General features: G+C 41.3%; 4 protein-coding genes across 5 annotated transcripts; 2 read left to right on the forward strand and 2 right to left on the reverse strand.

Moving 5' to 3' along the window:
• The first annotated feature begins 4,055 nt into the window (after window positions 1-4,055).
• On the forward strand, window positions 4,056-31,289 carry BMX (BMX non-receptor tyrosine kinase). Its single transcript, XM_065636047.1, has 18 exons — window positions 4,056-4,193; window positions 5,196-5,300; window positions 7,574-7,655; window positions 9,289-9,408; window positions 11,190-11,251; window positions 15,947-16,125; window positions 17,497-17,559; window positions 18,552-18,611; window positions 19,376-19,430; window positions 21,060-21,139; window positions 22,093-22,220; window positions 22,651-22,725; window positions 23,558-23,729; window positions 24,646-24,862; window positions 26,535-26,599; window positions 27,872-27,990; window positions 29,962-30,119; window positions 31,126-31,289. The coding sequence occupies exons 1-18, from the start codon at window positions 4,056-4,058 to the stop codon at window positions 31,198-31,200; spliced, it is 1,953 nt and encodes a 650-aa protein (XP_065492119.1). The 3' UTR covers window positions 31,201-31,289.
• A 3,791-nt stretch (window positions 31,290-35,080) lies between these two features.
• On the reverse strand, window positions 35,081-60,768 carry ACE2 (angiotensin converting enzyme 2). The gene is made up of 18 exons (XM_065651737.1): window positions 60,580-60,768; window positions 56,796-56,954; window positions 54,781-54,874; window positions 54,010-54,153; window positions 52,571-52,683; window positions 51,940-52,048; window positions 51,130-51,227; window positions 49,552-49,721; window positions 48,126-48,352; window positions 47,202-47,346; window positions 45,597-45,695; window positions 44,801-44,923; window positions 44,285-44,457; window positions 43,265-43,323; window positions 38,372-38,472; window positions 37,321-37,437; window positions 35,854-36,048; window positions 35,081-35,201 (listed from the first exon to the last, which is right to left on the reverse strand). The coding sequence occupies exons 1-18, from the start codon at window positions 60,766-60,768 to the stop codon at window positions 35,081-35,083; spliced, it is 2,436 nt and encodes an 811-aa protein (XP_065507809.1).
• Window positions 60,769-70,326: 9,558 nt separating this feature from the next.
• Window positions 70,327-97,631, reverse strand: CLTRN (collectrin, amino acid transport regulator). 2 transcript variants are annotated; one of them, XM_065645355.1, is made up of 6 exons: window positions 97,086-97,631; window positions 96,830-96,930; window positions 85,328-85,413; window positions 78,995-79,111; window positions 76,004-76,198; window positions 70,327-72,016 (listed from the first exon to the last, which is right to left on the reverse strand). In XM_065645355.1, the coding sequence occupies exons 2-6, from the start codon at window positions 96,866-96,868 to the stop codon at window positions 71,860-71,862; spliced, it is 594 nt and encodes a 197-aa protein (XP_065501427.1). In that variant the 5' UTR covers window positions 96,869-96,930; window positions 97,086-97,631; the 3' UTR covers window positions 70,327-71,859. The 2 variants fall into 2 exon arrangements, with proteins under 2 accessions (XP_065501427.1, XP_065501418.1); XM_065645346.1 differs by lacking the exons at window positions 96,830-96,930; window positions 97,086-97,631 and adding exons at window positions 86,807-86,876; window positions 90,907-90,928.
• Window positions 97,632-97,648: 17 nt separating this feature from the next.
• On the forward strand, window positions 97,649-112,074 carry ZRSR2 (zinc finger CCCH-type, RNA binding motif and serine/arginine rich 2). The gene is made up of 11 exons (XM_065645334.1): window positions 97,649-97,748; window positions 99,623-99,702; window positions 99,861-99,957; window positions 100,255-100,363; window positions 100,708-100,794; window positions 102,950-102,988; window positions 104,862-104,977; window positions 107,806-108,019; window positions 110,331-110,386; window positions 110,552-110,661; window positions 111,298-112,074. The coding sequence occupies exons 1-11, from the start codon at window positions 97,702-97,704 to the stop codon at window positions 111,765-111,767; spliced, it is 1,425 nt and encodes a 474-aa protein (XP_065501406.1). The 5' UTR covers window positions 97,649-97,701; the 3' UTR covers window positions 111,768-112,074.
• Window positions 112,075-115,754: the final 3,680 nt, after the last annotated feature.

Genomic DNA, 115,754 nt, shown 5'->3' on the forward strand with positions numbered 1-115,754 from the left:
TACCATGGCTCTGCTCATACCCTCACCAAACCCCTGTCTGTCACCACACCAGATGCCCCAGACCTTACTTTCTACCCCAACAGACACACAGGCCCCTACCAAACTGCCTCACCCACTGCCCAGGACCATGGGTTTTTCCCCTCCAGCTGCCCAAGCCTCTGCTTAGGGCTGCACAAGGTCCTGCCTTTGTCCCTGCAGAGCCCCTGCCAGCTGCAGGCAGTCTCTACCTCTACTCCAGTCGCTACCTGTTCTTCTGTCCCGTCTCCCAAACTTTACTTTGCTCCCTGCTGCCCTGCCTTCCCCACCAGCCCTGCCGCTACCCCTCCTCTCTTGTGGCCCACCCCATACCTCATTATCCTGCCTTGGTCCCCCTACATCCACCCCCGCCACCCCAAGCCTACCCCTGCTGGGTCATATTGTTGACAGTACGGAGCCAAGCCATAGTGGGAACTACTTGCCAACAAGTTTCTTCCTTCATCTAGGAGAGAGACATATTTCTATTTGGTTGAGGGTCCGGAGCTCCACCTTGCCAACATACCCGAGCCAGAAGCCATGCTTCCACTGTGGCTGTTTCCCCAGCCACCATAGCTTAGGTTCTCCAAGCTTGTCCTGTCACAACTGCTGTCCCGTTCTCTCTTAGTTTTCCAACTGTTCTCTCTTCTGAAGATAAAGGTTACCAAGAGGGGAAGGAGACAGAGTACCCTGCTGCGTTACAGCCTACCATTAGAAAACGCTTGTCGGTGACCGCCACATCCAAACCACTTTGCCAGAGGAGGAAAGAGAAGCAGCAGCTGATGCCAGAGAAAGTCCCTCAAGCCACCAGGATGTCCCAGCCACATTTGCTTGTTCCTCACTGAATGCATTTCTGACAACCTCTCTCACAACAGCCCTCTTTCTGAGGGACAGGGTGGTTTCTAAGACTTTTAAGGATTTGTCAGGGCAACAAACCTTTTATATTTGTCACTGTGTTACAGAAAGCAAAGAAAATGCAAATATCCTCAGTACAAGCACAGCTGTTTGGAACACAAGACACAGATTTCAAGCACGGTAAAGTAATCAAAGATCCCAATATCTTTTGTGTCTCTTCAAATCAGATGGAACAAAATTTTACAGTTAATTCCATACAGCTTTTTTTTTTTCTTCCAGGGAGAAATTAGATGTTATAGCTGAAGGATTTGAGCTCCGTCCAGCAAAGAGCGAGGACACCTTGCAATTTGTACACAACGCAGGCCACCCTGCACTTTCTGCACCAAAGCATCATCCCTGTAGCACAACTGAGTGATTAGTGCAGGCACATTCTGACTCAGAACAGAAGCCTGCTCACAAAGGAAGGGCAGCCTGGAAAGTGAAAAAGCAGCAGAACAAAAACACATTTTATTCCTGGAAATTTAATTTCATTAAAAAAAAAAAGAACATTTCTTTTGGCATCATTTCTGCTGCTGTAATTTCTTTTCCAGAAGCGGAAAAAGAAAAGCATTGTGCAGTGGATCTGGACAGGAAGTAGTTTCACTGTCAAAGTTTTTGGAGTTTGAAATTGTTTTCTATCTCAAATTAATGAGAAGTCAAAATCTGGAAAGCATTTTTTTAAACATAAGCCAGAGCACTCCAGTAATGAAGTGGTTTCATGCTACAATGTAAGCAGCTGCTCCCTCAAAGACTGAGTACATAGTATTCTGTTTCAGAGAAAACAAGTGATGTGATAATTTTATAGGTTTTTTTGAGTCTTATAAGCGTTTCTCTTAACCTATACCTTTAACCTCCTATTGCGCTATTAGAACTAGGTTGTGTTCTTGCCACAGGTCCACAGACAGCAAGGCAGAATGCATGCTATTAGATCACAAGGTAATCCAGCATGTAATTCACTGTGCAAGGACATACCCAGAGACAATGAGCTCCTAAATTTAACAGAATATTGTTTTCAGCTAATTGCTTTAGAAAGAAGAGTGTGTGTTTTTCCCATATCAAGAAAACAAAATTTTAATGATAATAAGTATATATAACTTTGTTTAATAAATATATGTAATAAATCTTGTAGGAGTTTATAATTTATTTTATAATCTGTACTTGATATATTTAATATATCTTCCTGTATTTTTAATATTGTTTATTTACAAATAGGTATTTCCAAGTAAAGTTTATAGAACATGAGTTTCTAATATGTAAATGAAATTACATATTGTGATAAATACTTTTGTCTCTACCCATTTCTTGGTGTGGACTCGTGGCACAACTTTGTCAAACTCAGAGGTTGTATTGTTAGTGTTTCTACAAGTAGTAATGGAGGTACTTGGCCTTTTTTTCTAAGCCACACTAAGTGTAGACTGCAGTCATTCCATGTGCCTTCAGTTGATATTCTCTGGGCTCTCAGTGCTCACAGAGTTAGAGCTGATGTGTATCAGAAACATCAGCTGATGTGTATCTCACAGGAGCAATGTTATCAGTCCTGGCAGGTCAGGTAATTTCTCAAATTAATTCAAGCAGCAGTTCATTAACAAATTTTGTAAAGATCACGTAGGACCTGTGAATAATGATTTGGAATAAAGTAGCTGAAATTCCATCTCACCCATCCTTTTTTTCTGGCCTGCAGTACCCCTGTGAGCTCCATGAACTTCAGTAGGCTGGAGCTGAAAATTGGACTTTTCCCAGTGTAGGACAACAAAAGCACAGGCTGTTACAAAAAGCAGGAGTTCTTACTCCTCCGCTGTGGGAATGACAAGTTTTTGATATTTTCTATCAAATCTCATATTTTAATTGCCAAGACAGCTTCCCTAAGCTATGTTGAACTAACTCCTGACTTCATGCTAGTCACTCCTACAGTCAGTCAGGAAGTAATGCCGCCCTGTAATGCCTGCAAAGTTTCCTAAATCAGGATGGATACTTCTCCTTTCCCCCACATCAGAGCAGACATCTCAATAGAAAGATTTCAGCCCCAACTCTTCCTTTATCTACCCCAAGCTCATATCTCCTCCAGATGTGGTGTGTCATTGCAAGATTCCCTCTAAGCTGACTCAGCAGTGGCACTACACAGACTGGTCTGTCCAAAAAGGAGGTGATGGAAGGTGTAAGTAGACACCCTGTCCATGGGGAGGGTAGACAGATGCCTACGGTGGAGCAATGCCTAGTAAAGCCCCTTTTTCCCCTTCAGACAATTCATACTAGATATTTATTGCTTTCTGGGTTTGGGTAGGATTCAGTGGATAGATCAAGTTGATGCGATGAGCCTCATGCAAATTTTCTCTTTCTGCTAAGCTCTCTGTAGCGAACAGGGACATAATGAAGTGGGTAGCTGAGCACAGCACTTCCCTGCAGAGCTCCAGAACATACAGGGCAAGGGGCATGACTTTCTTCCCATGTGGGTAAGATAACTTGAAACTGTACTAAACTTGGAGAAATAAGATGGATCTCATCATTCTTGCCATTTTCTACTGTATGATTATCAAGGCTAAGAAAAAATACGTAGATATAAGTATATAAGTATATATAATAAGTATATATATGTGGTGCAAGAACATTTTTGCTTTTTGATCTTTTCTATGCGTCACTGTTCCATAAATGTACATTCCTCTCAGTTGAAAGAAAGAAATAGGAAATTTCTAGTTCAGGGAACACACTTGTCAGCACTAGGTATCTTTTGCCAGTCTGTAAATAGAAGGATTACCTTTTTTGATGTCATTGCTACTGTAATGACTTTCGTGTTATGCTACGGATGTAATACATTTGTGCATAAAGCAGATTGTGCTCTTTGCCAGAAAGAGTGCATGGCTTTAACAGGAGAGATACTCAGATGATAAATTAACAGAGATGCCTTGTTTAGAACTACAATGTGTCTGTAGCTATTTTTTTTGTACTATGATTGTTTTTACTGAGCTAGACAACCTCATTTGTTTTAGCAGGATTAAATACATGCTCTGTAACCATACATTACTATAAAATTTTACTAAACATATAGAGGACAATGAGTCTTAATATATTTATTATTACACTTTCTATGGTTGGAGTTGTTATGTTGTTTAATAGTAATAACAGTAACTGTGATGTTCTTTTAGAGAAATATAATGGAGAAGAAAACAATTTTAGAAGAAATCCTTTTAAAGAAGTCACAACAAAAGAAAAAAATATCACCAGTTAATTACAAGAAAAGGTTGTTTGTTCTAACGAAAGCAAATCTTTCTTATTATGAGTATGACAAAGGGGTAAGAAATATTTCTTTTTAAGTAAATAGTTCTAAGACTTTCCAGTGTCACCTTATTCCTCTAGTTTTCTTTTGTGAAACTTGATCAGACATTAAGTTTAGAACAACAAGTGTACTTTGCTTTGAGTAGAATTATAGGGTATCAAATCCTAGTTTCAGTTCAGGAAAAAACTTAGCTGCAGGCTTGAGAGCATCAGAACAACTCTTACAGTTGTGCTTGCCATTGAGCATCTGTTTGTGTCCTACCAAAGAGAACTTAAGCAAGTAATTAACATTGGCGTATGTTTACACATTGTCTTGAATAGGGATGTTTTTCCTTGTTCAGCTTTCCCTCTGAACTGATGTAAATAACCGGCTTCAGAAGTCACTTGTACAAGGCATAATTAGTTCAGAACCTCATCCCTCAATTGCACAAAGCAGATGGTTAAACTATTCTTGTTTCCTGAGGAGTGACTGTGTACCACAAAATGTTGGCTTTTCATTCAGAAGATCTTCCGTCAGGAATGAAAGTATACGTGCCACGCAACTTATTTTATAGTTTTTACTCCTTTTCACACATTTAGATGCCTCCTGTGAGTTACATCACATTACAAAACTGCAGGGAAGCTCAGTGAGAGTAAGATCCATTACCTTAACAAAATCACTAACAACATAGCTAGGCACCGGAGTTGCTCTTAAGGTTTTTTCCTCTTAATTCTTCCTTCTTCTTTCCCTCCCACTCACCCTGTCTTCCCTCTACTCCTGCAGTTGCAGCAGATGCTTTTTCAGATATAGGGCTGTGTCCTGTAATTCCTGTAACTGACTTAAAAAGGAATTTGATCAATATATTAGATGCAGGTAGAGTACCGAAGAGGTTTTTTACTACTTTTCTTTTAAAGTTTAGCAAACCCGAAACTATAGCTTATACAGCTGCAAACACAAAATTGCACAAAATCATCCAACTAGAATACTTTCTGTTGTCTTAACATTAGTTTACAGTCTGCTGTGCTTTTTTGTCTCTTAGAAAAAAGGAAACAAAAAGGGGTCAATTGAAATTGAGAAAATCCGATGTGTTGAGACAGTAAATCTTGAGGAATCAGCACCTCCTGCAAGACAATATCCTTTTCAGGTTAGCCATGAAATCTGTTTCACTTACCTTTCATGTGAAATATCTAGTCATCCTAATGTTACTTAGTGTTCTTGTCCTAAGTGGTGATACCTGATATTGCTGAGTGCTACTGATATTTAGAGCAAAAAGAGAATCAGTCCCTACTACTGAAGTTGTGACTTTGCTGATATATTTTTAATTGACTGGGATAGAATTTGGATCAAGTCTTGTTTGTTTTGTGTTCAAAGGTCTATCAGATATGCAATTAATATGATCTGGAATATATAGATCACTATCCTGTGTGATTATCACTTATTTTAAGGCAGAATTAAGCACTTAAAAATTCTTATTTTAGTTCTCATTGTCTCTTTCCACTTATTTTTTTGGCTTCAATACCAAGTGCAGGATTTGACCCCTGACTGCCTGATTACCATCCAAATGTGCCACAGTCAGGAAATCCAAGGTTACACCTTGTATCGGAAGATGCAGCTGCACTAAGCACTACACATGTTCAAGAATTAGATGTGATGCAAAAAACGTAACTTCAAATTTGCTGCCTTTCGTCTGCTTCAGTTGTCCAGCTCAAGTTCCTCCTAAGGCCTCCATCAGCCTCAGTTCTATGGGCAGCGGGACATGCAGATGTGAGAAGCGGCTACAGATCCGCACCTGGAGCGTCACTGCCAAACAGTGCAGCTGCAAGCAGCAGAATGCTAGAGTGAATAACAGGATTGCCGAATACTGCATTAATTCGTGATCCTGCAATAATTGCCACGCCCAAGGGCAATCTCATGAGGGATACTTAATATTTCACTGCCTAGTTGATCCTAGGTGTCATTCCAGCCTTCCTTTCCCTTCTCTCTCCCCCAGTTTTGTGGCACTGATTGACGCATTTATGTTAAATTAGTGTATTTATGTCAGAAGAGCACAGTTCAGTTAAGTGGGGAAAAGTGTGCAGGGGTGACTCTGTTCTGGGAAACAGTATCCCTAAAAAGGACTTTAGGATGATGATAGCTGAACATAAATTTCCAGTGTGATGCTGTGGCCAAACGAGCTAAAGGCATCCTTGGACATGGAAGCAGGCACATATTGAATAAAAGCACGCAGTATGTTTTGACACTACTGTGATCACCAGGAGAATATTATGTCTAGTTGTGGTGATTACAATTGAGGAAAGATGTTGTAAACTGAAGGGAGGTCAAAGGAGAGACTTGACAATGACTAATAGATTGGATGGATAACATGTTAAAGAGAAGAGCTCACAGGGCTCCACCATTTAACTAAATAAAGAGACAGGAAGCTAATTGATCAGTCATGTATACTTACCAGTGGGAGTACACATTTAATGATGAGGGGGGGTCTTCAGCCTAACAAACAAAACCAATAAAGTGCCATTTGAAATTCAGTGCAGATGACTGAACAGCAATGTACAGGAGGGAAATGAAACCCTGACCTAACACAGACACATACACACAGTCAGCCCAGCACTAAACACGATCCAAAAAGCAAAGCAGATGTTAGTAATTATTAGGTAGGCATCAAGCAAAGTGAGCAGAAGATAGGCTGAAAATAAGCAAAAGAAGCTGACTGTTCATATTGTGTAGCTAAGCTGTAGGACTACTTACTGCAGGATGTTGCAGGTACCAGTTATTTGCTTAAAAAGGCAGCTGAATATATTCCCAGAGGAAAAATACCTCTCAAAGGGTATCACCTTTGGATCAGGATTCTCTGATCACTGTACAGCTGCACTGAGCATATACTCTGCCTCGGTATTCCTGGACATTGTCAGAGATGGGTTCCAGGACTCAGTGAGCATTCGGACTGGCCTTGTGTAACATGAGCCAAAAGCTGGAAGATGAATATGGAAAAACTGAAGTGGAAAGAAAGAGTTTACATGTGGGTTATAAGGTCTTTTGTACACAGAAGAAGGGACTATCCAGAAATATTCGATGCTGTTCTTTGTTTCTACAACTGTGCTTAAGGACACAAATCACTTTGGTTAAGGCAGTATTATATTATTTATATTTATATTTATATTTATATTTATATTCATATCCATATTCACATTCATATCCATATTCATATTTAAAATAATTACTATGAAAAAATGAAGTATTTCTATGAAACGGCAGTGATATAAGTGACCACTGAGAAATGTCAGTAAGTTGTGGGAGTTGGATGTGGGTCCACAAAGCCTATTCTTTTGGTTCCCACCCCATTTTCCTTTTCCCTCCTGCATAGTAAGATACTTTCAGGCACTACACTCTCACCATTGTGGCTTTCCCAACCTCTTCCAGATCGTGTACAAGGGCGGCCTGCTCTATGTCTATGCAGCTGATGAAGAGAGCCGGGAGCGCTGGCTTACAGCTTTGCATAGAGGTAACACTATTCATTTGTGTACCTAAATATTCAAACAATATGAGGAGAGAGAGGAAAATGCTCCTGCCTCATCGTTTTGTACCATTCTTTGTCACCTGTTTTTAGTTTCATTCATACATCAGCACTGCCTGGTTGAAACACAAGGTATTTTCAAGAATGCGATTAAAAATTTTAAAGGCTGAAGGTTTCAGTGAGAAATGAGCCAAAATAAAGCTTTTTTGTTATTATTTTTATGGGCATTTTTAATCTTCATTATAAGTTCAGTCTTTGCCAATGCAAGTTAATAGACAACCATTCCTGATGTGGTTAGTATAGCACTTACCTGCATAAATGCCATTTTGATAATAAACACTGTAGTGCTTTTGCCTTTGTATTTTCCTCTTTTTTTCAAAGAAACAAAATCAGATTCATGCAAAGCATAAGTTATGGGCAGAAAACTGTGTCTCTGCATAACTCCAGTGAAGGCAAAAACCTCATGTCGAACAGGGCAGTCCTCGCACATGCCGGCCATCATAAGAACAAAAACAGGCACTCTGTAGCGGGCTGTGAACAACATCGTCCCCCAATTTTACTCGCAAGCCTGTGTATGAGCTGCCGCTCTGTGACTCCCTTTGCATGCACAGAAGTGAGAGTATGTCAATTAATTTGCCAGCACTATGGAGAATGTGGACCAGCATTTGGCAAACTAACTACATTGAGCCTTCTAGAAACCAAGATTTTCATTAGAATGTTTTAAAACAAAATTTTTGAAGAACCAAGTTGTGTAAGTGATATATTTTGTAATGCAAATGAGACAAATAGTAGCACAAGCATTCTGTTGGCTACACTTGTCACCAAGAGGTGCCCTGATCCTTTTGCTGCTCTGTCTCACATGTTCAGAAATCTTGGATTTACATCTCCACAGCAGGACTAAAAGCCTGTCTTGACATAACCAGTTTTTAAAGTCTCATTCTACATGTTCTACTTTTCTTTTAGATACCTTTTGAAACCAAAACTGCTAGTGATACTAGCACAATACTAGCACAATGATACTGTTGGGGACATTTTCCTAGAGTAAGGCAGTGCTTTGAGTATAAAATAAGTATTTATTTGTTGGTGTTCCCTTATGATGCACTCAAATATGGAATGTGTTTTAACAGATATATGGTAGTTTGGATTTACCATATGGGTTATCGAGTATCTATTCTGATACTGAGTATCAGTGAATATAATTTTCTTACAACAGATAGCTCTAAGAAGATATTCAGCATATTTTGATATATAAACATGGTTTATTTTAATTAGGTGGTTTTTATTGGTAGTGAAACCTTTATAAGATCTCTGATTTTGAATCATAGCTGTTGGATCCTGTTTTGGCTCTCATTGTTTGACTGGATTGTACGGTACCTCCATCTTCACACATAGATCTTTTTTCTAAAAGAAACAGGTAGCTGGAAAATAGGGATTTCAGATTTGGGTTTGTATAGAGGAATATGGTATAGAGATAAAAATGTGACCAGGATGTGTGCCTAGAGCTATGAGTCAGTAAGCATGCTGGAGGCCCGTGGTTTAATGCAGGAGACTCTATTGATCATAATGAACATTCCCATTTTGCAGCCTATCACTTTCTCTTTGGTTTCTTTGTGCTTTCCAGAAATTAAAGATAATTCTGAATTACTAAACAAGTACCATAAAGGATTCTTCATCAACGGGAAGTTTCTCTGTTGCAAGCAGACCTGTAAAGCAGCCCCTGGATGTACAATTTGGGAGAAATGTAATGTGTTCTTTCATTTGTTTGACTAGTCTCATTGATGTTTTTCACAATATTGCCAAATCACATGGATATTTAAGGCAATATAATCAATACAAAAGCTAATCTACTCAAACCTTTTCATGCACGTGCTAAGCTCCTTTTAACATCATAGCTGCTATACATTGTAGCTTATAGTATAACTAGGGGAAATAATACACTAAATTATATCTGCTGTGTTTGATCAAATGCTAGTGACATTTTTACCTACAAAATAAACCACATGGAATTATTTTTCTTTTTAAGATCTCCAGCTAAATTGTAGCTTTATGCTGTAAAATCCTTCTTGTGATGACATCCTATAAGATGAATGGGTCGGAACAATAGAAGTTCAGCACAAGAATGTATATGAATGAGTGTACAACAATAGTTTCATAACTAAATAGAAGTAAAACTCTTATATTAATACATAATTATATTTCTATGTTTTTTTTCTAAAATATGTTATTTAACTTGCAGCATTTTTTTATTTTAACATGGTTTTCTAAAGTATTTTCTTGTGGAACTTAGTTGCCATTATTTAGGTGTTTTAGTTTTTATGTATAAAAACTGATAGAGGAAAATTCATAGAGCAGTACCCTCCTAGGTTTCACTTTTTCAGAAGGGAATTGCCTCATGTCTGTCTACATGCTTAACAGTGAAAGGCCACATGTGGGAGATGGAACAGCAGTTCATGAGTATTTGGGCTTCAGCCTTTTAAAGCTTGATTATTTGGAATTGTAGAGTACTGGTAGATCCTCTGATTTCAATCATAATTGAACCTTGGTCTTAAACATTTATGGTCACAATCAAAAAATAATGAACCCAAAATTAAAAGTTAAATCCAGAAATGTAAGTGTGAGTGGTTAGGAACCTGACTTAGATCTGTGAGACTGCCTGGAACAAGCATTTGCTTTTGAAAACTATTAATAAAATTAATTATATAAGCTTATCTACTATTAGTACAGGTCTCATCATTATGGAACACTAAACAATGTAAAGAGTTGTCAGCTGATTTGTAACAATAACTTGAATAGCTTCATCTAGCTTCAAAATCACTTGTTACGAAAGCAAATAAGGCCATGAGACCCCCAATCAGTTACCAGGACAAGGAAATACCTCATTACCCGTCATGGAGGGCTTAGCCAAGAGTGGAATCAAAATGATAATCATGGCATACTGAATACTTCATTTATGTCTGAGATAATAATACATGCAGGATAAGTGCTGTATCTGCTCTAAATTTGTTCCTAAATAAGTTCCTGAGGTTGCTAACAGAGACGTGCAGAGCACAGGGGGACTGACTATGTAGGGATGACTACAGACAGCTTCAGTCTTGTAACCACTGGGTTATGGAAAGCAGTATTTCTTAATTACTGCTTCATAGACTAAAAGTGTCAATGAAACTATTAAAAAAAAAAAAAGAGAGAGAAAAAATAAAGGACATACATGTTTCCCTCTGTATGCAACCAAATAAGCTAACAGAACTTTGAAAACCACAGAGCTAAATACAACCGCAAATTTCCCCAAATTTGTTTTTTGGCATAGATGTAAACAATGGCTGGTGGGGTTTTTAAAGATACTGACATGAATTAAGAGAAGGTTGGAAAACACAGAACTAAAGCAAGTCAATACCTCAGGGAGGTGAAATGTCAGCTATCATGATGCTGTTGCTGCCACTGTATAGATCTGCAAGTGAGAAAGCCTCAAGAGATAAAGCCTAACTTAAATTCATGGCTTTTTCTTTAAATCCCCCTCTCATCTAGGTGTGACTCTGTGTTGCACAATTAGGACTGTGAAACCATTGCCTCCAGTCCCTCAAATGCTGGTAGGTGAAAACATTTCATTATCTGGCTATAGGGGAAGACCGGCATCCAGGTGGTCAGGAGCGCTGTGGAATGGGATAGAGAATTGCAAACAGCTGCTAACTGGAAGCTGGTGTGGACCTCTAACCTGCAGTGCAGCTTCAGCATCCTTGTGTTCACCAGCATGTCAGAGGGAAGGACTCGTCTTCCTCTTCCATGTGGCAAACTAGGAAAGTCTCAGTTCACTTTAACATGCTGGTGGCAGTACTGGCTACAGCCCTTGTAGGGACGCCTTTTATTTTATACACTTATTTCCAATGGGATCAAAAAATGCCATCAAAATTAGCTCTCTAGTGTGTAGGAGGTCCCCATTCCTAGCAAATCCAAAACCCCACCTCTACCACCCTCCCCAGTGAATATGGTGCTCATAGTACTTGGAGAAAGCATTGTAACTGAAGATGTGAACAAATTTACCTGCTTTGCGTGGGTGAGAAATGATGAATGAACTGCATTTATCTCAAGCAAGTCCCAGGCTGTGCTGCTCTGGGGTTGGGTCAAGAGTACAGATGCCTGTTCAGGAATGTCTGTTTAGCCCAACTTTACGCAGGCAGCCTCTGAGTCGATGAACTGGGAAGTGCACCTGAGCTCTTTATGTGATCTTGCCTATATCTTGACTTTATGTAAAATAAAACCCAAGAGTGTGGTGTCCCACCAGCACCCACTGGGCTTTACTGTTCATCTGAGAAAGCTAGGCTTTCACAGACCCGAAGAGAAAAACAGGACACTAGGATGCCGAAAAGCACTGCTCATGCCCAATTCAGCCTGAGTCCTCTAGTACAGCAGTTGCTTGATGAAGAAGGGCAACAAGTGACCATGTTAAGACTAAAAGAAAGACTGGAATATCTTCTTCTGTGCTTATTTCCTCATCTATCTCCTCCTGTACAATATAAGGGCAACAGTTGTATCCTTGACCTTAGTTTTACTGCCTGGCGTAATTATTGAGGTTTGTAGGTGGGAAGGAGGTAACAATGACAAGAGAATAAAAAAGAACAAAGTGGCTTAAGTTATGATGTTTTTACCTCTTTAAAAAAGGACTCATTCACCCATCGTTACCCAGCTTCCTCCAAATTAAACCAGATTGGCTTTCAAATCATGAGATTTTTAAATCTCTATTTCTTGCTTTGTTTTAATTTGTCTTCTGTATCTTTAGAATACAGCCTGGATCTATTTCCTAGGTTCTCTCTGTTAATCAGAAAGTAACTTAAAGGAAAAAAAAAGAACAAAGCTGGGGTTTTTTTGTATACAGTTGACACTAGCAGCCAGGGCTTTAACAAACACATAGATTACCAAGAGACAGACGATAAAATCACCAGAGCTTTATCATGGAGCTTTAAGGGGGAAAAAAAAAAAAAAAGCCTTGGGAAGAAGCTATGAACAAAGAAGCTTTTGACATTTTTTTCTGATAATGAGATTTGAAAATAATAGCATTTTGAACATGCAGCAGCGTAACTTGTTTTGAATACCGTGGTCTGTTTTGCCTGGCTTCCATCAGGAGATGCTCTGTCTATCTGGAAAAATCATCAGTCATGCAAATCTACTGCTGAACGTGCTGGTTTCTGCTAGGCCTTTATGATTTATTTTTATTATCTGCCTGAGTTCAGAGAAGATATTTTGAAAGGGAAATTTAAAAAGCAGGGAAATGACAGTTTTCAGATGGATTCTTCTAAAACAGGTTCAGTAAATGCAGATACAATAACTCTCACATCTGTTCAAAACAACTTGACTTCATTTTCCCAAGCCATAAGATATAATCAGGTTAAGAAGGCTAATACTGACTTTTCCTGGTGAGGAACAGCCTATATTTAGTCAGAAAGCTATTCCTATAAGCTCTCGGCACATTTTTACTTTGCCTTTTCATGTACTCAGTCTGATCATCAGAAGTACCACCATACCCACAGCCTTCTTCCCAGCTGCCTCTCAGCTCATGACCCTCACCTCTCCTCACCTCTCCTCTTCAAATCTTGCTCTCTTGTTTTCTTCCCAGCGACCAGAGACACTACTTTTGCATGTAGGCAAAACTGAGCAGAGACACTACATTTTGCATGAGACACTACTTTTGCATGCTCACATCCTGCACCTTTGATGCCTCTGTCCCTTCTACCAGTTCAGCGTTACATCTCTAGTCTCCCAGAGAGGAGCTGGTTCCTAAAGAGTGACGCCATCACAAAGGACAGTGGGCACAAAGGTCCCTTCATGGGAACCAGTGGACACTTCCCCAGTACGTTGATAACCGCGGGAAGCAGGGGCTTCCTGCCTATGAAACACTTTCACCTCTGCTGGCGCCTGGCGTCCACTGTCTTTGCAATGGCAAATGGTTCATGTAGGTCAGACCAATAATGCAGTAGATCAGATGACAGAAGTCCACTGAGCGCACACACGTATCTTCTTGTTCTTATGTTTTGGACAAAGTTTATGGAAGCTGAAGTGATCCAGCACATGCTTCCAGCTGTATGCAGCTGGGTGCAGTTTGCAGATGGTAACTGTTCCCCATATGCACATTGCAGCTGAGTCTCAGACTGTCACCTACGGCTCTCTAGATGACAGCAATACAGTCATCAATATGAAAACCACAAAAGTATCACTGCCAGCATAAAGGAAATAATAAGATCCACTCAGTTACTCTTAGGAAATGCTCTGGGGCTTTCAGCCAGTGCTGGAAATGGAAAGCTGTATATATGGACACAAATCAAGAGATTAATCTGTACCAGGTTACAGATGAAGTCCATCCAGAATATTGCAACAGGCAAATACACATCCAGCAGAGACAAATCTGATGTGCTCATCTTTGGCTGGTTCTTTTCCCTGGCAGGCTGTACAAAGAAAATATAATTTCATAATTCTTTCTGCCATTTACTTTGGCCAATGCTTTGCACTTTTGTCTGCTCACACAAAAAGATGAAAGCTCCAACAGAGGATGATACCTTGATTGTTCTGTAAGCAAAACACAGGAAATTAAGAAAGAACAATTTAATGTCCAAAAATTACCAAGGCCAAAACTCAGAGGTGCACATCAGCTCATAAATATGTTTACTGAATATCAGCTTGCTCTAACATCACTAGATGCTTTAAAGAGAAATCCATTTAATCTCTGTACTATAATTTTCTCTATCTTTCTGGAAGTTGCAGGCAACTCTAGGTCTATCATTATTCCACAAAGCAGTCTAAGACTTGAATCCTGCCTAACACAGGCCCTCAAGCTATAAGTTCCTTTCCACCGAAGTCAGACAGACCAAAAGGAATCACCCTTATTGGGTTCAAGTAGTAGTACTTGATGAGTAACAGACCTAATCCTAGTCAAATGAGGACAACCCTGCTGTGAGTGATACCTCTTTAAAGAGTGAGTATTTCCACTGGAACTTAGTGAGATCAGATTGAGACCTTGTGTATTTGCAGGAAGAGATCATGTGTGTCTTCTGGCTCGGTGCACTCAATTAGGCATTCACTTGGCTCTTTGATTTCTCCTTGTTTAAAGTAAAGAAATGTCAATAAAGAGAAAACAAGGAAACACAATCCTATGGTCACTTGGACTTGATTTAGAGGAACCACAGCCTGCTTCAGAACACTTGCATTCTTCCTTGGCATTGCAGTGATTTTCAATAGTAAATAGGTGGCATTTGGAGCCTTTTTTCCTAAGCCTTTCTTATTTTCCCGCATCCTCTGCTGTCAGTGTTTGAAGTGTAGTTTTCTCTGCTCTTAAAGAACTGTGATGTCCGGATTTTCTCAGTTATGACATTTCCCTCATTTCTAAATGCATTTCAGTGCCTTAATTTTAGATGCTATTTTGCCTATGATTTGATTGATGTCACCTAACTTTAATGCCAGGTTTCTCATTCAAGTCATTTGTGTAGACCTCCTCAACAATGTGGTGAGATGGTAGACACTTCTGTAGGATGACACATTTCACATGAAGACAAGGGTCAAAGCTAGGTAAGATGAATCCCATAGTTACATACCTACACGTTTCACTCTGGGCAGGAAAAGTTAGGTGCGAAGGAGTGGGATTCCTTATAACCAACATGCTTAGGAGAGAAACATCAATAAAACACAGTAAGGAAAGGGAATGATTTAGAATTAGCATAGCTTTTTGCTTTCAGTGATTAGTCACAACAATTGACTAATGCTTGTTGTGCCTCATGGTAGCATTACTATTGATCAAAAGCCATTTAAAAAAAAAGTTATTTTATAATACTATGGTGGAGTCTTTTGATAGAACAGGACATCATTGCACTTAATGATAGTAAAGCACGGTTTGGTCATATGGTGTCTGAAGCACATGAAATGCAACAGTTCATTAAGTAGTATGAGCTTCAGATAGGTGGGACGCTTTTGATACAGTCAAGTCTATCATGTGATTCTGGTAACGAGAGCTTCCTATTACAGCAGTGTCAGCCTCCACTCAGAGTTAATTGCTTCTAGTGTCATTAACATGGAAGCTGGCTCCATTATCACCTGTCTCACAAATGTGGACAGCAGTATCTAGGCTGTGCTCCTAAATGGACGAGGAAAAAGCTGTTTGTGCCCATCTTCTTAGCTTTGATTAATTTGTCTAATATCACTATATATGGTGAGGATATGTGTCCATGTACACATCATGTGTTATTTCTTACTGTACCCTGTGCTGCATCTCCTTATCATTTTATTTCCTCTGTTTTCAGAAGCAGAAGTGTAGAATCCTGCCTCAGGTGCTATCACCAGACAAGTCAGTCCTGAACACGGCTGCGGCCCAATGCAGCTATGAACCTAAAGGAAATTCAGCTATCCAGCTTGTCAGAAGCAATAAATACTATGTATTGCAAGAGGGAGATTCTGACTGGTGGAAAGTAAGGGATTTGGAAGGGTAAGTATGCTCCGCAGAATACTTTTGTTCCATGATCGTGGTCTTCCACATATCTCATATTCATAGAAAATAGTGCAAGCAGTCCTGATACCTTTCAGGATCTATGCTACAATTACCTTAGTAGTTTCTAAACATTGCTCTGGAAGCCTCATTGTATTCTGTACAACTCCATTTTCATTACCATCCTTGGCTGGTTTGCAACAGAATGAAATTACTTGATCCATTCATAATTCAATGATTAAGTTTACGACTGCGACGAAACAAAAAAATAAAGCAACCTTAACTTAAGGTAAAGTGTCTGCACTTGATAACTCACAGGATTGGTGTATGATTCTGGAAGAAGAAAACCACACACACAAGCCTGACAACTCAAAGATTAGTAAGCTGAGATTGCTCCTAAATACCTTCACTGGACTGCTTATGGCTATGTAAAAGCAGACGATACAGACAGCTCTGCTTATAGACCCTGAGTAGAGGACTTTGAGATGAATGAAGGAGCAGTAAGAGATCCAGAGAAAGGGGGACATTTACTGTTTTTTCTTTGGGTTGAGAAACTGAGGCTTTTGCTGTATTGATTCTTTAAGGACAAGTCAAATACACATCATAACCAAATCTTCAAATTCTGACTGAAAAAAAAAAATTAAGATCTTGTTTTCTTGAATGTGGTAGGAACAAACATGAGGAGTTACCTGTTTCACCTGTTTTCATGCACTCTCAGTTTTCTTCTCATTCTGCTCTGCTGAAGAAACCCTTCCTTTCTGTGTCCATCCATACTAAAATATAAAATTTATTCCCCCTATTTATTTTTCTGGTGGGTACACCATACAACCCACTGTCTTACAACCACAGATGTCCGTTGGCCCCATAACTTAGGTCCAAAATCCCATGCTGCCAACTGCTTTAAGTGGTAGCTCAGCTGTCCATATGCACTTAGCTTAGCTTCTCAATTGCATCTGGCATTGTGTCAAGGAGAGTGCTGAGCCTACCTATGGATTTTCTGCATTTGACCTTGGATACTTTGCTGGCACCCATTAGTCACAGACATCCTTCACCACAGCAACTGAGATGGCACGTAATGATATTGCTGAGCAGCTGTTCCAGTCTTGCTTATGATGAAACTAATCACGAAGGAAGAAGCCATTTCAATGACTGGCAAAAAGAGTACTTCATTGAAATGTAATTTTCTAAAAGAAATTACTTCTGTATTTTTCTACATGGTAAGTAAAAGCAGAAATGTTTTAACCATGAGCATTTCTTTCAGTGGCATTCTAAAAAGTGACTCTCTGATGAATCCCTTTTTCTATTTTAAGTGACAAAATTTAAGATGCTAAAAATTTTAGACAGCTAAACTTTGAACTGTTTATTTTGCAGGAGTGAAGGTTTTGTACCAAGCACTTCCTTGAGAAAGTTATCTCTGAATGATGAAGAACCAAGGTGAATAAATATGCAGCCATTCACTGCTTAAATGTTTTCCTCACCACTCTAGTAAAGATCAGGTGTATTTTTTGAATATATTTATTTTTAAATAACTTTCTGAGTACTAAGCATAAAGTTTACTGAAAGGTGTAGAATCAGATACAATTTGTCTTCTTGACTCACACATTAATGCAAAAAACATTGGTTGAAAATTCTGGTTTCATTTAAATCAATAGGGTTTTGCCACTGACTTAATGATGCTGGGATTTCAATCTTTGTACTCTTATTTCAGCGTTATATCATCCTTGCTAGCACTCTCGTGCATTTGTATATATGTGAGTAGTCCAGTACAGGATAGAGTCCAAGTCTGTCTAAGTGATACATCAGATCCATCTTTCCCTTTTTATTAAGATGACACAACATTGCAAGCATCTTTATTGCTTAAGTATATGAATCTCACCCAAAATCTCACAGAAACAAAACAGATTGTCTCATAGTAAACAACACTAGACAAGATTCAGAGGTTTCCTTTAAAAATCCCTACTCCTATAGTATCCTGTAAAAGGCAGCATAATTAAGAATATCTGTTATTTCTGCACAAGAGGTTATTTTAGAGGCCACTTTTTCAGCCATATGAACCCTTTTTTTCTGTCACACTAAGAACATTTATTTGGAAAGTCTAGGTTTGTGCAATTTTGGAAATCTTGACATTTTGAAAAGGTAGATGCAATCTCTTCATAAGGTCACTAAAGAGATATGGAGTTCCTTTGCCTGTTACAGCATGCACAGAGAATATTTGGCTTTCTAACATATTGCACAGTGGAGGAGAAAGGCCGTATAAGTGTTTACCAAGTCAGAAAATCCAGACAATTAAATATATCTCAACTTTTTTAAAATATTCACCTTAGACCATAACTACTCAAAAATATATGTAGTATGATTTTTAATCCAAATAAGGTATTTTTCATAAACTTTTTTTCGCAATTTCAGCATGTTGTTTGTCTTTGCAGGGAAAATTCCAGTGTCAGTGAACAGATATTGGCAGAAAAGCAGAGTATTGCTAAGCATGAGTGAGTATATAGAATATATCTTTGCAAGAACCAAAAGATTCTTTGGGCAGAGATTGTCTTTCACTTTTACATGTCCACTATACCTAAAGCAATGGTATGCCACATATGGCTGTCATAACAATGACAATAATTATAGATATTGTCATCAGCAACATCACTTCTCACAGGCTTGCAAAGGCATGAATGTATTTGTCTTCAGACAAGAAAAAAGAGTCATTTAGATAAAAGTCTTGTAAACTAAAGGGATGCTTCATAAAAGGTAACTTCTATTAAAAAGGTTTCATTGGAGCTTCCTGAGCTGATCTGGCATAAAATAGCATATTTGGCTTTTTTCCTCCATTTGGGATCTCTCAGTTTCCTTAAATATTATGACAACCAGAAGGTTCAAGGTTAGAGGAGAATTATGCACCTTCCAGCTTTCAGGGATGCAGCTGTGTCACGGTCTGCAGGAGACAGAGCAAACTACTTCTGGTAAAGCTCATGGCAGAACTTTAGGGCAGCGGGATCCTCCTCTAAGGAGTTACTGTAAAAAGTCAGAGTCATGGAGTGTGACCAGATATTTCAGAGTGCAAGAGATGGGAACTAGTGGTTTCCGTTTTATCTCATGGCCTAAATTCACATACGTAGGACAAGTCACAAGTCTACTTTACAGCTTTTAAAAGTAGTTTTGAAAATATTTACAATGTCTGGTATTTTTCATGTGTCGGCTGTGCCTTATTCAGAAATCAGCCTGTGAATAATAAGCCAAATATTTCTCTTTGCAGTTGGTACGCTGGTGATATCTCCCGTACCCAGTCTGAGCAACTGCTCCATCAGAAGGTCCTACATATCTTTTATTGCTTGTATATGAGCAACCATGGAAATGTTTCTGTGTCTGTTGTCTTTGCTATACTGTGTAGCTAGAGGATGCTGATGCTCTTCAAGTAGCTGTAGTATTACATAGTTCTAGAAACTCTTGTGCTGACTTGGTATGGATAAACAGATCTCCAAGCATGCCTGGCTGTGTTAGTAGTTCTTCTACATAAATGAACAAATGACGCACCTCTAAAATAGGCTTGGAACAAAGCCACACTGAGTGCATTTCACCTCAAAACCTTGCTTTTTGGTTTTACCTCTAGGCCTGTGTTGTTTACTCCAGTGTGGCTTTCTGTAGGTCAGTCTAGAGGAATCCTCTGTGACAGCTGTATGATATACAAATGTGGAGTAAAATAAGTTCACCCAGACGGCCCTGAGGAAACTCAGTGCTATGTCCACTGAGTGTTGGCTGGATGCAGCTGACTAGGAGCAAGGATGGATAGCATCATAGGACTAGTCAGGGGTCTTTACAGCAGATGACTGGAGAAAGACTTGTCCACGTACCTTCCTGGAGAAGACTCAGCCTCAGCCACACTTTGTGCTTGAGCGTGCTGTGTGAACAAGTTTTCCTCTTGTGGCTTGCTGCTTTCTCACGGTCTGACTGGTACTTAGCCACCAAAAATTTTGATATAACCCAACCCTTTGGGAGCCTTGACTCAGTGTCCTTTCCCTTGGACCTGCACCCTAGGTTCAGCAATAAAATTCAAATGTGGCAAATCACCGGAGAAAGGCAGTTCTGTCCCAGTCCCAAAAGGTGCTGGAAACTCCTGATTTCAGTTAACTTTAAGGGGACATGGAGTTTCTTTCGAGCATCCCAGCACTGAACCTTGGCCTGTATGCGAGATTCCAGATGTCTTCTTTCCTCCCTGCAACAGCCATTCCTAGCACATTAGAGGTGTAGTTGTTAAGTGAACTCTGAAAACCAGAATTTCCAGCCCAGTATGGTAAACCATTAACAGAAGTAAAAATGGATAGTGAAAGTTAGAACTGGAGTACCACATGAAGACTAAAAACAGTCCAAATATAATAGAGTGCAGTGAAAATCTTTCTTCTTATTCGGTAATTCAGAATTACTTTGGCAATAGAAAATTCATCAGTCTTATGCACTATGTAAAGGAACTGAGTGTGGTGGATAGAGCTCTTATTCAGATGGGATGTATGTGGCAGTGTTTGGGTTTTATAACACGTACCACCTGTGGAGAGGACATGAGGGAGGAGATGGGGCTAACAACTCTCCATGTCTCTGGTTATAAATCTGTATCTGTGCACCAAAACTGGTTTCATGTCTGGGCTGGGGTACAGCTACCTAGTTTTAAATGTCCACAGTGGGATACCACAATCAGTTACCTTGACTGTCGCCGTTGAGACGGACAAACGACACTTGACCCTCTTTTTAGTGGAGAGAAATAAATATTTCTAAGACATAATTCATCTTTTCCTAATGTAGTCCTTAAAGAAGGTCAGATGAGTCACATCTCCTTCTCTGCTTTGTGGACATTACAGTGTAAAAGCCTAAAATTCACTGAAATGAATCCCAACCGCATTGTTCCCTGTAACTTTATTTATTTATTTATTCATCTATTTATTTATTAGAGGAAAGAAGGTGCTTTTATGGTTCGGAAATCCAGCCAAGCAGGAATGTACGTTGTGTCTGTGTTTAGCAAGGTTCCTGAGTGAGTATCCAAAGAACGTGTACCATTTCTGTGAGCATGCTATGGGTATGCTGCTTGGTATGACTTGTCTACACTGTGTTAAAGGTGGACCTTGGGCACATTCAGGTCATATTAGTTATTTGGCTATTATAGACATAATATTGTCTATATTGTGTCTAATAGATGTCTAATATAAATAGTCTAATATAAATATAAATATTTATAAATTGTATTTATATATATAAATTATGTATTATATTATAAATTATAAATAGTCTAATATAAATATTAAAAAATTAATGTCTAATAGATGTCTAATATAAAATAGACAGTGGCTCCTTGAACAGGGGAGTGGAGGTCAAGAATTGCCTCACCTAAACATAGGCAGGTGACAGGCACATAATCTAGGGGAAGAGGGATGTCTCAAGACTGAGAGAGAAGGAAAGGAAAGGAAAGGAAAGGAAAGGAAAGGAAAGGAAAGGAAAGGAAAGGAAAGGAAAGGAAAGGAAAGGAAAGGAAAGGAAAGGAAAGGAAAGGAAAGGAAAGGAAAGGAAAGGAAAGGAAAGGAAAGGAAAGGAAAGGAAAGGAAAGGAAAGGAAAGGGGCATGGGAATGGGAAGAAGGGAAAGGGAAGGTGTTCAAAATTAGATGTAGAACAATTGCAAGGGCAGTACAGGAAAGTCTTTTGCTCTAAATGTAACTATTGGGAGACAAGCACTAACCACCAGACTACATTAGAGTATGCAGCAGAAGTTTCCAGTGTTGTAGGAGCCTGTACTACAGAGCCAGCAGGTGATAAGGAGGGAAAAGCAGACTGGGGCAAATGTAACACTCTTCCTGGTGACATCTACTACATAGTTTATTATTTGGCCAGATGGAGTGTTGCAGTTCATTCAGCAACTAATCTATTAACACATGGGCTGAAAGGCACTTTGCAAGGCTTTGACATGTACAGCACTTTGTGATGTTTTTCAGAAGTAAAAAAGGAACAGTCAGACATCACCTTGTGCACAAAACCCCTGACAACAAGTATTACCTCACTGAAAATCACTGTTTTGAATCAATTCCCAAGCTTATACACTACCATCAGCATAACTCAGCCGGTAATCCTATATCCTCTTTCTACTTGATTGCCTTTGGCTTAGGCTTCTGGACTTCTCAGCATTATGGTGGATCTCTTCCAGTACTGAATATTCTAAATATTGAAACATCTTTTGGGACTGTTTGGGTGGAACTAAAGTGATCTAACATATTCACAATCAATACAATTGCTTGCTTTTGCTATGCAGTGCTTTTTGGTATTGTACTACCTCTTCTTGCAATACCTCTACTAGACTAGCCCATAAGCACAGAAAATTTTCGGTCTTGTGAAATGATGCAGCAGCTGTTGAATACTGAGTATCTGTTATTACCTGGGTGGTTGCAATATGGCAGGGAGAGGGATGTATTAGTTTCCCTGTGTTTTCTTTTATCTCAGAAAACATGAGTCTTCTCATATAATATATTGTGAACTTTAACAGGTTTTCTTTGTAGGCATGGTGACAAGGCTCCGGCATGCATCGTTGGCGCAAGTAGATAAAGTCCCAGCCACAGCTTCATTAGGAAATGGTATGAAGATAACTTTCCTTTTCGAAGCTGGTGTCAGCCTTGGACACCAAGAAAAGAATAACCAGAAAATCATAACTGCTTTCAGACTTGTAGGAGGTTACAGAATCTTTGTTTGGTGTCCATTTCCACCTGTCCATGCAAGAGGCAATGTGAAAATTTGGAAAGGATGGTCTTTCAGTCAGTAGCCCATTCTGCAGCTTCCTCTTTTCCTGTGTAGCGTTAAGACTTTATGGTTCTATGAAATGGGGTATCCTTTCCTATAAGAGCATCTCCACTACATCCAGGGCAATGTCAATGTGAAGGCATTTTATAACAAACTTTATGTTGTGCCCTTTTTAAGGTATTTTATGTCAGGTCTTATATCAACTGTGCAAGACCTGGCATGCTTCCTTCCCCAGCACAGCTGAGTAATGGCTATTCTTTCCCTTTTCTACATTACCTGGCACTGTAATACTTGATCTCCAGTCTCCTACACGAAAATATATCACCATTTGATGCATAAATCTTTCTCAAATCTATTTATATGGCTTAAAACTAAGCAGTAGCAAACAGCACTTGTAGAAAGTGTAGTGTCCTTTCATAACTCAAAAACGAAGGTGAGAGATAGGTGTGTCGCTTCAGTGCTACATGGTCCTGCAGCCCTCTAGAGCAGGGGTGTCAAACTCATTTTCACGGGGGGCCGTATCAGCCTCACGGTTGCCTTCAAAGGGCCAAATGGAATTTTAGGACTGTATAAATGTCACCAGGAGAAAACGACAGCATTGCATGTGGGGGATATCATGCTTGCATTTGTCCGTTTTTTTTACTAAATGAATTCTTTTTGTCCCACTAGGAATTTGGGAGCTTAAACGAGAAGAAATTGTCCTGTTGAGAGAGCTGGGGAGTGGTCAGTTTGGAGTGGTGCATCTGGGAAAGTGGAAGGGACAATATGATGTGGCCATAAAGATGGTTAAAGAGGGAGCAATGTTAGAAGATGAATTCATAGAAGAAGCTCAGACCATGATGTAAGTTATGGCATTGCTTAATTATTTGGAAATAATGATCTCTCTAAACATTAATCAGTAACATATAACACACACAGAAAAGATAATTTCCTCTTAAAAATAAAATGAAGTACCACCGAGTACATTAGGCACAAGCTAAATAAGTAGCCACACAGGATATTTGACATTTTACCAAAAGAACTTAAAAAAGACTGACACGGTCATCTACAAAGTTTTCAGTTAACATCTCTTCCACGACTTCAGAGGTTCCACATATGTCACTTAAGACTCTGCTTCATAAGCATTTATACAGTGTAGAAAGCTTTTCCTGCCTTCCTGCAGGCAGGAATGAGAGACAAAAGAATAACTGGGAAATGTCAGAAATATGAATGTGAAACTTGAAGTTTTAGTCTGTGACTCCAAAGAGGTAAAGGTGTTAGAATTTCCAGTGAAGTTCCATGAGATGATAATTGAAGCATACAAATTCAGGGATATTTTTAAGATCTTGTATGCTGAAGGAATGTACCACATTCCTGTCAGTTAACTATCTGATGTGATCAGGATTCTCAATGTGGTAATTTTGCAACATGGATTTATTAGAAAAACTGAAGGTCTAAGGTCCACCCCACCAACTCATATCTATTTTCTCCTACTGACAAGGTTGCACTTTTACTCTGCTAAATCCTATTTCAGATTTTGACTATAAAGCTGTCATTTCATCAATACTGCATCTTCTTTTGATTGTCATCAATACTGAGTTTCAAAGTAACTAGCAGAAGGACACTCAGTTCTTCTTGAAAAGGAATATTTGAAGCCTGAGACGGGACTGTTTCCAGCCTCAATAATTTATTTCAGTATGTTGTATTAATATTTGAAGAACAGAAATGAACAAGAATCTCCATTTATTCTTTGATTATTTTATTTTTATTTACTTCAGGAAACTTAATCATCCCAAACTCGTTAGACTGTACGGTGTATGCTCAAAATCATATCCCATCTACCTAGTGATGGAATACATGCCCAATGGCTGTTTGCTTAGCTACTTAAGGAGTCATGGGAAAGAACTGCAACCGCTTTGGCTTCTGGAAATATGTTATGACGTTTGTGATGCTATGACATTTCTGGAGAGCTGTGAGTTCATACACAGAGATTTGGTAAGCTACCCTACAGGACAAGGGGAATGGGGATGGTAAGGGGATGACGTGACACTGGGCAGCCCTGTCCCTCAGGGCCAGCCACAGCTGCACTGGCTCTGCCAGCACACACCCCAAAAAGTGTTGTGGTTCCCTGAACAGGGACACCCAGCTGGGTCAATACAAGGCAGCTGTGGATGAGCAGCACTAAAGCCACCTGTAAACATCACTGCCCACAAGTTCAGGGCTGAGCTGACAGGTCTACACAGTGCATAATAGGCTGCCTACATTTTTGGGCTCGAGCCTCGAAGATCTATGCGCCATGTGGCCGCACAGACGTCCAAATGTAAAATCAGTCCACTGAAGTAAAGGGTTCTGTCCAGTGATGCTGTAGTCCTCCAGGAGAAAGTGGTGCAACCTTAAAGATTTGGGTCACTTAGATTGGTTTTTTATGAGTTAGGGATTTTTCTAATTGAGAACTATTCATTTTATAAAACAAGTATGAACACTGCTGGGATAAACTGGAATTTACTCTGGTGCATTGCGAGCAGCAGGACTTGGAAGTCTGCAGCTGCCTAGCTCTTTTAAATAAATTTTTCTGCCAGTTTGCAAGCGAGTATTTCAAGTTGCTTTTGATGAAGGGACCAGGCCTTTCAAGGACTTGGACCAAAAGTTTATACAAAACTTAGCTTTCAAGAATGCCGGCTTTGAGGAAAGCAGCTGTTATTTTACTAGTCTATTGAAAGTGAACCTAGCCAAATTCATGGTGCATTGTTCTTCAGAGTCAGTGGCAGTATTTTGCCTTCTAACTCTTGTCGGAAGATTTGTGACAATTCGTGTTACAGACTTGCTTAATTTTCCAATAGGGATGCAGTCTCCTCAGGTAGCATTTTAAATGTCTTGTTAATGCTTTCAAAGAATTGTCTTTATGTGTAAACAAAATTGTTAAATCCATACCTCATCAGTTTTCACACCCTGATTCAGAAATCAGGAATATTGAGCAATTTAAATACCAGAATGCAAGTCAGAAATATAAAGTCAGTTTCCTGAAAACCGGCTGTGCACCACGGGGAAACAGAAATAAAACTTGAGCTTGATTTCAAGTTGAAAACTGTAGATGCAAACCGTATCACAGAAATTAATAAGCACACCGGCAGACAATACAGCCTTAGATAACTGTTCTCAAGGGATCATTTGCAGAACTAGGTTTATATTGAACTTTTCATAAATCAAACTGTTTAAATCATCTTTCACTGCTCCACTCTGTTTATAGCACATTATAAATAATCCAATCAATGTTTTTCATTTTTTGATGCCTTGGTAAATTCTAAGACTACTGAAAAGGACCCTGGAGTAGGTTACTATTTGAAAGATGGGGTTTACTTTCTGGCTTTGTTGCTGTTCTAAGTAAATGTGGGTGTCTCACCTCTGTTGCCTCATCCCTCAGTGGTTTTATTTGTAAAGCTGGGATAATGGTAAAGAATGTTTTTCAATCAATAGCTAAAAAATAAAATAAGAGGGCTACTTACTATTCTCTTACAGTTCCAAACTTAATTGCTTTGATCAAAGAATGTCATTATTCATTGAAATACTAGAGAGAATAAATTATTATTAGCAAATTACCAAGACATGACATTATTTGCTCTTCTTTGTATTTTTTATGCTCATCTCTTTTCTCATTTCTGTATTAAAGGCTGCTAGGAACTGTTTGGTTGACAGCAATCTGACTGTGAAAGTATCTGACTTTGGGATGACCAGGTAAGTAAAAGAACTGGGAGCCTTGCGAAGCTATAACATTAGTGTGTATGTCATTTACTGGTATTGATTAGATAGCAAGTGGCTGTTAGGAGAGTTAAGTCACAGGATGTGATACAGTGCTTTGTGTCTCCTTTTCCTTTCTATTAATGACCATAAGCTGTTATGGGGTTAGAATAAAGTTGTTCTGCTGTCTCAAAAATTTAAAGCTTAAAGGCCAATTGCAGCTAAGGGATTTCACTAGCCATGTTTGTTAAAGACTTCTCAGAGTTTACCTTGTGTACAAGATTTTCATCTAATTTGGAGGCCAAACATCTTAATCCGCAGCCTCTATGGATGATCAGTCTAGAGAACATCTCCTCTGAGAAGAGGCTGAGGGAGGAGGCTGCTTAGTCTCATGAGGAGGAAGCTAAAAGGGGATCTAAAAGCTTCCTATAGCTACTTATAGTTATAATACAAAGCTGATAGAGCCAAATAAATCTTATCAGTGTTGGGTGATAAAACAGCAGACATCACCTCCTTGATGTAGCTCGGGAAGTTCAAGCTGAACACTAAAATACGTTGTTTCCCCAGAAGGGAATAATGAAACATGCCAGTCAGAGAGACTATGAGATTGCAATCTTCGGAGGCTTTTAAGATTTGACTACACAGAGCCATGACTTATCTGACCTTATTACGGCCTTTCAGTACTCAAAAGGAGCCTCTAAGAAAGAGTGGGACAGACTTTTGAGCAGGGCCTCTTATGACAGGAGAAGGGGTAATGGTTTTAAACCAAAAGAAGGGACATTCAGGTTAGATATTAGGAAGATATTTTTTACAATAAGGGTGGTAAACACTGTCCCAGGTTGCCCAGAGAGGTGGTGGATGCCCCATCCCTGGAGACATTCCAGGCCAGGCTGGACGGGGCTCTGAGCAACCTGATCTAGTTGCAGATGTCCCTGCTCATTGCAGGGGGTTGGACTAGATGAGCTTTGAAGGTCCCTTCCAACCCAAACTATTCTATGGTTCTGTGATGATGGGAGCAAAACTATTTGAGAAGGAGGCTGGGCTAGGTGGCCTTACAACAGGCATTTCTATGATCCTGCATTATTTCTCTAATAAGTTGTTAGCAATGATCTGTTCTATACATTGTAGCTAATGCCCTATCAGGTATCCTTTGGATGTTTTGGATTCTGCCCAGGCTTTACTTAGGAGCCTTGTGATGTACAAGGACGAAGCAGTAAATAGTATTTCACTGTGACTCAGTCACAACCGAGTTTGGTTTTTGCCTTGTAGGTATGTTCTGGATGATCTGTATGTAAGCTCACTAGGAACCAAGTTTCCAGTGAAGTGGTCAGCACCAGAAGTTTTTCATTACACCAAATTTAGCAGCAAGTCGGATGTATGGGCCTTTGGTATGTATGGAATTTGACATATAAATACGTAAGCATTTGTGCCATTACATTTGGATTTCCTCAGCTTATTAAGCAGAAACGCTGGACATTTACACACTGAAGTAACATAAAAAGCAGTTACAGCTTATGTCCTTTTTTAATGTTTTTACGCATCCAAGTCTATCCTCTTTGGATTTTTTTTAGCCCTAAAGTTTTTCTTTTAAGCACATAGAAACTCTGCCTACTCCCCATTTGCTATGTATGTGTTTAATATTGTAAACAGTTGGCAGTGGAGATCAAACCATATCTTGGCATATCTAGATGATAAATCAGTGCTGCCCAAGAGCTTTTCTGTTAGTCGCAGAGGTCAGAGTGGACTCTGTACGTAAGCCATCTGTGCAAGATAATCTGTGGGAGCTGGGACTCTGTTTCTCTGCAAAAATAATATGTATTTGCAGATCACTTTCTACCCAGGAATGTCAAATATTTGAAATTCTACTTCAGTGGTTTTCAAGCTATGAATTACAAATCCCTGGAGTCTGTTCAGTGTTTCTAAAAGTCTGCAAAATGTGTCAAAGGAAAGGGAAGTCTTTTGTGAATGGGCTTAAATTTCACTTACATGGGTTTGCTCCTCCAGTAGGAAAATTTTGGAAGCTGTCAGGTTGATGAAAAATTGGCAATCCCATGTTCTTGACATTGAACAATGATGAATAAAGCAGATGAAAGTGTTACCAAATGCTGAGCTGCTTCTTATCTTTAACCTCATCTAGTCTAACCATATTAATGACTCCTGCAGAGAAACAGCTCACTCATGCCCTTTACAAGTTATTTATAATACATGTGATTAAATCAGAAGTTGGATTTTTCTGGTGATACCTTTTCTTTTTGCTCTTATTGATGAAATCCTGGCTCCAGGCTTTATCATCATTAACTTCAATATTGGCATTAACTCCAGTGAGAAACATTATTTTTCCTCAGAATGTCTTCTCTTATTTTAACACGATCCATTGATGTAGTGGAAGCAAGGAGAGAGTGGGATTCATTAGTTCTTGTTTGGTTGTTTTAAACTAATGAATGCTTAAAGGACGAAGGAACTGAACTGATTTATTCATATCCCAAAAGCAGGTGTCAGAAAACAAATAATCTTGTTTTTTAAATATTCTCATCAGGGAAACCTGGGATTCAGGTACCATTTCACTCTGATCCCACTGCAACACTGCAATGCTCCAGCTTTCAATCTGGAAGGAAGATAAAGGCTTAATAAATTTCTTTAAAAAAAAAAATCTTTACTGCCAGTATTATATGCCATCGTGAAATAAATATTTCACTTTTTTTTTAATTATTTTACAGTTGGCACGATTATCACATATGTTCCGTTACATCAAAAATTGATCCTTGCAAAGCTTTCATTATTAATTAATGATTATGATATTATCCAGTCCTTCTGTTGCTTCTGTGTAATCCAGTTCTTATAGGCATGTGCAGCTGACACTATAAAGCATTCAGAAATCTTTCTGATACCAAAGGAGTGTCTCACTCACTTCACAAAACTGGTACAAATTTTCTTATGATTTATTCTATAAAAACATATATACCTATAGCTGTCATTTTGTTTTTCCTTCTCTCTTTCTCTCCCTCTCTGTTTAAAACACACAAACACACACACACCTATATAAGGGGATGCTTGTATGTATTTTGTAAAAACCACAATCCATGGATTGCTATGTCTTGGGTTTTGTCCCTTATTGTCCACATTAAATATGTTTTATAACTAACTGTATAATGTAACTTCACCTTCTACTAGAAGTTGTTTTACATTTGAGTACAGAATCACACCTGTCAGTCATCTCCACACTTTTCTTTGGACAATATTCTCTGTAAAGACTCGGATCGGTTACATGTTTCATGTGTGTTTCGTTCCACGAAGAAGAGGTTTTCTTGTATTTCTTTACTTTCACTTCTTGTCTTCCACTGCCATGAATATTTTTGCAGGTATATTAATGTGGGAAGTGTTCACTTTGGGAAAGCAGCCCTACGAGCTTTATGATAACCTGCAGGTGATTGAGAAAGTTTCTCAAGGATACAGACTTTATAGACCGCAACTGGTTTCAGACATCATCTACCAGATAATGTACAACTGCTGGCATGAGGTACCTATATCTGCACATGCAAACTGGAAAAAATAAAACAATAGGAGTCACAAGGAGCCACTGTTCATAGCTGAATTGATGTTCACAGTGGAAAATATCCCTTATAAAAGACATTGCTTGTGTGTAGTAGATTCGATATAACAGTCTAGTTCAAGGTGCTGTTAGTACAGGAAACAGGGCATGAAGGAAGGTTGGGTCTCTTCCTCTCAGAACCATGTATTTAAGTAAGTAACAGTAAAATACCTTTCAATGTCAACATAATGTACAAGGTTTCTTCTCACCTAATTTTAATGGTTTAAAATTTGGGTGCTGAGCTAAGATAATTATCTAAATTCATTTCACAGTTACAGGACCATTACTGGTACCTCTGCATGGTCATTTGTTCTTTTTATCTTGGTCACTTTGGAATAGCAAATAACTGTTTTCATATACAGGGATCTTAAAATAAATAATTTAGATGAGACATCTACCTCTTTACATATCTAATGTTGGTTGAAATAACTCCACCTTTAGAATGGGAAGGATGTGTTACCCCATCTATGAGTCGCTGAGGAGTTTTAAGTCAAACACTCATCATGCTCATTTTATTTTGAGACATCTGTGTCTGCTGTGCCAAGAATTATGCTGATTTATTGTTCTTCTTCATCTAAATTTTAGTCAGCTGTCTGTGGACCATGATTTGTTTCTCACTAGCGACAAAGAACTGTTCGGTGCATTACTGGTGATACCATGAAATGACAGTGATATTGGGGAATTTTTTAGATATAATTGTCATAAAAAATGAGAAATATAACTTATATTTGAGGACATGTTGGTGCAAAGAGAAAAGATAAAGCTATCAGAACATAAGAAAGATACAAAAAGTAACTTGAATTTTCTTTACCTCATAAGCATCACTGTCTCTACGAATTACTGTGTGCTAAAATCAAGAAAAACTAATGCAAATTACAGTTCTTGAATGATTTCAAAATTAAATAACCATACCCATCATCTTTGCTTCATTTAGCTACCAGAAAAGCGCCCTGCCTTTTATCAGCTCTTATCGTTTTTTGAGGCACTAAGAGAAGACAACAGAGCTTGAAAAAGAAGATACATAGACAGCTGACTGTGCACACTGGTTCCATATCACCTGTCTTCTGCATAAGAGCTAAATCTGAAATCTGCCTGACATTAGCCACCCTTATTATTCTGAGCATTAGTATTCTTCTCATTTAATCGGGGAGTTGACCAAGAAGCATGTGGAGAAAGCTTTTGTGACATTCTGGTGGTGACAGCATTTGGAAGGATATTGGGGAAGAATATAATTCATTTTGTTAGCATTGTCTCAGAGGACATCTCAGACACTCAGATACATATACGAATTGTGTACACTCCAAGCTGTCATTATTTGGCCTTAACTGGAAATGCAAACAGGGAAAGATATGCTTGTTAGGTTTTCTGATTATCATAACTCATCTCAATATGGTTTTTCTTCATAATCGCTTGAAGTTGACACCTGAAGTCAAATTTAGAACTTCTGCAAGTGACAGCAACATAAATAGTTATAGTCTCACTTTCTATTATTTAGAAATTACTACTGGTAAGATATTATATCAGTTTTCTCACCAATACTATTGACTTTTGTTTTAGCCCTCAGGGTGTATGCTTCATTTGGAAATTACTCTAACCTACATATCTAAGATATTTGCAAGTTAGCAACACATGCAGTGTTTACTAGAGTGTTCTTGCTTCCTTCTATGTAAAAACGGATTTTAAAAAATGCAGAATTATATAGTCATTGCAAAAATAAATGGTAAATTTGCTGATCTCTAGAAAACCTGAAGAGTTAAAATTATAACTGAAAATGCTATTCTTATAATTGCTTAGCCAAATATTTTACTACTGATGAACTAAAATTTGGCTCCTGATGTTAACACTGGGTTCTTGAATAAGAGCATGCAACATTTAAATATATGTAGCACTACATGAATTAATGCTAACTTCAGTAAGTCTAGAGATACCAAATATGTCTGAAGCTACATGAACTATATCTCTAAACTTAGACACTGACGTTTGTAAAATGCTGATCTAATATGTATAAAATAAAAGGGCTTTAAAATAAAGTAAAATCTGAAAAAAATTCCTTTCCTCTCTCCTTGTATTTGAGCTAGGTCAGTGGTTGCTGTGTCTAAGAGTTAAAGGGACATCTGCTCATCCTTCCCCTGGTGGAGCTGGCCCAGGCCTGGCAGGGACCCCTGTGCAGCTCTGGTTTGAGCTCGGCTGAACCTAAGGGGTAAGAAACACAGGGTACAGGCATGTGGGGAGAGAGGAGAAAGAAATGAAGGTCTCTGGCCACCCAGAGGCTCTGACGCCTGCGCTCACTGGTGCTGCCTGGTCCCAGCACTGGCAGCTGGTGAGCAGAGACCATATGATGAGGAGCGGCTGAGGGAGCTGGGGCTGTTCAGCCTGGAGAAAAGGAGGCTGAGGGGAGACCTGATCGCTGTCTGCAACTGCCTGGAAGGAGGTTGTGGCATGGAGGGGGTTGGTCTCTTCTCCCAAGTAGCAAGTGATAGAAGAAGAGGAAATGGCCTCAAGTTGTGCAAGGGGAGGTTTAGATTGGGTATTAGGAAAACCTTATTTACGGAAAGGGTTGTCAGGCATTGCAACAGGCTTCCCAGGGCAGTGGTGGAGTCACCACCTGGGGGTGTTTAGAAGATGTATAGATGAGGTTCTTAGGGACATGGTTTAGTGCCAGTGTTAGATTAATGGCTGGACTCAATGATCTTAGAGGTCTTTTCCAACCAAAATTATTCTATGATTCTATGCCTGTCTATGTGCGGATCGGAGCACATGTTTGAGGGAAAGCAGCATTTGGGGTCATGCAAATGACTATGGGGATCTACAAAGGCCTGGGAGGCTGCACATGAAGGAGAGGGAGGGCATGAGATGATGTTGCCTGAGCATCAAGCTGGGGGAAGGAGTGCCGACCCAGAGACAGGGTCAGGAAGGAGTGCTGACATGGATAAAATATGAGAGGAGGGTGGGCACCCCAGCACAGAGCGTGTGAGGTATTGTTGGGGCTAATGCATGTGGCTGAGTTTTTTAATGTAAACGTCTTTTTATTTCTGTTCTTCCAACATCCTGCTATATTTTTTTAGTGGCTTTATATGTTGACAATTCTGAGTGGTGTTTTTTGATTCATAGCACAGTTTCTCAAATTAATTGCTTCAAAATGAAAGCTTTGCCTTAATGGAAATGTTAATCTTAACAACAGATCTGAAGATGGCTGGCATGACTAATTATATTATTTGATTGTTTCCAGCTTTGCCATTCCCTTTTTCTGTTGCTGCACAGTGAGAAGACCACATTTAGTTGAATTATTTATCTTAAAAGTTCAGCTAAAGTATTAAGGTTTGAGGATGTTATGGTAATGGCATATGTGGTGTCGGTAGTCAAAGAAAAATTATTTTAATTCCTTTCCATTCCTGCCTAGTTTGCAGTGAGTCAGTATCATCTGCCTACCATTTGAACTGTCTCGTTTAAAAGCCTTGTCTCTTCAATACGTAATGAGTGTGGAGCACTAGGGAAATGTTTTGTGAGCCCAGAGAGTCCAGCTGTGTGCTTTCAGATATATATTTGAATGATTTTACAGTTTCTGATTTTGGATGCCTACGAGTTTAAGAGTCTGTGCATTTGCTGAGTGTTTTTCATGTGGGCTCGTGTTTGCTACTGGCTCTTTTTCAGAGCACAGGACTAGGTAGACACCACGTGCCTTTCAGTGTGTACAGAACAACTGCACCGGCATGATGGCAGGCATGGCAAGGGACCTACAAGACACAGAATCATAGAAATGCTGGCTGGAAGGGACCTCTGGAGATCATCTAGCCAAATGACTCACTCAGAGTGGGACTGTCCCCACTGCTCGATCAGCCATAACTTTGTCTACCCAAGTCTTCAGCACTTCTAAAGGTGGAGGTCCCACAGCCTCTCCCAGAGCATGGAGTAGGCAACCTGTGCCAATGCTGCACTACCCTTCTTGTGAACAGCTTTTCTTTTTCAGGTGCAACCGGAGCCTCCCAAGACTCAGTCTACTGCCTCCTGTGCAATTTGTATTTGTAGTATGCAGGACTTGTAACAGAGTATTTGTAATAGTGGAGGCAATGGTTAAGGTACCGGGAGGGAAAAAAAAAAAAAAAAAAAAAGAAAAAGGACTTTGATCATTTAGTATTAAGGAAGTTTATTCCATTTTTAGATGACAACATAATGCAGAGGTTTTGGGTTTTTGTTTTGTTTTTGAGGGAGTCATGGGCTGTTGGGTCTCTACAATACTTAGCAGGCAAACGTTTAGAAAAATAACTTAAGTTACAACTTCCTAACAATGTTCCAGTGCTTGTTAGTCTTCTTTCAGTATCCATCTTACATCAATACAGATTTCCTGAAGGTGCAAAAATTGCACTTATTTCATATCAACTTGAGTTCTTCATCATTAAAGTTCTTCTGGTGGTCAGGTTTTTTTCTCACTGTCTACTAGATTACACTTTCGAGGTCTCTATTTGGAAAGATCAAGATGTTCTTCACAGGCATCAGGAGTATGCGAGTCATTCTTATGTCTGTCTTGATCTACATACAACTCTATACTTACAAGTTTTTGTATGTCATTACGGAGGAAACAAAGAGAAGTTGGATGCAGCACACTTATGAAAAGCAGCACAAATACTGTGTAATATTATGTGCATAATTCATGGAAAAGCCACAGGATATATATATCTTCCATTTCTGCATGTTTTCTAGTTACCACATAAACAGCAGATTTAGTTGCTGTTGTCTATGAACCAGTAGATTAATGGTCAACCAGAAGACATTATGTTTGATGACATCCATAGTTTTTTGGTCCTTGGTAGGCACAATATTGTTAAAAGTGAAATTAAAAAAAAAAAAAGAAAAAAACACCACCACATAAAACCTTAGAGTACCCACGTCTTCTAAAATGGTGTTTGTGTCTCTTCAGATGGCTCAAAACCCATGTTGCTTTTTCCCTCTTCATTGTAAGGGTTCGCCACTTCACAGTTTGATCCCACTTCACTTCTATTTTCCCTTGCTCTCCTGTAATGAAAATTCATTTTGTATTAGAAGCCCCTGTTCTGTTCAAGCCCTTCTGGATCCCCAGAATCCCCTACCATAAATAGTACTGTGCTTAACCGGGAATATTTCTATAAAAGGAATTGTGTTGGGTTTAAGGGGAACTATAGCAAACCTACCACATTCTTAGAAACTCCATTAATGGAGGGACATAGAAAACCAAACCAACTATACTGCTGTTAATGCGATAACATTTAAGGAAAAGGACATTACTGGACAATGTCCAAAAAGATTATTGAAAACTGCAGGTGCTGACGAATGTGGGCAAACTCTGCTGTTGGAGAAGTCACTGTGCTCCCAGCAAGCCACTCCATCCACCTCACGGCGGGGCTGGCAGAAGCATCTCCATGTCGCAGCTCCTTGCAGCCACCGTGTCCAGCTGCCTTGGTTAAACTGATGATGATGGGGAAATTACACTGAGCTGCCAAAGCCGCCTTGCACTGAAAGGCAGGGAGCTGAACCTTTAGCCACCACTCTTGATGGGAGGGGGATAATAAGCTTTAATTCCTTGACTTGCTTCAGTTAGATGTGGCAGCCCATTTGTAAGCACCCTGATGATTCAATCATCGGGACGTCTCCCAGTGGTCATGGTCATAGTATCAAAAACATTACTCACTTTTTTCGATCTCTCTGCCCAGTGATGATCAAGACAACAACTCCAATGACAACCAGGCTAATGACCACCCCAAATACAATTAACCAGATGGTGACTGGTGGTTCATAAGGTGTGGCCAGGGTTGGAAGTATGCCCACGAACTCCAGTGTGTTATCGTCCAGTCTGAAAGCCTCATTGATCCGTCCCCGAGACATCCTGCCATCAAGAGCAAATTCAAAAAGTTTCACACATTTATTGGAAGGAAATCAACAATTTTCAGTTGTTTTATAAAACTCCAGTGTTCCAAGCTTCCCCTGAACTGCTCAGGTGAAAAGGCTGCACAGAAGGTACTGCTAAACCCATATTTATTCTGGCATGGGGTGGTGGGGGACAAGCACAGTAACTTAAGCCTTTAACCTGTTGCAGCTTAGCTGACATGTTCAGACACTGCATGACCTCTTAAACCCAGTCTTAATGTTTATCGAAATGAGGCAAACAGCCTTCTGATCTTCCTCTCTCTTTGCATTTTGCCTCTCATTCTCTTTACCCTAAGTTTTTTGGCTATTCATAAGCTTCTCAGTTACGTGACAGAAAGCCGCAGCTTTGACTTCTTACATGTTTACCCTCTACAGTCTTCCAAAGTTTTGATTCTTATATTTTTCACTACCATGAAAACCCTTTCCCTAGTATATTTTCTGTGCGTTTTTTTTCCTGAACTTCTGCTGTTGAGTGCTAACCGGACAGTGACTTTCATAGCTATATTCTTCTCACTTGGTTCACCAACTTCACTAACTGCTTTTTCAACCCTATCTCATGTTGCTGCTGCTTTTAGATTTGTGTCCTTTTCATTTCCCACTATACATTACCCATGATCATCTGCAGAGCTGCAGTTCTACTCATCATTTTTACAGCAATGACTTACAGTGGTGTCATACTGCGCTATAAAAGAGCTCTTCATTGACCCGTAAGTGGGAACTAGCTCCTGCTCTGACCTCTTCTTTTCTGTATGAACAAATACATCTGGCTGTCTTTCTAATACATTATTCTGGAGTCCTTGCTACACAACAATTCTTGCACTGAATCTTAACTAATGAGAGGAAGAAAACACGCATGCATGCACATACCGTTACTGTGCCATGGATTTCAGAATATTAGATAGTTCCTGTTAAAGCCTGAGCAATGATATTTCCTGGCAAGCTATGATGCAATTAGGTGTGTTATGGCAGTTTTACAAGCCACCTGAAGCATTTTACACTGGCTGTTGTCCAAGACACCATCAGATAGATGGACTGTTTTCTTTCTGTCGTAACAGTTTCTCTCATCCCACTATTTCCACAGTAACTGCAGAACTGACTATCTTATCACCCCTTCTGCCTCTGCTGACTTAAGCACTGCTGTCCCTTCCACCCTTTCACCTAGTTGTTGGGTTTGCTGTTGGTGGTAGGTTTTTTGTTTTGTTTTGTTTTTTTCCAGAGAGCAAAATCTCACCTGATGGCATTTTCCATGTCAGCTTTGGGCACAATATCACTGATATTACCTGGCATGCTGACAGTAAGGTAGAAGGAGATCCTTTGTGTCTGTTCCCCCACATGAATGTCTGTAATCCTGAATAAGAAAGAGAAAGGGGTTTTTGATTGTTCAGATGGCATTAGCTTTAAATTCAGGCAAGTGAACAGTTGCGTTTGACAGGAAATGCCAGGGAGTGAGTTTATGCTGAGTGAATGCTTCCTAGTGACCTCAACTGGGAAATGAAATCAATTTTCCTGTCAGAATTTCTTTTTTCCATGTGCTAATTGGTAACTTGAGACGGAGAGAGTCTTCCCTGCACCTAAGACAATCCTTTGTGCAATTTTCCAAATCACATAATCAACTGCAGAACAGAGAATGTTTGGGGCCTTTTGAGTGTTTGGAGCAGATCCCATTAATAAGGTGATATATAAGTGCCAAGTGAAAAAAAAAAAATCCTTCTTCCTTGTATTCTGCTGGGAATAGATCCTAGATGTTACATGACTGATATCCTATAAAGTAATATGAAACAGTTTAAGTAGATAGCTTCTGAAAATTTTCAGGAGACCTAATAAAAAGGTTGTTTTTCTTACCCAAATCAATTTCAGATGATAGATCTTATGTTTGTAAGTGAAAGCAGACAAGATTAGTGAGTCTGCATGGAATTCTAGTGCTTTATAAATAATAAGTTTATCTTTCCTGGGCCCAAAACCTCTTGGATATCCAGTATCATACACATACACTGTTATAAATTCTCATTTCACTTCCACCACTGATAACCCATGGGAGACAAAGCCTTCTGCATCCACCGAAGTTACCTAACTTTAGCACATTACTCCTAAACTTCAGACTCTTGAGTGAAAAGGCAACATGTAACCAAGCTGGCATCTTGCCTTTTACAACCAGCTGATGCTTGACATTGTTTGCTATCACCTTACATTTGACAGAAGGCATAATTAACCCCACCAATTCATGCCACTAGCAAACTAGAAGCAATATAGGCATAGCCAGCACAATTAAGCAAGCCACTCACTGGAAGTCAGCTTCTTGTTTCTTCACCTCTGCAAAGTATTTTCTCATGGCATAGGCGATGGAGGACTTGAACAAGAAGAGCTCGTTTTCATCCCATTCATACTGCAAAAACAGCACAAGAGAAATTAAACAGAGATGGTAATTGTATGGCAAATTATCTGATACTAGGAAGTCATTCTAAAAAGAAATAGGAATTGTAATGCTTGGCATGCATTTCAGTACAATTTATTTATGCCATGATAGCACTTCAGGAACATACTCAAATCTTTTAGCTCTGTTAATCTGGGCGCTCTAAAGGACACTAATGAAGCAGGCATCCCTGCTGCCATACAGTGCATTGTGCTGTCCCTCTGCAATCTCTGGTACCTTTATATGGGGCTGCCAAAGATGCTGCAGTCCCAGCACATCTCCCTGCCTTATGAGGGGCAAAGACAGTAGGAGCAACATGACTCCTACTAAGTACTGTGCACTCTGGTTGAAGTCTAAAGATTTCATTGTTTAGATTTTGTTTTAGGCACATGATTTTATTTGCAGACGTTATTTTAGGGAGGAGAAACATTGGGGCTGGGTTGTTACATGAAAGTGGCTCATTTATTTGCTTGATGAGCAGGGATTTTTATCTCGGTAAAAGAGTCTTTGCATGAGTATTTCTGCAGCAGGCATATATTTGTTGGTTTTTTGCTGCAGAATAGATAGGTGATATAAAAAATGCACCGCCTGCGTGCAGGCTTCTCCCTGCCTGCCTTACGAGTCCAAAGTTATTTGCAGTGGAAATCAAAACCAGCTTCTCCAGGGCAGAAACTGTGAATTGTACAGGGGACAAAAAACACCTGATAACGCAGCCTGGTCTGTTGTGCAATGGTGCGCGTGCATGAAGGCAAAATTCCCATTTGAACTCTGTGGCAATTTTTTTTAACCCCCGAAGGCCTGAGTTTGATTGCGTTTATGGTACCTCAGCAGGAATGACTATAAATGCTGTCAGTGACAGTTTTACACAGCTCCTGACTTTCTCAAGTATAATTCGGGAAGGTGTGGTGGAAGGCAGCTCTCTTGTCACAGGCTTTACAAAACCCAGCAACATTTTTGAACCCTGTCCTCCTTTGACACTGATATAAAACAGAGACAAATGTCAAGCACAGCATTGCCAGCCAGGCCAGGGAGGCGATTGTCCTGCTCTGCTCTGCACTGGTGCGGCCTCACCTGGAGCTCTGTGTGCAGTTCTGGGTGCCACAGGATAAAAAGGATATTAAGCTATTGGAGAGTGTCCAGAAAAGGGCTACAAAGTTGGTGAAGAGTTTAGAGGGGAAGCTGTATGAGGAGCAGCTGAAGTCACTTGGTTTGTTCAGCCTGGAGGAGACTGAGGGGAGACCTCATGTCGGCTACAGCTTCCTCACAAGGGGAGGAGGAGGGGCAGGCACCAGTCTCTTCTCCCTGGCTACTCCCAAGGGAATGCCAGGAAGATGTGCCAGCAGAGGTTTAGATTGGACATTAAGAAAAGGTTCTTCCCCCAGAGGGTGGTGGACACTGGAACAGGCTCCCCAGGGAGGTGTCACGGCCCCAAGCCTGGCAGTGTTCAAGAAGAGACCGGACAAGGCCTCAGACACACGGTGTGAACTGTGGGGTTGTCCTGTGCAGGGACAGGAGTCGGACTCGATGGTCCTTGTGGGTCCCTTCCAACTCAGGACGTTCTATGATTCTACGATATACATGGAAGGAAAGAGCCAAAAGACCTCGGTGTTGTCAGTCCATGCAGGGTCAGGCCACAAGAAAGATGCAGGTGACCCAGACCCCCCGCCAGCAGAGTGGCCCCCAGCCCCATCCAAGCAGTGTGTGGAGGGCAGGGGCTGTGCCAGCTCTGGCTGTTCCTGACAGCAAGGGTAGAAGCTGTGAGTCTCTTTTTTTGCCTTGGCAAATGCCCCTAGCTTTCTCCTGTTTGCAGGGCAGCAGGAAAAGCCCTGAGCTGAAGCACTTCTCCTTGTCACAGCTGTTGTCTCCGGCAGCTGGCAGTGTTCACCATCACAGCCTACAATGCTGTTGTGAGAGTTTTCTCAATTCTTCATTTATCCCAAACATCTTTAGGCTCTACAGTGCTTTATTTTTCTTTTTCTCTTTACCCAGTGTTAATTGAGCATGATTCATATACTGCTGCTTTCTGTAGTTTGCATCTCTGCTGCTTCTTGTACTTAGCATCTTAGCTTTTTAAACATCTATTCATTTCCATAGCATATATTTTGTCTTTTTCTGTCTAAGGCATTTTAATTGCCACCGTGCCATTCAAGTATCTTCATAAATACCATTACTAGCTGTGTGGATAGGAAATTCCTGGCTTGCTTCTGATCTGTGTTTGAGCACTAACTACCCACACACCTTCCCTAGGCACCTCAGAAACCTACCTCGGTGCTCACTGTTCCTTACAGAGGCTGCTTTGCTCTCAGAGAGAAATGAACTTTGCCAAGTGCCTTTGTTCTGTTATAGCTTGTTCCCTCCAAGATCCCACAGGTGATTTGAGAGACAGTGCAAGTCTGGCCCCTAATTCGAAAAGGATTTTCCATTGTAAAATACATCTAAATGCATGCATGGTGACAGCTCTCCTTTGCCTAACACCACCTTGTGTGCCAACCTTTTACAGTGTCATCACATGTATGACATTTACCCAGTGGAGAATTTTGAACTAATGTCTGAAAGGCAATCTCATTTTCAAGTAGTGGTCAGGGGACTGACACTCCTGGAACCTTTTATTTTAAATAAGACAGACCCTTAGTGATTCGGCAGGGGTCTGTGGCAGTTTCCCTTGGGAGGGCACTTTCATGAGGCCTCAGCTGAAGCAAAGCTGTGGGAGTTTCAGCCTCATCAGCTTCACTGGTGATCTAGTGATGCTAAGGCTGCAGCTTTAATCTCATCAGCCTGAAAACAATTAGCAGGGTAATTGCAGCAGCACACACTCCAGCACAGCTGGTGTAAGCCCATCCATGAGTCTGGGTGCATAATTTGCCAGAACTTTGGGCTATTGAAACTTCCCTGCTGGTAACAGCCAGGGTGTGTAGGCGCTACAGCTGCCAACCCTGACCATGAATTTCTGCCTCTGCAGAAGAGGAGGGGTCATTTGCTTTCTGCTCTATCCGATGCCAAAGAGCAGAAATACAAAAATATTTGCGGGCACACTCAGAATGCTTTCTGCTGTCCTAATGGAGCAAAGCAGATCAAAATCCATCTTAAACCAACAATTGTACTGGATTCCTGGCTTCTGTGCACTGTGAGCCACGTAAAGCAGCTAAAACATATTGGTCTGTGTAGCTAGGCTGAGATTCCTGCCTGAGTTTCCCCCTGCCTTTTCTCTGTGCTGGTTCATGCATGTACCATTACCCACTGTTGGCATACCAGCAATCAGGGTCGTGTGCCTGGAAGATCAGTAGAAGGGAAATTTGTGGGAAGACAGAAAGCTACTGAACGGAAAAGGTTTCTTGCAAGTTGGTGATGTGGACTGCTTTTGAGAAGAAAATGCATGGCTGGTTCTTCAGAGCTTAGGAACCTACCATCCTTAAAATAAAATCTGTATGAGATTGTTTTACAGCTGCTCAATTGCCCACCATAAGACTATGATGGCAAAAGGAAGGCATAAAAATGGTATTAAGCTAAACATTAACCATAATGACTAATAAATGTGTTGTAATATGGAACCTTTTCATGCTGTTGATATCAGTTTTGAATTGTATCTAATTCGACTCAGCGATCTAGGAAGAAAAAAAACTCCAGTGGGGCTTGCATGTGAGAGTGTGATAGAAGCGAGAGCATCAATTCATGTGAAAAATGAGCCCACGGTATTGTGTCCTTGGTAGTCCAATAAGCTCCGACACGCAGGTCTAAATGACCTGCCTGATGACATACTCATTCTTAGAAAATTACTAATGTTCTGCAAGGTGAAAATGGCTATAAACAGGAATGAAGTGTCTGCACTTAAGCTTTCTGCACTGCCTCCCTGAGATTAGCATAAAGAGGCACAGCTAGAATAAGGAGCAAATTTTCAGCTGAGTGGCTGGGTTAAACAGATGGGCTAAGCCAACACTCGGTTTAAAAACTTAAAAGCTGTCTTTGGCTTTGATGAGCTTTTTCAGTCACTGTAATATATTTTCCTGGACCAGCTGGCATAATCAGGAAAGCAGACGAGTTCTTGGGAATGAAAGCCCTTCTCATCTGAAACAGAAGCAGCTGCACTGCCCCTCACGATCTTAATAACAAAGCTGTCTCTACGTAAGGGTTGGAGGGCAGGGAGGCAGCCAAATATATCAGGGCCTGGAAAGATTACAGCAAACAGGCAAACAAAAATCTACAAAGGAATGCTGTCAGCAGTGTTTCAATGTGAAATAGAGAGAATTTGAGAATAGAGGGTGGGATTCAACTCCTCTGCTTTAGCCCTACATTTAAATGTGAAGTAGCTACTCTAATAACAACTTCTGAAGTCATCCACCATAGCCACAATGATGGAAATTAGGAGAAAAGTGTGGGTAGATGCTTTCTTTAGACACATCAGCATAGCTGAGAAAAATATAACCATTTTCAGGTACACTGGTTCCCCCATGCTAGCCCTCCAGGCCTGTCCTGTAGCAGGTAAAACATCATCTGTAGCTCCACAGAAAAAAATCAAATCATCTAGCTGAGGTCTTTCTTAAAATGGGTGGGACCACTCCCCGGAGAGGTTTCTCCAGTAACTGTAGAGGGTGTCTTGACCACAAACTCAGATGACACATCTTTTATGTGATAACCCTTTTGCCTGAGCTGATGCCGCTCTTTAGACACAAAAATCAAGATACACTCTGCCTTACTTTCTGAGAGCCATGGTAACACCATCTCTGTTACCTGAACAACACAAGGAGTGTCACAGCGCAAACACACTTACCGCCTGGTCCCCCAGTGCTGACTTCAGGCTGATGCGCACTTTGATAGCATTGTCAGAATCTGGTTTTAAAAAAAAAATGGGCCATGTCAGAGCTGCAATGACAGAAAGTCAGTCCCTCGGAAATGCTGGGATAGCTGGAGTTTCCTTACCAGTTCCCCAGCTCTCCCTGGCCAGCTTGATGGGACTGATCTTGTTTCCCTTCAGCAAACTCCGCTGCAAACATCTGGATCCGAGCTGTCATTCACCCAAGTCTGGCTTTATAGTAGACAGAAAGAGTGAGCACATCCAGAGTACAGTCCTCTGGTCTTTTTCAGGCATCTCCCGAAGGAAATACCCCTTTTCCTCCATGGAGAATAAGCAGCTCAAATGCAGATGTTGGTGCATGGCTAGATGAATCCCACCATTAGAGACTGGCACAGCACTGTAAGAGTTATGGGGTTCTCCAGTACTGACAGTGATTACAGATATATAATCTAGGTGATTCAACACTCAGTGTCACCACAATAGTCTGAAAAATGCATTTTCTCCTCATTTTCCTCCCCTTTTCCTCGCCCTTTCCTCCCCTTCTTTAACTAGCACAAGACAGCAAACAAAATAGTAATTTTTCTGCCCTAGTTTGCCCCTCCACTCCCAGTTCAGGGTCCTCTGGTTCCCAGCACCAGTGGCTCCCAGCCCTGCAGAACAGGCGCATCGCTCTCAGGCAAGCACCACAGAAGTCCAAGCTTCTTCGTTCTGCATAGCCATTCCACTCTTACTGCTGCCATTACGAAAAAAAAAAAAAATAGAAACTCAATTTCTGAAAACTCTTACAAACTCCCTGTGTGCTAACTCCTCCAGCTTTGGCCATGAGGAAGCCCATCTGCCTTCCTATGAGTGAAACTTACTACTTGATGGATATTTCCCACAACGCTGCTTCCCTAGGGAAAAGAGCCTTCAACAGCTACAAGAGACAGGGACTTTGCTGGTCAAGGGTTGTAAGGACTAATTAGTGTCTTTAATTCACCCACAAGCCATACGTACATGGAGCCCAGTCTGTTTTCCAACCAATGTATCTGCCAGAATTGTTTTTTTGCAGCCACTCATATAGAGGTTCAAAGTAGTGGAGCAAGGGTGCCGCATTCATGTATTTCTCTCCTGTTGCAATTTCCAGTGCTTGAGTCCAGGGCTTAGATCTTCCTAATTCAAGCAATTCTCTGTGTATGTGGAAGGAGAGGTAATATATGTTATTGCCATGTTCCACCTAGACATCTAGCTGAACAATCTGCGATTGGTATCAAAGTTTCCCTTTTTGCTTCTGAATTCCCTCCTTCCTCCCATCATTTCTATTAAGTAAAAAAAAAATTTCTCATTAACAGGCAATTAAACCTTTGATACTCAGCTTATATAAATTTAGGTAATTTGTCAAAATAAACTGAGTTGACATATGCTACATTTTCAGGCTAAGTTAATTCTTGGTGCAACTTCATTGACCTCGGAAACTTTCAAAGGTAAACTAGGCTTTGTGATATATTACATGTGAGAAATTTGCTTTGTTACCTCAAATTCTGACCAGCTGCTGTGGAGTTGGTAATGTCACATGTGTGAAGAGGGCCGGTATGGTTAGCTGCCTTGCAAAGTGCCTCCTGAAACTGGAACTGATAGATGGTCCGGGTGTAATACCTAAAGGAAGGTCAAGGAGAAGGAAGGCACAGGTTTTGTTAGTCATCTGGCAAGAAAACCCTTGAGCCCTTGGCCTTTGGAAGTTGCTGTGTCAGCTGGTGCTCCTGCTCACACGGCTGCACAGCAGGGAGGGAGGCCAGCTGGTATTTATAGGCTGCACTAATGCAGATTTAACAAAATTCCAAGATCAAATGCAGCAGAGGAGCCTCAAATCTGTGTGCTGGCACATCACCCAGGTGCAAGTAAGGTTTTTAAGGCCCAATTCTCCACTCCGACTGAGCCCTCTAAAATGAGGCAGCTGGGACTCGGAGGGATGTCCAAAGTTAGTTGCTTCAGGGCTGCATGTGCATGGTCCAAGTGACAGCTTTGCAGGGCATGCTGTCTCCCCAAGAGGCAAGCACCTCATACAGATGTAGTCCCATTGGTTTGATAGCAGCACAAAGCTCTTCTGGTCAACAAGAAGCTCAACGGCCTCCTGGCTGCTCAAACATTGCTATGGGGCAGCCCCTGATGTCCAGAGAAAAACTTTCACTGAAATCAGTGACCTTCATTCAGGACTTTAAACAAAATAAGATTGTGTCCTGAGACTCCAGTAGGTGTTCTAGGTAGTCAGGGCTTGTTCTGTACCCAAAATGTGCGTCATGAGTTAAACACTGAGCAAGGATGGAGCTACCGTATGAATGAGTAATCATTGGCCACATGAAACAGCGCTGCAGGGTCACAGTAGGTTTCATCATGAGGGATGGGCTCAACAACGCCAACAATTTCTCTCCTGAGGATGAAGGAAAAACAGAGAATTTCCATTAATAGATAATAAGGAAAAATAATCTGACTGCTCTTCCTCTTTATTGTCTGATACACATGGGCACCTGTCTCACTTCCAAGCACAAGAAGTATGTACAGCTCCCAGTAACCTCAAATGGGCACTGCTCCACATATGGAGAACACAGAGAAGAATCTGCTTTGAGACTGACAGTGTCAGGAAGGGATTTGTATGATAGCAAGGTGTGCAGGCAGTAATTAGTGGTGTGAAGTAATCTACAAGACATGAACTTCACACACACTTGTGCCCTGGCCCATCCGTAGGCAAGGGCATGCAGAGGTTGGGTGACCAAAAAGGCATCTGGCCTGCTGTGCCACTGGGCTGGAGATGAGGTGTCTCTTTATTTTCTTCTCCTGAAAGCATGTTTCCTGAGCAGTACTATGGAAATAAACCCATGGCCTAATTTCTAAAAATGGTAATAAGCTTACGTGGAAATATTTTCTGTAAATCTGTATTTCAAGTTCTTGTTCCAGCAGAGAGCTTTGCAGTGTCACTACTGACTTCTCTGATACTTTTGAATAAATCAAAGCAGACTGATTTTTTTTACAGTGGGACAGGAGGCTTGCTTGTACCAAGTTTTATTATAGATTTTGTTTGCTGGTGGAGGCTTACTGTTTGTGTTCATGTTAGAGTGCAGACTCCATTTTCAGTGCGAGGCTGGTTTGGTTTCTTTCTATTTTTCTGCCCCCACATAAAACACCCCAGGAAATGACAGTCTCCAGTCTGAATCAAACCACTTTTAATCTTGAGCTCCATGGATGTGAAAATAGATTGACTGGTGCAGATAATCTGAAAAGGCACCTCTGGATGTTACTTGCCAAGGGAACTATATTTTCTTGACCAAGAAAGGTGGTATCTTAGTACATAAAGAAGGCTCAGTCTGGAGTCTTTCAGACAATTTGCCTCCAAAACCACTCTAGAAAGGGTAGGAAATGCAAAGCAGAGGTGTGTGCAGATATTTGGTAGATTGAGATCTGTATGCTTTTGAGGCTGGCAAGTATAATGAAATTCACTTTCTACTTGTCCTTAAGGAGCTGAGGAGCACACAGGAGCATATGCCCAATGAGACTTAGGGAACGGCTGTACTTAAGCTATAGAGATATCTTGGAGCATGAGTCAGAGGGACAGCAATGTTGATCCTGGGATCTGGAACATCTCGTGCAAAGGCCACGGACTGTCTTTATCAGAGAAGTTGATATTAGGAATGAGGAGAAAGTCTGCCGAGATGCAGGGTAAATTACCCAGGGCTGAACGCAGTGCTAATGGGGACACGTGGCTTGTGAGACCTTGTCTGCACCATGTTGGGTGTTTCTACCTGACACTCTACTGAGCTTTGCAGAGAGACAGATCCTGCACTGTGGGGGGCACAGCATCTCAGTATGTTGAGTAGCTAGGAAAGGATGTTTTTTCAGGATCACTTGCAAAAAAAAAATCCTCCTCGTTTCTCAAACTTACTTCATCTCCCACCACCGTTTTGTCCATTCCTGCTTTGTAATCTCACCCCTAAACACCATCCACCTCCACTTCTCCAGCATGTAAGTAAAAGGCATTGTTCCAACAATCGTTAGCGCTTGTTTGAGCAGAAAGTTGATTTCAGTTTCTGAAGAGAGAAGTAGTTAAAGTAATGGTTATGGTAGCAATTAGTATCTGATTAGGCAGCTCAAGTCACTTCCTTTTACAGCTAATGCTTACATCTCACTTGAATTACAGAGTTTCACTAACGAAAAAGTGGAAGGAAGAATACTACTGAAAAAAAACATGAGAAAAGATTGCTTAAGTATTTATTGTATACCATTTTGTCTCTCTTTCTTTTCCCTCAGCCACTTAAATAACCTAACTCTTTGGCATTTACGTGTCATTATCCTCCACCGAAAACCTACCCAGGCCCCGGGGAATTTTGAGCTGAGGACTTTGGTACATCTCCAGCCTTACAAGGGAATACTCAGAGAAGCCAGACAAACGACACTCAATCACTAAATATTCACTTAAATGGTAGATGTAAATCTCAAGGCTTCAGTTTAGTTTGAACTGCTAAATATATACCTTGTTAGTGATATGTACAGATTCATGCAAAAGAAATTGAGAAGACTGTTAGAGGCTCATCCAAATCAACTGTGAAGATTTTGGGATGAGTTGTTCAATACTGAAGGTAATGAAGTGCTAGCTATTTGTTTCTAAATTATGTAGCAGCTTTATAAAGTAGTGTTCCTTGCTTCATGTTGTGATTTGGGAAAAAAATAGTATTTCTGGTAAGCTGGTGGTGAGATAGGATTTTCAGAAGCCTCTAAGTTGCTCACTCAGCTTGCACACACTACCTCTGCTGCAAAATAAGGTCTGCAAGTTTTCACTTAAATATATAACATTTATGAATTTATTTACCTTCATCCTCTTGGAAAGTCGGCTCTAGGAGGTCAAGAGATTTCAAGTGCTCAGGAGTGGCTGCAGAAAGTGACATAATTTCACCTACTGCTTCATGGAAGCCCTCGTTGGCACCATCTCTGAGCAGGTAGGGCTGCACAGAGTATGCCATGTCATACTCGATGTGGCCCATCTCATGGTGTGCAGTCAGGAAGTCATCCATGGTCACTTGGGTGCACATCTTGATCCTGCATGCCAGGGCAAAGTGTTTGTGGTTAGAGAGACGGTGGTCCAGCCAGCTGCTGCCCGAGCTCTGCCCGCCGCAACCACAGGCAAAGCAGCCTCCAGAGCTGGCAAACGCTCCTCGCAGAACCTGGGCAGCCACATCGTAGCACGGAGTGCAGTTCCTCCTGCACAAGCAAGGCTTGGAGGGGAACTCAGCAAAACACTTTCAGCCACCTTGAAATTGAGCTGGGAGTAAGAGAAAGTTGCTGGTTTGTGAGAAGCACAGATGTGTATATGGGGTTCTTGGGGACATGGTTTAATGCCAGTGTTAGGTTAATGGTTGGACTCAATGATCTTGAGGGTCATTTCCAACAAAAATGATTCTATGATCCTATGAGTCTAAGCAGCTGCTCTTTGAAACTTGGTGATAAACTCACTGTGTGTGTCGGAGTGAGTACCCACCATCCAACTTAAGCAGACGGTACTATAGAAAAAAACCCTGTGTGTCACTGACTTCTGCTAATTCATCTTCATGTAGGTACTATTTAATAATGGAATTTCTTCCAAATAGGTTTTCCTTTCACTTTCCCCAGACTGCTGAGGTGCGAGGCTGGCAGCTTTCATGAAGGCTTTGCTGGGGACTGGCCTCTTTCCCTGGGTAACTGCAGGGACTGCAAGAGGGGAGAGAATTTGCCCCAGGAGACTTCATTGTCTGAGAACTTGTTGTCCCTCTCCTTTCCCAAATATGGAAGAGACTGATGGATTTTTGTGAAACTCTGGAAGTCTGCCTACCACTTCTGACATATCTACTAAAGATAGCTAGTGAGGTCTCAGGAGGTTTTCACTTACTATCCAGGGACCTGTACCATTGCTGCAGAGCATGCAGGTGTCCAGAAATCCCACTGGTATCCACAAGCACCTGCATTTGTGCTTATTCCTTAAGCCCTAGAACATAGTCATTATTTCTCCAATTCATATAAATAATATTCATATCTCTGCTTAAATTTGAGAGTAGTCTTTAGCTCTTCCCGAGAAAAGTTACACAGAAACATTTACAGTCCCACAAGTACCCCTGCTCTCTTGTCTTCCTTTTCCCTCTTACCAGCCAGAAAAAAATAATAAATAAGGAAAACTTATAACTTAAACCAGCACAGTGCACCTTTAGTGAAAATATGAATGTTCTAGGAGATGGTATAAAAACGGGTCATAGGAATTGCCATACCTATAGTCGTTTTTCCCCAGATCCCATGCCGTAGGATGGCAGACAACCTTCCTGTTATCAGCCGGCTCTGTGAGCATGGAGTTGTTCCAGAAGCCCTCCGTCATTTCGTAGAGGCCGATGGAGACAAAGAAGGCCTCAGCAGCTTTGAATATTTTAATTGCATCCCATTTCTGAAAGAGACAACGCTAGCATTAACCACTGGTTCGGCACAGAACCTGATCCGACCAGCCAGCTTAACGCAGGGCAGCTGACTTCATATTTATCTCCCAGCGACTTCAAATCAGCACCTGACTTACTGAGAGTAAGATGGTAGTGTCTGCCTTCTGCACTTCTGTAAATTCTGCCGGGAACTGGAATTAAGTGTTTTCCTCTTAAACAAAATAGGTTTCTGCACTCAGAAGTTCAGCAGATAGCACCTGACCCGAACCGGAGAAGCCCTCAATAAAAGATAAGGTGGAGAAGATAAAAAGGATATTCCTGTCACTAGCATGTCAGCTCTGGGATCTGACCCTTCAGCCACTTCAGTCAGGGACAACTTGTTTGAGGGAGCAGAACTGCACGTCTAGTATATGAGCATGAGAAGACACCTCAGCCAGAACCATAAAACCTGGCAAATACATCTAGAGGACTTGCTTGTCAGAGCACATTAACATCCAGAATATTTTCAAATGTCATTCAGCATTTTTATTATTCTGCACAGCAAGAGCTCTGAATTTACTGGTCTGTGTTTTCACAGAGATTTAGGTGGCAGACAGCTTGGCTGGATGGGAATCCTAAATTGGGTACATCCACCAACAAGGGTGAGTCCAGCCTTTGCCCTGAGGCTCTGTCAGTAATGCTTCCCTCATCACAATGGTGCTTCAGTATACACAAATTTAAGTCTACAAGGGGGTCAGTACTGTAAAATAGGGGTGAGATTAATGCAGGCCTGTGCAAACTGCTTATCAGTCAAATTTAGCTATTCCTCCTCTTGCCAGCATGACATTTGCGTGGAGCACTCCCTGTGAGAGGAGGGTAGATTTCAGGTGAAAAGTCACATTTCAAAAACCAAATTCTACCAATCACCTTCTATTTTATAAAAGGAGTGAAGTTGAGGCAAGACTACAGAGACTTATCTTCACCCATGTTCTCGGCCTGGTAAAGGTGCTGTCACATCTGTTAGCACTACAGATCTCAAACACAGACCTTATCATGCTATGCAGTTATTAAAAGATAACAGGCAGCATTGCAGTTTCCTAGCTGTATCCAAATAAACAAGACTGGCAAAAAAACCTTGCAATATGCAAACTACTTGATTATGGTGATGGATGGCAAAGGTCATATCTGATACCAGCCAACTACATGAGTCCTGAAATATTTATATGTACAAAAGATATCTCTTAATGGATGGGTGTCTCTGAGGAAAATAGACTTGGAGCCAAGATTAAGCCACTCAAAGAGGGTGGAGAAGAACAGCTAAGGCAGCGTGACTGCCTTAGGGCAGCTATGGTTTTCTAGAGAGCAGATGACATGTGGTGTTTAATTTTTCTGTCATCTGGTTTTGTTATATAATGCATATTGCATAAAGGCATGTCTTACCTTTTCAACCATTGCAGAAGTTACATCAATATTTGGTTTGGCTGGATAGGGAACAGTCAAGGGATACAGATTTGTCCAAAATCTACCCCACATATCACCTTCAAAAAAGGGAGAAACATAGAAATACTTTAAATGATTGACTACGTATTGTTCAAAATTGCCAGACAATTTTATAAACTGTGCAGTGTCATAAATAGGGACCTCTATACGCCCAAACAGGTCTGATCCAGATGTGAAGTGGAAGGGAGCAATTCTGGGAGGTCATGCATAGGACAAACACAGACCAAAGATCCTTTTATTTCCCCAAGATCAGCTATTATTGTACAATACAGTTTTGGGACTGATCAGCTCCCTAAAGGACTATTCAAAACTGAATGTCCATGTTGTTAGTCCACATGATCTCCGTTGTCGTATTCATATACATTACTGTTTTGGCAATTCGATGTTGCATGCTTTGAAAGCAGAGTCATGAAATGCAGGAGGTGAGGACAAGTTTTGAAAGTGGAAAAAAATGTCATTTCTAAGGAAGACAAGTGCTGCAGCAGGTAGGGCAATGTCCCAGCCCAGTGCTGGAGTTTTGAGCTGGGTGCCACCAGATCCAGTGAGGACGAGGACATGTGCCTTCCTCACCTGCCCCTGCTGCTAAGCACCTATGTCACCTCTGCCAGGGACTTCTTCTCTATTTGTCCTCTCTCCTTCTCTTATCTGTAACCTGTTTCTTAATATCTTGATTAAACAGGCAGATTACTCTCTTCTCATGTGCCTTGAAGGTGACTGTCCTATGTACAAAGTCAGGCCACGTTGACATACCCAGCAGGTGAGCAGGGAGGCATCCTGTGGAGCTGATGAGCTTGGGACCGTAGACCTGCTCCAGCCGGTGCCTCACGTAGGCATGCAGCTGCTGGTACAGAGGTTTTATCTGAAAGCAGAGGAGGAGAAGGAAGCCAATTATTTTCTCTTTACTCTACCCCACTTGTCCCTCCAAAACAGAGAGCCTCAAAGGTGTCTCTGATGAAATTCTCCTGGCAGGTAAGGGCACCCCAAACCTGCAGCTGAGCTTTGCCTCTTGCATCTGAGCTCAAGTGCTGAGTACAGATCCTAGCCGCAGAAGTCCTGCTCATTCAGATGTGAGTATCAAGGATGCCATCTACCCCATGGGAAACATACCTCCTCCTGTGGGCCCTACCTGGAGGAGAAACATGGATCTGTAGAGCTCCCTCTTTCCCAGACTTTGTCACAGTGCAACCCAAGGGGACCAGCCTGGTCCTAGAATGGTTGCAGAGGTAAAAATGTCAGGTATGTTCCCCAGTGTCTGTTACTGCATGTAGACTGAGATCAGTCAGTTTAGAGCAGGTCTCATCTTCCTTCACAACATCGACATGTGAACCCACCGTCACAAAACACAACCCCATGGCCCAGGTGAGAGTTTTTCTGCCTCTACCTGCTCGAATGTCTTCTCCACATCTTCGACCAGCTGGTCACGGCTGTATTTGTATTCTTCTGGATAGTCTGCTTCATAATTTGCTCTCCAGTAATCTCCGTAGTCAGAATAACCTGTAAAGCATGAACACATCACATCAGGACATTGCACATGGCACTGCTTAGGTCTGCAGGAGCAGTGCAGCTCCTTGCTGGCCCCATGCACACATGCACCCTTTTCCGCAAAACAAAGTGTCGAAGAGCTAGATGCTCTGGGTCTAGGAGGGTGAGAGTGCTCCCCCAAGGATGTGTCCCATGGATGTGCAGGTATGGGGCATTTCCAAGAAATGAGGAAAGTGCAGTCATGGTTATCTGCTAATTAGGGGAAGTCCAGCCAGAGATGGAGGTCAAAGGAAAATGTCACTCCTGAATGGAGCTCCTGCAAGCATGAGGGATGGCAGATTGGGCTCAGGCTGGATGCTAAGGGGTTCTCACAGAGGGTACGTGCTGGTGGATGTTTAATATGGGCCCCTTCCTCCAGCAACAAAATTGCCAGGGCAGGTGTAGATACAAGGAGTGAAATTCAACTCCAATTTTTACTGGGTCTTCTAGTCCACTGAGCTCCATCAAGCCTGGCATAGAAATGGCTCATACCTGAGGTCTCTTCCTTAGTGGTATGGAGGAAGGTCAGAATGATCATGCTTAATGTTCAGGTTTTTTCCTGTCTAACTATTTGGACTACAATTTCTTATACCTGGTGTCTAGCTCCAGCTTGACAGGAGTATGAGAAAGTAGGTGGTACAGCTGTAGATTGGCCAAGAGATGGACGATATAGCTACTTCAGAAGCTATTTTAGAAGACCCCCAAAGAAAATTAGCAGCCACCCACCATTGTTCCGTGAAAAGACAGTTCCCTATGATCTGTGTGGAGATCTCTGACGGTAAGCACAGTTCCCTTGGTGCAAAACCCTTTTTTAGCACCTGGCTGCATCTGCTGGCCCAGGCCTACAAAATCTGATCATTCTGGTTAGGGAATAATACTTTTAAATGTATTATACCACTTCTTGTGGTTGGTGCAAGAAGGTCAAGGCCAACAGAAAAAAAGAGACCTTGCCAAGACTCAGCAGTACTCAGAAGTTTTTAAAATGGAGCATGCTTGCCCATAAATCACAAGCAGTGCAGTTCTAAGTAAGGCATTATCTAACAAAGGGCACTGATACATCATGGGATTTCGGAAAGCAGCAAAGACATCTCCCTTTTTCTCCAGGCTGGTGACAGGCCTCCGATCTGGTCATTGGCACCTGTCTGCACTGTCTCTGGCTTTGCAATGTGCACGCCATGAGCAAATGATGTACAAAATGCTGCTCATCAATGTGTAAAAAAGTATGGGTTTTGAATTCCTCTGCAAATCATGCAAGACTGTGGTATGCTAGGAAAAAAAAATACAAAAAATGTGATTTACCATTAAGCGTTGCAACCTCATTTTTAAGTTCAACATACTCTTCATATAATGGTCTCATCATCCTGCCAACATCAGCTCTCCAGCCTTCCCAGGCCCACAGTCTTTCATGATAATCAGTGCTGTTAGCCATAATAGTGTCCAGACCTGTCAGAACAACAACAAAAAAAGAAGTACTAGGCCTTGAAAAAGCAGAATCTCTTTATTTTGCTTTCACAGCAGGCAAATGAGCCAAAGTGAAAGAAATTTTATTAACTCAGAAGAAAACACTTTGTGTTTGATATACTAAAATATCCAATTATTTTATTGCATCCTTTTCTGACTTAAGGTTTTCCCCTTCTTCTCTTTAAGAGATGGAGCGGATGCTGAGTCCTTTAAATCAACCATGCTCCATGTATTAGTCTAAGTTGATAGTGCTCTTGGGACTGGCCTCACTGCAACGTTGAGTCCAAAAAGACTTTGATGATAGGGCAAAAAATCAGACTTTCTGCAATGCAGGCAAACCCTAGGTGACAAGCAGTCTGTCACACAATGAGCAGCCCTCTCCAAATTTCTTCTCTTAAGGATATGAGAGACATTACATCTCATGGACAGCAGGCCTGCTGGAGGTCCCGGAACAGCAAGGTGCAATTAGATTATGAGTAAGCTTTAGGTAGCAGAATATTTCTGCTGAAACTACAGCCAGTTCTCCTGCAGTTAGGAGCCACCCTTGGGCTTTTTCTTTTTGAACCCTCAGTATAAAGGCCACAGCATGGGCAGTGGTTAGTACTGTACCTGGCTCCAGCACCAAACACTCTGATGGTTCGTTGATTTTACAGACAGTCCCGGTGCTGTAGATGGTACTCATAGTATTTAACACAGTGCTCAGCTGCAAATTAGATGTGAGATAGCCCATTAGAAATGCACTCTGTACAAAATAACAGCCAATTATGATAATTCCTTAAGTGCTCGATTCAACACTTCACCCACCAGCTTAACATTTAAGTGCATGTTTAAGCTCAGTCTAGATTAATGAAAGAATTTGCCTAAATGCATTACTAAGGCAGGACCTAGCCAGAAAAGATAGATAATCTCCCAAATATATGACGTAATCTACAGGTCCTTAGTATCCAGTCAGACAGAGCTCGGGATTTAATGAGCATAGACTATCATGAGAGAGCTATCAATACACAGCAGCAATAAAACTATAAAGTTTAGCAACATGCTTCCATAAGCATGGCCCCACCTAAACCTTCCAGGTAGATTGTGGTTTTAAATGGCACAAAAAGGGCCCCTTCTGCAGGTGCCACCAGGCTGACTGTTGTGGTTTTTTAACATAGCATCACACTGACTGCATAGATCTGCTTATACTCTGTTACAGAGAAGTTATGGCTCACGTCTGGGGTCAGTTGAAAGCCAAATGCATCTGAAATAATTTAGGTCTTTCTCAGAAGCTATGTTACATAGCTCTGTTTGGGGGGTTTTTTGGTTGGTTTGTTTTAATATTTTGGGGTTTTCGTACCTTGTGAAAAACATGCACCACTTTTAGCTTTTGCTTTAGGACTATGCTATTTCTCATTTAAAGCTTTAAATCAGAACTATGTAGAGCTGTCAGTGGGAGGGGTAGTTAATGACTAGCTCCACCTTTATGCCCGTCAGCATTAAAATAAGTCAGTATCCAGGGAAATTTTTGTAGCAATGAAGAATATTTAAATATTCCTATGGAATCCATCAGACTGTACCAAAAAAAAATCACTTTTCAAGCAAGAATCAACAATTCCAGCCCCAAAGGCCCTTTATCTAGGAAACTGCAAGTGTCTAAACAGGGAGGATAATGAAGAAAATGCCTCCTCATCAAAGACAGCATTATCGTCAGTGCACTGCTATGCTCTAAAATAAATAGGTTTGTATGAATGTCAGCATTCCTATCAAGGTAATCTGTCTTTCCAGGAACACATCTCATTTGGACCAGATAGGAGGTCCAGCCAGTCCGCTGCTTTTCTTGCACAGTGGTTAACACTGCTGATCTTAGCAGAAAAATCTCAGGATCCTTCTATAATCAGGACTGTAAGATCCCCTAACTCAACACTACGTTTCAATTTGATCTCCAGCAACAGGAAATTAATTTAACTCTCAGGTGTTCGGTTATAAATCTCTTTTGAGTCTGCATAACTGCTCACTGCAATTCTAAATGCAGTTGTTAACCATATACATGCCTTTTACATGAACTTGTCAGTGGAAACATCAAACCTCGTTATGAATCCTGCTAAATGCTGGCCTTCAGCAGCTTTCTGTGGAAAGAGGTCACCAACCCTTTCTGACTTCAGGCATCCCACAGCACCTGCTGCATAGAAGCATCCTCTCTTTTTCACAGTCTGATAATGCATAATGTGCAGAGCAACAAAGACTTCCTCCACCTCCACCTTTTTCATTCATTGAATGTCCTTTCACCCATCTCTGCCTGCTCATTGCCCTAGGTCAGGACTTAGCCAAGAACTTACCAGAAGTCCTCTTTTCCTCTGATGACTAATCCGGCCATTTATGCAAAGACAAGTCTGAGGCGTGTGTGTGCGTCTGAAATTTGCTGCACAGATTACATGGCAAAACTACTGACTTGAGTGGGAACCAGCTTCCTAAGCCAGACACGCCTTCCAGTCCTGAACTGCTGTGATCACCTCGTACAGGTACATGCTCCGTGGCGATGCTGGGGTACAGCATCATCCCGAGACAAGCACCGTGCCCTCCCTCAGACATGTTGTGGAAGGCAGCTCAACTCACCTGGAAAAAATGAGCTACATCCAGCAACTTACTCTGCTATATTTTTCTGGTGACAGCACAGACGACCCTCTTTCCTGGAGAGTCTGGATCTGGAGCCTGGTGAGATCATCCTGGATGCTGGTTAACGGGAAGCTGCTGGCGTTCCTGGAGGCCTCGTCGTAAAATGAGGACCACTTGGCATCCGCCTCGTTCTGAAAGGGGTTCACACAAACCCTGAATTATTCTGCCAAAAGAGTGCAGCAGCCTGATGTACTCAGTGTGCGAAAATATTATTTCTGGGGAGAATTTCATTTGTGGGCATCACCTGTGAATTGCAGTCAAGCACTTGCACTGTGCAGTGAAACAGCTAGAGAACATTTTGGCTTTGGTTTATTCACACATCCAGACAAACATTTTTCTTTGGAAATAACAAAAAGCAGGACTGTCTCCTCACACTATGCTCGTTATAATTGATCCAGCATCACCTAGCTGTGTTCCTTGCTACTCTAAATCACCAAGTATTCTTCCCTTAGTGCTTTCCTCAACCTGCCTGTGCCTAACAAAAACCAGGGCACAAGAGGGCTGTGACCCAGATGTCATCCCCCATTTCTCCTTCAGCAGCAGAGACAGACAGCAGACAAGATATTGAGTCCTTTCATTATGCAATATGACTTTCTTCTGAAGTTTTGGTAAATTAAAGATTATAGTTGGGCACAAGAGGGTCTAAACAGGTGTCTAAATTGGGCATGCAAAATCTGAGTCTTCTGAATGAAATTGCTTTTACCATTGCTGCAATTACATACTTCGACAGAAGGAACTCACAAATTTCAGTGCAAAAATGGCACCATAAGAACATTATTTGGATATGGGACCATCTTATTCATCTTTTTTTTCATGTGTTTGTACATATTTTAGCACATCAGCACCCATCCAAAATGACAACAAGAACAGTACTAATTAACCTGGGTCCTTGGGACAGTTTAATTAATTGTGCTTGTGCCAGAGCTTCCTGGGTTGTGGAGAGGGTGTCTGTAAAACCTGTTGCTCCCTGCTGAGGCATAAGGAAACACAGATGTCATTTTTATGTTGTGGCTGAAGAGTACTTTCAGGTGCACTTCCCCTCTGTGCAAACTCAGGGCAAGGCCAATGCTCCCACCAGGGCTGTGCCTGGGTTGTCCAGCCCCATGCGTGACGGACCCACCGTACCTGATCAGGCTCTGGTGCAGAGAAGTGGTGGCAGATGTAAGCCCTTGGCAGTCCCGACCCTGCATCTCCCCCTGCCTGTGCAGCCCCCCTGTGGGAGGGCACCGATCCCTGGGTGGCTTTCCAACTTCTCCCCTTCACAGGAGCAGACCAAACATTCAGCAGCTTACTCTGCTGTATTTCTGCTATATATCTGCCTCACTACTCATCTCTGGTGAGACCCCACCTGGAGTCCTGTGTCCAGATCTGGAGCCCTCAGCACAGGAAAGACATGGACCTGTTGGAGACGGGCCAGAGGAGACCACCAAGAATGATCAGAGGGCTGAAACACCTCTGCTACGAGGACAGGCTGAGAGAGTTGGGGATGTTCAACCTGGAGAAGAGAAGGCTCCAGGGAGACCTTATTGCAGCCTTTCAGTACTTAAAAGGGGCCTGTAAGAAAGATGGGGACAGACTTTTGAGCAGGACCTCTTATGATAGGACAAGGGGTAATGGTTTTAAACTAAAAGAAGGGAGATTCAGGCTAGATATGAGGAAGAAATTGTTTACAATAAGGGTGGTGAAACACAGGCCCAGGTTGCCCAGGGAGGTGGTGGATGCCCCATCCCTGGAGACATTCCAGGCCAGGCTGGACGGGGCTCTGAGCAACCTGATCTAGTTGCAGATGTCCCTGCTCATTGCAGGGGGGTTGGACTAGATGAGCTTTGGAGGTCCCTTCCAATCCATACTATTCTATGATTCTATGAAACAGCCCTGCCACTGCTCAGGAGCTTGCAAAGCTCAGTGGCCAAGACTTCGATAAGCACCCAGAAGAGCATCACTGTGCAAATCTGCTTCTGAGCTCCTTGCCCTGAGCAGGGATGTAGAGGTGCCTTAGGAGCAGCGGGGCAGAAGAGGGGGCTCTTTGTCTACAAAAGCCAAAGGAAAAAAGTTAGCTTGCTGTCTGATTTTTTCCCCAATTAGAGGAATTGGTTGATGAGTCAGAGGAATAGTTACAGGGTTCGTGGCCTAATTTACAAGGAAAATGAATGGGAAGAAGACAGAAGGGACAGTATTCATTAACTCTGCTCCTCCAGCAGAAAGGGAGGAGGGGAAGCAGTAGGTTTATTACCAACGCTACTGAGGATAGCAAGTGAGAGAAAACATCCTCTTCGAGCACTGGACTAATTGGTTTTTATTGCTAGTATCTCCTCACGTATTTTATTATCATCTCATTAATGCTGGAAGTACTATATGGGGCTTTCATTTTACGTGTTTGGAAACATTACAGTTTAAGTACCTGGTGCCTCAGAAAACATTGCAGATTGGCAATGATTAGTCATTAGGATTTCTTCCAGCAACCAATCTCCTTGCTTTAATTAAGAAATATGATAATTAAACTGTGTTTTAATTAAGCTATAAGGCCACAAAGTAGAAGACTTAAACCATTACTCAGAGGTAGATGTAGGATGTTCAGCTTCTTTTTATGCTCTGTATTGTTATTCTCTAGAACTTGAGTTGACTTTAAAATACACACAGCTACAAAATTCAAGGTGTTTTTGTTCATTTTGGAAGGCTCCAAGGTTATGAGATGCTGGGCTGAGGCATGGCAGTATCAGTAACCAGCCAGGTCATGGCTGACTGCTCTTGGTAAACATGACACTTGCCTAGAGACACCGTTGGCTGTGTCAGCTAGAAGTTGGTGTTTAGAAGCAGAGAGAACTGTGTTGCAAGATAATGCAAGTACAAATGCTGTGGTCCTTCCTGCAGACAGGAACTGACTTTCAAACCAACGTGCTAGACCACTGTACTACGAACTCCACTGCTGGCATTTCAAAATCCATGATCTCACTTCATATTTCCCAGTTTAATACCTCCACGCAGTCTACCAACAGCCCTGACTACAAGAAGAGCGGTGGGGTTTAGAGAGGAAGGTCCCCCACTGGTAAAGAGTGTGGACCACTATATAAAACCATCAGCAAACATTTAATGGAATGCCTACATTCAGAAAATGTTTGCACATTCAGTGAGAAGTAAAATAATTTCAGCAACAGAGAAGAGAGAGCATTGTCTATGACAGTAAAGAGCCCAGTATTAGCTCAGTCTTGGGAAAAGTTGGAGACCTGAGCTCAAATGAGCACAAGACTTGAATCCCTCTCCCTCACATCACAAGGCAGCACCAAGCCCAGGTCCTGGGAGAAGAGCATCCCCTCCAGGCTGTGCCCTCTCCAAGGGGAGAGGGGTCCTGGACAGAAAGGCCACACCAGGAGGTGCTGGTGGTGTTGGACCCTGAGCAAAGGAAGGTGTCCCTCTCCATCCAGCTGAGATTTTAGGGCCGAACACGCAGCGCTCCCTCACCTCTTCCCTCCACTTGCTGGGGTGACTCGAGGTGATGGCTAGGGACATGTCCAGCCTCTGGCCATCCCCATGCAGTGCAAGTGCATCCCAGGCACCAGCCCTGGGCTGTAGAGGCCCAGGAATCTCCAGTGAAGCATTGCTATGTCAAAGCAAGCCCCTCTACCCTCCTGAAACTAAACCACGGCACCAAAAAAGTAGCAGCAGAATTTCAGCCAACTTCGGTGGAACCAAAACAAACTAGAAAGCAGCTGTTAGATTCCTAAAAGAGCAGTAAAACCCACAGGACAGAGTACTTACCATTTTCCTGGCAGTCTCCTCAGTGATGTTGGTGTTGTAGTTCCATGAGGCAAGGGAGCTTTCATAGCTGATATCTTCTGCCCTCTTGTTAAACTCTTCCAGAAAGATTTGGGCTTGTTGTGTGACAGTCTGTGGGCTCACAACAGCAATCAGACCACAGAGAAGCCAGATGTGGACCAACATATCCATGTCTAGGCTGAGAACCTCCCAACAAAGTAGGTTTCCTCACGTAAGCTTCTCTGTCAGGCTCTGTCTCATCAGCCTTCAAGCTTTTCAAGAAAAAAGGCCAAATCCAATCTGCCAGGCCTTTTATAGGTTTTATCTATTGAAAGAGAGAAAGGAAAATGTTTTTTATAAAAAGCCAAATAAACAAAAGTCAATTATTAACTTTGGAAAAACATAATTACTCCTGCCATTTTATGGCCTTCTTATGAAGGGCTTTTACTTTTAGTTAATGTTTCCCAAATGTGCTGTCAATGATACAGCTGGTCACTTTATCTGTAGCCTGCCTGTCTCTTTGGTAGCTCAGAATCTGTGAATCCTTTAACAGGTTAGCGATAAGCTGTAAAAATATTTAGAAACTTCACTGAAACACCAAGCCATGAACCTTATCTCTCAGGCAAGAAGAAACCCTATCTAGCCTGACATGAGGTATCTGGTTGGGCACTTAGGCCCAAGTTTTAGAAGGCTTTGCAAAGACCAAGTGATTTGCAGAATCTACCTCATTTTCAAAGTGACTGGGGGCATTTAAGGTCAGATTTCTAAGGATATTTACTGAAATATCAAAACATAGCAAGACAGTTTGTGAGATCACAGCATCTTGCATAGAGACCTAATCTTAACTATAGATCAACTGGATTTAAGTACTGAAATGACTAAGACTATTAAGATGAATCCAGTATAATATCTAAATATCTTTACTAATCTAGCTAGGAACCTAGCACTTACTGCAAATCAATGGGAAAATCAATATCTGAATTAGTTCTGGAAATGTAGCTTGAGTTGAGTGTTATTGATGTGACAATACCTTAGTACATTTTAAATTAGCCTATTTTTGCTCAGGATCACTTGGTTGGGGTTTTTGGGGGGTTTCCTTGTTTGGTTTTTATTGGGGAGAGGGAGATTTTTGAGATGCAACTCTGCAGCTATATCCATGCAGCTGGTTCCCAGTTCCCGGCAGAGCTTCGCCAAAACCATTATGAGTCTACATGGGAGCAGCAGCAATCAGGCCCTTCACTGTCAAACCCCAAGAAAAGAACTCCAGCCCTCCCATCTGTGACAGGCTGAACACAGCACAGCCTCAGCAGGGCCGCCAGTAGCAGGTGTTCTCAGCAAGCACAGCCAGAAACCAGGTACCTTGAGGAAGTGCCTTGTTTCAATATCTTCTAATAGCCATGTCCTGTGAACCAGGGACAGGAGATCTCTGTCATCTTTGTGCAATCCTCTAAAAATCTTTTTTTTTTGTCCAAAAGAAGGTCAACAACATTCACTCAACTCTTCCCCAGAAGTCACATTCCCTAAGCTCCATGTTACTTTTCTTGGTGTCATCCAGACTCACCACAATTTGTGCTTCTTCAGCAATGGTGTTGAAATCTGATCATAACCAAAATCTTATCAATGATCAGTGAGTACTGCAGTCACTGTCTCTATCGTATGTGCTGTACCTTGTTGAAACACACCTTCTTTCTGGCAAAATTAGAAAACAGTGACTCATATTCAGGTTGTGACCCACTGTGGTCCTTTCCCAGTAGCACTGCTACCAGCTCTACCATACCCCTTTTTGTCTCTGTATATCTGGTTCTAGGGTGGCACCCATTAAAGCATTTTGAATTTGCCTGGGCTGAAGGCCATCACACTGATTTCAGACCACTTTTCCAATTTTATATGCTCATTTGGAATTGTAATCCTTCAAAGGACTCCCAGCTTGGCAATGCCCACAAACCTATTAAAAGGCTTTCTCTTCCCACATCCAGATCATATGGGCTACAGCAAGGCCCAGGAGAACTATCACTTAAAATGGCCCCTCTCCTTGACTGAGAACCACGCAGCATGTTTTTTAAGTAATTATGTGCCTTTTGTAATTCTTGTCTAGCTCATCTTACCTTAATTTGCCAGTGAGACTGTCGCGTGGTAAAATATTGTAAGGTTTTTGTGTTGTTGTTTCATCTGTTGTCTGTCAGAGCAGAGAATGATGTCTATTATTACCTTGATATGACTCCTCCTCCTCCAGTAGAGAACAGAGACTATGTTGCCAATTTGCTTTAACTCTTATTTCCATTTTTATGCTGGTAGGTTAATTGCAGAATGATGGGACCCATTACTTTTTAGGGTACTAAAACAGGGCTGCCTGACCCAAAATTCCCTTTTTACATGCAGGTGTTATTTTTGCCTCTTTTGCAGTACTCTGGTGCCTTCCTTGGAGGCAGCCCTGACAGCTGGTGTCTCCCTGCCTTGGTGCAGGAGTCACCTGTGCTCCCCTACTCCTGCCCACACACAGCCCTGAAACCCCGAGGGGTACCTGCAACACCAGGGGCCCCCAAGCTCTGGGATACTTGGGGGATACCTGGAGGGGAGAGAAGGGTGTCACTTCATTTCATATAGCAGGGTGCTTCTGCACCTGCATTTAAGTGTGTATGCAAGCATTGTGAGCTGAAAATGTAGCACAGAGAACTATGCTGCATGCTTTTTGCTTTATTTCTAGGTTTTTTCTATTGCATACCTAAATGCAATACTTGATATCATATCTGAGGAATAATACAAGAGTTACACTGCACCTTTCTTGCCATTGCCTTAACACAAGAGAAAAACCTTTAAGCTCTGAGATGAATTAGTGCAAACTTATGGTTTGAAAAACCATGTTACAACAGTGGGGAGCTACCAGGCTCCACATACTTCATACTTTAAGGGATGGATTTGCTCCCTTGGAGCAGACACATGCAAAACCACTGGATACAGTCTTGTTTGTGTCAGCCTTACTACATGGCAGGCTTTCTGCAGGACGTCCGGGCTCTGAGCTGGAAGTGATTTGTGTAGTCTGAGACAGTGACAGCAGGTCAGTGAGGAGAGGATGCACCTGTTCTCAGATGAGTTGGAAGCATTTACTGGGGTGGACCTTCAGGCTGGTCTGGAAAGCTGACAGGAGCATGGAGACAGTTTGTGCCACAGCAAAAAGGAAACAGCAAACAACTGAGAAAAGGAAGAACCTTGAGCCTTTTCAAGAAATCCAAACCTCCAGCAAGGGCAGGTAGGAAGCAACCATTGGGCTTGGGTGACAGAAGAGGAGCAACCAGGAGTTAAAATCTGGTCTTGATCAAATATATTGTTGTACGCAATGGCAGCCAGTCTGCTTGGCTCAGAGCAAAGACAACCATGTCAGTTTGCCACCATTACAGTGCAAAGGCTGTGGGTACCCTGACATAAAATCATAGAATAGTTTGGGTTGGAAGGGACCTTCAAAGCTCATCTAGTCCAACCCCCTGCAATGAGCAGGGACATCTGCAACTAGATCAGGTTGCTCAGAGCCCCGTCCAGCCTGGCCTGGAATGTCTCCAGGGATGGGGCATCCACCACCTCTCTGGGCAACCTGGGCCGGTGTCTCACCACCCTCATTGTAAAAAATTTCTTCCTCATGTCTGGCCTGAATCTCCCTTCTTTTAGTTTAAAACCATTACCCCTTGTCCTATTGCAACAGGCCCTGCTAAAAAATCTGTCCCCATCTTTCTTGTAAGCCCCTTTAAGTACTGAAAGGCTGCAATAAGGTCTCCCTGGAGCCTTCTCTTCTCCAGGCTGAACATCCCCAACTCTCTCAGCCTGTCCTCACAGCAGAGCTGTTCCAGCCCTCTGATCATTTTTGTGGCCTCCTCTGGCTCCTCTCCAACAGGTCCATGTCTTTCCTGGGCTGAGGGCTCCAGAGCTGGACACAGGACTCCAGGTGGGGCCTCACCAGAGCGGAGTAGAGGGGCAGAATCACCTCCATCGAAACCACTGGCCATGCTGACCATGCTGGACATGACAGCACAGGCTCATTCTCCTCCAGTGTGGCAGTCCTCCCCTCCGCCCTGTGGGTCTGCAGCCTGAGCTGTGGTTCCCAGCTCCTACCTGATACTCCCAGTCCAGTAGTCCCCAGGGTCTGAGTTGTCTGACATCTGCTTAAACAGCTGCCCACCAATGTTCAGCTTTACCCTGTCTCTGTAAAAGCATTTTTCTGCCTCATCACTCATGTTGTTGGCTGAGCTGTGCTATGAAACAACAACTGTAATAACAGAGAATTGCATTTAGGGAATGCCTCAATAAGAAACCACTGTGTTGAGCACTGGGCACCACACACCCTTAAAATTGCTTAAAACATCGTTATCAGGCTATTTTTTCCAGGCAGGAGCACTGCTTAAGCTCTCTGCTATACTTTGTCATACTGCCCAGCACATAAAAGACGGACAGAAGCATTACTTGGTGACCGATTTGCAGAGGCGGAGTATGAAGGGCTGTGGGGCACAGCAGTGGGGCTGCCTGGCCTGGAGCATCCTCAGGGAGGACGAGCTGCCCCAGGACAGCCACCCCACCACCTGCGCAGGGCTGCAGCCGCAGCTCCTCCGCCGTTCGCCAAAGAGCACCTCACATCAGCTAAATACCTGGCAAATCCTTGTTCTGAGGAGTCCCCACTCCAAAGCAGCTTTGTGGAGGCAGTGGACGGCCTGGGGGTGGCTTCAGCCCCTCCGCGCTTCACCCTGACACAGCAGTAGCATTTGGAGAAGGGCCGCACTGCCACAGCTGCACCTGGGCATGGCCGGGGGGGGCAATCCCAGATCCTCTCCCTCTTCCTCGTGCTTCGAACCGGGGGCTGGGCAAATAGTCCTTTTAATCCCCAGAGCTGCCTTTTTTTCCCACATGACTAACTCTTCTGCACGCGTGACAGCGGCCTCTTCTCAGACAAAAGCCCTCCCTGGCTCGCCAGCTGCCCTCAGCCTGCACTGAGAGCCCTCTCATAACAGGGGCATTTCACGAGATCAGTGTGTCTCCCCTCCAGGTGTGGAGCAGAGCTGGGTGGCGGCGACAAGGACAGACATCTCTGCTCCTCTGCAGGCAGGCTCAGCCCATCCTGCTCAACCTCTGAGCCACCCAGGGGCAGCTCCTGTGCAAAAGGCACGCAGCAGCAGCCAGCCTCGGCTCGAGAATCAGCGGTTTGGGCTTAGCTGGCTCTTTCTCCGCAGCAATGAGGCGGAGCAGAGCAGCAGCCGGTCGGATTAATTCCCTGTTGCCCGGCGGGAACGGAGGTCAAGGCGGCGAGTCCAGAGCACAGAGACTCCCCACACACTGCTCCACACTCAGGACCTCCATCTCAGTGGGGAAGGAGGGAGGGGGTTGCTACCTGGCTTGCACCCAGCTTCTGCAGCTGGCCTGGCCACGCAGCTGTCTCCAAGTGACCTCTCAGAGCAGGGAGAGGTTTGCACCCCGCTGGCCCAAGTCTGGGGCCAGTGTCTTGGACAACTAATCCATATCGCTCCACAACCTCCTGTCCCAAGACAGGCTGCTTCACTCCCTGGATTTCAGACTAAAGAGAAGCTGTCGGCTCTGCGCTGCTCCTTCATGCTCCAAGGGAGGTGCAGGCTGGTGGCTGTTCCCCAGGTCAAAGAGTGTTCAGCATCACCAGGGAGGCAAGTGTCCTGTAGGTAGGGGCAAGCACCAGATCTGAAGACCACATCAGGAGCTGTGAAAAGATGCTGGCAGTTGCCTGAAGCATCAGGAAACCAAAGTGGTTTCGCAAGGTTTAGGAGAAAGCTTTGAAGCTGAATGATTTTCAGGAAGGCAGAGTAGTATACAAATCAGCAGGTTAGATTAGGATATCATAAAGCGTCATAGCTTGCATTGCTGAAGGCCACAGTCAAACTCAAGATCATATGTTACGGGGATAGAGGAAAGGGAACCATTCAGGGGCACAATATTCTGAATTCCTTACACCTCGTCCATTACCAAAAGTCACCTTGTCCTGCCAATGAAGGGAAAAGTACTGATCCTGTGAAATGCAGCTTTTCATCTAGGCAATCTGTGTTTCTCATTTCATTTTTACTAAAGCAGGAGTGGGTGGTCCCAGTTCATTTTACAGCAACCATGTGTCTGTGCATCAGCATCTACAATGTTGTTTAGATACGTGATAGAGAACATTAGTCCAAAGGCTAAAATTCCTGTTGGTCCGCAACTGATAAAAGCTACACACTGCAATTTGTAACAATTAGAATCTAAATTATAGGAGAGCAGCAGAAGCTGATAGAGAGATACTGCCAGAACACTCTCGCCATTTCTCTCAAGTTAAATGTTTTCTCTTTAGCCATTGCTGTAGCTAATAAGATGCTCTGACAGCTTCAGATTGCCACCTCTAACACAGTAAGAAGGAAGAGGACAGACTAGCAAAATCAAACTTTCCTTTTTGATCTTAAGTCAAATGCATTTCCTGCTGAAGCTGCTGACTTTACTGAGAACAAAGTCGAACCCGTGCTATATAGGTGGAGCTCCCCTGCACCATTTTACATTGGAGCAAAATGCAAATATCAATCCAGCCACAGAATATCCAGTTAAAATGCAAATGCATTATGGTAAGTGCATCCACAGTGCTTAATGTATTCACAAAACTGAATATACTGACACATTTGTGCTGGCAAGCGTGTATCACTTATCACTGTCAATGTACTTTAGTTTTATGTGATTTGAAAATGAGCAAGTCCGTCAAATTAGGCATATCTAACAGTGCAAATTTTTCATTAGCAACTGTCCGGTAGCAGAGGAAGCTGCGGTGTCACTCAGTTGCACACATCCCTTCTTGCACGCCACATTAAAAGGAAACAAAAACTGTGTGAGTCCAAAAGGAACTGCTCATACAAAAACCAAGCACAGATTGCTCATTGGTAATGGATCGTGGACAGTTGGTCAATGCATTTTCTGTAAAAACTTGGCGCATTTAAAACAGCTTATTTCATGAGTCATAGGTTACCGCACCGATGAACTGACCCAATTTATGAAAGCACTTGAGCTATATTTTTAAGAGTATCTAGAAACATAGACTCGCTTTTCACTGGGAGTTATTTTAAATCTTTGTTGCACTTCCGCCCTAAGCGTTAAAGTAATTTCTTTTGTTTTCCCACATGTGGGAGGTTAAACATGACAAACTCTTTCTGTCAAGATGTGATAATGCTCCTTGCTTGGTCAAAACTGACACCCAGTTCTTGGAACCAAATTATCAAACCAGAAGCTCTTGTGCTAATGCTGTGATTTGTATTAATTTAGGAATTATTTCATTCTAACAGTGATGAAGGAACAAGACCTGAATACTGCCTTGAGGCTCCCTGTGCCCATTTCGCCCCTCTCTTTTTGTGAACAATTGCAGAAACAGTGAAGTGGCTTCAGACAAGTCTTCCCTCAAAATGCAAATGAAAGGTGGCCCTTTAGGAAGGCATAGCCAGGAAAGTGTTCTCCATGAAGGTCAGCATGACAGTAGCAAATGGAACACCTGGACAAACAAAAAGGAGGATATAGTCTGTAAGAGGACCATGAGGTCATCTCTCCAGGCTCTTCAGCATCAGCAGAGCTTGGGGGGAAATACTGGCGCGAGTTGCGAGTACCAGACTTCAAGGTGGGCTAATAGAGAGATGTTGGGAGGAAAGTACCACAGACAGACCCTTTCAAGACTTTGTACACTGTCCTGGAAGAGAAGAGGCAAATGCTGAAGTGACAGGACAAGCTTCAGTCCAGTTTTCTCCAACACAGACTAAACACCAGCTTGCAGCACAGAGTCATCCGCTTTCCTTAAAGCAAGTGGCAGAATGGCTCGGGTAAGGACTTCAGCATCTGCCCGTAGTTTGCAATCTTCCCCAAATAAATATTGATAAACAATGACTACTAATTTCATTTACAAAACCAGTCTGTGGTTGATACAATGCTGAAGGTTGTGCACAGCAAACTGTTGTGTCATGGCCAATGCGGTCCCTAATTTAAGGATGGCACTGCAGAGTTCCCAACATTCTCCAGCACCCCAAATGTGTAGCTCATGACTGGCAGTGTGAAGAACCTACTCATGCATGATTTGTGCTCATTCTAGCCTAGACATCAGTAATCTCTCTCAGGTAAGCTGAACAGAACTGTAATGTCCTTCCTGAAATGTCTACTCGCTGGGGATGTGGAGCTACCAATAAAAGTCGCAGATTTTCCTCAAACAGAACTTCCCTGGCTTTATTGCTTCATTTAATTGGATTTTCTTTTCTCCTCTCTTTTCTCAAATGCAGCTCTTGAAAATGAAAAAGTTCAGTCTCGGGCACACCACGTTCCTTTGTCAAAATTCATTGGCACAACCCTGAATGCAGAACCAACTAATTGTTTTAGGAAGTAGTTTACAGTATAGTCTATTCTGCTTGTTACTCACTTTCCTGCTTATTATCAGGTCATTTGATGGCAGGTGATTTAGAGAAAAAAAAGTAAAAATTACGAGCAGTGAAAGTTACATAAAACATCTGGGCTGGATCCTCAAGGGATATAAATTGTCGTCGTACCTTTTGCGGGCTCTGGAGGACAGGCTTTACCAAATCAAACTGCTCTTTGTTTTCTAATAAGATCCTGCTGCACAAAGAGACTAGAAAAGAGATTAATTTCTTCTGTAGCACTGTGCCCTTGATTAACCTAGTTTCTGGCACCCATTTCCGTGAAAGATCTAATACCAACACTGACTTCAAAGCGTTGTTAATGTGATACCTGCCTGCTCATGTATCATTTGCTTCTCTCAAGCCATTTTCTGTCAGCACAGAGGCAAGTAAGATGTATGCTATGGGTGAATCCCACATCATTATTAGCAGAAAAGTACGCCAAACTGCTGTAAACTAATTACGCTGCTAAAAGGTGAGCTGGGAGGAAGTCAGTGATTAAATACTTACCACCAGAGTCAGCTCACATCACATAATGTTTTGTTCAGTGTCTTTCAATGTATTTTCAAATTGCTGGCCGGTGCTATGGGCTGAACTGAACCTCCACTCAGGCCTCGAGAAGTATGCTCGGATATGCTCAGCCCTTTTTCATATCACATGAATTTTATTTTGGTATTGTATAGTACAATACAACATAACAGAAATTTTTGACTGGTGGCTCGAGGTTGCTCTTGCACTGCCAAGCTATTCTCACTGAAATCTTTCACCGTTTAATGCTGAGGTGCTGCAGTTACAGCAAACCATGGTCATACTGCAGTGTAGCTATCTGTCATACAAAGAATGTGAAAAGTGCGAAAGTTTAGAAATGATGGGATGTGAATTACCTCAGTAAAACTGTGCCTGAGTGAAAGACCTTGGAGCAATGACTGAGGAAGCAATAATAACACTGAACTCTAATCTTCCCTCCAAACGATCTTGAGCACTGGTAAGCTTAATCTTTGACATTCTGGTGAGAAATACATCTCCATGTTGTGGATGGTACTTTTGAAGCACTGAGATACTGTCATTAATAACTAACTTTATTAATCCTTTCCCAGAATGGAGCAGCACACCTTCTGGGATACAAAGAAGACACAGTCCTTGTCCAGATGGACCCACCATCAGGACATGAAAGACAACCATGACAGATGAGACCAACCGAGGCAAATGATCAATGGGTTCAAAAAAGTTTTATTTTGCATTTAGCACTCCTCTCCCCCCATCTCGCCTAGCATCAGGCTTCCCCCGCTCAGCTTCCTCCCTTCGCCCCACTGCTTCCCCTTCTCCTCCCCATTCCTCCCCTTCTGCTCACCCCACACCCGAGAGCCAGTGCTGAGTCAAACGGACAGTCAAAAGTGCTCAATACAGCCAAAATGCTGAAGGATTTGTACCCTGGGAGACAAGAAACACTCCAGGACACTGGATGGTCCTTTACAAACAGCTTTCACCCTGTTTGACCCTGTTCCTGTTGGTGAGGAGTCTGATGGAATAACCCTAATAAGTAAATGGGTTTTCTAATATTGCCTCCAAACATGACACTGGAAAAAAGATGGCTAATTGTCAAATCCTGCCTCCAGTGACGTGGGCAGCTGTTTGGTGACTGCCGATATCATAGTTGCCTTCAACACACTTCCATTCTCTGTGTTCAGCTACCCACACATACAGTTCCCCTTTAATGGGGCCCAACTCTTCTGAAATCAGTATGAATTGCATCACTGATTTAAATGGGAACGGGATTAGGGTACAGATAGCACAGTCTGTATGTACGGCTGATTTCAAAGTAATTCAACAATGCAGTTTAGTGTTTGGCACCATTTGGTACCCTGAAATTCCAGCCACAAAAATAGGAAACGCAGGTCTGAACGGTCTCTGCTGACTTACCACTGCCTGCACATTCTCATCTGGGTCAGGTCCATCAAGCCCAGCAGCTGGTGTTTCGAACACAATCTTTTCAAAAACTATCCAGCTGCCACATGTAGAGTTTAGCTGACCCTAGGTTCACTATGTCTTGTAAATCTACTCTAGTTTTATTATTTTAAAATGTCAGGAAGATTTTTTCAAAGAGCTGTGAAATTCTCTGCTAGGTTTAATGAGAGCTAGGCCACTAATCACAGACTGCACCTTTGGAAAATCTGCCCTTTGTCGCAACTTTTAATTTCAACACATTTCAAACTTTTGCCAGTTTTAATTTCCAGGTCATGTAATCTGTGACTTCTACTGTTAAGTGAAAAACATTTTTAGTACCAGATCCATGCTAGTCCTAAAGCTACACATGACCAGCTGCTTTTTAACCTGCTCTTACGGAGACTGTGAAAGCTTGCTTCTTTTTCCTTGATAAACTGAAACTTTCATGCACTAATCACTATTCCATGCAAAGACATACTGTGTATCAGCAAACAGAGGTAATTTTACAGAGACACTTTTGCATATGGCTTGAAATAAAGCCTAGCAAGAATTGACAATGATAGATGATCTCCCCAGTGGCATTCAGGAATAATGAAATTTCACATTTATATCAGGGAAAAACAAGCAATAGGCATATATAAATAATCATTAAAAATTAAACACCTGACACAACGCAGGTTTCAACCCTGTTCTGTCACACATCTTCTGGAAATCTTTAATGGATATCATTTGATGTCTTCTCATTTGCTTTGCTCATGAACAAAAGCTTTGTAACGGAGGTTTGAGTGTATGTGTTATCAGCAAAAGGTTCTCTCGAGGGAAATTAAGTGAAAGGACATTTTTCTTGTCTTCATGTTTGACATTCAGGAGTAGTGACGAGATAAGGTAGGCACAGGAGTCTTTCAAAAAACTAGCAGATAGCAATGGCAGCATTTCATAAGGACGTGAACCGCTCATCATCTGCTGCAAACACTCCATTAATGTGGCCTGCTTTTAAATCCAGCGTTTCACAAGGAATCCCATTTTCTACTGTTACTGTCACTTCACTTTTTTCTTCTAAATTTTCTCTCTCTGTTGAGTCTTTATTCTTTCTAAAAACAAGGAAGAGAACATCATTTTATTCTGTTGACCTGCAGCACTCCACCATGATTCCAGATAGAAAATTGCACATTTAGTCAGAAGTTTATCATAGGTTATGTACTGAAAGGCATCATCTGGTGCACCTCTTTGCTGTTGTAAATATCCCACAGAAGGTGGGAGGCCCACAGGCTGGATGGCCTGGTTTGAGTTCAGGATTGGGAATCAGAAAACCTAGAGTAAACATGTTGTATGTTATAAATATTACTTCATCTCCTTATTCTGCAAAATGACTGGAGGGTGCAGAAAGAAAAGTCGGTGCAAAACAAAAATGGAAAAAATCTCTAAATCTGTTTTTGCTTTACATCAGGAAAGACTGCACTAAACACCTAGTCTGACCCTGTTGTATATGTCAGAGATTTCACCCTATGATGTGGACAAATTAAAACATACATTTTTAGAAATAGATCAGCTTTAGACTACAGCCTCCAAATGTGGAGACTTGAGTGCCCTCACTCTCCTCGATCCTCTCCAGAAGTTCAGTACTCTTAATGCTGCAAATCTGCATTTTTAGTTCAAGTTTCATTAACAGCCACCTTCCTACCCAGTATTTTATACTTTTGTTTTCTAAATCGAACAGCTGCATGGCTTTCACTTTTCCAGGCTCCAGTTCTCATCAAAAGCATATTAAAATAGTTGCTGAATAAAATTATCTAAAAATACAACCACAGGAAGATGTAATACAGAAATATCAGTCAAGATGTCACAATGTCCCTTTAATTCCAGATTTATTCTGGCCTCGAGATCTACTAGTTCATAGTTGAAAAATCTACTGTACTCTATAGCCTGCAGCATCAGCGGTTTCAGAGGATAAAAAACTCAAAGGTCAGATCCACTGCTTCCTCTTATCCCGCAACATGTACTGTAACAATCTGACTCAGGACAATCATAACAACCTGGCTCATTGTAACTGCTAATAACAGCGATATTAACAATAATAAAATTTTATTGGCCTTTCGGAGATTCTTGGCATTACAGATTGGCTGAAAATAAACATGGGAGATAGTAGTGGAAACCTCTGACCTCTGGCTGCTGTATCTGCTCTTACAGTATAAAAAGAGTGTTCTTTAATACAAAAACTGTGGGGGAGAACATTAAAAAAGATACTAAGAAGCAGACACAAAAGAAATGAGAGGCGTAGGAGATGTGTGGAACTCATTGCCATAGGAATTCAGAAACGCTAAAAATGTATTAGTCCAAGTCGAGACTCAACAAGTTAAGGGGACAGAAAACATTGTGGGTCACCCAATATACGAAGACCAAATCCAGCTCAGGAAGGCCCCCAGCTGCAAATTAGATGCTGGTAGAGTAACAGGGGGAAGCACTGTGTGTGCTTACTCTGTTTTCACTCCTTCCAGAGCAAATGTTTATGGTCTCTGCTGCAGATAGGATTTTGGGTGGCGTGGACTTCCGTCTAGCCCAGCAGAGACAGCAGAGGATGGTCCTGCCCTGGGTATGTGCCAAACCTGTTATCAGAGAGGGAGGTGTCATACTGCTGCGATGACAGGAGAACAAACATAAGACGGGAAGATGTGTCTGATCCAGCTCACCACAGAGTCTAGGGCTATGATTACACGGAGCTCTTCAAGCTGCAGGCAGCTGCAGCTCAGAATTTTACATGTTGGCAGAGAAGCACAGTGAAGACCTCATTACGAATTTTTTTCAATTCAAGAAATGACACATGAGTCTAACTCATTACTGAAACTCCATTATAGGCCAATCATGTGCTTCTCTACCACCTTGAATACAAAAGGCCTGAAGTACGTGCTTTTGGCCTTATCTGAACTGAGGTATTTAACTGGTACTTTAAAGGCCAACAAAGACAAAATGCCAGATTTATGAGAAGTCAACACCATCCTTGAGGCCAGATTTCCAACACAGCTTACTAGGCAACAGAGCTGCCATTATGTCAGCTCTGGACATGTTTCCAAGAAAAATCATTACAGAACATCTTTTGAAACACTTTTCTCTGATGTCTGGCACTTCTGAGAAGTCAAATAGCACAGACCATCCCTGTTACCTCTCCAGTTTTTGCAACAGTAGATGGCAGAAATACATGCTTGGTTTACTCTCTCACTCCCCCATCCCTGCCTGCAGATGCCATTGATAAGAAAGGAGGGTTAGAGTTCAATGACAGATGAATCTGCTCTGAGGAAAGGTTATATGTAAAGGCAGAGTAGGGAAACTGAGGCAGAAGTGAAATAAAAGGACAAGAGCATGAGAGAGAGGATGCCAAGTGACTATAGGCAAGCAGCAATGAGCCACATTACTGGTGGTAGGACGGTAAGAACATGTAGTTTACACCATATTGAGGGGAACTGCTCAAGCTCAGCTGAGTTATTTTGAAAACAGAGGGGGAGAAATGCTGTCTTGCAGCCCGATATAAAGCACTAATTGTTATTTTAGCTAGAAAAATCATAGCTATTAAGCACAACTTATTTGTATTACATTTATTTGAAATGTTCAAAGACCCCTTTTGAGTTAGGCACTACATAGACACACATAGAGATATGATGCTACACAGAGGGCAGGTATGGGCTTCAGGTAGCAACATTATTCTCCAGTTTTACAGAAGAGGTTGCCTAGGTTCAGCGGATGAAAGAACTCAGCCCATACCACATGGAAGGTTGTGACAGGGCTTAAACTATCCACAGACCTCAAGTACCTGCCCAGACTTTCCCCAACGACATCTCTCATCTATTGTTTGTTGAATTTTGTTTTTTGAAAATATAAAGGGGTTTTGCAAATTCATGGCACTCTTCTGAATGCAAAATATAACTGAAAGGATTCTGGCTAGACTACTAAGAGGTCTCTATGAGAACCACTTATCCTTCACGATGTGTTGTTTTTCTGAAGTCTTTTAACGCTGTTCTTCAAGGTGGTAAGGAGGTAGAAAGGAAAAATCTCTTCAACCCACCATTTTTCACATATGAATCCATTGTTGATATATTTGGGGATGAAGTCCACCATACGTTCAATATTTTTAACATCATCTAGTTGTCAGTGGAAATTTACACTTTTTTAGTTCTGCTGTTCCTGTATGACGTTGTTGCTGAAGTCGTAATTTTGTGTTAACCTCTGTGGCAGCCTAAATCATGGCAGAAGCTGAACTTCTAGGGCAGAATCTCAGCTTAGCTGAGCAATTTCCATTACTTATGCCCAACTCTGAGTCAACAGAGATGGCAGGACCAAAACCTTACCTACTTTCTGGCCTGCTCCAACATGCTCACACTAGAGAAGCATGAATAGCTTTCTCTTTTTCACCAGTGTCTCCACAGGGCAGAAACTGAGAGGAAAAGAGGGTATCTCTCTCCAACCCTACTGCCAAACAGCAAGCACCTGGACTTGTGGTGAGATCTGGTCATGATCCTGTGAAGGGCTGGGTACTTTGGACTCATCAGGTCATGAATGCTAGGTGAGACCATGCACTGTTCCATTGAGCAGGCCCTCTTCAGACATGCATTAATCATTATTGTGTCCTCTACTGAGGCTTCTCGAACGGCCACAGATTTTTTTTTTTTAGCCCTGCCAGCTTTTGACACTACTGCCCTGGAAGGAGCACAGTCACTGCCAACTTCCTTCCTCTTGGTAACTATTTGGGTAGTCTGTGAGAGGAGGCTCACCTATGGCACACTAAACCTTGAGAAGAATGACAGCAAATGTCTTTGTAAAGCTATCATCTCTAACTAGGCAGCCTTCAGGATTGTATTCTTATAATTCCTATTTCCTCAGTACACCCCAGCATTCTTATAGCATCTATACTTCACAGTTAAAAAATTTAACCCCTTTCCTCAGAAAAGGACACATGGGTTATCTTTACCTATGGAGAGAGGAGGAGAAGAGCTATAATTTCTCTGAGGCTGATCTGGAAAGCAAAACCAGCCCAGCTGGGTTAACTTGCCAGTATTCAGTTAAAACAGAAGAAAAGCTAAGCCGCTTACTTCTTGCGTTGCTGAATCCCTGCAACAACAAGGAAGAGAATTCCAGCCACAATGAGACAAAGAACAACACCAAATACGATAAGCCAGACAGGCGTGGAGGGTTCAACAGGAGGTGATAAGGTTGAGGTTATCTTCAGGAACTGCAGCGTTTTGTCACTCAGTAGGAAGGCATTGTTGATTCTGTTCCGGTTCATCCTTCATAAAAACAGAAAGAACATATAGATAGATATTTTATAAGTAAAAAGTAAAAAGAAGAAAAAAAATAATTTTAATGTATGTGCTGCAAGTCGGGCAGGGCTCAATTTGATCCAACATGATGTTGGTAGGATTACAGAGACCTCCACTTTATCATAGACCCTGTCAGTAATGCATAAACACACACATGCTTACAGGGTTTTGGACACCAGGCTTTCATATGCATTTATCTAAAAAATTGGGCAATACAGATGAGACTTGAAGTACATTATTATTATTCCTTGTTTCTGGTTCGGACCATGTGCTGAATACATAGCAGGCTGTAATCTGGAAGGGTGGCTCCGTTGTCCTGCTCATGCAGCATTCAAGAGTAGTGGCAGATCTGCCCTGCAATACTCAGAAGATTTACTTGTCAGTGCCCTTTGATTCCCAAAACTGAATCATTCTACACATGATGAGCAGAAACATCTGCTCTTGCTGCTGTAGATTTTCTAAGGCCCATGAGGCACAGCATACTATTTGGTCCAGAAAAAGCCACACCTATTGCCAACATGCCCTTCTTCCCTGCAGGATGTAGGTAAAGGGATTTGTACTTAGCACATTTTTGTCTATTATGAGAATCTGTAAGTCTGAGAAATACACTTTTTCATATGAGTAGACTTTTTCATATGAGTAGTAAAACAGCTGCCCTTTAATGGATATCTTCACCCATAGTCACCACTTCTAAGCATTTGCAGGTATTTCTGGATCTGAATTTAAGCAGCCTTTAGAGGTTTTAATAGTATCTTTCATTAGCTTTTTCAAAATGTTAGACATTTTTGAGAAAATACTTTACACGTATTGGTCTTGAGAGATTCTTTTTGATTGCAGTTGTATGATTTACAGCAGCTTTTTCGAGTATACAATTTGATTTATTTGCCATACAGCAAGTATTTCCTAAGAACAGATACATGGGAAATACACGTAAGATTTTGCAAATTTCTTTTCTTGGAAATTATAATGTTTGACTGTCCTTTAACCAGGAAGTTCTTAGCCTTAATGGAAAGCTGGCATTCCTGGAGAGGACAGAAAGCCATGGCATATTATAAGACTCATTATATGGTAAGCTGTCTTTGATTTAGAAAAGATTTTCATCCTTATTGATGTGAAAGGATCATTGTGAACAGCTGAAAGAAGCATTGTTCACCCTCATCTAATGGCTGGAGTTACAGAATTATGTGCTGAAACACATGCAGGTAACTACAGGTGCATTTTGTATTTGTATATGCATAAATATACCTTGTGTATATTTATGCAAGATCTTGGGACTCATACAGAGCTCTGAGGAGGTTTGCCTTCCTCTTTATTCTTAGTTTGTAGAGACCTCATACAATAAAATCCTGGTCCATGCAGAACATTCTTATGTGCTACTGTAGTATGGAGAACTAGAATAATGATTTAGTATGGAAGCCTGCAATCAGAAGCAATTGAATAAAAAGTATTGTAGTTTTATAGATCATTTTGTTTCTTGTTTATAAGAAGTTAGGGTGGAATTAAAACTTTTCATAAGTAGCATATTCTTCTTTATTGGATGACAGACGACAGTTAAAAAACAAACATCCTATAATAGCATCCAATTTCTGTGGCAAACAGGGCACATAAAAGACTTAAATAAATCAGCTTATGCTACTGAACATATCAAAGAATAACAGAAATGCAAAAACCCCACATTCCAGCACTCTTACAGAAAGCTTCAGCGAATAAATAATCTGCTTCCTCCACTAATGCTATGAAGCTATTGATTGGTGTCTCTGTAGGAAATAGTTTAATCTGCTCATAAGCTTAGAAGTTAATCTTTCCAAAAGAACGCATACTCATTCATCAGGAATTAGGCATTACATCTCCATAGAGATGACACGAATTTTCAAGACAAAGTTCAGAATGTCTGGAAACAAAGAGGTCTGTTCTTCACTCCACGCTTGAGAAATGTACGCGTGTTATGTCACTTGTGGGAGTCATCCCTATAAACCCCTTATGCAGGTTTGGTGGACCACTGATGTCAGATTACCTATTTTCTTTTTCCCTCTTCAACTCCATGATCTTGCTTTTATTGGCTACAGAATGCGACATTTAGTGGAGAGCAAACTGATCTGTACCACCTGGTACTTTGTACCAGCAATGCTCAGCTACGGTATCAGCTGGCATTCTAGAAAGAGCTGGTATGAAAAGAATGTGAGTATAAGATTGTTTAAGCCAAGCTGGGACACAGCCAGCTCTGCCCATGAAGCCGTCATACGAGTTCTTCTCATGTGAAAGCTGACTTCTGAAGTCAGACGAACTGTACTTGAGCAGCACCGAAAGGGAGCCTATGGTCATTAGTCCAGGTGTAAACGTGCAAGTGGCTCGCAAGGAAAGTTAAATGATGTAAATCCCACCCAGAAAGAGTGCAATTCTGTCATCTGAGGAAGAAGGCTCTGGGAAATGTAGCAGCTGGGTGAGAGCAGAGTATGTGCCATGCACCAGACAGCAAATTACAAGTAGGGTTCTGGAAAAGGACTAAATTTCACCTGAAGCTCCAGCACTAAGAGAGACTCCTTCCAAAGTTACCATCTCAAGGCTCACGTGCTTTGCATTCCTTTGGAATTGTTGAAAATCCTTCTAACCTCACATGCATTAAAGAGTACTGACCCCTTGGTGTTTTAACTACTTGGATTAGTTTATCCTTAAAGAAGCAGAGTGCTCATTCATGCAAGGCCCAGAGGTAAAAAGCATTCCCAGTCAGCAAGGAAGAAAAGGCTCCAGAAGCAGCGACTGTACCTGATGGCTGCCTCTACCTCCCTTTCAGGAACAGTTGTCATGTTTTTGGAAGAATCTGTGACCACAAACCAAAATGACACCCGATCTGTCACATTGCAGACCAGCACATTGGAAACTCTGCGGAAAGTTAAAATAAAAATCATAATTAAAGAAGCATGGAAGGAACCATCAAAATATTTCAGATTTTCTTAAAAGCTTTCATCTAAAGGGGGGAAAATTCTTACTTTTAAAAAAAGTGAACAGTTAATGCTTGGGGAAGAAACAGTATTCCCCACTTTCCAATATAATAATTAAAAATAATTAAGCTCATTGAGACCAAACTTGAGTTTTCAATGAATTTCTGAATCTCTTACAAATGTGCATGGTCTTGCACATACATTTAGTGTAAGCAAATGGAAAAATACTTATTTGCATCTTAATCATTGGGGCTGTCTCAAAGGCCATATAATGGGGCAAATGCATTGATGAACTTAGAATTTTGGGTTTGACAGCTAATACCACAGGAGCCAGGCATCGAGCATTCCCCACATGATTTTCGAGTGAGTGCAGCAGCCCTTCTGCAAGATACCTTTGTTGGAGGGAAGAGCAATGAAATTGATGTTATTCTTTTTGACATCTTTCTGCACAGAGTCAGGCACAGAGTGGAGGCAACGGGCTAAATTTAGACATTATAGTGGCATTGGCCTATGCCCTTTAGCTTATGCTATGACAATCACTTCTCTGTTTTAAAAGAAGATTGTTCAGCTTTATGTGAAGTTAATAGTGGAAGGGCACAGGTATGCAGCTTCCCATGGCACTATGTAAAAAGTGAGCAAAATGGCTTTTAAAAGCCTTTTTTCCAATTCTTACAAATTTGTTTTCTACCACTAATACTAGTAAATGGTGGTACTATCATTAGAAAGACCTCATGGAATGGAATATTTAAACTAAAGAAGTAAAGGCTAATATATTAGTATCATAACAGTGACTGAGAATAGATGATGACCATATGTTCTTCTGTCTGTTCCTAGTTTATTCACACAACTAAGAAACAAACTTGGCAAACTCATGTAATATACAGGAATTGTGTAAGGTGGCATTTATTACAGCATGGCAAGGAACGTAGTATGTACCAGAAGAGGACATCCAAAGCCTTTGTCAATTCAATGACAGATAGCTGGAGAGATAAAAACGGGGCGGGGGGGGGGGTGGAAATCTATATCATTAATAAATAACCCAAAGAATTTGGCTCGGGATTTAGATTTACTGCCCGTGTCCAAGCAGTGAGCAGATATTCTGAAAGTCCAAGACCAAGGGTTAGGATCATTTTTATTTCTAGAGAGCAGCTTGAACTTGGTTCACCTTTGCACAAGGTCAACTTGGCCACAAGCACAACACAGCTGCCCTGTCCTGACAGACTCTGCTTGGAACCATCAGTTTTAAGATATGACCTGCTGTTCTGGAGCAGGAAACCCTGCAGTGAGGCAGTAAAGAAGAATGCAGCTCCTCTTTTAATTAGCTACAGTGATGTTTGTAATGCTCATTACTAACTAGTATAATTGGTTTTCAAGTTTGGCCTGCCCATCATCAAAATGCAAGTTTGACCATTTCCTTTCCAGCCTCTGCTCTTTCTCGGGATAAATCCCCAGCTGGAAGCAACCTCTCCAGCTGCAGAGCTCTGTTTTGCAGTGCCATCTGCTGGCTAATTACAAAGATAGTTAAAGGAGCTCTGCATTGGCCTGAGGAGCAGGAACGATGAGGTAGGTAGGAATGTAAAGGAGCCAACATTGCCGATGAATGTGTAGTCTTCATAAAGAAAAGACCAAGTTCACTTTTAAGGCAGAACGATCACAGTAGTTCATTCTGGATATTTTGCAGAAATATTGTACTTATTGCTGAAAGCTTTCTTGGGTGGTGCTTTGGGTGCCTTGGGTAGGGCAACCTTTCATTTAACAGAAAAGGTATATATTCCATAGAGATATGCAATAAAATGGAAAGCAATGACTTTGCAGAGCTGAAATACCCACTTTTACCTCTCTGAACAACATGAATTTTGCAAATAAACAGAGTTTTTATGGATAAAAGAGGGAAGCCATCCTCTGGAATTTGAAAATATATTCACATCAGTTTGCTAGCAAAAGTGAGAAGATCAAAGCAGATTCATTCCTCCCAAAACAAAAGCAAAGCACAAAATTTACAGGAGGTGGGTAAAGAGTCTACTTTTGGCTGGTGGCTGACAAACTCTTGCTGACTTCACAGAACATCTAAAACTGCACCTGCAGAGGAAGTTTTCCATCAGGAGAATTTATAACAGTAGGACCAAAAGCTTCATGTTAACTGCAGCTCTTAAAGCTGGAATTTCTGTAGCACAATCAAAAACTGGTCCAGGTAGAAAACCTGGGTTCATGTTGCCCTACAGGTGTTCTTGAAATGGGATGAGTGAGGAAAGCCTGATCCCCAAAAAGAAAAGTAAATTTGGTAGACATCTTTTTATTTCCTTAGCAGGTGATACCCTTTTGTCATGGCAATTATAGGAGACTGCTATCATCAAAATGACAAGATCTTGGTTCTGCCCTACAGCACTACGGCAGAAGTCCAAAATTGCACTTCTTTTCATATTTGCAAGTGAACACCAGTGAGTAAAGGAAACCCTGACAGGTCCTTGGCCTGAAACACCATCATTGTTCTCTATGGAGATTTAAAGGATTGTTTAGGGGTAAGAAAGAGCTGCCAGAGACTCAAAGGGAGCTGGGTGCCTACAGTGGTCGTTAGTTTGTGGGAGAACCACAGCCCCAAGGTCCAACTGCTCATCTCCAGCTCTCCTGAAAGCTTCAGGCCTCTTCCAAGCCAGCACTGTGCAGCTGCTCCTGCAAAGGAAGATTATTTTCTTCCTTTTGTGAACAGAAGTCATGGGATCACCTTGACCTAACAGCTTTAACTCTAGAAGCTTGTTTTGTTGTTCTAAATGGTCACAATATTTTTAGTATCAAAATAGTCTGTCTTTGGAAGATGGACGATGTTGATGAATTCTTTCTCTTGTCAATCCATGAGGAAAACTGTAGCTTTTTATCTACAAATGGGAGTAAAATGTACTAAAAATAGATTATGTTACTTGACTGAAAATAAATGTGATTACATTCTTTCTGCTCTACAGATTAACTAGTCTCAGGCACAAAAGAGATTTATATTACTTCAAATGGGTCACAGATTAGAGAAACCAGGGTTACTAACACAGACTACAGGCAATAATTTTTTAACACTGAAAGATCAAAGGTTGGGTTACATAATTCATGAATGTATTTATTGAAAATCAATCAAAAGGCAATGCATAGAGCAGGAAATAAAAGATTTTTATTTCTCCACTGAAAAATAAGTTATTTATCTGTATGAATAATTACTGAGTAATTTGATGGATTGTGTCTATAGTCCATTTCACACAAACCTGAAAATTTGCCAAGCCTTTCGAACATTAAACACAGCTCCGTGATTTATTAAATTCTAGTTTGGCAACCAACTTTAGAGAACTTGAGATGTAAGGTGCAATCCTGTCCATTCTGCATTGGATCTCCCAGTGGTTACACAAGAGCAACAACAGCATCAACTGATGTTTCCAGCAACACATTCAAATGCTTGTCATTACAGACTGGCTTCTATGCAGTTTCAGAAACCAATAAAAGGTGACTTTGAATCTCAAAAATGATGGGACAGGCTGCAACAATGGTTATGCTCATCCACAAGACAAATTACCTGGGACCCAATCCAGCTTGCTTAAGTTAAAGGCATGCGGTCTCGTGTGGGAGTTAGTTGTGGCTGTGAGTTACTGCAGAGCTGTGGGTGTGTTAGAAATTAATGGGATGTTAAAGGAGAGGTTTGTCACATTCTGGTTATGGACCTGTGCAAAATTTGTACCATGGCAGAAGTAATATTTGTTTATGTAAAATACTGGTGAATTTTTCATAAGTCTTTATTTTGACAAAAATCTTTAATTAACCAGATGCACAATTTGGGTAAATTTAGATGTTACCACAATGCATTTTGTTCGTTCTTTTATGACAGAGTAATTGATCATCAATCTTTCACAGCTCCCAAAGAAAATCTGTTGGCATTTATCTGTAAAACCTCCTGCAGTGTAATGTATTTGCCACAAGCTCCTGCTTCTGCCTCCTCCTTCACCACACTGCGAGCCCCTGCTACTATCCTTACCAGCTATGTGAGAGTGCCACTCCTGCATGCACGGCGTGTGGCTGTGCCCTCCAGGATGGTGAGTTCTCCCACACCTCCATACCCACTGCAGAGGGGATGGAGACGGACCACACTCCTTCCTCTGTTCTCAGTTCCTTCCAGTTGCCTGCCCCGAGGGTGAGGAAAGGAGTGAATTATTTTCAGGACTTCTAATAGGATGGATGCTTTCGTAGCTTTCCTGCTCCCACGTCACAGGCAGGTTATTTGGGGTGTATTGGGAGGTTCATCTAGCTCCCCACCACAGAAGGGAGACCCTGAGGTCCCCTGGGATTTGGCAGAGATCTACAGATATGAAACTCCTCAGCCTGTTGCCTAGTAAGTCGTACCAGATCTCAGAGCTGTAGAGCTGTACTTCAGCTGACATGCTGTCTACACATCAACCCAAAGGTGTCTAGAAATCCTCGAAAAGTTATCAGTTATACCTACAAGGTACACTCCAACAAATTATACCCCATGAGGAAGTCCTACATCATCTTAAAAAGAGAAAAAGATGCTCACACCTAGCTGTTTCCAAATATTATACTGACTTCTCCTTTGACAAGCTTAGTAGCAGGAAATGATTGATATGTGCAACCCCACCTCCAAACTGGAACACTGACATCACCATATTTGTCCATAGGAAAAGTTGTCTTGGTAGAGAAATGAATTAATTTAGCATAAATACTGTGATTTCCCAGAGTGAACAGAGATAATTTCCATCAAAATTTTAACTCCTTTCATACTGGTTTAATTTTTTCCCATTCCCACACCAAGCTTTCTAGTATTAGTTGAGTCTGCAGAGAACCACCGTGGTTGAAGAGGAAAAAGATCACTGGCTTCTGACACAGGTTTTTTGCCATGTGAAACCACCATGACTTTGAGGGAAGTAAATAATTTTTTAAAATGTCCTTGGACTAAAATAAGTATATATAAGCAAATCTTCATGGATCATGGAGTGGATGAAAACTCAGCTAATTCACAAACCTGAGAAAAAACCCTGCATAATCACCTTTAAGTAGCTGGTATCTTGAACTCATTTTTAGTGTAGTTTTAATTGTGTGCAGTAGTATACTTGGCTGGTTTTGTTAAGCTTGGTGTAATGGGTGTCTTGCTCAAAGGAGACAACTTCCGAGGAATAAAAATAAATCAGCAAGGAACACAACACTCCTGCTACATGGAAGGGGAAAGCATCTTCTATTTAAGACAAAGTGTGGCAGCCACAGTAACTCTCATGTGGCTAAAGTTAACTAATATATTTTAAAATGTGGAACGTGCTTCATATGATACTATGACAGCTTGAGGCAGGTTTTTTTTTTTTAAAGTAAATTAAGAACCTTCTCCTCATTGGCCTACCAGAACCATAAATCTTTAAGACTGAAAAACAATGAAAAAATAATAAGCCTCCAGAAATACACTTACAAGTTTTCTTGTTTAAGAAGATAAGAACACATTGAAAATATAGCTTGCTAAATAGTCTGTCTAATCTGGTATCTAATTTCATAAGTAGCAAGGATCAGAGAAGTCTGTGAATATTCAATACCTCAGGGAAGATTTAATCCCAAAACCAATTAAAGGCTGATTTATGTCTGAACTGCAACATCTGAAACTTCTTGATGTTAGGTAACTCAACCGCTGCAACCTTAGGGCCAGATACCACCAAGAGAACACAGCACTAGCACAGCTATCCATCTTCTCTGAGTCAGCTCATCCTCAACATACTGCTGCAGCCATGCTCTGAGAAAATGCTCACCAGAGCTGCTTATTCCAGGATTTGTACTGCGTTTCTTGACCTTGCCAATGTGTCCCTTCGCCTCCTCACAGTATGGTCTCCAGAAGGTATCGTGTCTTACTGCCAGATTCTGCTAGAGTGAATTAGCACAATCCCACTGAGATCCACAGCTGTGTCACTTCACATCAACAGGGACACTGGTCCAGAGATTGAACATTGCTTAAGACAGAGTGTGATGTTTAACATATATCTGGGTGTCAAAGAAATACATTGGAACTTTTTTTTTCAAAGGGTCTTTTTTTCGAAGATGTGTATAATGATTTCTACATTTCAGTACAGCAGAGAATGGGCCACTACATGCAGCTTTGTTAATATGTATGAGGCAAATCGGAGCAGATGCTTACTGAGTTGTGCTCTTGCTGGAATACCTTCTCATTGCAAAAGCCACCATTGCTTTGAAGAGGTATTCTTCATTAGCATCCCAGGCATACTGTAAAGAGAGATGGAAAATAATCAGTTTCAACACCAGTGCTGGCAGTACAAAGAAGGAAAAGAGTCACTGAACTTGAAATGCCATACTGATCAAGAAAATGAATAAATTCTCTGGTTGTCCTGAGAAAATAAATTCCTGCCCGTTACTTAGTATGCACAAAGGACTTTTTCTAAGGACTGTTATAAAGCACAATATAAAGTGCTAAGAATGTTTCCAAAAACTGAATGAATTGAATGTTTTGGAGAGCTGACCAAACTGGAGATGTAAAGTTTCTTGTAACAAAGACCAGGCATATTGCTAGAATTCTTCCCACACAGCTGCACACATGGCCTTGTCTCTTTTGCTGGATAAACCCTGTTAAAGTACAAAGTTTAAATCCACTCACAAAGACCATCTGGCTCCGCCCAAACATAAAAAAAAAAAGCGCTCATCTTGAAGGAAGTCTCTGGAAGATGGATGTCATGACATCAGGAAACAAAATGAGATTTTGCCCTTATTGCTGCACACCATTCTTGCAACAAGAAGACAGATTTAACTATAGTACAAATTACTGCATCACATGTGAGACAAAAGAAAGAAAATAGCATGCTTACTACTTCAGTAAGAAGTAAAATACAGGCTCAAAAAACTGTTCTCTGTTGTCTTGAAGAAAAATCATGCTTCCACAAATTCAGTTTTCTGAGATAGCTTCACTAGGTTCCCCTGGGCTTTCATTCACATATGCAATTCTAATGACCTGTAAGAACTGTACCTATTACATTTTTATAATGAGAGCCTTGACTGAGGCACACTGATTGAATTTCTCCTTTCAGCAGATTACAAAGATTAATAGTTTCTTGAAATTATATTAATGGAGGTTAGAGGCAGCTTTATTCAGCCAGAACACAAATCTAATCTTTAACTTTCAGCATTAAAAAAATCTGCACTGTAATCATCCAAACCAGAAACCCAGCAGTGTGGATACTTAATCCTGTTGACAACTTGGACCTACTTTTTCATGGGCCTTTATAACACATTCAAATACCAACAATGTACATCAAAAAGCAGTAAAGAAGACTGAAAATGCCAAATCTTAATTCTGGTTTTTTAAAATCTTGATTTTAGATGCATGGCACCGCACCCTCTCCACAGAAAGAAGGAATCCAACTTCCAGGCATCAGTCCTCATTTTGCTCTGACATCCTGTGGACTGGGAATGTAAGGAAGGAAGAAGGCAGTCATTTAGAGGGCAGAAGGTCATACTGATCATATTTATCATCCCTAGACAAATTATGAGCTGTGAAACAGGCTCTCTGAGATGAGGCAGGACAGTGAAGACAAAGCTGAGCAACAGACAACTTGAGTAGCATTAAAATCCAAATACAGTGCTGAGAATCCGGGTTCTGACTCACCACTCGTTCCTTGTGAATGAAGGGAGGTGTAAGCATACTGTGATAATGCAAGACAGTCTGGGAACTTAAACTGAAAAAAAAAAAAAACCAAGACTGATTCTTTGAAAAGAAATAATAAAAGCCTGTATTTTGATCCCACTGCACTGATGAAAACGTGACAGTAATGACAGCAACTAGTACAAAAAGAAAAAGATGACATAGTAGAGGAATTAATATAGATGAGAGCCATAAAACTAATTTATCATAATTTTAAAGACATCTGTATTTAAATCACGGAGCACAATTTGCAGCACTACAGGGAAAGATCTTCCATTTTCTATGTGTACTACTATTGACTGAATCCCTACAAGCCATCTGCAGTCTTTGAGAACAGGTCCAAAAGGACAGAACAAAATAATTTGTTATCCAGTGGATTAAACCAGCTGTAGAGATAACTTAATCAGTTGTCTTGAAAACAAATAATGATGAAGCACACTCCATTTCATGCTTATGTGGACACAAATGCAATGCAGCACTACCAAGTCTATGCACTTGATATGTTTCTGTTTAGTGTAGTACACGTACACATGCACAGTTTGTCATATCTAGTATTCAGTTTTCATAAATAATGCAGTAACCTAGAGCTTCTTTAAGCCAGAGTAACAAAAAGAGTATCTCAAAACAAAGAAAACAATTTGTACTGAGGAACTCTAGCTGCAGCTGAAAGAAGACAGAATAAACAGAAAGCCCCAAGAAATGGCAGAGACTAGCAGAGAAAGCTCAGAGGGTGTTGCTACAGTGAGAAGATGCTACGGACAACCTTCTGGGCAGAAGCACATGAAGCCCTAACAAAATAGCGATGAGACAGAGGAGATAGAGATGGCTGCGGGCTCCATATGAACAAGAACCTCTGTACACGACTGCATGCAGGAATATGCAGGGGGGAGCCTACATAATGAGGAAGAAAAGTATGGCAAGAATACCTTTAAGCTGATGAACCATATCAACTCAGGACAAGTGGGCACCGAACTACCAGAAGCCAATTTCTAATCATCAGCTTTCTCCAGTCAGAGACAGAGGCACAAGGAAACCTGAATCATTCTACTATGGGGCTTTATCAGCTTCATCTTTACCCTCCAATTGCAAAGGCCTGGACTGCAGCTGGTGACTGAGGATGCTGCTTCTGTTCTTATGTTCCTATGAAGTGCAGCTATTGATGCACATTTTGTGCTGCTATAGAGGAACTATATTAAATATCATTTGCAACCACACATTATAAACATAAGATAGCTCTGTTATCAATGAAACTTTACATAATGGTACCAGAACTCTTAATGTTTACCATCTTCTTTGCTTTACAAAGGAATAAACACAAAGAGCTTGACTCAGTTGCACTTGCCATCCTTTACATGTTAAGGAGGAGCAGAATTAGACACAGCTGGCTGTGAAAGCCAGTATTAAGTGCCTGTTACTGAAAAGAGGAGGGTGATGAGATAATGGGTAAAAGATGACAAGCGCAGATTGTTGGTGGGATGAAATGCTATAGTAGTACTCTAAGGAAGACAAAATTTAAGCTTATAGAACAAGGTTATAATGTCACAAGATTGCCCTGAGCAACCTGATCTGATTTCAGCATTGTCCTGGTTTTGAGCAGCAGGGCACTAGGGACCATCTAAGGTCCCTTCCCTCCTGAACTGTTCTGTGAATTAACCACACAGCCATTCAGACTGCAGTGTGGCTATAGACACACAAACACACTTCTGGGCCCCATTTGGTGGCAAGACACCATGTGCACATCAGTTTTGCTCCCTTTCATCCTCTACCCTGGAAGCAGCCTGAATGCATGAGCCAGAGAGAAGCACATCTTCTACTTCACCTGACTGAAGCCCTTAAATGTCACAGCTCTTTGAGTAGTGACACAGAGTTACATACATGTCTCAGTGCACATCACTTCTGCTCACTCCCTAGTTGTCTTTGGCCCTTTTGAATTAACTCTCTACCACTCTGCTAAGTCCATGAGCAGGAAGCAACTAGTGACTAGCAGCTATTCCAGAAGCCACTCATAATGCTAGCACCATCCTCAGAGAGACTCATAAATCACCTTCCCTCCATTTAGGCTTATAAACATCATGCTTCCTCCCACCAGTTAGCAAACAATATCTCTGTCAAGAACACCGAGTATTTGCAAATAAAATGATAACAGCTAAATACCTGCTGTATCGTAGTTGCTCTTTCCAGCTCCATTGTGATAAGAACTGTATCAACAAACTAAATGGCACTCCCTGCCTCAGAGTACAGCCTACCTTGTGAAAAATTAAAAAATGGTGTCCTGTCTTCATCAGCCTCACACAAAGCAGATGGCATGCACTAAGCCATGTGGAAAACTACACTAATCTATTTTTCTATTCCTTGAACGCACACTGGAGTTACCCTGCCAGTCCTAGAGCAAAATGTCCACAATATCGGGGTTTCCTGTTATCATCTAGCTTGAAGTGTCTTGGAAATGAATGAAATGGAATTCTGTAGCAGAGCATCATACCAAGATATTCTAGGCTGGCTGGGTCCTACCATGATACAGTGATCGTATTATGCTTTTCTTTGCTAAAATAAATAAATTAATTAAAAAGTGAAGTGTCCCAAATTCTTCAACCAAAGTGAATTTCAGTTTGATAGTAGTTTCAGTTTTTGGTTTCAGTCATTCACAGAGAAGATTGCAATGGCTGTGAAAAGGAACTACTACCTGTGCACTTAATAAATTGTTCATTATTTGTGGGTAACTTGTATGGCATCACACTACTTTAAGTATGTTGTTCTAAAATGCTGTTCTAGATTGTCCCATTCTTAGGGCTTTCTCACAGTTTGTTACATGAAATAAACTACTACCTATCTACAAAAAACCAACAGACTCCTCAGCTGTTGTTTCTTTCTTGTAATATAAAGTGTCTCTAAGATTAATGATCTGTATCATACCCTTTTTGGATGAAAAATATGATCCAAAAAATGACCAAATAAAACCCCCTTATTTTAATAAGCAAAAAATAGTGAACTATAGTTGGAGAAGTAAAGAGCCCTAAGAAAGAGCATTACTGGGAAGTGCGATTTTCATTCTTCACTATTTTGAACCAAGATAAAATCAAAATATCAGCAGTTATCTCCAAGATGAGCTTCAATAATGATTTTGACATATTTTCAGCCATAGGAATACAGTATTTTTAATACATTTTTAAACAAACGAGGCTCACACTACTTAATAAAGTCTCTCACCCAAGAGACTTGACTTCAATATGAATTTCCACAGACAAATACTTTAGCACGTATTTTGAATATCTCTTCCCAGTTTGTCTGGTTTATGGAGTTACCAGCAGAATTAGGTCCCTCCTAATGTTAGTTTAAATTACCTATGTTTCAGGGTAATTTCAATATGACTCCTATGGTCATGGGGAGATTCTCATATCTCCAGTCTCTTATAACATTTAACCTACTGATTGTTGTTCCCCAGGACTCTGAGTATAATCAGACACCAGACTTCCAGCCGAGATGACTGTCCAAGACATTTCATATCTAATTTTATGCTGAGCCCTGTAACACATTGCAGATTTGCTCTAAGCATTCAAGACTGCAAACAAAGTACTGAGCTCTGCCATATTTCATAGTGCTTTAGATCAGGAAGGACTACTTGGTCATCTAACATCCCAATCTCTGATGTATCACAGACCCTTATTGCTTACACCAATACTTCTACATGAAGCCCAAAGACTTGAATTAAGCCAAAGCATTTCACTCAAGCATAAGTGCTCTTCCCAAAATACAGTTAGATTTATGCAGCACCTCTCATGCATCAAGTGTAATATCTCTACTGTTTTTCCAGGGGAAAAAAAAAATCTTTGACAGAAAATCATATTTATGAAAAGACGAGCTTTGTACTTCTCTTAAAGGATGCCATTTTAAGAAGTGGACTAGTCAAATCTCAATAAATGGTTGCCCGGATCATGACTCAAGTAAGTTATTGCAACTAACACTTCAGAACAAATCGCTTTTGCTGCCTTCAGAAATTTTACAGTATATATTACTTCTATTTTGGCAATTCAGTTAGGAAGAATATGTGAAGATGCTTTACTTACTGCATTATCTCCCAAAGCTGTTTTGATACTAAGCCGTACTTTGAAAGCATTCTGTGCATCTGACACAAAGAGAAAAAAAGCAAACATATATTGATACTCAGCCAAAATAGGACTTTAAATCATTTACTTCTCTAATTATTCACAAACAGCAGCTTCTAAATGTGTCTTAACACACCTGTTAGGAGAATTGAAGTTACTAGCATGAAAAATGCTGCAGTCCTACAGAGTCTCAGTGAAGTTTGCCATGATCTCTTTAAGTGAGATCAATTTCTGTACTTAATTTGCAAACTCATAAAAGAAGTGAACGCTTAGCATTTCAATCTTCAAACCAGAGACAACCAGTTAAAATAAAACTCTGAGAACCTGGCAGCTTTGTAGGCATAAACTCATAGCTACATATACCTGAGGAAGGATGGTAATCATCTCCAAAACATACCTGGCTTGCAGAGCTCAGTATGAACAATGGCAACTACAGAGAGAGTAAGCAGCAAAACCCGTAACATCCTGTCAGTGTGGAAAGGTTGAGGCAAAAGAAGTGAGTCTCCCCTGTAAAGCACTCTTAAACTTTCTGTGACCCAGGATTAAAGCATCAGCAGCACAAGTGAGCAACAGAGTAAAAGGTTTAATTATTAACCCCCGTTATTATAGCTAAAACAGGCACTAGAAACAACTGTCTTCTCTTAGTTATTTACTATCTTTCTCTGTAGGTTTTTTTTTAAAAAAAAAAGAAGCTGTAACAAGATTTTAATTTTCCTTCTTCCTCTTTTTAGAACAATACAAAACTTCACACAGTGCTCCAGACCAACCTTTTTTCTCCCAAAAAAATGTGATGTCAGACAGACACACAAGATGGCTGAGGGATGTCACAGCAGAGTGGTGGTGGGACGTTGTGCTGTTACCCACCACAGGTGAACTTGAAGCTCAGCTGCCACCAGATCCCACAGGATGCTTCCACCCAGCTTCCTTGGGAAACTGGCTGGCCCCGCAGAGGGCCCTTGAAGATAAGGGAACACTGGGCATGCTTGTCATCCCTGCAAAAGAGATAGTGGTGAACGCAAAAGCCCTGGACCCACAAACCAGGGCTCCCAATTTGCTCCCTTCATTTGCCTTTGAACTCACAGAACTTCCGAAGGTTCCAGCCTGGTGGCCTCAGTGCCATGTACCCCCATGCTCACCCCAGTCCCACCACTCTTACATCCTGGCTCAGGAGCTTGCCTGACCCCAGCAGAGCAAACACCTTGTCCTACACAAAAACCTCCACATCTGAGGCATTGGTTTGCACAAGAAGAGCAGATAGAAAGGTGGAGAACACTTTGTTGCTGTAGGAGGATCATTAAGGTAGCAACTGGACTAAGAAGAGGTGCAATAAAAGAGTATCTTAGAAGTATGTTGAATAAGGACATACTCGTTTCCTAGACTTGACACACCGTGTATACATACAGGCACACATGCATGCAAATATTTCAATGATGCACTCTATACTATTAGTCAGATGTTGACCAAGACAAATAAATAAATGCAGAGGAGAAAGAACTGAGAAACGGAAATGTTTCACAAGTACTTGAACACTCTTTGCAATCTGGGCAGCAAGACAGGGTTATTTTATTCCACTCTGCTGCTGCTCTCCCCGTGTGGTCACTCTGATTAATGGTTAGTTCCTAAACTGAAGATCACTTTAAAATTACTTTTCAGCTGGTCCTTTAGCAACGATAAGTGTGTCTTGAGACTGCAAACCCAAAGACCTTCACCAGAATGACTACGAGTGAGAAAATTTTACTTAACTATGGGACTGAATTTATGGAAAACAATAACCAGTATTTACTGTGCAAGAATATTTGGACTTTCAGGTAACGGAGAACTTACTGTTTCACTAATTTAATCTTATTTTTAGAGGCCACTGTTAAAGGACTTGATATCCCATCTTTAAAAGTCATTAAATCAAGCTGATTCCTGGGTATCTGTTTACTCTCACTAGGCAACCAGTCCTGAGTACAAAACTATTGGACACGTTATTTGGTTAGACATTCAAGCTATGCCTATGAAAACAAAAAGCGATGTGCTCATTTCTGATCATTGGTTAACACACTGTACGTATATGCATCAAAAGGAGTGCACTAAAATATGTACAGATGTATGGAAGACTATCAGTTTTCTGTGAAGTTTGTAATTAAAAAAAAAATCTCAAAAGAACACGAATGTAATCAGTTTCATGCTAAATTTATGTGTGTTGCTTCAATAACGAGCATTTGAATTTTGTTGTACCTTTGGGGAAAATACTGGGAAACTTAGGGAGAGAACAAGAGAGCCAAGCGTTTTCCCTGCTGCCAGAAGGCAAATAGAACTGAACATCAATATGCGGCATCACCACTTCTCCCCGCTGTAAATCACTATAAATCCGTTCTTTCCCTCAGAATCACACAGAACTGGTGTCAAAGTACATTGACGCCCAGCAGGAACAACCTCAGACATGACTGGATTCCCTAATCAGGGCTGCTGACTTCCAGCCAGGACGGCTGATTTTCCCCAGTTTATCTTGCTGGCAAGCAGCAAGACAAATGATTTTTGTGATGGAGGGGAGAGGAGGCCAGGAAAAGGAGTAGTGTGATAAACACACCAACTCAGAGCTCACAGGAAGAACATCGTGCAGTTAATATATATGTGCACAGCAACTTGGATGTGTACCACAGACATCCAGCTGACTGCCCGTGTGTTTATCCAGTTGTATATGCACAAAGCAATGCACATAAGCAACCAATTGCTGCACATCTATAAGTCTTTTTCCAAAGCCGACATGTTTTTTTTTAAACAAGCGAGGTGGACGAGCAAGCCTAGACCAGGTGCCAGTAGAAAGCTAATGTTTCTTCAAACAAATGACATTTTTTAATACTGTCTTAAAACAGACTGTGACATTCTGTCACTCCGTATCTCTGTAGTAAATCTACATGCATGGATAACTTTCTGCCCAGCCTCTTTTCTCCCATTTTGGCCAGATACGTAGCACTACTTAAGCATGTCTGCATTTTGCCACTGATTAATCACTCAGGCATCAGTTTGCTTGAACAAATAACAATCTACATGCATAGATGCAAGGTACACCTTTAATTCAGTACTTTGTGAGGTACTGGATTTTTAAATAGTTCCTATTTTATAGTACATTTGTTTTTCCTAACTATTCTTGAGCTACAAGTCAAGGCCATGCAGAATCTCATGCACTATCTGCATCCTAGAAATATCACTGAACTAGCGCAAAAAACTATTTCTCTTCTTGTACTAAATGAATTTGTCTGTCTGGTTGAAAAGAACAGTATAATTTCTTTCACTGCTTATGGCCTCCCAGAGTTCATGTATTATCTGTATGTATATACTTAACAGTATCCCATAACTTGGACTTCCAAACAAATCAAGAGGACTGAAATTTCAAGAAAGCACATGACTTGGTAAAACAAACAAAACCCTTCCATCTTCTCAATGTGATTAGCAGTGTACTTTTCCGCTTCTTCCAACGTCTTTGAAATGGAAAATCCCAGAAAAGTAAAATATTGATAGCTATCATATAAGTTAATTAACAGCTATGGCCAAACTTAACCTCAGTTTTCAAATTTGACAAATTAACAGTTTTAAACTCTGAGGAAGTTAATCTTTAGTCTTAAATAGCGGCGTTCAACTCTTATGAGGAAAGAGTCAATGTGTTACTGTCAGCATTAGTCACTCATGGAAATGTACCTGGAGAACTGCAGGTCTAATTGTACATGGCGCTTTGCAGCTCCCCAGGTGCAATGGAAACAATGAACACTGCACAACTTTTGCAGGCATCAGAAGTCGGTGAGATTAGGCTCAAGGGATGCCCTATCATCAAACAGACCAGTGCCGGCTGATCAGATGCAGCCTAAGTCTTGTTAAATGGGAGGTTTTTTAGTAACTTCTGGGGGAACGGGGTGTTGAATGAGGCCCGCCACCACCGTTATCATTGTAATAATGCAAACGTGACTTACATTGTCAAAAAGTTTTGATCCATGCTCACAGAAGGAGACAGTATGTGAGAAATTGCTTACCCCCTGAGACAGTAGCGTAGCCATTAGGCAGCAGGTGGGGGAAGAATGCACTCTCTAGAGTTCACATACATTGACTTGAAACACGCACTTTGCAGTGGAAAGCACCAAGGATCACCCACAATGGGGCTGGCACAGAGAACGAACCAACAGCAACATCCAGCGCATAGGGGAAGGACAGTGCTGCTGCAACTTCTCTAGTGAGTTCATGGCACAGCCTAAGCCCTGAAGTGCCAAGGAAAACTGAGCACATCCCATCTTAAACCCACACTTCCTGAACATCTCCTCATCAACATGTATTTTCGGAGTCAACCAAACCCACACTACTGATTTACTGCCATTTCCCAAGCAGTCTCTTACATTCATTTTCTTCAGCCTGGAAAACAAAAGCCGTATGATTCGTTGAGGAATGGTACCACTCTTCTACTGGAGCGTATGGCAAAATTATTATGAGGACAAATTTTGCCTGGGATGGCCATATTTGTTTCTTTCTGACGATGTATCAATTAAATTTTAAGGAATTCTGCACCTTTACTTGAATATCAAGCTGTTGCTATGCGTATAAATTAATGACAATAAACAAAATGGAGAAAAACACAATTATTGTATTCCTGTTTCAAAGAAGTATGATAGCTTTTTCTAGAATTATTATGAGTATCTGTAACAACTGATGTATTTTGTATTTTCTTATAAAGAGATCTTCCTTTTCGCTACTCAAACATATAAGCTTAAGATGGTTCTTTCCTCAAGTACACTGGCAAAATACCAAAATTACATGTAGCATACTAATGAAAGAAATTATTGAATTTCTCAATTGTTACTTATAAATACTTTAAAGGAAGGTTGTTGTTATGGCAATTGCTCTGTTAAAAGGAGGACAAAAATTACAATTGGAATAATTCTTTAATGAAATAAGATTTATGAAACACATTTGGTTGTGTTTTTTCAAAACTATCATGGGTGTCAATAGTCCATCAGTTGTAAAATGCACAATACTGCCATCTTCTGTATGCATCACATTATGTGTTATTTTACACGTATGTTCTGCACAAGCAAACAGTAGAAGTAACAGTGATGTCAATTCCTTAATTTTAAAAGACAATTTAGAATCTGAAATGTGGTTAAGTAACAGCACAGAGGTCATGGTCTGAATGTTAATTGGTCAAATTGCAAATGTAACTGCTGACTATAGCAGTCGCCTGCTTGCTTTGAATAACTTCACTGAGTGTCAGAATAAATAAGAGGAGACTCATTATGCTGTTCATGAACAGCACAGTCAATTAGCCTGATTTTGACAAAGCCTGCCCTGGTACACTTCACCGCCAGCAGCTCAGGCTATTTATGCAATACACTACCCCTAGGATTTACAAACCAAGCTCCTACATTGTGGTTTTTGACAGTAATCTAGATCTTAATCAACAATGTATGTTATTAATAGCTATGCAAAACATACTCAAACAAAACCTACAAATTCATTGCCTCTGAAAGCCGCAATCTATAACACGCTGCTGAGGAACTAATTACTGACAAATTGCGTATTTCGGCCTGTCATATCCCTGATGGTCTGTGTGTTGTAAATCATTTCCTGCCATGAAATATGTTCATAATCAAGACAGGTAGCATGCCTCAGAGATTATGACGATAATATATCAGCAGAGTCACTTAAATTCACCAATATACCTGTCTGGTGTGCCCCAGCTACCCTAGTGCTCTGACCTCCCTCAACTGAGAGGCGTAGGCCAGGGCAGCCGTCCATCACCCATGTTCACAGCAGCCAAGCAACACACTAGGAGCTCGCCCCATGGCAAGCATCACGCATCTCACGTTTCCACATGTATTTCACAAAAGAGCACAAGCTGTCAACAGCTACTTACTACAGCTGGGGAGCATCCACACAGCAGAGATGCTGCCATGGGCAGAAGATGCCAGGCTGTGACACTGCACACCACATGCACTGCTTTAATCAGAAGGGCTGCTAAAATTATAGATACCACAATGGAAGATTCATTGGAATGATTTTCTTCTCTTTTTTTTCAAGAGAGTTTAGTAAACTGAAATTTAAAATGCTACTTTTCAGCGCATTCACTAAATTCTAAAAGCTCTTGACAGGAGGAATAAAACAAACTCCACCTCATCTTTAAAATATGAGGTGTCAATTGCTCCGGTCTCGTTTTCCAAGTATCTCAAAGGCAGCTCTAAAAATGTAAGAACACACCAAAAGCATCCGTACCAGCCGGTGACATGTAACCACCCAAAGCTGCTTCTCCTTCCCGCCGCACTCACTACCCAGCCGGGCCGACCTACTGTAACTTCAGCTGGCTACTGTTAACACAACCGGCTGGAAAACCACAAAACCACCAGCCCAGCCCGCCAACCCCGGCGCCTCCCGATTCTGTCCTTAGCGGCCCGTCTCGCCCAGGGGCCGCAGGTGCCCCTGCCTGCCCCGAACAACGACCAAGCCCCGGGACGCCCCCGCATCAGCCGCTGCGCCGCCCAACCCCTTCCCGCCGCGCTCCCCCTCTCCAGGGGACGCAAGCGCCCTTCGCGAGACGTGCTCGCGAGCACCGACACCCGCGCGCCGCGGCGGCGGCGGCGGCCCCACTAACGGCTGCCCGGTGCGCGTGCGCGCACAGGCTCGCACCGCCCACCCGCCGCCACCGCCCCGGCCGTTCCCCGCTCGGCTGCCGGAAGGGATTTTTGCGCCCTTCCGCCGCGGGGTCACGTGACATCCCCTTGGTAACGCAAGATGGCGGCGCCCATGTTGCTGCCCGAGTCCCCTCTGGGCAAGTTGAGGTGAGACCGAGGCCGGTGCCGGCGCTAGGCCCTCCCCGCCGCCTACAGAGGGGAGGGGAAGGCACCGGGGATGCCCAAGGAGGGTCGCGGCCCAGCCCCGGCTGCGCCCGCCCGGCCGCACGACAGCCGAGATGGAGGCCGCCTCGCGGCCGGGCCTGGGAGTGGCGCAGCTACGTGCAGCAGCGGCCATGGCCGACCGGCCGCCGCCGCGCGCGGGGGGCGGGCGGTAACCGGCGCCCGTCGGGGGCGGCGGTTGGGAGCGCGGCCTGGCGCGGGGGAGCGGGGAGCGGGGCGCTCGGCGCTGCCCAGCGGCGGGGGGAGCCGGCGATGCTGCGCCGCGGCCGAGCCCGCTCGGGCGGCCGCCGCCGGGCCTCCGCTGCTGGCGGGGCGGCGGTCAGCCCCCCGCGCTCCCAGAGAAGCGGCGGCCGTGGGGCGGTGCGAGGTTCAGCGACGGCTGAGGCGCGGCGGGGCAGCCGTCGTGTGCGTGCCCGGGCTGGGCCCCATCCCGTTCCCTCCGCAGGTGGCGGATTCCCCGGCCAGGCCTCATAGTCTTTGCAAGCGCCTACGCTCCCCTGTTGCTGGAGTGGCCGCGCTCTCCAGTGCCGTGTGGCTGGAGGGGGAGGCGAGCCCTAGCCCTGCAGCGGTTCCTTGCGCATCAGCGCTTTGCCCACCTCCTCGTGTGCCGCTGTGGCCTGGGAGTGAGGAGAGTTCCCGTCTCTCTGTTCCTTTATTGGGCTTAAAGAGCACCTAAAAAAGCCTGGGAAGTGGGAAGGTGGTGTCCTCGCCAGCCCTAGGCACCTGCTGAGCAGATGAGGTTGCGTTCAGGCAGGTGACATTACAAGAGGTGTTGCCAGGCTCAGTCAAAGGTGGAAGGCTCAGATGTGAGCAGAGCATGCAGTCAGGCTTTGGTCTTCGAGGGCAAGCACTTTGTTGCCAGGGCAACCACCACGGTGTTACTCTTGGCATGCACAGGTGTGCAGATGGTGAGGTTATGAGTAACCCTGAACAGAAGGGTTAGAGATGTGGGTGAGGTTTTGGCTGTCTGAGTTAGACCTGTGGAATTTTTTAAAATTACGTATTCTGAAATGGGAAGATTTTGATCTGTCAATATTTGGCTTGGCAGAATGACAAGAGTTGAAGATCATCCCTCCCTCCTATTTTTCCATTATGTACTGGCTAGAAAGAAGAGAGCTAGAATGAAAAATGACAGAAAAAGGGGTTGATAGGAAAAGACTTTTAGCCACTTAGAGGCTTTTTAACCGTAATGGAGTAATGGTGCTGTTTGTAGGTAGCCTTGCAGAGCTGTCAGACAAACAAGGATGAGTCTGGCCAAGCTTCAGTCGTGGAAGAGTAGACCTGAGCATTATCTGTGGTGGTTGCTAAGTGTGCTTTTGTTATCAGTACACTAAGACTACTGCCTATGGAGAATATCAAGGGAGAAGGGAAGGGACTTAAAATTTCATACACTGTAAAATAGAGGAAGACTAGAATGTCTTGAAAGGCATGCCAAAATTACAGGATAGGAGATCCCCAAATTTTTCTCCCTAATCTTATCTAGTGACCAAGTTTCAGGAACTAAAGGAGATTTCATGGAGTTGGTGATAATGTCGAGTACTGCAGAGCTCAAAAAGGATGAGACCCTCTGTGTTGTGTCTGAATGTGATCGCTGCTGCTGTCTACAAGCAGCTTTAACAGCATAGCTACAGGTTTCATTGTCATGTCAGATGTCTCTGTAGAGTTACTGTTTCATATTAATAGCTGTTAAATTTGTAGTTTGTGGGGTTTTGTACTGCTGATGTAAATCGTGTTGATGTATGACAGTAAAAATGCTTTGTTGGGCTGTTATAATGTAAATAATATTCTCTCATCTCCAGCCATCAAAAATACAGAGCTATTCTGAAGAAAGAAAAGCGAAAAAAAAAGCGGCAGGCTCTTGCAAAACTAAGAGACTCAGGTAACCATGAAGTGTTTTTTATTGTCAGTGGAACCAGTACTGATATTTTTTCTTTTTTTTTATTATTATTTTCATTTTTTAAAAGGATATAATTTTGTGTATCTTTGCCGACTATAATATCTAGTTATTTAGATGGATTCTTCTGTGTTTTTTCTCAGAAGCTATAGAAAAAGATGAATCTGTGTCTGAGGAGGAAGAGGAGGAACTGGAAGAAGAGGAAGAAGAAGAGGAAGAAAAGAAACTTGAGGCAGAAAGGTGAAAAATGTAGAAAGTGGCATTTATGCAGATATAGATACATTTGTAGTTGATTTCATTTTTTATACCTTGAAAAATTTCAATATATCCTGTGAAAGTGAATAATTTTTGTATATTTCAGGCTACACAGTTTTTCTGTAAAGCCTGAATGATTCCTATGGAATTTTCTCTTTTAAAGAAGGTTAGATAAGCTGTAGTTATTGCTGAACTAATAACTTTGGATTATCTGTATGACAAATGCATCAGTTGTGGATAGTCATTAAATTTTGTTTAAGTGTTATCTGGTTCCCTTGGTAGACAACAACTACATGAGCAGTGGTTGCTGAGAGAAGAAAAGGCCCAAGAAGAGTTCAAGCTTAAGAAAGAAAAAGAAGAGGCTGCAAGAAAACGTCAAGAAGAAGAAGAGGTGACGTATAAACTGAGTGTTACAGTTGTGTCTGGCAATAAGGTAGACTTAGTGTAACACCTTTTACTGTTCCGTAGTGGACCCAGTTTTCTTGATGTTGGTATGTTTGAAAGCATAAGCTCTTCTTTCTTCCATTCTAAAAGAGCAAATTTAAAAAGAAGAATTAAAAAAAAAGAATCTTTTAAAAGGGTTTTTGTCCAGAGGTTTAGTTGCTTATGGCTGGATGAAAACTTAGTGGTCAAGGAGTTGTAATACAACATGATAGCTTTGAATTTAAATGATTATAAAGCATTTGTTTCCTTTTGTTTGTTTGGTTTTTGTTGTTTTTTTTTTTAATCATAAAGAGGAAGATTAAAGAAGAATGGGAAGAGCAGCAAAGAAAAGAGAGAGAAGCGGCACAGCAGAAGCAACAGGAGAAGAGAGAGAGAGAGGTGATTCCTGGCAGTAGGAGGATAAACATGTTACATATCCTCTTACATTATCAGATGCAACAATCTTTGTATGTTGAGGATTGATTTTATTGCAACTAGCAAACATATAAATATGTTAGTTACTTCTTCTCTCCATTCTGTCTAAATTCCTGAAACTATTAATCGATGTCAAAGAAGATCTAGTGAATCCATACACCTAGAAGGGTAATTACTTTTAGTACATGTGGCTGTTTATGGTATGTAATTTTTTGCATCAGTTAAATACAAAGGCATGCTGTGAATGTAGGTTCTGATATGTGCACCTTTTGCATTGTGCAAAGATAACCCTTACTTAATGACCCAGTTGAACACAGCCAGCGTTGAAGAAAATGCCCAATGAGGATATGGACTATGGAATTACATTGCTGCTGTTCCTTAACACAGTTCTTAATCAAAAGATATGTTACAGGTCTTCTTTACCTGACTCATCCAACAGGACGTATCTTTTTTTTTAGAGCTCCTTGGGTGGAGAAAAAAATGATGCTGAAGATTCTAGTCATGATAACATTTCTGTTAACGATACATTCTTCTTAAGTTTTAGAAGTTGAATGACCTACATGTAAGCCGTCCTGTACAGAAATCCAATGTGAGGACTAGCATGTCGCCAGTGAAGGGTGATTGCAGCTTTCTAGGATCTGGTCTTTTTAGCTTCTCCACAATAGCAGAAAATTCCAGTCATTTTACAGGGAGGTGTCGTGCCTGGTCTTGTCTGGTAGTGACAGGAGCAAACAGTATTTTCTCCCGCATTTAATAGTTGGTTGTGTCACTGGTTGCATAACACTTGCACGAGGAATTAAAAATAACAGCAGTTGTTGTATTTCCTGTCTTACTTCCTCTTGTGTTAAGTGTCCATTTCTCTCTTTGCAAAGTAGGGAGAGAAAATGATGGTCATGTCCTTCATTTAAGGTTGAGATATCGTTCTAAGAGAGCTGCACCTTCCCTCTCTTTGTGTCTAGGTTAGTCCAAGCCCTCAGTGGGCTGATTTAATTCCCTGTAGTAGATGGAACATATTTGTGGGCTATTGGTTTGTTTAATTTTTTTTCTGGGTTACTATTTTACTGGTTTAGTGAGTTAAATTGGCTCATAGAGGGCACTGACAAGCACCCAGGGGGAAACTGAGTACATATCTGGGAGTGGAGCCACCCTTTTCTGCGGAGGAAAGTTATTCACTCGATTTGGCCTCTCGCTTGAAACAGCAGTTTATTCAAATTCTGACTTACTGATTAAAATTTTCTTTTTCCTCCCTCAGATGAGAAAATAGATTTTCTGGTTTTGATTGGCGATTTTTGGGTTTGTTTTTAATGTGTATTTATTTAATTGGGTGGATAATAACTGACATACTTGGTTAGTACCAGATGGTGTCTGGGTTCTCACTTGGATAGCATTTTTTTATTTTTTATTTGCTCTTTCTCTTTTTAAATTTAATTAATTATCTTCCAAACTAGAACAATGCTAGCATATTTTCTTGTATTGGTCATGTTTAAATGTCTTTTTTTTCTTGGAACTTTGTAGAATAATTTGTTAGAACTAATTTTCAGCCAGTTTTGAAGAGCGACTTTTTGTTTTGCTCAGCCCGCTTAGAAGAAGGAAGGGAAGGAATATCCTCACTGATTTCCTGCTTTTGGAAGGCTAGATACAGTGAATTTATGATATTAAAGTTTCTCAACAGTTACATGTTTTGCTTTAACAGAGGCTCACTAAGAAATGGGTTTTTCTGTGTGTTATGTAAAATGTTCTAAGTTTAAAAGTTTAGTGCGACTAAATGATGATGAGTTTAACTGTAATCAGACTGAGTACTACAGCAGGAGATAGTTTAAGTGCTCAGTAGTTCAGTGATAGTTTTAAAAAATAAGAAGATGAAACTTTTCAGGTTTTCCAGCATTAAGATTAGAATATCATCTGCCTGAGGGTCTTGTCTGATGTATCCTTTAACAGCTTTGTAGTGCATGAATTGCTACAGAGCAAAAGTAAAACTTTGCTTTTTAAAGCAACCCCCCCATCAAATTTTTATTATGCATAATCATTGAGTATTGTAAATTAGGTTCTTAACTGAAGAAATCAGATGGTTTGTGTGTCTTCAGGGTTTTCACTAGTCCTGTGTTTGCACCATTTATAGGCAGCTGTGCAGAAGATGCTGGATCAAGCTGAAAGCCAGGTATGCTAAAGAGACTTCTTGAAAAAGAACTGAGAAGTAATTTAATTGCCATCCGGTGTTTGCCTTCTAGCGTGTTGTCCATCTGTTTCAGGAACCTAATGTCCTGAATAAATTTAATAGGTAGTGGCTTGCATGAGCTGTAAACAATTATTTACTCTGTGGAACATAATTAAGCATATTTCTGGCTGGTTGGTGGCAGTGCAGTTGTGCATGCTCATTCCTGTTCAGGAGATCTGAGTCAAAATGAATCTGGAAATACTGCTGTGTGCTGTTAAAAACCACTGTGCATGATGGTTTATTTGTGAATTAGAATTCTAAATAAATCTGTCAGTCCTTCTGGGTGGCAGGACAAAGCTGTCTTTTTAAGAAGATGGCAGGCTCTAAATAAAAGGATTCAGCAGTTGAGGAGGGCACAGATCCTTAAGAAAAAAAAAAGAAAAAATGGGGGAGGGAGAAGCTGACTGCTTGGGTGCCTGGAAGCGCATACATCTCAAGCTGGAAGTGTGTAGTAAAGAAAACTGCAGTCTTCATTTGAATCTTAGAGAGGATGAATTCAGTCTTTTCTGTTACCTTAAATAATAATTTGGCTTTTTGTCCTTGTCATACAGTTAAATTTGTAAAGATTCTTGCTTTGCTTAAATCACTGCATGAATCTGAAAAATAAGTTTTAACCTAATTAACCCATTGTACATTGATTGCCATAGCTACATTGGAGTTGCATTCAGTTCCAAATTATGTTTAAACAGTTTTTTAGGTAGGACATCTTTTATTTCACAATATGGGTAGAAAAATGCTCTGAACTACTACCTGCCTGGAGCTGAAGATGTATTAGCAGCCCTTTCTGCAAGGGAATAGGCAGAAATGTGGTATGTTAGAGACTCCATTATAGTATCACTTCAGGGTTCAGTTACTTAACTGTTAACACTGTTGAAATGACAGTGCTGTTTTGTTGAAAGAAAATTATGGCTGAGAGTCATGAACAGAACTGGTAGCAGGGTCAAATGCTGCTTGTAAATAGAGTTTTCAGTTGATTTAAAGTGAAAACTTAGGCTAGTCTGCTTTACAGATCTTTTGGCTAACAAAATGAAAATGCCCTTTTTAAAATGTGTGTTTTGTTTTTAGTCAGTCAACACTTGCAACAGGATAATTCCATTTTGAATTAAAGAGATCTTAAAAGCCTGAGACGAGCAGTATGGACGCTTTTAATTCTATTGTTAACTATGAATTTAATTGTTTTTAATTCTGGCTTTTGGGATGTTTTTTTTGTTTTAGACTTTTCTAGCTGCATAAAAAGTCACAGTGATAACCTTACTGAGCTTTGAGCTGTTGCGAAGATAAATAAGTAAATAGTCCTGGCTTTCTAACTCCCAGGTGTATAAAGTGCTGTTCAGTGGGTCTTGGAATGATGTAGATAACGGGCTTACCTGAATGGAAAGAATCTATCTCGATATTTGGCATTCTCATAGATGACAAATTAAATTATTGTTCGAGAAGCAAATATTATTGTACCTTTTGGTTATAAAATCTTAAGAAGCTTTTCCTTTAGTAAAAGAAAACATCTGGTTTGGTGATTTTAAAAACAAACAACAAAAAAACCTCACACAGGAAAAAAACCTCACACAGGGAAAAAACCCAACACATCATGAATATAGAGTTAAAACTGAACAGTTATCATGAAAAGAGGTTTGTGTCATCAGAGACCTAAGGCACTGGGCAGCTTTATGAAACAATGCCTAAAATAGGTTCAGCTTGCCGTGTAGTAACACAGTGCTCATAATTGTATGTGGATTTAATTGGTAGTTTTATTTTGATATTACATCTCTTTATTCTTTTCTGACTTCCGCGTATTTTAATGTTGGGTTTTTTTCCACAGCTGGAGAATGGTGTGACCTGGCATAACCCAGAGCCCCCAGAGAATATAGGAACAGAGAAGGACAGAGCGAATTGCCCATTCTATATTAAAACCGGTTCCTGCCGATTCGGAGACAGGTAATCAATTGAATATTTACCAGCATAGAAGTGTTTTGGAGAGACGAAAGGGAAGCAGAGGTCATATGCAAACAGAAGAAAAATTGCTATATAAATTACTTTCATTTATTCAGATGTGGTCCTGTTATTCATGAGGGAACTAGACAATGAGAGCAAAAGCGTTGCCTGGCTGGAACTGAACTATTTATTGTTATGGCATATTACTGATGGTGCATTCTGGTTATATTGGTGAGACTGACTTTTCCTTAGCTCTGACAGATGCACAGATACATTCAGACAGAATATATTTGATTTCTCCTATTAGTAAAAGCCTGATATGTCAGAGATTGTCTTTTAGCTTGTAAATTTGCATATGCTGCAGGTTTTAAAAAATAAAATCTCAAATGGACTAAAGCAAGTTAAGGTTCATCTGCACAGTTGAGAAAGCTGCTGTGTAGCTTCCAGAATTCTCCTATTTGTATACTGTTTAATTACATGATACATTTATTCTTGATGATTTTTGTAATATACTGTCATGGGTGCCCTATCTCAAAAAGAAGTAAAGTAAAAGGCAAAAAGAGAGAAGGGCAACAAGAAGGTCAGAGATGAGGAACAGCTTCTGTAGGAGCAGTGGCTAACATTGAACTCTAGAGTAGGATGGGAAGAATTATTTGCTTTTATTGTGAAATAGTTTAATTAGGTGTCCCTGAGTGTTTACCAGCTTTCAAAAAAAAAAAAGAAGGCACTTTCTCAATGAAACAAAAGGCAAAACTTATTCCCAGAGGACACAGAGGAAGCCAGAAGTATAAATGGGTTCATAGAGTGCAGGTTCATTGGTGACGATTAAAGATGATGACCCAAATGCAGCATCTGGCTAGAAAATCCCTGAATTTTTGTGTGTGTTAAGGAGGAAAAACAGCTCGGCAGGGAAGGACTCTGAAACCTTTTATGTGAATCTTCAGCATAAACTAGTAAGGCCATTTTACTAACTTGTATCACCAAAATATGTTTGCTCCGTCTATTGTAGTTTTCTTTATCCTAGAAGTAATCTGGTTCACTCTGGTGTGTCTTGTGGATAATTATGTGATAATTCAACTCTGTGGAAGCTTCAAGTCCACATCTTTTTTTCTATTCTGAAATATGTTGAATTCCTAAATAAAACTTTGGCTAGCTATTTCACTGCAGACAGCATTTTTGCTTTTCAAACATTTAGTTCTTTGCAATCTTTGCAGTATTTTTGTTTCACTGGTATTTAATGGAGGGTGACTTCCTTGGATTAATTATAGATTGGATAAAAATCAGGTTTGCTTTGAACTATGAGTAGGGTTGGTAAATAAATACCGAGAAGCATCATATTCTGCCTTCCTCTCGCATGTAGTTGTTGATCTCGGCTACCTCTCCTTCATCTTCCTTCCTCCTCCTCACATACCTGCTTCCTTCATATTCTGGTCATTTTAACCTCTGGTGTTGACCATAAGTTGAAGGACTGAGATCCAGCTAGGATAAGGACTGGAAGAATAGTTTGGAAGCTGTTGTTGAATATTGTCAAAGCTCACTATGTCTTGAAGAATCTAAAACTGGCTGAGTTCAGTGTTATTGATTTCCCCAGTAATTCAAACCCTAGTATTTTGTAGTAATACTGGATTTTGGGTCATTAATTTTCCTTGGGGTTCCTTTTGTTCTGTCATATGCTACATTCATTTTGTGTACAGAAAATATTGGTTTTGTATAATATTAGGAGTTCTATCATTCAAACAGAACAGCAAAGGGAGACAGCTTCTAAACTGTTAAAAAAAATCCAATTAATTGTCTCCAGTTTTAGTTTTGGTGGCTGTTCTGTTTTTTGGGGTTTTTTTTGTTCTTTGTTTTTTGAAGTCTAAGATGTCAACGAGAAAGTGAGAGTCAATTTCTGACTGACTGGATGTGGAAAGAAACTTTGTATCTGAAGTCTAGCTGGTAATTGCCCAGTTTGAGACCTGACCTCCCTCCAATTTGTCTGTGCTTTGCCAGTGCTAGATGAAGCCAGTAGACTAGTCTGATTATTTTTTTGATGATCCCATGAAAAGGAGAAATGTGTTGGAGAGTGCATGACCCAGTTGCTTGGGGAAGCACTTGAAATGGAGATCATAAAGCACAATGAAATAAACATGGAGGCTAACATCTAACATCCATCTAAAGGTTTGTGGGGAAGAATCTAAAGGTTTGTAGGGGAGAACTGTATTTCTGCATTTGAAGGAGGTAACCTGAATATGATGGATGGTGAGGGAGAATCTAATACTTTTACGGCTGCCAAGAAGATGCAGATTAAATCAAACTTACTTGGAAGAATCATTTTTTTACAAGTGGAAAAACACCAATCTTGTACTCCTCTAACTTCAGGTCTGAACAGGCTTTTCTTCCCTCACTCCTCTCCCTGCCCCCCATATGATGAGAACAACTTCAGTAAAAGTTGTTCAGTTTGCAAAAAGAGTGGCAGGGACTTGCTTTAAAATGTCTTAAAAGATTGTCCATTATCTTTCTATAAATTCCTTCAGAAATGGGGAACAAATTTAACCCTAGTAGCCTAAAGGAAATTACTTTAACTCTTGTTATGTTAGTGGTATCTGTAGGTTTTGCAGACGTGCTTTTTTAAGCAAAAATGTGTTTATACATGGCAGAAAGCATTAAGATTAAACTCACTTCCAAAAGATTTAATAATTGAAATATGTTGATGTTCCACTAAAGGATTTTATTTTGTAATAACTGTTACCCGAAATGGCAAGTGTTTGAAGTTTCAGCAAGCGCGTCTTCTGCTGAAAGTGCTGATCATAAAGCTTTTTCACTTTTCTTTCATCACTGCAAATGTCCAGGTGTTCTCGCAAGCATAACTATCCAACATCTAGTAAGACACTACTTGTTCGAGGGATGTTCATTACTTTTGGCATGGAGCAGTGCCGGAGGGATGACTATGACACAGACGCGAGTCTCGAGTACAGTGACGAAGAGACCTACCAGCAGTTCCTGGAGTTCTATGAGGACGTGCTCCCTGAGTTTCAGAACGTGGGGAAGGTTGTTCAATTCAAGGTATGCATCTGAGTGTAATAGCTTGTTAAATATGTAGCATATACGACATAAGTTGTGTTTTACTGGCCTTAACAGGAATTCTCTCCAGCATGCCCCAGCTTAATCACATGTACATTAGAGAACTATACAGTGTCCTTACAGCAAATCATGCATCTCTCACGTCACTTGTAAATTTGCCAGTGCAGTTACAGAGCATTGCCTTAGTCTGGGTCAATCTTCTCTACCATTCCCCTGAGCTGTTATAAAAGCTTGTGCTTTTGTACTGCAAGTTATTCGTACTGCTCAACAGTCCCTTCTCTTCTTAGCCCGTGATAAGTCCCAGGGGGTCCACTAAGACTGTTAGACAATATAAATATATCTGGGCTGTTTTATTTGTGCCTAAGGAATTAAATAGTGGGAATATAAAATGTATTTGGAGTATACACCCAAACAATGTCATTTTAGGACTGGTTGGATAAAATATATGACAGTGAACCGAATAGGTAGTAGGTATTTCAGTAAGAGGAATTATAAAAAGGTAAATTACATAAATGGTGTTGAGATTTGTCATCCATCCTTAGTTTCTGGATTTGGTATGCTGAATATTCTTTCTGAATTTTTCCCATTATATTATTATTTCTTATGGGGGCAAAAGATCTGTAAATGGAGACCTCAGAGATGAATGATGTAACAGTCCTATATTGCCCCAAAATATGCAGTTTGCATGGTGAAATCTCCTTGTAGCAGAACCCACTGCAGCATCCCTTTCTGCCTGCCATTTCCTGCAGTCACCATGAGGCATGCAGTGCCTTTTCTCTTTTTGTTTCCATCCACTGACAGCTGCCTCAGATCTGAGATTGCATTAGCATTTCAAGCAAGAGGAAAGTAGAAAAAGTGAATTTTCCATAGTTCTATAATGAGTTTTATATGTAAGAAACCTTAACCTCTTTGGAGGAGCATCCCCTCCATATTTTGACTCATGGGATATTAGGAAGTTGTGCTCCATCCTTGAAGATGGGATGTAGATTCCCAGTGGGATGTGGGTTGAAATGCTGCCTTACCATCAAATTCGAATCCTCAAATTTGTAATGTTGTTATATGCAACTGTGCTAAGTTGCATATACTAGGGTCCCTATGACTAATAAGGGGGTAAGAGCTTTTAGTGTGGCATTTCTGAGCTTCTGAAGTAATTGTGCAACCGTAATATAATTCTTACATGCATTTTGATTATATTAGAGATGCTTAGAAATTATGTGTTTGCTGCAGGGATCTTAGCTGTGATTGAATTGAGTCTCTACTACCATTTAGAATCGGATTATACATGCCCCTCTTCCAGCTGGCTTCCCTTTCCAGTGTAACTTAAGGTTTTGTTCTTGCTCTTTGTTCTTGAAAGCTACTCCAGAATCTGGCAGATCCTTACAAAACACATTTCCCACCTAAAAGTGTCTGTGGTGAAATCATTCCTGCTTGTTCTTGTGTTGGTGGTGTTTATCTCAAATACTCTGACTGCTTATTCTGTAATACTTAATTATACAACTGTTTGTTGTTGTGTCTGAAGCCCTGCCTAGCCCAGTGCATCTGAGGTTTTCCCTGATGGTCAGTCAGGCTTCAGTGACAAATGGAGCCACATGCCTCGAACGGAGCCATGTGCCTCATTTGGTGGGGATATCAGAAGAGGCCTGGGCGCAAAAGAGGCTGGGCTCACACTTCTGCCCTGGAGAACGGGGTTCTAGCCTGCTTGGGCCTGTCCGTCTCAGAATCCTTTGTAACTAGCAGCAAGCTTTTTGGAAGTTAAATCGTGTGGTTTTGAGAGCTTTGGATATACTTTGAATGCTAAATGATTATGAAAAAAAAGGTGTTTCAGAATTGTTCGGTGAAAGCGAGTGACATCAGCTTTTCTAACTCATCTCACAGGAATGCTATGAAGCAAAATTGCTCTAAACATTCTGTTACCATAATGAAGCCCACATTTCCACATGAGGATACTACTAATTGTTTTCAGAACAGGATTTGGCTGTTACACAGTAGGGCTGGCCCAGACAGGTGTGAGACAATTGAGTACAAGCTGTCCTGTGGGCTAAGTGAAGCAGAGGTCCCAGTGTTAATCAAAGCATAATGCTGGAAACAGTCAAACATAAGCCAGAAGGACTTTTTTTTTTTTTTTCCCTTCAAAACCTTTTATTTGACTAAAACTAAGCGTTCACAAGAAAATCACATTTAAGTTCATATTGACGATCTGTCATAAATCAGAACGGCTGCCATCTCAACATGTGTGAGCTGCTGTATAGCGTAAACCTTCTGCTGCACTAACTTGGTGTTTCCATCCCCTTAGGTCAGTTGCAACTATGAGCCTCACCTGCGAGGAAATGTGTATGTCCAGTATCAGTCGTAAGTACTCAAAATCTTACTAAGTTTTAGAACTAAGCTCTGTTAATGAACACTGTATAATCCAAGTGATTCATTCTCATACTGTAATGGGAGCCTAAAATTGGTAAGTAACATTTTAAAGGATTGCATGGTGATAATGCTATGTGTGATTCTTGCTTTGTAAAGGGAGAAGGACTGTCAGGCAGCTCTTGCTCTATTCAGTGGACGATGGTATGCAGGCCGACAGCTTCACTGTGAATTTTGTCCTGTGACAAGGTGGAAGACTGCTATATGTGGTGAGTCACATAAACACTGGGAAAAGAGAATGTGGTTTATTCAAAGAGTACTTATGGAAGTGATAACGAGGGAATTACCCTGTAGCTTTCAGATCTGCCTAATGTTGCATTTCATTTCTGTTGGGAAGACAAACATGCTAACTTGCTTGTGTAGAGCTAGGAAAGAAAGGGAATATTCATACTATGTCATGCAAGTGTCTGAATCACTCTATTGGATTTACCTTGGACTGGAAAAGAAAGTTTGCATCCTAACTTTGGAAATAATAATCTTAAGGTGGAACTACAGGAAGTACTAATTATCTCTTTAAAAAGCAGCAGCGGTTTTTGAACCATCAACAGTTTTTAGCAGTAACTATCACATTTGACTTATCTATAATTACATTCTTAGATTAAGGTAGTAAAATTATTTATGAAAATCATTCTAAGCTAAAACCTTCATAGCTGTTAAAAAGTTAATTCCAAGAAGAGTACACATTGAAAAATAATCTTGTGTGAATTGATAGGTGGTCAGATGCATGTTTCTCTGTTTGAAGAAGAAAAATTGAGTTTAATAAAGTTTCTTTCCAGTAGGTACATAACGAAGAAAGAGATTTAACAGGTCTCGTTCATAAAAAAGCAAACCCTAATCTGTTGCAGGCTTATTTGAAAGGCAGAAGTGTCCAAGAGGGAAGCACTGCAACTTTCTTCATGTATTCAAAAATCCAAACAATGATCTTTGGGATGCCAGTAGAGACATACGTATTTCTCCTGAACGGACTAATCAGTTGTCTAAAAACTCTGAAAGGAGAAACAGATCGAGCCATCGTGATGACTATTACAGCCGGTCAAGGAGAAGGGGCAGCCCAAGCCCTGATCATTCCTATCGAAGAAATGGAGAATCTGAGAGAAAAAAGAATCGCCGCAAAAACAAGAGAAGGCACCGGTCTGGCAGGTCAAGAAGTCGTGAAAGGAGGAGGTCTCGGTCTCGCAGCAGGGGGAGAAAGAGGAGGGGCCGCAGTCGCAGCAGAAGTCATAGTCGAACACGCAGCAGGAGCAGAAGTCGGAGTTCATCTCGATCGAGGAGCAGGGGTAAAAAGAGGTCAAGCAGCAGAGGAAAAAATAGTTAAACTCCCAAAACAAAGTGAGAATTACTTTTAGAATTTGCTAACTGATCAAACATAGAGCTGACAAATCTTTCCAATAGGGCACCAGATACATTTGAGTTTCAAATAAAAGTGTTCTTGCACATTAAAATGTTTCTTCCTAATAAAGGAACCTAGTTCATTGTGTGCTAAGCTTCAGAAAAGTATAAGTCCTATATAAGGTGTGAATGTCAAGTACTCTAGCTACTCTGTCCCTCTGAACTGCTTTAACATCTGGATGCATACTGAGTACAAATAGAAAGAGAAGTAAAGCTTATTTGGTATATGCTTATTTCTGTGTTGTGTGTGTTAAGTGTTTACTGTCCCTGTAAGGAGTTAGTACAGAACAGCCAGTGTGCTGTAAATTCACACCACAGCATACTGCAAATTGAAGTCTGCATAGAAGACTGCCATTTATATTTTCCGTCTGTTTATGGGAAATCTCTTTTCTAGACAAAGTAAATATAATCATGTAATAAGTTGGAGAAAAGGGATCTAAAAGACATCACTGTTTGGTTGTACAATACTTGCCCAGTAGGAGCTTTGTGGTCATAAGTGTCGGATTTTTCTCTCTCCCCTGACTGAGCTGCTGAGCTAATTGCCTGCAGGGATTGCAGTAGGCTAAAACCAAGTAGGAAGTACACAGAAAAACAATAAATTTATTCAGTACCTTAATCCCTAAGTAAGAGTGGAGACCATGCACTTGTAATCCTCAAGTGAGGATAGGAAATACTTTGCATACCTCTTGGTTGCATACCATTTGTAGTTGAAAACAACCTGCCTAACCTGTGATGGAGTGGTGGAAAAGTGTACATCTGGTAACCGAACACACGTATGTCGTTGGGAAACCCCACGATGGTTGCAGAGTGGCTAAAGAAATGGAAGGGTTTTATACCTGAAACAATACTTTAAGTTGTTTTGGGGAGGAGAATGTGATGTGAAGTCTTTTTAGGCTTATTGTACAGTTTAAGGCATCCTACTGCCTGGCTTCCCTGTGGTTAAGGTAGAAAGTATGATACATAAAAATGAAGTTATCAGGACAAAACCTTTTTGAAATGACGGCTACATTTGCAAAGTACCTGTAATTAGATAAATCCTTACAAATATTGCTTCAGTTTTAAATGAAAGATTTGTGCTGTTAGATGGACTGTACTTCACACTGCTTAACTTCAGGTATTTACCTTAGGCACCCAGGTGTCCTTTGGTGCTTGGAGAGAGCAGTTTATGGCACTGAAGGTGCAGGTGGCCTGAACAGTCTGCAGAGACACCTCCCTCTCTTTAGCCTCTCCAAGGAACTTGGGCTCCTGTCTGTGGAGTACAGTTTACACCACCTAAGTTAGAAGCCTAAAGAAGACATGAAGTGCTCCCAAATAGATAGTTGTTATGACTTCAACAATACAATATAGTCCCGTAGAAGATCTGGATATCCAAACTTTATGATAGCATTCCTCACAGCAAGAACGGTTTTCCTCCAGGATAGTTAAGAGTGAATGAACATTGCTTCTGGATATAATATATATATTTTTGTTTTTCTAAATGCGTACTGCACCTAGCATGCTGATTATACATTTTCCTTCTTTCATGTGTAACTGTTGTCCAATATAGAGTAATACAGCAAAATGCTATATATTGATGTTCAGTTCAAACCCGACTTTCACTATATATTGTCATAACTGTAGGCAGAATTGTAGCTTAGTTGATTTGATTAAATGTTTTAGTTATTAACAGATGTAGGAGTTGTAATTTAATAGCATAACTTTTGAAATAATAACAACTTTGTTTGAAAGGCATATTTCAAAGGATAGACAGCACTAAGTTTTAAATTATGTTTGAGGAATTTGTGACCATCAGTTTCTCATAGTGTATCTTCTTCTGACTAGACCTTACAGACATATTTTCCCCAAAGTTTCTGTTTTTTCATAGATGCTCACTTGTCTAGTTGGGTCACTTGTGCAGAATGTGGCAAACTCTCGTTCAGTTCCCTGGAGCAGAATCGAACTGGCATTTCCTACTTGCTGAGATGCACCAACAGGGCAATGACATCTTCCTTTCACTGGTGCTGACTTGCATCCCGTGACTCGTGCTGGTCAGCCAAGCCTGCCAGTTAGAGCCCTCGGGGGGAAGAGTTGACTTACACCATCAGTATGTAGCATGTTGTACATCCTGTGTCGTGCAGCGGGCTGTTGCTGAGCGTTATCTGGGCAAAATCCATCCCTGAGCTTACAGAGCAGTGGAATGCATGGTGCGAGCCTGTGACCAGTCAGGTGAAACAAGCAAAGCCGGCCTCTGTAGGATTAGAAACCAAGTGCCAAGACCCACGTGAGAATTCCACAGGTAATTAGGCTCCACGTCCCCATGGTTTTGTAATGGGATTTGGGAAGCTGAGCTGCTGTATTTTTTTAAAAAAAGTTCTTAAAGACTCAGTAAGAAATGCATGTAAAAGTTTAAATACACTTTTATTTCTGCTACTGTAATGGCTGAAGCTTCAGCTGTTTTTCTTGAGGTCTAGACCCAAACTTACTGGCTGTACCTGTGCAGTGTAGGACTGCTAGCTGTAATTATCATTCACTTTCACATGCAGCCTGTCTGTTACACAGAAATGGAGTGCTGTAGATCTGACATTTAGTTTGCATTTGTTAGCATGAAACCTGGACTTCAACCAGTTTGCTGACTTCAGGGTTCATATATTTCAGTGTTGTTGCCCTGCTTCATAATCTTAAGTAGTGTTATATGCATGGTTTTGTGTTTCCTTATTAGCCAAGTGAGCTATTTATTCTGAAGAAACAGAGTAGAAGTTTTTAAATGTTAAGCTTAATTCTTTTTCCAAAGGGGAGAAGCCCCAGAAGAACATAGAAAGGATTTACATTTGCAAAGCACAGCTTGCCGCACTGCATGTTAATTCTGTGTATTCCACATACAAGGACCTTATAAAGTGAACTAATATTGGCGAAGTTTTGTTTTGAATAGCTGCTTAGAAGCAGTGGCTTTCAGAATTTTGTTTTTCAGTTGTGAATTCTGTGAGGATCACTGAGGTGCTTTAGAGCGATGATGGAAGCAGGGTTTGCACAGAGCTGCAAGAAGGGCCCTTTCTGACAGTGCCTGCCAGGCAGCTCACAGGGCAGCTGGGCTGGGGAGCAGGTGCTGCTCCTGCCCTTCTCCTGTGGAAGGAGGAACGAGCCCAAGTCAGGCAGCCAGTGGTTCCAGTAGCAGAGCCCCAGCAGGCACAGGCAGTAGGTGTTACTGCCCAGCAGCATCTCAGCATCAGGGAACTGCGCTCCCCGCTCCCAGCAGCACACCCCAAGTTCTGGCTGGCAGCTGCTCCCATGTGATTTCCCTTCCTGCATGGCCGCAGCAGCTGCCCGCTGTCACCACAGGGTGGGAAGGGCAGCAGACCTTCACATGCTGAATGCAAGGCTTGCTTTTTATACAGAGAGGGATCAAGCACACCTGAAAAGGCCTTCCCTCTTCAGTCCTTCCCTTGCTTATAGGGCAGGTGGACTGAAATGCATCCTACATAACTTCTCAGCTCTGCGTCCTTTGATGATAGCATGTTTTTCTCAGATTCAGTTTTGCATTGCTGCATTTTGTGTATCAGAAATTGCCCTGAAGTTTACCAGTGACATTCCTGTGTGCTAAGTAACTTTTTCAGAAGAAATGCAAGAGCCTGCTTAAGAGATGCTATTGCTTCCTGTCCTGGATCAGCGCTTCTTAGAAAACATGAAAGTCTATGCTAGTTAATACCTTTAAAGCTTCATTTACGTTCTTATATCATCTAAACAGTGCAGCTCTTTTTGCTTTCACTGTAAGTTTGTTGTAATTAAAATAAACCCCTACTATTCCACATATCCTTCTATTCAGCACTGATGTATCAGCTGAATTCGCTATCTCTAATAAAAGAGAGATAACACTGATAAGTTCCACTTTGGTAACCTACAAGACTGATCACAAAAGAAGCCATACAGGCATAGCCCA

The sequence above is a fragment of the Caloenas nicobarica genome, chromosome 1 (genome assembly GCF_036013445.1).
Source record: "Caloenas nicobarica isolate bCalNic1 chromosome 1, bCalNic1.hap1, whole genome shotgun sequence".
Taxonomy (NCBI): Eukaryota; Metazoa; Chordata; class Aves; order Columbiformes; family Columbidae; genus Caloenas; species Caloenas nicobarica.

Excerpts from the sequence above, each read along its gene's own strand:
- BMX (XM_065636047.1), top strand. The coding sequence starts at position 4,056 with ATGGAGAAGAAAACAATTTTAGAAGAAATCCTTTTAAAGAAGTCACAA. Across the intron at positions 16,126-17,496 it reads AAAGTAAGGGATTTGGAAGG|GAGTGAAGGTTTTGTACCAA; the intron begins GTAAGTATGCTC and ends TTTATTTTGCAG. Across the intron at positions 21,140-22,092 it reads GTGTTTAGCAAGGTTCCTGA|AAGTAAAAAAGGAACAGTCA; the intron begins GTGAGTATCCAA and ends GATGTTTTTCAG.
- ACE2 (XM_065651737.1), bottom strand. The coding sequence starts at position 60,768 with ATGGATATGTTGGTCCACATCTGGCTTCTCTGTGGTCTGATTGCTGTT. Across the intron at positions 56,955-60,579 it reads AGGAGACTGCCAGGAAAATG|AACGAGGCGGATGCCAAGTG; the intron begins GTAAGTACTCTG and ends AACCCCTTTCAG. Across the intron at positions 48,353-49,551 it reads CTGGGGAAAAACGACTATAG|GATCAAGATGTGCACCCAAG; the intron begins GTATGGCAATTC and ends CCTGGCATGCAG.
- CLTRN (XM_065645346.1), bottom strand. Across the intron at positions 76,199-78,994 it reads GAGGTAGAGGCAGCCATCAG|GATGAACCGGAACAGAATCA; the intron begins GTACAGTCGCTG and ends GTTTTTATGAAG. Across the intron at positions 72,017-76,003 it reads GGGATTCAGCAACGCAAGAA|AAAGAATAAAGACTCAACAG; the intron begins GTAAGCGGCTTA and ends CCTTGTTTTTAG.
- ZRSR2 (XM_065645334.1), top strand. The coding sequence starts at position 97,702 with ATGGCGGCGCCCATGTTGCTGCCCGAGTCCCCTCTGGGCAAGTTGAG. Across the intron at positions 100,795-102,949 it reads AGGAGAAGAGAGAGAGAGAG|GCAGCTGTGCAGAAGATGCT; the intron begins GTGATTCCTGGC and ends CACCATTTATAG. Across the intron at positions 110,662-111,297 it reads GTGGAAGACTGCTATATGTG|GCTTATTTGAAAGGCAGAAG; the intron begins GTGAGTCACATA and ends AATCTGTTGCAG.